The 138,951-nt window shown below is 50.8% G+C and overlaps 6 protein-coding genes and 1 pseudogene across 14 annotated transcripts; 2 read left to right on the top strand and 5 right to left on the bottom strand.

Moving 5' to 3' along the window:
- The first annotated feature begins 3,835 nt into the window (after positions 1-3,835).
- Positions 3,836-16,065, top strand: DMKN (dermokine). Of its 2 annotated transcripts, none has more exons than XM_070498807.1 (18): positions 3,836-4,184; positions 4,788-4,967; positions 5,071-5,127; positions 5,390-5,440; positions 5,609-5,980; positions 7,096-7,158; positions 7,381-7,431; positions 8,899-8,943; positions 9,091-9,138; positions 9,306-9,353; positions 11,579-11,635; positions 11,958-12,005; positions 13,454-13,501; positions 13,617-13,658; positions 13,949-14,017; positions 15,024-15,047; positions 15,155-15,201; positions 15,737-16,064. In XM_070498807.1, coding segments are annotated over exons 1-18 (1,377 nt in total). In that variant the 5' UTR covers positions 3,836-4,058; the 3' UTR covers positions 15,738-16,064. The 2 variants fall into 2 exon arrangements, with proteins under 2 accessions (XP_070354908.1, XP_070354907.1); XM_070498806.1 differs by having other exon boundaries at positions 3,857-4,184; positions 8,896-8,943; positions 15,737-16,065.
- A 5,499-nt stretch (positions 16,066-21,564) lies between these two features.
- On the top strand, positions 21,565-24,501 carry KRTDAP (keratinocyte differentiation associated protein). Of its 2 annotated transcripts, XM_014838242.3 has the most exons (6): positions 21,571-21,698; positions 22,966-23,004; positions 23,100-23,141; positions 23,309-23,353; positions 24,036-24,083; positions 24,349-24,501. In XM_014838242.3, the coding sequence occupies exons 1-6, from the start codon at positions 21,612-21,614 to the stop codon at positions 24,385-24,387; spliced, it is 300 nt and encodes a 99-aa protein (XP_014693728.3). In that variant the 5' UTR covers positions 21,571-21,611; the 3' UTR covers positions 24,388-24,501. The 2 variants fall into 2 exon arrangements, with proteins under 2 accessions (XP_070355262.1, XP_014693728.3); XM_070499161.1 differs by lacking the exon at positions 23,100-23,141 and having other exon boundaries at positions 21,565-21,698.
- Positions 24,502-50,759: 26,258 nt separating this feature from the next.
- On the bottom strand, positions 50,760-52,507 carry LOC106829235 (free fatty acid receptor 2). Its single transcript, XM_044759478.2, has one exon. The coding sequence runs from the start codon at positions 52,343-52,345 to the stop codon at positions 51,362-51,364; it is 984 nt and encodes a 327-aa protein (XP_044615413.1). The 5' UTR covers positions 52,346-52,507; the 3' UTR covers positions 50,760-51,361.
- A 12,533-nt stretch (positions 52,508-65,040) lies between these two features.
- LOC106829150 (free fatty acid receptor 2-like) lies at positions 65,041-92,590 on the bottom strand (annotated as a pseudogene).
- Positions 92,591-109,033: 16,443 nt separating this feature from the next.
- LOC106829233 (free fatty acid receptor 3) lies at positions 109,034-110,927 on the bottom strand. Its single transcript, XM_014838236.3, has 2 exons — positions 110,825-110,927; positions 109,034-110,578 (listed from the first exon to the last, which is right to left on the bottom strand). The coding sequence occupies exon 2, from the start codon at positions 110,568-110,570 to the stop codon at positions 109,578-109,580; it is 993 nt and encodes a 330-aa protein (XP_014693722.1). The 5' UTR covers positions 110,571-110,578; positions 110,825-110,927; the 3' UTR covers positions 109,034-109,577.
- Positions 110,928-111,939: 1,012 nt separating this feature from the next.
- On the bottom strand, positions 111,940-116,533 carry FFAR1 (free fatty acid receptor 1). Of its 2 annotated transcripts, XM_070498968.1 has the most exons (3): positions 116,395-116,533; positions 115,935-116,012; positions 111,940-115,606 (listed from the first exon to the last, which is right to left on the bottom strand). In XM_070498968.1, exon 3 carries the CDS (start codon positions 115,277-115,279, stop codon positions 114,377-114,379), a length of 903 nt encoding a protein of 300 aa, XP_070355069.1. In that variant the 5' UTR covers positions 115,280-115,606; positions 115,935-116,012; positions 116,395-116,533; the 3' UTR covers positions 111,940-114,376. The 2 variants fall into 2 exon arrangements, with proteins under 2 accessions (XP_070355069.1, XP_014693723.1); XM_014838237.3 differs by lacking the exon at positions 116,395-116,533 and having other exon boundaries at positions 115,935-116,072.
- A 701-nt stretch (positions 116,534-117,234) lies between these two features.
- CD22 (CD22 molecule) lies at positions 117,235-131,029 on the bottom strand. Of its 6 annotated transcripts, XM_014838233.3 has the most exons (15): positions 130,432-130,534; positions 128,238-128,293; positions 127,600-127,974; positions 126,348-126,632; positions 124,940-125,224; positions 124,576-124,839; positions 123,261-123,518; positions 122,786-123,049; positions 122,442-122,705; positions 121,079-121,175; positions 120,853-120,928; positions 120,592-120,716; positions 120,102-120,186; positions 119,638-119,786; positions 117,235-119,111 (listed from the first exon to the last, which is right to left on the bottom strand). In XM_014838233.3, the coding sequence occupies exons 2-14, from the start codon at positions 128,269-128,271 to the stop codon at positions 119,655-119,657; spliced, it is 2,544 nt and encodes an 847-aa protein (XP_014693719.2). In that variant the 5' UTR covers positions 128,272-128,293; positions 130,432-130,534; the 3' UTR covers positions 117,235-119,111; positions 119,638-119,654. The 6 variants fall into 6 exon arrangements, with proteins under 6 accessions (XP_014693719.2, XP_070355068.1, XP_070355067.1 ...); XM_070498966.1 differs by having other exon boundaries at positions 118,956-119,786; positions 130,432-131,029; XM_070498967.1 differs by lacking the exons at positions 124,576-124,839; positions 124,940-125,224 and having other exon boundaries at positions 130,432-130,543.
- Between the last annotated feature and the right edge of the window lie 7,922 nt (positions 131,030-138,951).

The raw sequence follows: 138,951 nt of genomic DNA, 5'->3' as shown, positions 1-138,951 counted from the left end.
GGCAGGCACAAATGTCTGGTGACTGGCAGAGGGAAGGCCACTGACTTGAGCAGACGTGAGAAAGGATGTGGAGTAAGTGTGAGGTGTGAGCCAGAACCAGGCCCCCGGGACAGACAGGTGGAGCCAGCCTAGGCAGTGAGGAAGACAGCACAGCCAGTCTCTCAGATGTGGAAGAGCAGGGAGAGGAGTTTGGGTGGGACCCTCACGGCTGTCTTTTATTGGGTGCGCGCTGTGTCTGTGCTGAGCACTTACAGACGTGATTCACTCCGTTCTCACAACTTCCCCATGAGGCAAGTTCCATGATTACCCCCTTAGAGATGACGAAGTTGAGGCTCAGAGAAGGAAGAAAGGTCCCTGAGGTCACCCAGCTAGTAGGCGGTGACGGCTGTCCTCTATTCAGAGCACTTCCCTGCAGTGACCTCTGCCAGTGAGGGCCACACTTCCCTGCGACCCTTGGGTAGGGGGCTACTTCAAAATAAATCCTGCTTTTGGCAGAAACTTAAGTTTCTCCTTCTGAAAGGAGGTGTGCGCGCATGTGTGTATGACTCAGAATTGAACAACTGCCAAGAAAGTATGCCAACAAGACCGACATGCCCAATGCTGCCAAGAACATGCAGTGAGCGCTCCTGTGTGCCGGGCACTGTGCTGAGCTCTCTGCAGGTACTGCCTCATTTAACCCTCACGGTCTCCCCTCTGACAGACAGGAAACTGGTGCACAGAGGGGTTAGGAGCATGTCTAGGAAGTGCTGGCATTAGGATTTGAACGTAGGCTCCCCGGTGGACACTGTGAACAGGGTGAGCCAGGAGATGCCAGTCTGAGGCCCCGGACCCCACAGAAGGGAGCAGAGACAGCACAGACCCAAGCCTCGTCTCCTCCCTACACTTGAGTCCAGCTGCCATCCTCCCCCTGAAGCCTCCTCCCTGGTCTCCGTACTCCCCCCACCCCCTAATATTTCCCAGAGGAACCCTGTTGCCACCTGAGTCAGATCACAGCCTTCCCCAGCTCAAAGCCCTCTGCTGCTTCCACCCCATTCAGAGTAAAAGTCAAAGTCCTTATAATGGCCCCTAAGGCCCCATGATCCGGCCGATTACCTCTTTGACTTCAATTCCTCCCTGCTCTAGCCACAATGGTCCTCCCAGAGAGTAAGCAGGCTTCTGCCTCAGGGACTTTGCACTGCCGTCCCCTGGGCTTGGAATACTCTATCCCCAGCCTGTGGCTCACCCTCTCACCTCCTTTGGGTCTCAGTTCATAGGTCACACCTCAAAGAACCCTTTCCTAACCACCCTATTTAAAATGCCCTCTCCATCTTCTCTGTTCCTTCACCCCACTGTGTTTCTCTGCATAGTGCTCATCACCACCTGAAATGTTTATTGTCCAGCTTCCCCCACAACGAAAGAGACTCCCCAGGGAGTGACTGTGATGATCTTGCTCTGTGCTGTATCTCCAGGGCCCAGACAGGCACAGCACAGAGAAGGTGCACAACAAATGCTTGTGGAGCGACTGAAGCAGCGAATTTGAGAGAAAAGCTGGGATGGGAGGGTCCTGGGCATGATGTGGGCACGTCAGACCCGTGGATGCGGTCACGCACAGGAACAATGGAGGCACAGTGACGCAGGAGCAAAAGCTGCTGGCAGTCAGACAGACCTGGGTCCAACTCCGACGGCTCCATTTTACGATGACTTTTCACGCAGACCTTGTGTGTGTGTAACAGCCCTGGGCCTCAGTTACCTCATCTGTAAGATGGGAATAATATCTACCTCTGGAGGTTATGGTGAGGGTTGAATGAGACCACGCATGTCAAAGCACAGCGGCTTCTATGTGGGTCACAACCGGCGTTTAATAAATACGCCTTAAGACTGAGTTGAGGTGAGCCCTCAGCTCCAGAGACGTCTGAGGGCAGTTTCTCCAAGAAGCTAGAATGTGGCCCTGCTGGTCACAGGGAGGATTTAGGTGGTTTGTGCACATGGCTTTGAATAAGTCTGAATCGCACAGTGAGAAACTTACTATTTTCTCAATTTGTTTTGGAAGCTTTCTGATTCTGTTAAAAAGGAAGACTCGATTTCTATGCTGGCGTGTCTTGAACATCTCTCTCATGCTTGCTAATCTCCCTTTTGAACAAGGAGGGCACAGTAATACCATGGTAAGAACTGTTGGCTTCTCACTATGTTTTTCTGGTACTTTCTATTTAGGGCAAGTGATGCTGGCTTTCCACTGACAGTAGAGATATCAAATATTCTCTTAAAATATTCTTAAGAAAGTAAGCTGGCTTAAAGGAAAGCGTTAGTAACAGAGAAGGGCAGGGCAGACAGACGCCATTGTGAAGGTGGTGGCCCCCGAAGGAGGTGAGTGTGGGAAGGGGTCTTCCAGTCGTGGACGCTCCACTTCCTGCCCTGTGGGAGTGGGAGGCAGCAAGCTTGGGCTGGGGTCTCCATCACCAATCCCACAGGCCTCGCATTTACTCCTACACGGTCCCAGGGCAAGATCCAAACCTATCCTCTCCAGGGAAGAATGAGCGCATTTTGAAAAGTGGGAGGTTGGAGACAATGAGCTGACAGGAGATGCCGGGAGCCGGGGCCTGGGAGTGAGGCCTGCCTGGGCACAGAAAGCCCTGGACCAACTGAAGCTTCATGATGAGGATGATTACCTCTGCCATTATTACCATCATCAGAGTCAGAGGTGGAATAACAGGGAGGCAGGAGCTGCGGAGGACAGACAGGGATTGTGTTTACCTGGTTAGAGGTGCTGGCTGTTACAAGTTGGGGTGCGGGTGTTGGGGTGGAGAGAGACTGACTGAGAGGCATTGAGAAAGGCGGATGGAAACTGGCCCCTCCTAACTGGGTGCTGAGTCCCGGTGATACGAGGCAGTGCCAAGTGGGAGGATCTGGGACTCCTGGCAGTGGAGAGCAGCCACGCTTGCTGAGCAGGGATGAGCCCTGGGGAGGATGACCGAGTTCTGCATCCTGAGCTGGGACAAGGAGAGAGCCGGGTGGCTGACCGAGCGCTCCTGCCTTTGTGCTGGCCCTGCTCCCTTGCTGGCTGCCCTGGCCCCTGGGAGATCTGGGGGCTGGGTGGGGTGAGCTGGTGCGGTCCCAGCCCTCACAGGAGGCCTCGGGCTCACACGCATGCCCCCTCCAGCCGGGTAAACAGGATGGATGCCTGGGTCAGCTGCTCCCTCCCTAGGTCTCTCCTTCCCACTCATTCCCTGGGGGAGGCTGGCCCGCCCAGCTCCATGCTCCACGCCCAGCCTCCTCAGCTAGGAGCAGCCAGAATGCTAACCAAGACGCCCTGATGACCACTCTCAGGGTCGTGCGTGGCCACTTCCTTCCCCAAAGCCTGAGGTCCCCACTGAGGGCAGTCTCAGAGTGCCCGGGCTCTCTGTGGGCTGGAAGGTGTGGAAGAGTGTGAGGGCAGTCACCTTTAGGTGACAGTATGGGAGGGGAAAGACAGAGGTGGCAGAAACAGAGAGAGGCCAAGAGAGGCACCTGCCTCTCATTCTCGTGCCCCAACCCAGGCTGGCTCACGCCTAGGGTGGGTCTGTTCCGCCGGGGTCCCTACTCTTGCCCCCTGGTGGGATCCTGCCTTGACTCCTCTCTCCTAAGTCCCCCCACCTGACTGCCTCAGATGCCCTCACCCCCACCCTGCACCCCAAATTCCTGGGGTTGGGAAATCGGAACATTTTTGCACCTGCCTCATCCCATTTCTCCCTCCCTTCCTGCAGCTCAGGCTCCCTCTGTTTCAACACAGACTCTCAGACTCACAATTACAGCTCATTACCCTATCGGTGGCTGACCCTGAGTCACTGTGGGGAGGGATTCTGGGCTGCCCAGCCCTATCACCTTCTCCCAAGCTGCAGTATAAGGAGTCGTGGCAGGAGGAGGGCTCCGGAAGGCAGGGGAGTCTGGGACAGGAGAGAGAAGGCTGCAGACCTACAGGGAGGGAGAAGAAGAGTCAGAAGGAAGAAGAGGACGGAGGAGGGCGCGCCGAGGAAGAGACAGGGCAAGAAGAAGTAAAGTGGGCCAGGAAGAAGACACTTAGAAGAGAGAGGAGCAAGGCAGAGATGACATTACAGGGGTCGCTGGCCTGTCTCCTACTGGCCCTGTGCCTGGGCAGTGGGGATGCTGGCCCATTGCTGAGTGGAAAGGAGGATGCTGGAGCAGGTGTTGGGGAGGCCTTCGGACACTGGGTAGGAGAGGTCACTGGACATGGGGTGGGAAGTGCCATTAACTACGGAATCGAGGAGGCCATTGGCCACAGAATTAAGGAGGCCATGGGCCAAGGGGCTGGAGATGCAGCCAGCTATGGCATCAGGGAGGCCAGGAGCCCTGGGGTGGGGGAGGCTTTTGGCCATGGGGTTGGGGGGGCCATCAACCATGGGGTTGGAGGAGCAGCCCACACTCTAGGAAACCCTGGGAGTGAGGCTGGCAGACTGGCTGAGAATATAATTCGACCTGGAATAGACGCTGCCCACATTTCCTGGCAGGGGATGCTGGGCAGTAACGGTGCTTGGGTGAGCGGCTGGGGGCTCGTGTGGAAATGGGAGGCTGCAGGCAGCTGGGTTCAGAATCTTGGGAATCAGCTGAAAGGATGGAAAAGTCTCTTATTTGTGGGGCTGTGTGGGGCAGTTTCCTTCCATGTTGTGCATCCTTCCTCCTCCACCTTGGGGCCTCTCTCTAGTGCCTCTCCCTGTGTCCTGCTCTGGCTCCTCTCTGTCTTAGTCCCTCTGCCTGCGCTCTCCATCACAGACTGAGATGGTCACAGACTGAGTGCAGGCATGTGGTTCTTGTAGGGAACCAATGGCCAGCCACCACCTGGAGGCTACAGCCAGGGCTATCCTGGCGGGCCTGTGACTCCCTGGGGCCAGGGACCCTTTGGAGGCGCAGATGGCAGCTCTGGAACCAACTCTCAGGGAGGCTCCTGGGGCCTCGGAGGCAACAGAGAGCCATCCACCTCCGAGGCCAGCGCTCAGGTAGAGTAACAGCCCCAGCCCTGACGCCTGCCCCCTTCAGGCCCACACTCTCCGCGTCTCCCTTGTCCTTCTGGAGACCACACTCAGTTCATCCTCCCTGCAGGGAGCTGAGGCTCAACCTGGTCCTGGCTCAGTGAGAAGCGGCAACCCACATACAGAGGTGAGAGTGAGGGTGTGGGGGAGGAGAGGGTGTCTGGGTGCGTGGGAGACAGAGGAGACGAAGATGGGCGCTGAGGGAAGAGTCAGACTGGCTACAGAGGAGTCCGGCATGGAGAGGGCTCAGAAGAGGGGAGGGAAATCAGCCAGGGATGGGGAGCAACACGCTGGGAAAGAAAGCCAAGCCATAGGGAGCAGGAGAGCCTTGCCCATGGTGAGGGCTTTGACCGAAGCCGTGAAAATCACCTGTCCCTTTCCTTCCACAGTGCACCAACCCCCCACCATCTGGCTCCGGCGGAAGCTCTGGCCACTTAGGGGTAAGAGGGCGGGGTACCTGAGGCCTTCTGCACAGGAAGGGAACAGAGAGACCGCTCCCCACAGCCTGGGACGGGGAATCTGCCCGCGCAAGAGAGGAAGGAGCGGGAGGGAGGGAATCTTGGTGTTCTCATCTTTAGTCCTTGCTCTGGTTTCCTCTTGCCCCACAGGGAAGCAGCAGCAGCAGTGGCAGCGGTGGCAGCAGTGGCAGCGGTGGCAGCAGTGGTGGCAGCAGTGGCAGCAGTGGTAGCAGCAGTGGCAGCAGTGGCAGCAGTGGAGGCAGCGGCAGCAGTGGCAGCAGTGGTGGCAGCAGTGGCAGCAGCGGCAGCAATGGTGGCAGCGGCAGTGGTGGCAGCAGCAGCAGTGGCAGCAGTGGTAGCAGTGGCAGCAGTGGCAGCAGTGGTAGCAGTGGCAGCAGTGGCAGTGGCAGCAGCAGTGGTGGCAGCAGTGGCAGCAGTGGTAGCAGTGGCAGCAGTGGCAGTGGCAGCAGCAGTGGTGGCAGCAGTGGCAGCAGCAGCGACGGCAGTTCTGGGACCAGCTGGGTGAGTGCTGCTCTTTTGTTGAAGGCAGAGGTGGGCCTGAGGCCCTTGTTGGTCCCTGCTTAGCAGACACACTGCAAGGTCTTTCTGAAAGTGGCCAGCCTCGGCATGGGTGGCATCACTGGCAGCGTCCTCCTCAGCTTCCATTCCCTGCCTTCCCCGCCCCACCGCGCAGTGCTGCCTGCATCTGCAGTCTGACTGTTCCAGAAGAGGCGCTCTGCCTGCTTCTGCTCCTCTGTCCCTTCTCTCCGCTCTGTCACAGCGGGATGCTCTATCTTCGTCTAACTGTGTCTGCAGTCGTGCCCACTGGCAAATCTGACTAGAGCTGGGGGTGGCGGGTAGAAGAAGAGAAGTGGGCACAGAAAAACATGACACTTGTTTGGGAAGCTCCCAGGAGAATGGGGGCAGGCCTGCACACGTGGACAGTTAAGGACATTTACAGAGCTGTGATGTAGACCAACTAATAAATACGGTGTACACATGAGGCCTCTACACGGTGGGTGACAGGGTCAGCGGAGGACCACAACTTGGCAGCCGGCTTAGGGTGGAGCTCCAAGAGAGGGGGCCTGCAGAGAGGAGCACAGCTGGCTTCCTTGGGCCTCTGGGAAAGGTGTCAGGCAGAGGAGGAAAGTAACTAGAACAAGTCAGACATCATAAGCTCCACGGTACTACCCGCTTTGCCCTCCAGCTAGGACAGACCCTAGAAAATTCTAGGATTTTGATCAAAGCAGCTACTCGGGCTCCCAGGGAAGGATGCTAGGGATCCCTTCCTCTTTCTGGGCTCCAGGAAGAGGGTGAGGGGTGAGGAGAGGCAGGAGGAAGGCAGAGCGAGCCCAGGTGCCAGGGTCACGGCTCTGATGAAGTCAGGCCCCACAGGGCTTCCCACCCCTGACAGGCGGTGGGGATGGGGGGGCCAACTGTCTCACATTTCCAAATACACTGGGCCACACCTGGCCTTCTCTGTGTTCCGAACAACTTCCCTCAGTGACTGAGTGGCAAGATGGGAAGGTAAGGAGGTTGGGGAGAGGGGGTTAAAATAATCCTAACCCCGCTGGGAACTATTTGGCCCCTCCCAAGTCCCCTGAAGGCCCCACAGAGACTCTTGCTTTCCCTTGCAGGAATACAACACCGGCTCTTCCCCGGGGAGCAGCGGCGGAATCAGAGGTGGAAATAAGCCTGGGGTGAGTGTCTGCTGAGCGGTCACCGCACTGACCTCCCTCGACCTGTGGGAGGAGAATGAGAGGCGCTGAGGCCCCTCGGATGATGTGGAGGGACAGCTGGGGCTGTGGCAGGGACCTAGGCCGGCCTCAGCACACGGCGGGCGGGGAAACGCTGCAAGCTGGAGGCTGGAACCCGTGCTGGGTGGGGACAGGGAGGAACGCCTCTCTTTCTCTCTCCCACAGTGTGACAACCCAGGGAACGAAGTGCACGTGTCCGGGGGATCCGGGGGTCAGGTGAGAGCCAAACTTGGGGTGACCGCACCTCCTCAGTGTGGCGGTGCCCCCTCCTCGTACCCCACCTCTGCTCGGCCCCGCTCCTAGCGCTAGCTCCATCCCAACACCATCTGGGAAATTTACAGTTAAGGGGGAAGAAGCTAAATGCATCTTGTAAAAATACTAACAACCTCCAAAGGAACAAGTCATTGCAAATCCTTAGGGGACATACCTCACTTGGTAGTAGAGATTGGGCTGCAAAAAATCATATGAAAATGAGCCCTTTTAGAAAGCTAATTGTTTCAAATGTCCTATACCCAGCCAGTAAACAGAATCTGGTACCTCTTTGACAGAGTTTGGAAACAGTGTTTGGAAGGCGTACATCTCCCTCCTCGTTATTCTGGAAATCTGGGCTCCTGTCAGCACCCGCAGTGCTGACAGAGGCTGCGTTACGCGAACGTCCACAGGAACCTCCTAGAGGTCTTGTGAAAATGCAGGTTCTGACTCAGTAGGTCTCAGGTGGGGCCGGGAATCTGGTTTTAACCAGCTCCTGGGTGAGGCTGGTCCGGGTGCGGGTGTGAGTGTGGCCCACAGGGTGAGGAGTGGGCCTGAAGGGCAGAAGGCGGCAGTGGGTGGTGGCGCTCCTTGAGAAGGCTCTCTGAAGAGTTCCTGCAATGTCAGGGACACCGACCTTTTACGGGTAGACAGGTTTAAGAAAACTCCCAGTTTGTAACTCTATTTCCAGGTTTTTACATACCAAAGTCTTAAATATGCAGTGAGGGGAAAACCAACAAAGAGAACAGAATGGTCAAGGGGATATGTCACAAAGCCACGCTTAAGAAGGCAGTGTGGAGAAGTGGGAAAGTACTTAGAAGTTAGAAGAGTTAGAAGGCGAGGGTTCAAATGTCAGCTGTCTCGTCATCTGTGCATCTCCAGGCAAGGCAGTTGACCTCTCTGAGCCTGGGCTTCCCCTTGGGTAAAATGAGGACAGGGAAGCCTAGCTTGCTCACCTCCCCCAGGTACTGCTGAGCTTTCTGCATTGTAACCAGACCAAGGTGGTTCAGAGCGCAGACAGTAGAGTCTGACATGGAGGCAAGCTGCCAGGCAGCTCTCAGATTCCCTTTCCTCATCTGTGAAATGGAGACATCTCCACACAGAACACGGCAGGATACGGCACAGTGCTTGGCACATAGTGGGACTACACATTAGCTACCAGCAGTGTTTTGGGGGCAGGGTGTGGGAGGAGGCAAGAATATCAATATGATTGAAGGGACTGGGTAGGGTTAGCCTAGGAGGAAAGCGGCACATCATCCCAGGAAGGCTTTCTGGAGGTGGGGTCTCAGGTGCCATGTAAAGAAGGCAAGAAGGTGGCTTTAGAGAGAACACACAGAGCTGGAACAGAGGCAGAGACGGGTGGGCCAGGAGCAGGTGGATGACAGGGTGCACGAGCCTTGAACATCAGTCCCTCTCTTCCCCACTCGGCAGCAGCAGCCCAGCGGAGGAGGTGAAGCTGTCAGCGGAGTCGATACGCTGGTGAGTGGAGGCATCACGCCGCCTGGGGCAGGGACTGGGGTGTCCAGCAATGCCTGCCTCCCCTCCTGACACCCGCACCCCCTGCTGCGCCTGCTGCGTACCACAAAGTGGGTTCTTACTTTCGCCCCTTTCTCCTCGGTTCCTCAGAACTCTCAGACGTCTCCTGGACTCTTCAACTTTGACACTTTCTGGAAGGTGAGTTTGCAAGACTGCTCCGTTCACCTTATTTTGGGAAACCGAGTCCCTGCCCCTTGGCCTGGTTCTATGATGACCGTTAGTGGCGGCCCCTGACCTCTCGTCCTGAGGCCCTGAGCCAATTATGTTTTAACCCACTTTGGCCATTCTCCTTTTCTTCTCTGCAGAATTTTAAGTCCAAACTGGGTTTCATTAACTGGGACGCCATCAACAAGGTAAGGGCTGGCAGGTTGCGCCATCCTGATCTCCGTGGGCGAGGGACAGGGAGAAGCAAGTAGCCCTCTGCTCGGTGAGCCAGGCAGACAGTGAGGGTGGCTATGAAGACAGCACTGAGGCCAGTGCTAGAGAGAAGAAGGAAGGATCAAAACAAGGAGGAAGGACAGCAGAGACCTGAAAAGAGAGGGAGAATTTGGAAGCAGCTGGGAGTGGGGACTGAGAAGAATGGCCTTTTTCACATCTCAGGTCTGAGGCTCAGTTTCCCCTTCGAGACCTGCAGGGTAAGGGGAGAGTAAGCGGGCCTAATCGTTGGGGAAGCAGAGGCCAGGGCAGGGGACAGACTGAACAGTCAGGTGGAGCTGGCAGGCCACACGAGGAGTGACCCCAAGAGAAGGGAGGGGAGGTGAAGACCTGCGAGCGCACGATGGGGGCCAGGGCCCGCACATACACCGTCTTAGCAGACAGCTGGGCCGAGAACCCCTTTCTCCTTCCTCCTGGCCCACCCCTTCCTCTTGCGAGGAACCCCTGGAAAGGCTGACTTGACACCAGAGTAGCAGAGGTACGTCCAGAGTCGAAGTGGACTTTTTGAAGGAGGGGATGAAGGGCAGAGAACGATCCAGACAAGGACGGAGGCAGAAGTGGCAGCTGGGGGCCCGCTCCCCGGCTTTGTTTGAGCCATTCTTTTTGTAAACACTATGAATTAGTTGCCAAACTTTAAAAATTCACATAATGACTTAGATTTCTGGCTTCTCTTGGAAAATTTGGCAACACTGGTTCCCCTCTTCCACGGGGCTGCAACAGACGAGTGCTGAGTAGGGCTGCTTCTTGCCAGGGACTTGCTCTCCAGCCACCACACTCCCCCTGCCCACTGCGGTCATTTTAGCACCCGACTGGCGCCATGAGCAGCTGAGTTTCTGACCCTGAATGTAAAAGAATGAAGACTAGAATCCCTGCCATCTGCCACTTGTCGGGGAAACGGGGTGGTGGTAGGTGGGGGAGGCGAAGAGACAGCCCAAACCTCAGGAAAGTCAAAGTCTGCCCTTCTGGGGACGAGGCGGAGAGGGACAGACAGGAGACGCAGAGGTCCCCGCTGCACGGGATTCTGGTTTGGAGAGCCAGATGGACACAGCAGACTGTTTCTGTGGTATACAGAACTGTATACAAGTGCTGCGGACCACCAGGAGGCCAGGCCCCTGAGCATGGGGACCTGGGAGTCTGATGGCAGAGCCAGGGTACAAACAGACGCTGCCCGGGGGGTCAGCACAGGCAGCCATGCAATTTTGCACATCTAGGGGGCAGGAAAGCGATTGCTCACAGTTAGTCTGGGGTCGCTTCCTGCTTTCGGGAGGAGCAGATCTAGAAAGGGGGGGCAGGACGGAGATGGGCAAAGAAGAGAATGGAGCCTTAGCTCCTTCACAGCAGGGAAAGGAGCTGAGGAAGAGTGGCAGCAGGGGCACTGTACCTAACATTCTTGGCAAGTATGGGGATTTTCAAACCCATGTCAAGATATCCGGATTTGACTGGATGACAGCCACGAGCAAAAAGGTGCCTGCAGGTTTCTGGAGCAAGGGGTCCAATCGACCCTTGCCTTGGCCCACCGCTCTCTGAATCCCTGTTCCCTCAGCTCCCCCTTAGAACTTATTTCTTTGCCCAGGACCAGAGGAGCTTTCGCACCCCGTGACCTCCAGACACGGAGCTACCAGATGGATGGGAGCCCCCCACTCCTTCTTAAAACACCACTATCTCACCACTAATCCCAATCCTTGCCCTCAAAATAAATCTTAGTGCTCCCACTCCTGGTCTCTGCTCCTTTCTTCCGTCTCCACTGTTGGTCCTGGGCGGTTTGAAGGGTTGACTCCAGCCCCACAGCTTTGGGAAGCAGGCGGGAGGGCACACGGCAGGTGAGAGGCAGGGAGCTCTGGGCAGCTCCTGGTCCTGAGGTTTTGCTACAATTAAGTTCTGCCGGAGGCTGGGAGACTGGGCTAGAGAAGAACGCTGCGAACGTGCTGGGGAGGGAGGGCTGGTCGGTGGCTCCAGAGATCCAGCCTCTCTCTCCCTCTGTTTCCAAAAATGGTTTTCTAGAGTCCTCGAAGACCCCCAGCTTGCCTGCAAACCTTAGTCGCGGTGAAATTCTGAAGGCTGAGGGATGGTGGTAGTGGGAGTAGGGCTCGAATGAGCAGGGGTCCGGCTCCCCCCTAACCGGCTCCCCACCTTTCATCCACAGGGCCAAGCCCCAGCCCCCAACACTCGAGCCCTCCTCTACTTCAGGCGACTCTGGGAGGTAGGAGCATTCTCGCTTCTGGAAGAACTGGGGATCCTGGTCATGCCGCCCCCTCCAGAGCTCCCTCCAGGCAGCCACCTCGGCTCCAGCCTACCCACCACCTCTTCTCATTCTGGAGACCAATGCTCTCCCTTAAATCTCATCAATATCACCATCCCACATTTTACCCCTCAATCTCCTGCAGCTCGTCTCCATCTAACCCCAAACCACACCCAGGCTCCAAAGCCCACTCTTGCCCTTGAAGCTTCCCTGACAAGCTGCCACACCTGACCCTCTGCATTCTGTCTCCCGGTGGCCCACTCATCTCTCCTTCTCCCTCCAGGATTTCAAACGTAACACTCCTTTCTTGAACTGGAAAGAAATTACTGAGGTAAGGGCGGCAGAACCTCTCGTTTTGGGGTCAGGAAGCTCAGCTCTGGGGACACGGGGCTCTGGGCCCTAGGCAAGGGCTTGCAGATTCTATCCCATTTCCTCACCCTCCCTGCTGGGGGAGGGTGCCTCCCTCCCTTCCCACTTTCCTCCTTTGTGCAACACTAAGCGAAGGTGGGGTGGGAGAGAGAAGCTGTGAGTCACTGAAGGAGGACAGGGTGGGAGGTCCTGCCGAGGATAAAAGCCGAGCCTGAGGGTTGGGGCCTCCCAGGCACGGGAACATGAAGCCAGCCACTGTCTCCGCTCTGCTGCTGTCCCTGCTGGGCTTGGCCTGGCTTGGGGGGAGCCACAGCTGGGTGTGTACTATACCGCGGGGTGAGCAGGTGGAGGGGACCACGAGGGCAGGAAGAGGGAGGCACCTGGAGCTGGGGTCTATTCTCCGGACTGGAAAGGGGGCACTGGGAGGAAAGCTGAAGGGAAACAGGAAGGCAGTATGCATGGGGGGAGGGGTCAGGTCACTGTCAAGGGCAGACAGGTGCAGAAGGCCTGAATATCTGGCTTCTGGGAAGGATGAGCAGGCCCTCTGGGTCCTGCAGGAGGCCCCACGGCCAGTGGCCTTCGGGAACCAGGCCCCGTGGGCACTGAGGCAGGCTTGCCCACTCACTCGTCCATGTGGGCCAGGCTTGGGAGGCTGGGCAGGCGGGGTAATGCGCAGGGGGAGGTCCAGGGCCCCCAGCTGAGTTTGTCATGTGCTCACATACGACCAGTGTGACCATGTCACCTGATTCTTTAAGAAAACCTAGAAATTTGATTTTCAATTGTTTACAACCAATTTAATGATAAAATGCAGACCAAGCGAAAAATATTTGGAGGCCTGTGGCCAGTCAGTTTGTGATCTCATCTCAGTTTTAGGGCTACTAGTGGGGTTAACATGCAAGGTCAGGTAAGGGTAAGGTGGAGCTCAGTCAGTCAGGAAGAACATCCCAGGCCTCTGTGGTAGGGGTGGGGGAGAGCGCTCAGTGGAGAAGCAATGATGGCCTATGAGGGGACCAGGGGTGAGTGCTGGCGAAGGTGGGCTGGGGCAGAGATGCCTGGGTCTGCGCCCGAGAGTGTGTGTGGGCGCCACTCAGGTGTTGTTCCAGCTCTGTCTTAGGCCGGCCTATCACGGCTCCAGGTGCATGGGCGGGGGTGGTGTTGCCCAACCCGTTCTCCACCTGCGCTCCCCAACACCGAGTGTGGAAATCTGTCGTGTATCTGGGCCATCAGTTTCCTTGGGGCTCACTGCCTTCTCTGTAGGCAGTGCTCATCACAGACCACCAAGAGGGGTGCGGGTGGGGGGGGTGCCAGGCTGGTGCTCCAAAACGAGGGCAGAGCCCAGGCAGCAGGGTGCTGGGACCCGGCAAGGCTGGTCACGCCTGAAGGGCCACAGAGACACCCTCTCCCCTCCAGGATGCCGACGTGACCTCGCTCCAGAAGAGGGCCGGCGGCGCAGGTCAGGTGAGTCTCTGCCCTCAGGCGGCTCTCGAAGGGCCTGGGTCCCTCTTGGTCTCGTTCTGGATCTGCCCAATCTGAAATTCTCTTTCCTTCACCCCCGATTCTGCGGTTTGCTCAGCCCGGCTCAGGATGGCAAGACGCGGCAGCCGTAACTTCTAAGGTGAGATACCCTCCCTGACCACCTGGGTTAGACTTCACCTCTTCCCTTGGTTTCCCTCCCTCACCTTCCCGGGACACTGAGGAGGTGGGTGAGGGGCCCAGGGAAGAGGAGGCAGGGCCGGTAATGCGGGCAGAGGGTGCTGGCTCTGGCTGGCAAAGGAGGTGACCCAAGGAGGGAGAAGAGCCGAGAAGGGCCAGCCAGGGCAGAGAGGCGGGTGTGTACTCCAGAGCAAAACGCCTCCTCCCTTCTCTCTGGCCCCGACTACCCACGCCTACCGCTTTCTTCTGCAGAACAATTATAACCAGCAGGCATATCCTACAGTCCCTGGTGGGCAGTCTGCCGCCAAGATCCCCCCTAAGGTAAGACTTGCAACTGCCCTGTTCCCCGGGTCTGCACGGGGCGGGAGGGGAGCTGTCACTCCAGGGCCTCTGCACAGGTCAGCTGAGGCTGAATCCTGTTCCCTTTGAGAGGTGTGCCTCTCCCCTCTTCATAGGGAGCCCCAGGTTCCCTGAGAGCAGTTGGGAAGTAGAGGGGAGAATGTTCTAGGTGCTTCACACCCACCTAAGGTTACAAGGGAGCAGTGGCCACATCACCTGCCACAGAGAACACTGGGGACCAGTATCCTCTCATGGGGAATATATAGCTCCAAAAAATCACAGGACACATGACAAACAGCCCTTCATAGCATCCGTCTCCACCTCTCTAACTGCTGACCTTTGTGGGGGTGGGCTGGGGGACAGGAAGGCACACTAGCAGTTAGGGGAAGCTGGCCCTGGAACTCCTGGTTGGTGGGAAAATAAATGCTTCCTTCCACAAAGGGAATAACAGGAAAGATATTTGAGAATGTCTTGTTCCGTTGCGAAGGCAATCTTATAAATTCAGTAAATGAATGCGCCAAATACTATGAGGCTGGTGAAGAAGACAGGACGGTATTTCCCGCCATCTCTCAGCACAACAAAGCCCTGCCCTGGGGACGGGCACTGAGAGAGCAAAAAGCATCCGTTGGCTGAGAAGCAAAGATGTAGTTCACACACCTAAGGGATCCACTGGCCAATCATTTGTGGCCAATGTCTATCCCCCCAGCAGCAGAGCGAGACCCACCCACCCTTTTGCCCTCGCCTTGGTCAGCGTGTGCTCAGGGACCACATTCAATATCATCTTGGGTAAAATGTACTTAGGATGATAAATCTGCTGCGAAAACAAAACTGTGGGCTCCATGTCCGCAGCCCGACCAAAGGGCCTTTGGGATACTCCTGGTCTGAGCCTGCCCGTGCCACAGGGCCCCTCCTGAGCCCTGAGGCCATGGCAGAGTACACAGAGGTCACTGGAGCCCCCGCATCATCTGCTCTGATCTTCTCTTTACAGGGGGGAGCCACGATTTCTTCCTCGGTAAGTACTGGGGCAAGAAAATGCGGCTTGTGGGAGAAGGGGTCTGAGGCCAGAGGGTGTGCAGGGGACAGTGCGATGTCCACTCAGACATTCTCCTTGCCCTGCAGGCTTCCCGGGCGCAACCTGGCATGCTGCAGTGGGTGAAGTTTTGGTGGTGAGTGTCGGAGTGAGCGGGGCAAGGCTGGTCCCAGGGGCTGAGGCACCTCGCCCCTGAGGGCTGGGGTCCTTGCTCTGGGTGATGCTCTCAAGGTGTTAAGGGGGAGGGGACCCCAGCGTGGAGAAAGACTCATGAGGAAATGATGGAGGACACTTGGAAAGCACACTCTGGGTGCTGGGTGAAGGCCCGACAGAGGAGGGACCACGCACGGACAGCTATGAGGAGGAGAATGGCGGCACTGGGCTAAGGAGGCGGGCGGGACAGGAACTGCATGGGGGACGGAGGGAGGAGAGCCTGTCAGCGGTAAAGGCTCAGGGGCAGGAGGAAGAGAGCGGCCAGTCGGGGAGAGGTAGCAGATTAACCCGGCAGAATCACAAAATCTGTTTCAGGGAGGAGAAGTGAGGGGAAGCGCAGCTGCAATGGGTGGAACACGAAGAGGCTGTGGGGCACAGAGGCCAGATGAAAGGACGCTTGGTCTCAACAGATTTGGGAGTGGACACATTCTACCATTCGCTCTTTTCTTTTCTTCTAGAAAATTATCTCCAGTCATGACTGAGGCCCTGAGAAACAGCAGTCGGCAAGGAGCCGACCACGCCCCTCGCCCACGCCCCTCGCCCAGCTCTCTCCCTGTGCCCCGCCTGGTCTGGGTGCTGACACCTGCTTTCTCTAGGTTGGGGACCTGGCCTGTCTTTCCCTTGTTTCTTCCTACCCCACTGCGTCTCCTTGATCACCAGCCTCGTCGGACATACCGGCCACTTTCTTCACCCACTCTGTTTGTGACCTGGAGTCACTGTGACTTTCTTCAGGAGCTTCCTACTTTGGAGTGTCTCTGTGGAAATAAAAATGAACCCTGTTTCCCCAAGACTTTCTCGAACTTTATTATTTACGTTGGTGGCCTGGATCGGGCAGGATGGAAGAGTGACTTAGGGCAGATAATTCGCCTTCCTCCTGGGGTTGGTTTACAAATAGAGGGCAGAGAGAGAGCAGGCCTGCGTAGTCCTGATGAGAAGTAGCTAGCTCGCCCCCCTGGGCCTGTGTCTCTCCCTGTAAAAATCATCTCTGCCCAACCCACATCTGAATACCACGCTTTCTGGAAACAGTCAGAGGTGCTCTGGTTGCCTGAAAAAGCCACGAGGGAGGTATTCAGGTCAGGAGGTGGGAGTGAGGAGGCTGTTCCAAGGGAGGAGACCAGCCCCAGAGGCGGGGGAGAGGGCAGGGACCCGGAGCAGGGGCTGGGAGAGAAGGCCCCTCAGCCTCACAAACACGTGCAGTGCGTCAGTGCGGGTGACAGGACAGTTGGGGGAGCGGGTCACACCCAGTGCCTTATCATTTGCAGCGGCTCTGTGTCTCCAGGACACGGAGGGGGCGCGGAACCCTTCCACTCCATCAATGTGCCAATGCAGCAGGCAGAGGTTCCAGGTTCAGGCTGAGCCCAGGTTTATCACAAGCGGAGGAGCCCTGGGGACGAGGCCGGAGAGTCTGCATTAGTCTCTGAGCGAAAGTCCCAGCTGGCCTGTACAGTGTACCCCAATTAACAAGCCCCCATCATTCCTCCCCACGTCCCTGCGGGGAACGCCAAGTAAAAGGAGGCCATGAAGCACCCGCCAGCCTGAGCGACTCCCTCCGAGATCACAAGTTCCTTGAGGGCACGACCCCTGCCTGCCTTGGTCATCGCTCCATCCCAGCATCTGGTACAGGATGGGCCTCAAACAGCTGATGAATCAATGAAAGAAACCTGGCCCCAAATGGACTTTGGGGAACCCCCTTGATCAAACCCACCAGAATAGGAGAAAGATGAGGACGACGACTCTGCTTACTTCTATCCTGAAGCTGGGGCTACTGCTTTGTACTCATCTTGGGTTTCAGCTGTGTAGGGAGGGCCTTGCAGTACCTCCTCACAGCCACCAGGAGGAGGACACGGCCGTCCCAGGGTGGACACTCAGTCCCTCCAGCTGTCATCTGGCTTCCTGGAGCATGGGTGAGGGCTCAGAAATAGGGGCCACTCAGGTCTTCCCGAGCCCGGCCCTGAGGGAGAAGCTGAGGTGGTCAGCACGGCTCTAGAGTCCTGGGAGGTCTTGGTCCGAAGGCAGAGAGCAGCTCTTTACAGTTTACAGTACTGCCCGAAGCAGGCCCAGGCCCCGTGCTGCGACAGCCTCTGAGAAAAGGGAGGGCCACCCCTTTCTCCTGCCTGCGCCTCGGAAGCAGCTTCCCAGCATCCTGATTTTCTTTTTCTCCCTAAAATCCATTCTCCCATGACAGCCAGGGAGGATCCCCTACGAGCTTTTCATCAGTCCTAGAACGAAACCCCTACTCCTTGCTGTGGCTCGGGTAACCTGGCTCTGGCCTCCCTCTCCGTGTCATCCGGCCCTGCTGGCAAAGGCTGTGGAGCACACTGCTGGCACCTGCCCCTGGGACCCGGCTCTCCAGGAGCTGCAGCTCTCACTGCTCAGGGCTCCACTCGAAGCCACCTCCCCAGCCCGCTGAACGGAGGCGACCTCCTCAGTCACCAACACGGCGCCTGCTCCTTTCCCTCACACAGCGGTCACTCTCCAAAACCATCTGGTTTCCTAACATTTTGTTAGATTATGATCTGTTTCCTCCACTGGAGCCTGAGCTCCCAGGGCAGGCATCTCGTCCATCTTCAATTCCCAGCACCAAGAGCCAGAGCGGCGGTTCAGTAAATATTTGTGAATGACAGAATGGAAGGAGGGGCAGAATGAAGTGGGCTCAACCCAGGAAGTCTTCCTGGGAGAAGTTTAAGCAAAGGGTACATGGGGACAGAGGGTGGGCGGCACAGGAAGAAACCAGACCCGATGGGTGGCGTGGCTGCTTCCTTAGGTGTGATGGCACCACCGACAGAGGGAGGAAAGGATGGGGCGGGGTGCCCTGCTGTCTGCCTGCCCGTACCCCACACCCCAGCCCCCTGTCTCTCCAAGGAGTCTGGGCGCTTCACCGAGGTGTTCACAAGGCCCCAAGGCCCCAGTGTGCATGCCTTCAAGCCCCCCCATCCCCCGGAACCCAGAGGGCCGGCTCCCAGCCCCTAGGTGTGTCTGTAATGTAGCAATCAGGGTTGGGCCTCACCTCCTGCCCACACTCAAGTTCTGGCAGATTTGGGGTGGGGTTGGGGCAGGCCTGAGGAAAAACAGGGGTTCACTGGGATTCTCAGAGAGGGAATGGGGAGATCAGGCAGACCTGCAGATGGGCTGGTGCAGAGCCAGGCTCGGTGACTGCCCGACTCCACGAACCTTATGCGACGCAGCCAAAGCAAAGCTGAATCCTGGGTGCATTCTCCTGCCCCCACTACATGACTGCAGGGACCTTCTCCCACTGAGGGTCGCTTAGCTCTTTCTCCCCCTCCTGCCCAACCACCGGACACTGGACACTCAGGGAACACAAACGCATGAGGTGGTACGAGGGGGGAGGGGGATTTGGAGAGAGACACTGACTCTCAAGTTAGCACGGGCAGCATAGGTCATGGAAAGCTGAAATGACATTTGAAAGCCCATCAGGAAGGTACCGAATGGGGAAAAACCCTGAGTCCCATCCGGCCAACTTTTCTCCAGCATTAGAACTGAATTTCTTTGGTTGTGCACGTGAAGTGGTTGGCTTGTGTTTAGAGGCATTACACAAAAGTGCCTATCTTGAAACACTAGAACTTTAAACACTAGAACACTGCTTTAAACACATCCTTGGTATGGCAAGATGCTCATCCTAGAAGAGGCATCTGGAAACTGGGGCAACTGCAGGGGCATATGCTCACTGAGGGCCATTAATCTCTCAGTTCTGTTTTCATTTTTGCCAAGAGTGTACAGTTTACTTCATTGAAATTGATGCATGTGTGCTCGGAGCTGCCACTTATGCCTGTGGAAGCTGCACACCACAAAAGGACACCTGGCCAAGGGGGCTAATGGGGACGGAATGCAGCCTGCACCCCAACTCGCAGGGCGTGCGTTGAATTCACACCGGGTGCTACGTGGGCTGGCCGAGGCCCTTTGTAGGACCCTACTCCACAGCAGAGCAAAGGAGCAGGCTCTGGAGTCCTCGGGTTCAGACACTGGCCCTGCCACATGCTGGCTGTGTGACCTGGGCTGAGTTAAATAACCTTTGCATGCTGTGGTTCCCCTGCCTACAGAAGATGGACGATCACAGTACCCCTCCTCACAGAATCACTGTGATGTCTCAATCAGATCTGCAGTCAGAGCCTTTAGCACAAGGCCTGCTACATAGCAAGACATCAATAAACTGGCTAACATTATCATTAGTAGCATTAGCATTAGGTGGAGAGGAAAACAGAAGGAAGTTCATTTGTTGCAAAAGAACTCTGGAGCCAACATGGAGATGGTGTTTGGATCATGTGTTGCTTTGGATCGCCCATGCCAGTGTTCCTCCATCAGCATGCCTAATGGAGCTGATTATACAATATCAATATACAGTTCTCCTGTGTTGATCATTCTTTTGCTCCCGGAGTTGACCCCATGCTGACAAAATGGTGGTTAATGAGCTCCTTCAGTCACTGTTAATTAATTGGTAAGAATCACTACACGTGAAAACTTGTGTCCTACAGAAAACCTTCAGGGAGGTGCCCCACACACTGCAGTCATTTGCTCACTTGTCCCCTCCAGGAGCACCAACCACACACGAGGCCCACCGGACATGGTCATCTGTGCTTAGCAAGTGTTCCTCAAGCACTGTCTCCTCAGGAAGCTCTGCAAAGGAGAGATGCCATCGTAAAAAGAGAGGAGGCTTCCTGAGGCTAAAGACGGGCAGGACGTCAGGGACTGGGGTGTGGGGGCAGCAGCAGAGCTGAACGGAAATGCCAGCTTCTGGGCTTCATGAAGATTGTTCACGAAGGACTTCTAGCCCTCCCACCCTCGGCCTGCCATCTGTGCATTGCATCAGGTTGGGGTGAAGAGGCCCACTCTTGAACAAGGTCTTGCTTTGTCCCGGCAGCACCAGTCTAGGTTCCAGCACCGCCCTATTACAACAGGAACCGGTTGGGCCACCTGAACCTCACTTCGGAGAAGGCTGCTTGATTAGGATGTTTTGTCCCTTTGAGGCAATACAACTCCCTGCTGGGGGGTGGGGGAGTGGGGAGTGGGATAAGCTCAAGGAAATGGAGCAGCACGCAAAGTTCTGCACCTCGAGCCCATCTCCAGTTGGGTACTTCTAAGACCTGTTTTCGCTTTTTTGTGTTTCTCTATTCCTTGTCTTCTTAGCTCAAGACAGTCTTTTCTCTGAAGACCTAAAAGCAAAAGATGGGGAGCTGGATAATGGGAGGGGTCCAGTCCCAAAGGAGGAAAAGATATGACTTGGTGGAAGGATGCTTGAAATCTAACATGTCCAGTCTATCAACTGTTGGCTCCACCAGCACTCTGTGAAAGACACAGTTCTAGGGGAATAGAAAGGTGATTAAGATAGTTTCTGACCTCAAGGAAGTTAATATTCTAAGAGGGAAATAAAAGAAGAACCATGGTATGATGCTGGAGAGACACAATGAGTTGCTATGGCAATTTTGAGAAGGGTGGATGTTGGATTCTGAGACCTGGAGATGAGAGAAGGGCATCTGAGGTATAAAGAAGAACATGGGCAGATGCTTGGAGGAGGAAAAGGAAGGGTATACTTGGTAAAGAGTTCAATTTGGCCAGAATGTGAGATATGTGCGAAGGGAATAAAAGAAAAAGTCAGAAAGGCAGCTAGAGGCCAGAACGTGGAATGCCTTCAATGCCAGCCTAGGGAGTTTAGACAGAATAGGGTAGGGTGGAAAAAGGCCTGAATTATAAGAGAAGAACGTGGGCCAGCCCCGTGGCATAGTGGTTAAGTTCGTGCGCTGTGCTTTGGTGGCCTTTGGCGGCCCAGGGTTTGCAGGGACGGATCCCAGGCACGGACCTACACACTGCTCATAAACCCATGCTGTGGTGGTGTCCCACATACAAAATAGAGGAATACTGGCACAAATGTTAGCTCAGCAACACTCTTCCTCAGGCAAAAAGAGGAAGATTGGAAACAGATGTTAGGTCAGGGCTAATGTTCCTCACACACAAAAAAAGAGAGAGCAAGAAGAATGAAGTACATATGGAAAAGAGACAAAGACAAAAGAAGAGGTTGCTTGGGTGCCATTGCCAATCCCTTGGAGGGACAGGTCCAACCTGTCTCCATCCCAGCTCCATTTTCATGAAGAACTCCATTGCTGGCTCACCTCCCTAGAGCCTGGGGCAAGATGTGAATTGAGAAATCCAAGTCAAGTGGGGAACAGTCCACACCTCCCGATCCCAGAGCCCCAGGTGTGGGCAACAGGATCTAGGGGTGAGTCAGTGGGGTGGGGACCCCATTTCTGTTCACATCCTCCTCCCTGGGAATATAAAGGGCAAGTGGTGAGGCCCCGCCTCAGAGCACCCCAACTTGACACCATGAAGATCCCACTTCTTCCTGCTGTGGCTCTCCTCTCTCTTCTGGCCTTCCACTCTGCTCAGGGGGCCTCCCTGAGCGGTTCTGAGGTGAGCACATCACCTGGGCTCTCTTGTTCTTATATCTATTTCCTCACTTCCTCTTCAATTTCTTTACCTCCTATCCATTACTGGATAAGTGGCTGTTATTTCTGGATATTATCAGAGGTTGAATGAGAAGCTGGGGCTCTGAGGAAGGGAAGAAAGGAGGAAGGAAAGAAAGCATTCCTGGGAAGACATGTAGGGATGGAGATGCTGGTATTTTGGAAGAGACGGTGAAGTCTGGGGTGGAGGCTGGACAACTGAATCCCGGGAGGAGAAGGGACTGAAGTTGGTCATCTGGGTTCAGCCTTGCCTTTGTTTCGATCGTACCTGTGGGAATGGCTTCCAGGTGACTGGAAGCTCCCTACTATCTCTGGAGCCTAGGCCAGAGAAATAATCCGTATGAGCTGGTCTCCAGCCAGGAGGAGTCCCGAGGCCCCTCTCCCCTCTTATCCCAAGGTGGGGGATAAGCAATGTCCATGCTGGAGTTAAAAGTCTAAGCTGAGGTCACAGACTCAAGTGCTTAGGATCCAAGCAAGTGAGGTCAATGAGCAGAAGGGCTGGTGGGGCCCCAGGGGCGGTGGGGCGAAGTCGCCAGATCTGAAGGCGGTGTCTTCACTCCATCCTACCGCTGCTCAGCGTGAAAACGCATAGTGTGGCCAGAGTTTCAAATTTTTCAAGAGAAACTGGAAATCTGATTTATAAATTCTTACTAATTAAAAATGTTTAATTTAAATTAAAAAACAAACAAGCCAAACTACTATGAGATCTAAACAGTGGGCTTTAGCCTGGAGGCTAACCGTCTGTGACCTCTGTCATGGAAGGGAAGGAATAAGGGACAACGAACTGGGCGCCTGAGGTTGGGAGAGTGACAAGATGGGGTGCACCAAGGTCAGGGGAGCTACCAAACAGAGGAGGGACAGGGAGACTCTGACTTTGGTGGCAAACAAGTCACAAACTAACCAGAATCAGTTAAAGGCAGGCAGGGTGCCTGGCTGTTGGGCTCCCTCCCACGTGCTAGCCCCACCCCCCAGCTCTGCCACCAAGCCTGCGGGCCTCAGGAACACCTCCTTCTGCAGAACCTTCTAGAGGAGTCCTCTTTCTCCTTCCTCTCCAGCTGTTGCCCACAGAGGGTGCAGGCTGGGTTTTTGCTTCTCTGTCCTACACATGCCTGTCAGGGACTGGCCTGTGCGGGGAGGCAGAGCTGGCAGAGAGTCTGGGGAGAGGGTCTTGCCATCATGTGACATGCGGCTCCTTTCTCCTCTTCACTTTGCAGGAAGAAACCACCCTTGAGAATTACGCAGCGGGACCCGAGGTAAACAACCTGTTTCCCCCCCTTGGGCCAGGACTCTGTCCCCTCTCTCTCCATGTTCCTTAGCCACTTTCTTAACACCCTGCTTCTCTGCCTAGGCCTTTAACACTCAGTTCCTGAACCTCGACAAATTGCGATCTGTGAGTACAATTCTCTGTGCAGCCCCCGCAAAGAGTCACGTCCTAAAGGAGACTGACATGTTGGTAGAGAGCTTGCAAAGCTGCCATGGTCCTTTCACCATTCTGGAGGGCGAGGGGCTGAGCCGTCCTCCCCGGAACTCACGCTCTCCGGGTCTCTCTCCTCACAGGCTTTCAAGACAGATGAGTTCCTGAACTGGCATGCCCTCTTCGAGGTGAGGGCTTGGGCGCCCTTCACTCCACGGCCATCTTCCCAGGGTGGTGGCAACACATTCGAGTTCTAGCCCTTGTGCTCCCTTCTGAATTCCAGAAGAGAGTAACCGTCCAGCTTGGATGCTGCCCAATGTGTTGTCAATTGAAGGAAGTTTCCCCAGAAGCCTGTCGTGGCTACACCCTATTTTCCTAACATGGCAGTGGGGGAGCAGGGCCACAAAGACAATTCCAGAAAAGGAAGAACTTAACCAGTCAAGAGTTCATTTGAATCCTGCATCCTCTGTGGAGAAAGTGAGGTCCTCGGTTGGGTGGTCCACCCAAACTCAGGAGGCTAGGTCAGTGACAGAGCTGGAACTAGAGCTCGCATTGCACGACTCTGCACACACTTGCTTGGTGCCCTCATGCAGATGTCTTCAGCTCTCCGAGCCTCAGTTTCCTTATCTGTGACGTGGGCATGATGACAGTACAGAACCTGAAAGGTTACTGTGAAGACCAGATGGAATCACGCCTGTAAAGCAGTTAATACAAGGGAGACACGGAATAAGGGCTCAGGAAATATCTGTTCTTTCTGTGATTATAAGACACTAATGCCATGGCCGCTACGAGAGCTCATTTGCGAGTGCTCGCCAGGCCATGCTCCCCTGACCTGTCACACACCATTCTCCTTCTCTTTTTCTATTGTAGTCTATCAAAAAGAAGCTGCCTTTCCTCAACTGGGATGCCTTTCCTAAGGTAAGAGCTGGTGGGCATTAGGAGGATATGGAGGTTCGGGAAAAGCAGAGGATCTGGGAGGGAGAATGGAGACAGTGAAAGGGTAAACCTTCTTCTCAGCAACACTAAAGGAAATCCAGCTGCTCTATTTAGAGGAGGGCGGGAACTCAGACCGGCGCAGAGAGTCCTCTCCGTGGTGTCCCATCCTACCCTGGGCGTCCTCACTGAGGATTCTAACCCCCGGCACCTGATGTCCCCAATCTGACCATTCCCTCTCTCCCTGCAGCTGAAAGGACTGAGGAGTGCAACTCCTGACGCCCAGTGACCTTTCTCGTCAAGACCCAGCGCTGCTGACACCCACCAGAAGGGGGGTACCTGACCAACATCCTACAATCAATGTTGTGGCTCAGTAACTCCAATAAAATGTTTCCCAACCAAACAGCTCCTGCATCTGCGTCTCTGTCCTTATCCTCCTGGGCTCTAGAAAGCAATTAAGATGGGTTGGGCTCCAACGCTGGCGGGCAGAAATCCTGAGTCCTGAGAGGGTAGTAAGTAGTGAGATAGGAGGAAGTGGGAAGGATATACAGGCATACCTTGTGTTGTTGTGCTTTGCAGATACACATTTTGAACAAATTGAAGGTTTGTGGCGACCCTGTGTCCAGCAAGTCTATCAACGCCATTTTCCAACAGCATTTGCTCACTTTGTGTGTCTGTGTCACATTTTGGTAATTCTAAGAATATTTCAAACTTTTTCAGTATTGTCATATTTATTATGGTGATCCGTAGTCAGCGATCTTTGATGTTACTATTGTAATTGTTCGGGGGTGCCATGAACCACGCCCATAGGAGACAGCGAACTTAACTGACAAATGTGTGTTCTGACTGTTCCACTGACTGGCCGCTCCCCAACTCTCTCCCTCTCCTCGGGCCTCCCTGTTCCCTGAGATGCAACAATATGACATTAGGCTAGCTAATAACCCTACAAGGGCCCCAAAGTGCTCAAGTGGAAGGAAGAGTTGCACATCTCTCCCTTTAAATCAAAAGCTAGAAATGATTAAGCTTAGTGAGGAAGGCAGGTCAAAAGCTGAGACAGGCTGAAAGCTTGGCCTTTTGTGCCACACAGTTAGCCAAACTGTGAATGCAAAGGAAAAATTCTTGAAGGAAATTAACAGTGCTACTCCATCAACACACGAATGATAAGAAAGTAAAACAGCCTTACTGTTGATATGGAGAAAGTTTTAGCAGTCTGGATAGAAGATCAAACCAGCCACAACATTCCCTTAAGCCAAAGTCTAATCCAGAGCGAGGCGCTGACTCTCTTCAACTTTATGGAGGCTGAGAGAGGTGAGGGAGCTGCAGAAGAAAAGTCTGAAGCCAGTAGAGGTTGGTTCATGAGGTTTAAGGAAAGAAGCCGTCTCCGTAACATAAAAGTGTCGAGTGAAGCAGCAAGCGCTGATGGAGAGGCTGCAGCAAGTTGTCCAGAAGATCTTGCTGAGAGCATCAATGAAGGGGTTACACTAAACAACAGATTTTCAATGTAGACGAAACAGCCTTAGATTGAAAGAAGATGTCATCTGGGACTTTGTAGCCAGAGAGAAGTCAATGCCTGGCTTCCAACCTTCAAAGGACAGGCTGACTCTCGTTAGGGGTTCATGCAGCTGGTGACTTTAAGTTGAAGCCAATGCTCATTTGCCATTCCCAAAATCCTAGGGCCTCTAAGAATGATGCTAAATCTGCCTGTGCTCTATAAATGGAACAACAAAGCCTGGATGACAGCACATCTGTTTACAACATGGTTTACTGGATATTTTAAGCCCATTGTTGAGACCTACTACTCAGAAGAAAAGATTCCTTTCAAAATATTACTGCTTATCAACAATGTACCCAGTCACTCAAGAGCTCTGATGGAAATGTATAACAAGGTGAATGTTGTTTTCATGCCTCCTAACACAATATCCCCTGCAGCCCATGGATCAAGGATTAATTTCAACTTTCAAGTCTTATTATTTGAGAAATACATTTTGTAAGGCTATAGCTGCCATAGATTATGATTCCTCTGATGGATCTAGGCAAAGTAAATTGAAAACCTTCTGGAAAGGATTCACCATTCTAGATGTCATTAAGAACACTCATAGTTCATGGGAAGATGTCAAAATATCAACATTAACAGGAGTTTGGAAGAAGTCGATTCCAACCCTCACGGATGAGTTTGATGTTCAAGACTCCCATGGAGGAAGTAACCAGATGAGGTGGGAAGAGTGAGAGAACTAGAATTAGAAGCGAAGCCTGAACATGTGACTGAATTACTATAATCGCACGATGAAACTTTAATGGAGGAGGAGTTGCTTCTTATGGATGAGCAAAGAAAGTGGTTTCTCGAGATGGAATCTACTCCTGGTGAAGATGCTGTGAAGATTGTGGAAATGACAACAAAGGATTTAGAATATGATATAAACTTAGTTGATAAAGCAGCAGCAGGGTTTGAGAGGACTGACTCCAGTTCTGAAAGAAGCTCTACGGTGGGTAAAATGCTATCAAACAGCATCGCATGCTACAGAGAAATCGTTTGTGAATGGAAGAGTCAATCGATGTGGCAAACTTTCCTGTGGTCTTATTTTAAGGAACTGCCACAGCCACCCCAACCTTAAGCAACCACCACCCTGATCAGTCAGCAGCCACCAACATGAAGGCAAGACCTCCACCAGTAAAAAGGTTATAACTCACTGAAGGTTCAGGCGACAGTTAGCATTTTTTAGCAATAAAGTATTTTTTAATTAAGGTATGTACATTGGTTTTTTTAGGCACAATGCATTGCACACTTAACAGACTACAGTATAGTGTAAACATAACTTTCATATGCGCTGGGAAATCAAAAAAATTCATGTGACTCGCTTTATCGTGATGTTTGCTTTGTTGCGCTGGTCTGGAACTGAACCTGTGCTATCTCTGAGGTACGCCTGTATCGACACGGCAAGAGACTCCTGTGTCTACTCCTCAGTACCAGCTGACAGCCTTGAGGAGCATGAAGCCGTGAGCTGCTTGGTAAGATCCCCAAGGAATCAAACCTGCTCCCTGAACTACCGGCACCCTCTCTCACGTCCTTCCAAAAACCTGGTTCCTTTGGTGGTGGCCATTTGGTATAACAGAGCTAGCTGGAATTCAAGGTTCAGGACCCAACTTAAATCATATGAGCTCATCTGAAATCCTTCTTTTTGGAATTAGGTAGGTTATAAATAAAGAAAACTAGTGGTGTGACCCTGTGCCTGTCTAAACCTCCATTTCTTTATCTGTGAAACGAGTGTGGAAATAAACAAGAATGATAATAACTACCTTGTGGTGTTGTTATGAAGGTCAAGTGAGATAAGGTACGTAAAGCCCCTGCACAGGGCTGGGCACAGAGCAGAGTCGCAGCGATTGCCTGTTCCCTCCGCTCCCCCAGAGAGCTGCTGCAGTGACCCAGATTCATTGTTTACTCACCCACTCACTAGTCCGTCCATCCATCTGTCCATCCATCCACCCATCTAACCATCCACCCACCCATTTACTGCCAAGGTCTTGGAACACGGAATGGAGTCAGCTGCAGTTCCCACAGATGTATTCTGTGTGAAATCTCTGTGTATTCCATGTGCCTGTTCTTTGTACTTAGAATGCTAAATTAGGGTTATTCCTGGTTTCTCTTAAAAACCAGGAAAACCAGAGAACAGGGAATCTGAGATTGGCTTAGATCCAAGGAACAGGTGCCCTCTTACACAGGACATGGTCTCCAGACCAGTAAAGTTCCACCTGGCAAGTTTCACACGTTGACATTGCCTTTTGGCCTTTATATCAACTGAGTTTGTCTACTTGGCCTATAGCTTACTTGAGAAAGTGGACTACAAAGGGAAATCAAACTCCTGTATGTGGAGGAAAAACTCCCTTCTACCCTCTTAAATTCTGTGGCTGGCCTAAGACTTACAGTGACATAGACAGATTAACAGGAGGAAAGCAGACAAATTTATTTAATATTTTCTTACATGTACATGGAAATCTTCAGAAGGAAAATGAAGACTTGAAGAAGGCAGTAAGCCCAAAAGTTTATATACCTTTTTAGACAGAGAACTATAAATTACGGGAATGTGATAAGAAAAGGGGCTTGGAGCAGTGGCAATAAATCACGGAACAGTGACTAGGGAATACATGGAAGAAACTAATGGAAGATAAGAGTTATTTTAGTAGGTTTGTTTGTAGGGACTGGAGTCGACTCCCAGTCTCTGCTGATAAGAATGTTCTTCTCTTTCTGGTGAAGGGAGGGCACTTTCTCAAGGAAAATTTCATGACCTGCTTTTAGGCAGAAAGGGGGAGCCCAGAGAGCCCTTCCTGCACCTGCTGTTTCTCGGGTGCCTTCAGCTCAAAACAATCAATATGCAAAGCAGCATATTTTGGGGTGGCATGTTCTGAACCCCTTCGCCTGGTTCCTGCTTTCAAAGAGCTTACAGAGCAGATGAATATGGCAGGTAAATCCTGCTTATCCCCTTCCTCCTGATTAACTCACAATAATAGACACACACACACACACAAATGAGAAGCAACTTATTAATGGCATCATCAAAAGAAAAGAAAAAAAATGAGACTGGTCAAATGCCATAATCAATTAAAATATTTAGCAAAGATTTAGCGTTCATAAACTGAGTGAGAGGGAAGGGAGTAGAGGAAGAAGGGGGGAGGTCCTCAAGATGACATATTTATTGAGTGGCCAGGTTTTAGGGGAGGACAAGAGTCACCACACAGACGGCAACAGCATCTTTGAGATAAAGGAGTAGTCCTTCAAGTGTACTCGTGGGATCGGCAGCATCAGCATTACGTGGGAATTTACAGGAAGCACAAATTCTTGCGCCCCACCCCAGATCTACTCAGTGACAAACTGGGGGTGGGGCCCAGCAACTTGTGTTTTAACAAGCTCTCTAGGTGGTTCTGCTGCACTAAAGCTTGAGAAAAGGAAAGGCAGAGAATGATAAACGCAAAATTGAGGATAGTAGCTGCCTTGTAGTGGGAGAGACCATCATGTGATAGGGGAGGGGCGCATGGAGGAGGAGGGGTGACAGAAGGCTTCTCCTATTAATGTTTTTATTTTTCCTTGACTATATTGTAGGAGAGGAAAAATCTATCTTTTCCTTCTACCCTTCTAGGTTCTCAGCTGGGTCTCTGCAGTGAAAGACAGATTAATAAGAGAAAAGCACCTAAGTTTATCCACTGCAAGTTTTACGTGACATGGGAGCCTTTGTAAGGAAATGAGGACCTGAAGAAGCAGTTGAACCTGTGTGTTTTTGCGGAAGGTCATGGGAAAATGTGACAGGACAAAAGGGGTGTGATCTTAGTGGAATAAACTGGGGGAAACTTCACAAGGTCTGTCCATTCTGAGTCCTCTGGGGGCCCCTCCGTCTCGCGGACAAAGACAATCCTTTCCTCCGGGTACAAAGAGGGCACTTCTCACGTGAAGGTCTTATGACCTGCTTCAGGGGAAGGGAGGAGGGCCTTCCTACATCTATTTTCTCAAATTCCTTCAGCTTGAAATATTCAATATGCCAAAGCACCATATTTTGGGGTAGCATGTCCTGAACCTCATCAATACACATTTCATATACAACTTACATATGCAGTATTTCACAATAATATATTATTAAAACAAGAGAATGTCTTTGGGTAACTTGTGAGTGCTGAGGGAATACAGAGTAAAGAAACAATCTGAGTCTAGGGAGGCTGGAATCTGAAGGAAAAAAAAGAAGTATATCCATGCTTGTGTAAATGAGCGATGGATGTTCTCTAGATCAAAGGAAACTGACAAAAACGTACCAACAGGGGCCACGTAATTCAGAGGAGTCAAAGAATGGAAGACATGACAGCCATTCTCTCTGGGGAACGGATGTGTAGGATGAGGAAGAAGCCAAGAAGTAGTCACATATCATGTGTATTTCATAAAAACAACAAATGCATCCTGTGTGGATGCTCTGCCACCCATTAAACAGGATGTAGAGATACACGTTGAAATACGGAACAATCTCTAAGTTACAATAAAATGAAACAAGAAAGGGGCAGAGCAGTGTACATAGTATGTTAAAAAAAGAAAGATGGTACAAATATACACTCTTATATACATAAAATATCTCTGGAAGAAAACTCAAGAAAGCAACAGTGATCACTTCTGGGGACTGATATATTTTCACTGGGTGCCTTTTTGGATTTTATGGAAAAAATTTTTTTTCCCATGTGCACTATTACATATTCAAAGGACTAAATTAAAAAGCTAACACTCTCTAATAAAACAAAATCACAAAAAATCTTTTGCATTTTAAGGTAGCAGAGCCCAGCCCATGCACTGGCCCAGGGTAGTCATTTCTTTCTTTTTTTTTTCTGCTTTTCCTCTCCAAGTTCCCCCAGTATATAGCTGTATATATTTTAGTTGTGGGTCCTTCTAGTTGTGGCATGTGGGACGCCGCCTCAACGTGGCCTGATGAGGGGGTGCCATGTCCGCGCCCAGGATCCGAACTGGCGAAACCCTGGGCCGCTGCAGCGGAGCGCACGAACTTAACCCCTTGGCCACGGGGCCGGCCCCAAGGGTAGTCATTTCTTGCTGAATGAATGAAATACATTTCCCACACCCTTTTGCTACTCAAAGTGTGGTCCTTGGACCAGCAGCATCAGCATCAGCTACAGTTGTGACAAATGCAGTCTCAGCCCACCTCAGAACCAATGAACCAGAATAAGCATTTTAACAAGGACCTCCCCCCACCACGATTCATATGCACAACTGAGGAGGTAGGTTAAGTGTGGAGAATGACTTCAAGCAGCTCCTGATCCAACCGAAGATGAAGGAAGCTCACAGGTAGAAAGTGCTGGATTCCACTAGAAAAGATGTATTTAAATTGGGCAGAAGGGAGAAATTCCTTTTGAGTCAGAATAAGAAACTAGGGGCAGTAACTTTTGAGCTGGGCATTGTAGAATTCATAATGGGACTCAAAAATAACAGCAAATTCATTGGTTACCTTTACAGGCTGCTGAGAACCAATTCATTATTTTGAAAACTGATAAATCAAGGGAACGGATCAAGCATTTATTCTCTTTCCTGTATGAATTGCACCTCAGGGCAAACAAATTTTTCTTTATGTAAAGTTTTGCAGCTAATAAATGCAGATAGAATAACAGAATTATAATACTACCATTTTGCAGAAGTTAACAAAAGGATAGATCCAGGCTCGCGCCCGTGACCGCCAAGCCCATCAGCTAAAATGGGACAGGGAACTTGGTGGATCAGGCTGATGACCTGCGAACCCCTGGGTTCACCCAGGACCGAAAGGGAGATAAGATGACTTGAGCTCCTGCAGAGCTGAAACAAGGGAGGGACAGATCCCCACCTGTGAAGTATTCTTGCCAAAAGTCAACCCCAAATCTGATTAAACCTCTGGAAGTGACATCAACTACCAGTTTGCAGGAAAAAAAAGGAACAGAGGAACACAGTAAAGGGTTCCAGAGAGAAGAAATGGGCAAACCTGCTTGGCATCTCCTATGGGAAATTCTAGAGGACTAATAACCCAGTTTCTTCAACAAAAATATTGTAGGAGAAAAAGAGAAGGAGGGAAGGAACTTAGAGATAAAAATAAATTTAAGGAGCATATATCACTTACGTGCAATGTATAGATCTTGTCTGTACCCTGATTTGAACAGATCAACTAAAGAAAAGATTTATGAGATGAGGAAGGAAACTTGAACACCGATAAGATGATATTAAGAAATTACGCACTTTTTAGATGTGAAAATGGTATTGTAGCTACATTTTTAAAAAAAGAGTCTTTACCTTAGAGATATAGTCATGTGCTGTGTAACATTTTGGTCAATGATGGGCTGCATATACGACAGTGGTCCCAAAGATTAGCACCACACAGCCCAGGCGTGTAGTAGGCTGTACCATCTATGTATGTGTAAGTAGACTCTATGATGTTCACACAATGATGAAATTACCTACTGACACATTTCTCAGAATGCATCCCTGTCGTCCAGCCACGCACGACAGTACATAATGATGAATTTACAGATGAAATGATAAACTGTTTGGGATTTGCTTCAAAATCATCTAATGGAGTGAGAAGGCTGGGGTATAGATAGAAAATAAGTTTGGTAATAACTAAAGCTAAGTGATAGATATATGAGGGTTCATTATACTAGCTGTTTACTTGTACATTTTGACAAGTTCTCTAATGAAGGTTTTTAAAAATATTTTTTAAAAAAGCACACTTTCATACTTTGGGAACAAAGGAGGGGACAAAGGAGGGTGACCCCCATGGGCCGAGCATAAACACAGAACTGGCAGTGCAAGATACCAGACTGGGGGCGTTGTGATTCAGCTCGGCTCCCGTGTAAGTGCTGAAGGCTGGAAAGGCAGGTCGGGTCAGACGATGAAGGGCCATGAACGCAAAGCTGAGAAATTTCCACTCCATCCTGTGGTCAGTGCAGAGATTCCTGAAGGTGGTGACAACCACAGCCACAACTGCACCCACAGCCACAAGTGCAACAGCAGCCATCCTTATTTGGTCTCATCAGAATCCAGGCTTCCTGCCAAGTGCTTTGCATGTTATCTCAGTTGATCTACGAAACAACGCTGTTGGCTTGGCATCATTCTCCCCATCACACAAATGAAGAAACTGAATCTCAGAGACATGAAGTAATTTGTTTAGGCTCGCAGAGCCAGGATTAAGCCCAACGTACCTATAACATTACGCCCACTTTACCTGGAGTTGTACCACTTCCAGTTTATTTGTCTTATAAACTGGGGTTCCATATAAGATTTTGCTGGACAAAATGCTTCCATTCCTTAAAAAAAGTTTACAAATCCCTGCTGAGAATAATGGACAGCTGCTGAAGGCATTTAAGGCAGTATAGCCTGGTGGTTAGAACATGAGGTTTAAAATCAGTCAGACTTGCTTTCACATTCTGTTCCTAGCCCTTTATTAGCTCTGTGACCTTCAGGTGGCCACTGTGTCAGGGCTCCACTTTCATCATTTGTACAGTTGGAATAATACCAGTACTTCATAGGAGTTAAGAAACACCCAATAAATGTTAGCCTAATTTTATTCATATTAACAAATGGTAGCTACTGTTATTATGCTACATTAACTCCAGTCAGATCACAACCCAGGCAGACTCAGGCTTAGAGAACTAACTGCATGTATTTGCTCTCCTGTAACAGACAAGGAAACCAAGGCTCAGAAAAGTGAAGTGACTTTCCCTGGGGCACCTACAAAGGGAGCAGCAGGGGCAGGTTTTGAACCCAGGTTCTGTTAGACTCGAGAGCCCTAGAGTTTTGAATAATTTTAATTTGCTGTCCATAAGACACACAAAGCTCACAGGTACTGAGCGCCTACCATGGGTAAGATACTGTGTTAAGTATTTTACATTCATGATCTCGCTTAATTCTTACAAGTTTATAAAGTAGGTACTATTATCATGCCCGTTTTACAGCAAGGAAAATAAAACTCACAGAGGGAGAGCGTGGCTGGGTTTGACTTTCTGTCCAGGAACTTTCTCATCAGGCTCCTGAATGATCAAACCAGGACCGTAGTACAAAGTTGCGGATCTGTGCACCCCAGCCATTGCCATCCTAGGGACACACTAGAAACTTGCACACGTACACGGAGAGGCAGCCATAGGATTTTCGGAGCAGCAATGCCTGCAATAGCTCAAGGGTGGAAACCACTTACACGTCCGTTAATAAGAGAATGGATAAATAAAATACAGTATATCCATCAGTGGAATGGTAGGTATCCAGCAGCGAAAATGAGATAGAGTTACACATGTATCAACCAGCTGAGTCTGAAAAACATAACGTTAAGTGAAAAACCAAGTTGCCAAATGATACCTACAGTACGAAACCATTAATGCAAAGCTTAAAAACGTGCAAAGCAATACTATATGTTTGTGGGTACACCTATTTGCAGTAAGAGTGTAAAAACATGGATGGGAAGGATTTTCACTAACTTGAGGATTGCATTACCTCTGTGGAGGGAAGAAAAGAGGATCAAAAAAGGTAACACCAGGGCTTTGGCTCCATCTGGAATGTTTTAGTTCTCAAAACAAGTCTGAAGGAAAGAGTTCAAAATGATAAGATGGAGAAAGCCAGGGGATCTGTACCCCAGGCTTTGTTAGTATGCTTTCTCACATTTTTATGTATGTTTGAATTATTTTATAATAGAATGTTTTCAAGCAAGAACAATAAAGACACCTTAATTTCAGGCTGCCCAAAGCCATTCTGCCATGAGGGAATTCTGTGGCTGACACGCACTCCTCTGCTACCACCTATAAACCCAGTTCCTCCCGGGAGGCTGGTTTACTTCCTTACAAACCCCCAAAACAACAGCACGGTGGAGACTTCCACAGATGAAATGTCCTCAGACGCTCCTGAGAGGTCAACACAACACGCCACCCCTGACGACTATCCTCCCATCAAGACCTCCCACTGCATTTCTGACACCCAACAGATGAACCTGCGACAACACTCCTGGGTGCCCCTCCCCCAAACCAATGACAACTCAAACAAACGAAAAGCCCCCAGTTGTCTCCCAGTAACTGACCCCACCCATTCATTCCTCCTGTGCACCTGAGCCTCTCTCCCAGGCTGCTGACCGGAGGCACTGCTCCTCAGTGGCCCCTGCTGCAGCCGACCTCTTTCCAGCTACCCTCCTATCAGACCCTCCATCGCCTCTGGATACCTAGTCATTTCCCAGGAGCCCCGAAAGTGCCTTTTTTTTAGGTTAAACCAGGTCATGCCACCTTTCCACTCTCAACTCTCCAACGATTCCCCATTACTTCCAGAATAAAACCCTACAGACCTTACCATGAGCCTCATCTACCTCCCGCGACTCCTTTGCTCACTTTGGTCCAGCCACCCAGCTCCTCCAAGAGGCCAGGCTTGCTCCCTCTGCCTGCATGACTCATTCCCTCCTTCCCATGCTCCCTCGCTTCCTTCAGATCTCTTGAGACGACACCTCCTCAGTGAGACCTTCCCAGTCTGACCACCCTTCCTAAAGTATCATCTACTCTTTTGATCTTCTAATCCTGCTTTATTTTTCATTACAGCATTTATCACTACCAGAAACATCTCTATTAATTTGCTATCTTTATAGCGTTCTAGAGCTGCACTGTCCAATACAGTAGCCACGAGCCACATGTGGCTATTGAGCACTTGAAATGTGACTAGTCATAACTGAGATATAGGGCAAGTGTAAAACACACACTCCAAATTTTAAACACATGACAAAAAAAAGAAAAAAGCATACAAATATCTCACTAATATTTTTTATATTACATGTTGAAATAATATTTGGGATATACTGGGTTAAATGAAATATATTAAAATTAATTTCATCTGTTTCTTCTTACTTTTGCACAGTTTTGGGAATTGGAAAATTTTAAATGCCGTATGCCGCTCACATTCTATTTCTGTTAGACAGAGCTGGCCTAGAAGAAGGTCAGCCCTGTGAAGATGGGAACTCTTTCGTTTCCCGCTGTATCCTAGCACATAGCGCCTGGCACAGAGCAGACCCTCAAGTGAATGACTGAAGGGCCACCGCCTCGTCCATGCTGAAGCCTATACCTGGGCAGGCAAAATCAAGCCTCCTTCAGAGACTGCCAAACAATACCTTCCCTTCACACGTTCCTTCTGAGCCCCCTCTCCAAGGCACCACACAATCCGGCCCTCCAACATCGGCTCCAGCATCTCCCACAGCATGAGCCTCCCATATCGTTCCTTCAATCCCTCTCCAACAGGCATGGAACCCACCTTAAAATCCCCAGCGTCTCTCTCCTGACGCCCCACACTCCTGACCTGATGTGTGGTCAGAGGATCACTGTGATAGCCTCAGCCAGAACCCCTCCCCACCATGACAAACCTCACTCCCTACACACAGCGCCCCTCATCATGCATCCCCAGTGTAGCATCAGGGATCAATGTCCATCCCGAACCGGTGACCCGATGAAAAGACCCCTCAGGCCCTCCAATGATGGCTGATCCCCCTTACAGCTTATTCTCAGGACAGCCTCCTCACTAATTCCTAAGCCCTGCCCTATGGAAGCAGGAGCCAGGCAGACCAATTTTTGACCTTTAGTTATCTCCGAATGGGATTATTCAGAGTTACAGAGGCGGGCTGACCGCACTGAGACCAAAGTCTCAGTCACTGCACAACTTAAAAATCGGGTCCCATGACCAGGCCACCCGTTATTTCTCCTAAATCCAATCATCTGGACAACCAGATTGCCCTGGAGATATTTTTGTGTAATTCGTTCGATGTAAACCTTTAAAACTTGGCACAATTTGGTAAGGATTTTGCTGGCATTGATTCATTGCTCAGTACACCCCGAAGAAACCTCCCCAGCTCTCTCCTGCCCGCAGGGAAGCTGCGTCCCTCCTCCCCGCAAAGGCCCTGCGCGAACGAACCCTCCCAGCTGCAGACCCACACTCACAGTTCTTACCATCCTCAGAGGAGAAGTCAATTTCCAGTTCCTGCCTGGCTTCAAACACAACGTTGACCCCTCTTCTGGCGCCCCCATCTCGGGGCCTGGGCAGGATGCCGAGCTTTGCGGTCCGCGTCCAGGGGCTTCCGGTCACATGGGACACTTCGGCCCTGAGCTTCGCACTTGGGCTTCCCTTCCCCCTCACCACTTCCGGTCGGAGCCAACCTGCGCATGCTCCCCGGCTCTGGCGTCCCTCCTTCTGCTCTTTCCTACTCACTTCCGGTTAAGATAGTTGCTGGTCCTGAGCGCACCCCTGGCGCCTTACAACACGTGTTTTGGTTGAGGATCTGAGGGCAGCCATCTTCAGACCTCACTTGAGGACTTCCTCCTGCTTTTCCCGGGATGCAGGCCCTGCAGGGCGCATGCACACTGAGAGAGGTACAGGAAAGACCGGAAAGCAGAGACGCTCAGCTCACTGAGGGACAGTGAGTCTCGGTCCGAAGCAGGAGGCTGTGAAAGCCCAAACTTTGAGGCAGCGCTCAGCAACCCAGGACCCAGAAAGCAGAGAAGAGGGATGGAAAGGGAGTACAAAAAAAAAAGTAATATTTTCTCTCTTTTAAAATCTATTGTGTGTTGAGATGACAATACTTTGAACACGGGTTAAATTAAACCCAGTGTTCATCTCATGTTTCTTCCTACTTCTTTTAATGTGACTATTAGAGAATTAAAACTGGCTTACATTACATTTCCATTGGACAGCGCTGAGGTTGGTAGAAGGATCCATTGTGAAGCTCCTAGTGGAGGGACTGGCACATAATAAATGTCTAATAAATTGACAAATAGAAATGGCAAGTAATAGGATATATTGGAGTATATGAGGAAGCCACTTGGTGTAAACCTAATTCAGCCTGACCTTGTTTTTCCAAAAGGGCCTGACCATGGCCGTTGAGCATGCATTGTATATCTGCTTTAGAGATTTCCTATGGGGAGAACAAAGGCCCTTGAGATAAAGGTGCAACTTCCCTCCCCCTCCCAACGTTGGCATTTCCTTAAGGATTAAGCATCTTTCCTTAGGCTAGAAACTGATTGCTGCGCTCACCTGTGACGCCCAGCTCAAGACAATAGACTTGCCTCCTGCTACGCCCACCAAGATAGCAGACCCACTACCTGCTGTGTCCATCAAGTGCTGTGCGGACAGGGCAATCTTGTGACTATTGTGGGAGGGACATTTCAATCATATGTAAAACATCCTGTATGGGGGTATATAACCACTCTGTATACCTCACTTCTTGGTGCCCTTTCTTCTTTTGGGAAGAAAGGCCCTGGGCCATGGTCCTCACATTTTAGCTCAGAATAAACTCTCCCAGATTTTCATTTATAGATTGGTTATGGATTATTTTCATCGACAAAATCCTCTAAATGCATTTTTACAGATTGCTTCCCTGTGAAAAGCTTACAATTGATTATGGAGGATTCAGCCGTGAATAAAATAGAACTGCCTGGTGGTGCTCAGCTCTGAGTGGGGAGACACGCCACAGGCAAGTGAACACACAAAGAAGGTACTTTCAGATCATGATAAATAAGTGCTGTAAAAGAAAGAAAACTGGCAGCGGAACAGCAGAAACTGGCAGTGTCTCTTTAATTAAGGTGTCGGGGAGGGTCCCTCTGAGCTGGTAGCATTTGAGCTGAGACCTAAATGACAACAGGAAGGAGCTGGGCCGAGAAGGCCTGGGGGCAGGAGTTCCAGGCAGAGGGATTAGACTCTGCAAAAGCCCTGAAGCAGGAATGAGCTTCAATAATAGAAGAATGGAAAAGAGCTCCTGTGCTCAGAAAAGGAATAGTAGGAAATGAGCCTGTGAGGTGGAGGTGAGGTGGCTAGCAGGTCACAGGGGCCTAGCAGGCTGTGGTCATTGGTATTTGAAGCAAGACAGGAAACTTTCACAGCCACCCCTACCCAGTTCTTATGAAGAATTCTCTTATTAAGAGAAGTAATCCCTAACACTCGAAGGCATCCGTTGCGTGTAATGAATTAGGTCATCTCTTATTGTATTAGAGAGAGAATGGTATTAGCTAGTATCATCCTCAGGAAAATTGAGAAAACAGTCACTCATGGCATTCTCTGCAGGGCTTAATTCTCTCCCAAGACCCTGAGAAAGGCTGCATGAGACTATTTAGCAAAAGATTCAAAACGGATTATTCTGATTACAGTGTAAAGAGTGGGCGGAATGGGGGCCAGGAGGCAGGAATGGAAGCCTGGAGATCAGTGAGGAGTCCTTCGTATGGTGCAGATGAGAGATGAGACAGTGGCTTCCACTGGGGCAGCAGCAGCTGCACAGTGAGAAGTAAGCATGTATTTTGGAAGCTGGAACCAACTGGAATCAATGAATATGGGGAGGAAAAGGAGAGAGAGGACGGAGTCAAGGATGACTACTGAGTTTTTGGTCTGAGCAACTGGGTGGATGCCAGTGCCATGGATGGTGATTTGGTTTTAGTCCCAATTCTGCTGGGTGACCCTGGGCAAATAAGTGACTTCCTTTCTGTTGCACCTCAGTTTCCTCATCTGTAAAGTGGGGATTGCCATGGAGATTTGATGAGATCATGCACGAAAAGCACAGGTCTGGTGCATGGTAAGCACTTAAACTGCTTTTATTATCATCATGATCGTTCCTGCACGGCTAGCATACTAAGTGGGTAAAGGTGTGGACTCTGAAACCAGTCAGACCTGAGTTGAGTCCCTGCACTTTTATGTGACCTTGGCAAGGTCAATTCACATCCCCGAGCCTCAGGTTCCCCTTCTGTGAAGGGGATTAGTAATAATGCCCTCCCTCCGGACACCGTTGTGAAGATTTACCAAAGTTTTGAATGTGAAGTGCTTAGCTCTCAGTGTAGGACATAGTGATTGCTCTGTAAACAGGGCCTAAATGCTGGAGCAATTTGAGTTTTCTTATCTGTGTGTGTTTGGGGAGCAGGATTATTACTTAAAATAAGTCTTTATATTTTTATTATGAAATAACACATGCTCATTGGAAAAATATAAACAGTACAGAATTATGTAAAGAAGCAGAGGAAGGTTGACTTACCTCCCCTTCCCCGGACTCCCTCGTAACCTGTTGACTGTTGCATAGCCTTTCAGAATTTCACATCCGTGCGCCCGTGTGCACGCACATTGTGCTCTTCTTAGGGAGGCGGGATAAGATAGCGGCTGAGAGTTCCAACTCCAGAGTAGTACAGACCCAGGTTCCAGTCCTACCCCTGCCACTTTTTTGCTGTGAGATATGATGTTGGGCAACAATATGATGTTGTTTAACAATCACTCTGTCTCGATTTTCCTTTTTGTAAAAAGTTGTGGCAATACCGACATTGTGCTTCTGCAAGGAGTCGCTGGGTAGTGAGAGGGATTGGCGCTGTGTCCACGTGTACGGAAGTTTCACAACACTTAGCTGCTATTATTGTATAGACTTATTGTAGCATTATGGACAATACTGCTTTCTTTATGCTCTTCTGCCACTGTTTTTGTAGCTTAATAAGGTGTCCTGAGCCTCTTTCCGTGCCAAGACTCGTCTTGATTTGATGCAGGGTTAAGGAGGTGGACCCCTTGCCAACTCCTCATTCCTAAGTTTCTGCTGCTGAGAGATTCCTGGCTGCATGTGAGCAGCAGAGGCCACAGCCTCTGTGGCACCTAGGCCTCCCAGGCTTTGGAGGCAGGTAATAACCTTATCTACCCAGGAGAGGGCAGGCAGATTCCAAGAGAGGACAACAAGTAGCACCAGGAAAGTGTGGGGCCCTTTACAGCCTTTTATCTCTGCGACCCATGCCCTTGGGACTTGGTGTGCCTTCTGAGGTCCATCTTGTTTCCCTCAAGGGGGCCATATGCCCGACTTTCACTGTTCACTGGGGGGCTCAGGCAGAGTTCAGTCTGGCCAGAGACCAAGGTAGTCTTGGATCCCAAGGTCTCGATGTTATTGTTTTATAGAACCTGTTATAGAGTATTTGTAACTGGCTTTATGATTGTATTATAGTTTTTTTCTTTTCATTCCTTTTTTTTCTGAGAGAGTCTACTGGTTATGATAGATGGTTGCTCTCATCCCCTCTCTCTCCCCACCATATACATACTGCTCTTTTGAGGGACTCAGTCCCTCTTCCTCCAGGACCCTCCTAGTGCCACCTTCTTTTCTAGACTCTCCTAATTCAGACAGTCCCACTTCTTTCTCTGCTCCAACCATGTCACAACATTCAGACATCGTCTTTCCTCAAAGGCCCGTGTCTGAACCTGTTTTCATCTTTATGAGAGAGCTGGCCTTGGATTCTTGAGGACCATTTCCATGAGAGGTGATAAGGCTTAAAAGTCCCCTTTGCAGAGGAAGTGATGGGAGGGGCCAGACAAACACCAGCAGCATGGGATGAAAGGTCAGGAACAAGACTGACGATTTCTTTGGCACTGGACAGTTCTTGGCAAGGATCATAACTATATCAGGTCAATAATAATCCTTTCCCATCTAACCCATGAGCTGTTGTCAGGATCAAATGAGATAAGATTCTGAAATCACTGTGTAACAACTTTACAACTTTACTTTACAGCTTGTTCAGTATCATTGGTTAGCAGAATCACCCGCATCCCAGCCGTGCTGTGGCAGGAAGGGCGCTGGATGGAAAGTCAGGAGACCTGGGTCTGCTACCAACTTGTTGATAGTGAGTAGCAAGTTTCCTCCTCCAGCAAACGGCTTCAGTCATTTGTTGAACACCTACCTGTGTCAAGACGGTTCTAGGGGCTGAGGATGCATAGTTGAACGAAAGAGACAAGTTATCCTGGAACCCACATCCAAGAGGGAAAGACAGACAATAAACAAATAAACAAACAAATATAAAGAAGAAATACCTGAGGCTAATGAGGGTGGATTGAGTACACACATCTCCTTTGGCTCCCTCCTGAAATCAGACTATAATGGCAGTAAAGAGAGCTTTTAGGAAGGCACTAAACCCGTAAGGACAGGGAGAACAAAACAGGATGCAATGCCACCACAATTTTGAAAGCTGGAACGCAGATGAATGACTGGTAAGCGACTTGGCAGACCTGTGAAAGTTGAATCCCAAGCCAGGAGTGGGAAAGGCCAAGACTCAACCACGTTTCTCCTGCAGAGTCCGCACAAGGCTCATGAACTGGTGGCAACAGGGACCTCTAGAAATGGGGGTGAAGGGCAGGCTAACATGAGGAAAATTGGTTGAAAGCTTATTTAAAAAGGATTCCAGATCTCCTCCCCAATTCCCCGATGCAAAGCAACTGCCCCTGACCCAGGAAAAGACTGGAGTTTTATTCTCTGGAGAGGATAACACAGAGGGTCTTTGGAATGTGAGGTACCAGACACGCTGGGAAGAGGGGCACCATAACCGCAGTAGGAGACGAAAGGAGTGCTGCGTCTTGAGACCCCCACAGCCCTCTTCTCCATGTGGCTCCATCACATCTGGCAGTCCAAATTTCACCCTCCAGCCGGGAGATTAGAAAAGTGTTTTCTGAGAAATTTGATCAGCCCAAGAAGGAAAACCCTAAGTATTGACATTCGAGGGTCCCCAAGTAAACGCCCCAGTTGAATCACCCTGCAGTGAAGCCTAATTCATGTGCCCCAGCCTCTGTTGGTTATTTACTAGCTTGGAAGGCAGCCTCCAAGATGGCCCCAGTGATCCCACCTCCTGATGTTCACACCCTGCGTAGTTCGCTCTCCCTTTGAGAATGGGCTGAGCGAAAACGACGGAAGATCACTTTGAAGATTATGTTTATAAGAAGGCTGCCTTCCATCTCGTCCTCTCTTGCTTTCTTGCTTTCTTGCTCTGGTGGGAGTCAGCCGCCCTGTGGAGAGGCCCACATTGTAAGCAGCTGAGGGAGGCCGCCGGCCCACAGCCCTCAGTTCAGCAGCCCTCGCAGAACTGAATCCTGCCAACAGCCACACTTTTATTGTGAATATTTTCACACGTGATCAAAGTAGAGGGACTAGTACAGTGGACCTAATTTATCCATCACCCAGATTCAACAGTCATTGAGATTTTGCCATATTTGCTTCTTCCACTCCTTTTCTTTTTTTTTTCTGCTTTTAAAACAAACTCTAGACCTCATGTCATGTTGCCTTTATCTACCTTTTCTCTCTCTCTCTCCAAAAAAAAGGTAGTCCCCTTCCTTCTCTTCAGGATGAGCAGACAACCAAGGATTGCCAGATATCCAATGACAACTTCTAACATAAAGGATAGAGACCCATATGAAAAAAAAGGCCACTCGGAGCAGGGAGGCGAAAATGCCTGAGAGATCAGAGTGGATATGATATCACAACCGTGAAACAAGATCACGACACTGTGAAAGAAATAAAAGAGAGTGCTTGGAAATGAAAAGAGATAGCAAAAAGGAAACATTCACTAGACAGAAGAGCTGGAAGATAAACTTGAGGAAATCTCACAGAAAGCAGAGCAAAAAGATGGGGAGATAGAAAATGAGAGAGAAGGGAAAATTAGCGGGCCAATCTCAGCGGTCCCATATCCCTCAAATAATAGGAGTTCCAGAAAGAGAGAGGAGAGAAAAATGAGGACGAGGAAATAGTTGTAAAATGTTTTAAGGGAATTTCCCCAAACCAAATGGTATCATTTTGCAGATTGGAAGAGGCCATCCAGTGCCTGGCATAGTGGATGGAATTCGAGAGTATCTGTGAGAAGGGTAAGCACCCTCTGAGCTTCCAGTGGGGAAAGGATGGGCCACATGCAAGGAATCAGGGATCAGAATATCTGGGCATGTTCAGTCTGACTGGAAGCTGCCAGGGACTGTGGCAGCGCCTTGAAAATTCTGAAGGAAAATGATTTTCAGCCTAGAATTCCACACGTCGCCCAATATCAAGCATGAAGGTAGAATAAGACATTTCCTGACATGCAGTGTCTCAAAACATTTGCTTTTTAAAGAAGCTGCTAGAGCACATAAACCAAGGAAGAGAAACAAGAGCAGAGAAGCAAAACGCCTCTCAACTGAAGAACATCCAGGGGCCAGCGGTACACCTGGCACGAACTGCCGCCGGTCCAGACCAGAGCAGGTCAGAAAGCTCTGGGAGTGATTTCTTCAGGAAGATGAAATCTGTTTCCTACTAATAGGTCTGAAGGTCTTGAGAGGAAATAATTGGCAAAGAGTCTGGGGACGAATTAGTGATAAGTATGTAGGAAACTAAGCAAATGAGAAATAAGGCAATTATTAATTCCAGGGGTGAGGGAAAAGTTGTGCAGGACGGTAAAAGTAATCGTAGTTTGCTAGAGCCCCGCTGTTTGCATAGTCATGGTAACGTCAGCATGGCGCGTGGCCCTGACACAGTCCTCATGTAAATGCGTTAGGGAGATACAGAAGGTGGGGAGGGCGCACGTGTGTTTATGAATCAGAGGGGGAAAGGGCTGAATCCTCATCGGCCAGACGGGGAGGTTAACAGATAACACCTGAAGTTGAAAAACGAAGACGTGTAGTAAAATAAGGAAGTCCCTTAAAGACATGAAAGGATAAATATTTAATTGGACAGCGGAGAGCAGTTGCCTCCGGGAAGGGGTAAATGACCGTATTGGGGCCAGAGCGTGAGGGATGCTGTTTTTCACAGCAAACCACTTGCCTCATTAGACTCCGCGCGTGTATAATTTTTATAAAAATAGCACATAAGACAAAAGTGGATGATATCAGAGAGGGATAGACGTGGCAAAGTCAGTAACTCAGGATCGTGTGGGTGAGTGTATCCGAGGGAGGCAACTGTGGGTTGAAGAGACAGTCCTGGGAGCCATGACGTGGAAGTCACAGGCAGCCTGGAAGGTGAGGACTCAGCCCTGTGACAATCTGGGGGAAAAGGGCTCCAGGAAAGGGAAGAACAAGGGCACCGGAAGGGGAGGCGAGGGCAGGCTTAGCGGCTGTTGACGGCGCAGAGGGAGGATGGAGAGAGAACGAGGGGAGTGAGGGGGAGAAGGATGAGCTTGGGCAGAGGGGCAAGCGTCAGGATCACGCAGGGCCTTGCTCACCATGGCGAGGGCTTGAGATTTGTTCTGCAAGAGCCGCGAGAAACATTCGGGGCCTCTCAGCAGAAGGATGGAATTAGATTTCAGAGAGATTGCTGTGTACAAACGTGTATAAACATGTACAGGGTGCTGGCCACCGTTCTAAGTGTTCTGTATGTACAGTGTTAAACTCATTTCATCCTCATAATTCCGTGATGATGTAGGTGCGTTAGCCCCATTTTTTTGTTTCAGTCAGAAAACTAAAGCCCAGAGAAGTTGCACAGCGTCAGCCGGGATTCCGACCCCTCACTACGCCCCGCTGCCTCCCTGGAGCCCTCTGGCCAGGCCAGGGGAGGAGCAGGACCAGACATGGTGACTCCCAGCCTCGCTAGGCTTCCAAGCACATGGAGACCTTTAACAAAACAAAGGACCCCAATGCACTGGCCTTTTTAGAAGCTCCTCAGGTGGCTCTGGAGGGCAGCCAGGACAGAAAATCACTGGACTGGAGGCTTTCTAAGAGTCCCCAAAGCTCCACCATTCTGTCCTCACACCGCCATTTCTGTCCCAGGCCGGTGGACACGGGGACAGTAGGCGCTGGCTCCTGGTTACTGCCTCAGCCTCCCGTCTCTTTCTCAGAGCCCAGGTGTCTGGCCCGTCCTCAGCCGTGACTCACTCCCAGCACCTGGCCCTCTGCATTGTCCCCGAGGTGCTCTCAGCGCTCAGGCACTGGGTCCACCTCTGCTCCTTTCTTGCCTCAGAACTTCTGCAGCCTCTGCTCTCTCCCCAGCTTTCTACACCGATAAGTGCACACTGCATGAGCCAGGGGTCCCACCCTCCTTTCCCTTCCACAGCGAGATACCGGATGAGTGAGTGAAGGGGAGCGTGTGCATCCAGTTTTGAGAGGGAGCCTGGAGCCTGGGACCAGGGGTCAAGAGACCGTCTTGATGAGGACTGGCGCATGTCACTTTACCTCTCTGAGCCGCAGCTTCTCTTCTTGGTAACCGGGGAGAAGATATGTGCTGTGCTCCTTCTCATAAACCTCGGAGAGCCCCAAATCTGACCCTAGCCCGCCCCTCCAGCGATCACTAAGCCCCAGTTACCTGGCCTTTCTGTTCCTTGGCAAATTCACCTTGTTCCAGCCTTGCATTCGCCTTGAGCCCTTTGCTTGGAAGATCCCCCGCCGCCCCAGGCTCTTGGGGTGCATTATTCTTCTTGTCGTTCTGGTCGCGTCTCCAATGTCGCTTTCGAGAGGACTTCCTAAGCCAGTCAGTCAAGAGTAGCCACCTACTGCCCTCCTCCAGGCGTTCTCTGCCCCGACTCTGCCTTCCTGTCTTCACAGCTCGCAGCCCGCCTCAGGGTGTCTGTTGGTCTCCGTCTGCCTGTCTCCTTGGACAGTGAGCTGCGTGACAGCAGGGACCTCATCCTCGTTCACTGTGGTGTCTTTAGCGCCTGGACCAGGGCCTAACACAGAGGAGGCCTCCACAAACGTCTGCGGCAGAAGGAATGCCTACACCCGTGGAAAGTCCAGTGACGTAATGTCTGCTGTGGCACTTTAGAAATTCTAGACTGTTATACACATGGCTTTTTATCTAAAATATCTAGATTTGGGGGCATCATATTTACTTTCCTAACACCGTTTCCTTGAGGCCAATCATTGCTCTGGCTGACAGGTGGCAGGGGACAACGCCCGGGAGAGGGAGCCCGGGATTATAATAGAGCCGTGGATGGCCCCTCCTTGGGTAAGCTGCTGGAGGGCAGCTGACCGTGGCCTGCTTTGGTGGCATTGGCTCCCACCTCTACCCCTTGACCTCACGTCTTCGACCTCACCAGACATTTGAAAGTTTGCCAAGTGTGTTACTGGACTACTGCTTCTGAGAGCTTAGAGATCTTTGGCCCAGTTTCCTGGTCGAATGTGCACTTTGTTGATGAGAATGTCCTCATTTTCTGTGACTAGAGAAAAGTATTGAAAAGAAAAAATGGGGCAAAAATATCTAACCACAGGAGGTAGAGAAAGCTGGAAAAAAGAGAACTGACAGAATCCTGGAGCTGAGGGGCCAGGCAGTCAAAAGGAGTGGAGTCAGAGTCTTGGCTGTGTGCTTTCCTTCCGGCCCTCTCCCTGCCCGCCTGCCCCTGCCTTCTCCGACCACAATGATCACCACAAAAACCACGCGACCTGTGCGCTCTGGCCGTATGGTCAGATGAGAATTCCTGAGGAAGGGGCACAACAGCATCTTTTCCAGAAATGGGCAGTGGAACAGTCTGTGCCGGACTCTCGTTTCCTGCTCCCATTTCAAGCCCCCAGGGCAGGCTGAGCCGGCTTCCTCCAGCCAGGTTTCCCGGTAGCAGCTCGAGGCTGCTGTCTGTGTTATTCGTTAACCAAGCACTAATATTTCTGTTTACCCATCTGTCATCCTGCAGGAGATTCTAACCAGCCACCCGGATCCTCTTGGATGAGGCCCAGCCAGCCATATTTAGCCAGTGTTTATCGTGTCAAAAGTCCTCTGCCGGAGCCCGTGCTATATGTAGCCAGGGAGAGAGAAAATTTTTTCAAAGAGGATGTGATCTGCCGCCAGCTGAACATATGTGCTGGGAGGTGCTTCCAGGGACGTGCTTGAACTGGCTTGCAAGAGCTGATTATTAACACCACTTGCAAAACCTGTGCCCAGCGTCTTCATGGTGGTGGCAATTGGCCCTGGTGGGAGTGTGCATGCCACAGAAATTAACAAGTGCTACAAATCAGGGCCTTCCCCCGCCGCCAAATCCCCCATCCCCAGAACTTGTAGTTAAACAACTTCCAGCATACTCTGGGGACATCTGTTTATCAAGCAGATGCATGATAAACTTATAAGGGCTCCTCCCGGCTGTTTGGTCTTTGGACAGCCAATGCTAATAAAACAGGAAACAGCCCCCACTTTCGGGGAGCTCCCAGCCTGATGCAAACCCTGCATGTTTGCTGTAGTACTTTATGGTTCTTAACTCTGTCATGCACATTATCTCCTCGATCCTAACAACCACCTCACTTCAGTGGTGGGCACAGATACCAGAGTGAGTGTCTTAGAGTGGAAATCGGATCATTCCACTCTCTTGCTTAAAACCCTCAAATGGTTTCAAAAGCTCTTAGAATAAATTCAGACTCCTGTCTGTGGCCCAACGGACTTTGCATTGTCTGGTCCCTGCTGACCTCCTTGACTTCATCTTCTGTCGCTCTCTCCTCAGTTCACGGTATTCCAGCCCGGTGGTTTTCAAAGTGTGGTCCCCGAGCCACCAGTGTCAGCATCACCTGGGATTGTTAGAAATAACCCTTGGGTTCACCGCAGACCTACAGATTCTGAAACTGTGGGGAGGCAAGACAGTAACTGAGGCTTCAGCAAATGTCCGTGTGATTCTCGCACACACCCAGGTTTGCAGACCACTGCTCTAGCTCCACGCTGGCCTTCTCTCTGCCCTTGAGATGCTAAGGTTTTCTCTCTCCTCAGGGCCTTTGCACCGGCGGTTCCTGTTTCTAGAGTGCTCTGCCCATGGGCCTTTGTGGGCGACTCCTTCTCTTTGTTCAGGTCTCAGCTGAACATCACTGACTCAGGAGAATCTTCTAGACCCCCTCCACCCCCCAGTACGCTTTCTCCCATATCCCTGTTTTAGTTTGTTTGTAAAAACCATTGGCCACATTCTGAAATTACTTTGCTTGTATATTTGTTTACTTGTTTGTTAACTATTTTTTCCCACTGGATTGGAAGCCTCAAAAGGGCAGGTCCCTTGCCTCTTACACACCCTGCATCCCCAGCACCTGAAAGTGTGTCTGACTTATTGTAGGCAATCAACACGTATTTGTTGAACAAATGGATTACTGATCTCCCAGTGCAGAAACGGGCTGTATATCAAGTGACTTGAGGAGGATCAAATACTTGTTTACGAGAGCAGAAGCTTCACTCTGGAGGTCTCGGACCAGGTCCAGAGATTTTCTTGCACTTTCCTGATTAGCAAGAACAGCCATGGCCCTAAAACCCTGGAATCTCTGAGGTGGAAGGGGTGTGGCAGTTAACTGGTCAGCCCTTATCAGATGTGCGGGTTTCCTCCATGTCCTAAGATGGTCGTTTTCTCTCTTGTGCTGCAATGTCCTGGGGCCTGGGAAGTGACTGCCTTGTTCAGGTGGTCAGGCCCATTTTAAACAGCCCTGCCTGAAGTGCGGCTCCCTGCTCCTTTCATCCGCGATCCTCGTTCTTCCCCACGGGGCCACGTAGAATGCATCTTCCACCGGACCTCATCTCGTTCCAGCCAATTAGGTTCCCTGAATTGTCTCAGGCTCCCTCCCCAGAACAGTGCCTGGCATCTAATATGTATCATCATCATCATCATCATCATCATCATCATCATCATCAGGATATGGTTTTAAATCCCCCAAACACTTGGATTAGTGTTTCTGAGCTTGGTTCCTGAGTCAGCATCCTTTCCGAGACGTGCTGCTCAGAACTGGACATGCTGCTCCCCAGACCTTGCTAGAGCAGGATTGTCATCGACTTGTTTAGACTCTGTTTTTTTTAATGCTCCCCAGAACCAAATTAGCTTTTTTTGGCAGGTCTACTGCATCACAGACGCGTAGGAAGCCTACGGTCAGCTGAAAATCCCGGATTGTTTTCTCACCCGTGGCTGTCAAACCATCCTATATAGTTGGCTCTCTAAATATATTCTTTCCATCATTTTAAATTTCTTCTTATTAGACTTCTTTTAAGTGGGGGTTTCTCTGTGTTTCACGTGGGTTGCTATCTTTAAGCTGAATAATACTCTAATTTCTCAGCAGTTTTATACGTGCGGTCTCATTGGAATCCTCAGAGGAACGCTGGAGGGGTACCTTCTCCCTATTGTTATGATTTGGGAATGGAGGCGGGAGGTCGTGGCTTGCTCAAGATCATCCAGCTAGGGAACCAAACTAACACTGACGTCAGGGCCCTTAGGACACCAGCCCAGTGTTGTTTGGAGGAAGGGAGAGAGAGAAAATGAGCTCTCAGTTGGCTGGGAATCGTAAGGGAAGTCCTTCTGGAGAAAGTGAGTGGGGTTTTATGAGAGAGGAGAAAGCAAGCAATCAGAAGATGAGGGAGTGTGGGGTTGAGGTGAGGGAGCTTATAAGCAGGAAAGGCTTCTCTGAGGAACAGTTTCTTGGCGGTCCGGTCCGGTGGCTGAGTGGTTAAGTTCACACACTCTACTTAGGCCTCTCAGGGTTCACCAGTTTGGATCCTTGGCACAGACCTAGCACCATTCATGAAGCCATGCTGTGGCAGCGTCCCACCTAGAAGAACTAGAAGGACCTACGACTAGGATATTCAACCATGCACTGGCGCTTTGGGGAGAAAAAAAAAAAAAAAAGGATGATTGGCAACAGATGTTAGCTCAGGGCCAATCTTCCTCACCAAAAAGCATTTAAAAAAAAAGAATAGTTTGTTGGACAGATGGGGCCCCTGAGCTAGGCTGGTGCTTCCTAACTCGAGCTGCACGTCATAATCACCTGGCGAGCTTCATAAGCTCGCCTGCTGGGGCCTCACCCCCGGAGATTCTGAGTCAGTAGATTTGAGGCCATCTGTATTATTTTTATACCTCTACACGTAATTCCGATGTGCAGCCTCTGTTGCAAGGGTCTGGAGGCTAAGGACTGGAGGGTCAGGTAGGTAGAGAGAGCTTCCTGGGGGTCCCTGCTGTGGAGAATGACTTAGGCAGGTGGAAATGGGAAGGGAGAGAAGATACAAAGTGGGCAATGGAAGGAGATGATGTGAGTCTGGAGGGGGAAAGCTTCTGATGATAGGAAAGCTCCACAGGTTTCTAAGCAGGAGGGTAAGGTGTTTGAAGCCCTTGTGACGCGCCTTGGAGGCAGGACTCACCCCACGTCCTCCTTCTAAGTCTGGTCTCTCTCCATCCATCTAAAAGGATTCCACCAGTGCCCTCACTCTCTCCCTCTCGTTACATCATTACCATAAGGCGTTGCTGCAGCCTCAGATGCATCCCTGCCCCCTTTGCTGCTGAGTCGGCTTGTCCACCCCGCTTTTGCCCTCCCTGTGCTTGCAGAAGGGTTACGCAGATTGTGGGCACTCACTTCAGAGTTCTATTATCTTTGTTTTCAATCTGCCAGATCAGGTGTTCTTTTCCTGTGCTAGTCATTGCTGACCTCTGACTGCCGGGTGCCACGCTGTGTCCTGACCTGTGTGGGGTGCCGTGGAGGAAGAAGACAAGACCCAGACCTCAGGCAGCTCCCTTTAATAGGGGAGGCAGATACACACATGAAGACGACCGGAGCGTACTTACAAAGCAGCGGGTCAGATCGGTACAGCGCAGACCTAGATCCTCAGAGGTCTTAGCCCCGAGTCCTCCCTCCTCGTCCCCTTGGCTCAGGACCTTCCCAAGTCGCCTTTGACCTCATTTAGTATTTCTCTTCCATCTCGTCCCTGTTGGCTTCCTTCCAGCATCAACAGCCAGACCAGTGTCTAGGAGTTGTTTCAGAGCTTGCAGCAAGATTGCTTTAGGACTCTGTGCTTCAGCCCGACCATCCCCCGCCACCACCCGCCTCACAAGGACTGGATTCGCATTAGCTGTGTTGCTTTTGAAACTCTGGTCTGATACTGCTGCTACTCCTAACGATTGCTGATTGCTGCTTTTGTCATGGAGCTGTGCTCCTTTGAGAAGGAAAATTCAGTCAGGAAGGGATACCAGGCGTGTGAGAGAGATTTTTGCGGTCCCAGTTGTGGCCTGGGTCTGAGGATTCCTGAGTTTGGGACAGACACCCTCATGCTCTCCTCTCCCAGCCTGCTCAGCTCACCCGTAGCCCAGAAGGTCCAGAGGTCCCATCCCTAGTCTGTGGTGAAGTCAGAACTGGGTGCTCCCTCTACTTGACTCAAACCCCCGACCCTCTTGGTCACCTCCACGGAGCCTCTGTCTCTGAGTGCCAGCAGGGAGGAGCCCGGGCCCCGCAGCACCTGCAGCCTTTTCTCAAAGGCTCTGCGCGCAGTGGAAGAAGAGAAATAGAAAAGCAGTGGGTCCAGACTGGCGTTGAGGGCACTGATTACCACAGCTTCCACCCGCCACTTGGGGCTTTCCTTCGTGTAAAACCCCACCAGGTGGGATATGTTATAAGGCCCAAAGCACACCAGGAAATTAAGGAGCGTCACGATAGCCAGCCCCACAGCTCGGCGCCGCCTCTGGGCCCCCACATGGGGCTGGGTGAGCATGATCCATACAAAGCGCCAGTAGCAGAAGATGGTGATCACCATGGGGATGAAGAAGAGCACGAGGCACAGCTCCAGCCGCACGGGGAGCACCACCTCCAGCTGCTCCTGGGTGAAGTTCCGATAGCATGTAACTTCTATATTTGTGGCCTTCTGGGTTGAGTTAAAGTACTGAACGATGATCACGATGGTGCAGTGACCAAAGGACGTGATCCAGGCGACCAGAGCAGCAACCACTCCATACACAGGCCGGCGGGACAGCTTGTACTGCACGGGGAAGGCCACTCCCAGGTAGCGCTCGATGCTGATGGCCGCCAGGAGCCACGTGGTGCAGTAGATGCTGCTGTAGAAGCCGAATCCCACGGTGGCACAGACCACCTCCGGCAGATACCAGTGGAAGTCAGATGCGGCCTCAATGATCTTGAAGGGCAGCAGCAGCAGCAGCAGGAGGTCCGCCAGCGTCAGGTTGAGCAGGAGGATGTGGATGGGTGCAGGGTGCGGCTGGCGGACCCGCTTCAGGAAGGCCCACAGGGCCACCAGGTTGGCAGGGAGACCAGTGACGAAGATGATGATGTAGAACACGACGATCAAGGAGCTTGGCATGATCATTCTGGAAGAGGATGAGAAAGGGCAGGGTCAGGAGGCCCCACTCACAGCCTGCTGATCCTCCTCTGGCTCAGGATGTGGACATCTTCCCTGGCACGCTCCTCTTCCCAGGCCAAGGCTTTCCGCTGCCACCACTGCTGGCTCACACCACCCGCCAGGGCTGCCCAGAGCAATTATTGACTTTGCCTTGGGCGGGAATTAAGCAGTAGTTATTACGTTTGCTGTCATGTGTCTCTGGGGGAGACCAACCCTTGGCTTCCCAAGGGAATTCCCCCTCCGGTTTCCCAGCCTCTCTGCTCTCCTCACAGACACAGGAAGTTACTGCTATCAGTTTCCGACTTTTCTTAGGTCACTTCCTCAGTCAGAGACCTGTGGAGAGAAAGGTCAAGCCTCATCACACCGAGGAGAGAGCCATAAGAGGTCTCTCAGGAGACCTGGGCTGTGAGAACCTGGCCCTGGGACCCACCACCCGCCAGGAAGCAGGTGCCCAGCCCCCAACCCTCTCCCTACCTTGTTTCCCTCTCCTCTTGCAGAACGCAGATCCACCTTCACCTTCTCCTCCCCGTCCAGTCCAGTCCAGACTCCGGGCCTATGCTGAAAAGGGGAAGTTGGTGAGGTGCAGAGAGGGGGAAGCAGGAGGAACGGGGAGCCAGCACTATCCTTTGGGGCTTGTTCCCCGAGAGACTTTAGAGAATATTCAGAAAAGCCCACGGGCAGTAATTGGCTCCCCAGTGTGGTGTTTTGACTATAAACCAAAGAACTCTTCTCAGTGGGGTGACAGTTTCCACTTGGTTGTAACCCTCGCTGCCCACACACAGTCTGGCCCCTCCATCCTCTCTCCGGGCTGGATGTCCCGGTCCAAGCTTCCTTGCCCTGATGCTGGCTCCTGTCTCCCGGCATGACCCTTCCATTCAGTTTCTGACAGGCCTCCTCCAGCCCCCAGCACCTCCCCTCCAATTCTGATCCTGGCCTCACTTCCCAAGCCAGCTGCCTTGCCTTGTCTTCACTGTGGGTGGATGGCCTCTTGGGTCGTCCTGAAGGAAAGTCTGAAGGTTCCTGGGAGAGAGGAACAGAGCCTTAGCCACTGCCTCCGCGCATGTCACACAGGAAAACGTCGTAGGGAACCTGGCTGGTGGAGAGCTTTTATACCAGCATGAGTCAGGTGACCAGAGAGGAAGGTCGGTAATTGAGTGCTGTCTCCTCTCAGACCCAAAGCAAAGGGTGCAGGTGTCTTCATCTTCCCCCTGGAGATCCCTGCTCTAGCTTCCAAACCCAGATTTTCTGTCCCTAGTTCCTGAATTTTTTTCAATCCCAGGCATTTTTCCCATTTCCCAAGTCAGATTATCTTCTCTTCTCTTTTCTAGGCAACTTCTTCTGTGATTCTACTCATACTCAGAAAAGAGGTTTCCTACTTTCTTCTATACTTTCTTTTATTCTTCATTTTTTTCCTTTCTATATGATCTCCTGCCCTCAGTCCCCATTTCTTCCACTGTCTCAGTTGAGACAGGTTGGTTTCTCCCAGCCTGCATCATGTTCTGGTGGAAAGAGCGTGGGATTTAGAGTCAGGCGACCTGGGCTCAAATCCAAGTGCCTTCATGGTGGCCTTGGGGCAGATCAATTTTCTGAACTTTAGTTTCCTTTTCAGCCAAGTGAGGACGGGAATATTCACATCCCAGTGATGAGGATCAAGGCTGCCCCAGGGAGAGAAGCCCAAGGCGCCCTGCCCTACATACCGATCTATATCATCCTCCGGGAAGCATAGGAGGTCCTGACCTGATCCGTATCCAAAGTTATAGGTCCACCTGATAACCAGACGCCACCTGCACTGATACCATTTTAGTGACTTTTTTACATGATCTTTCCTTCGTTTAATGAAAAATAACTCACATACCTATGCCTTATAAATTTAGCCCTACCCTCAACCCATTGCAGCTCTTCACTGCCCGTGGGTCCTGTCCCCGTGCCTGCAGCCTTTCACTGCCCATGGGTCCTGTCCCCATGCTGCAGCTCTTCACTGCCCATGGGTCCTGTCCCCATGCTGCAACTCTTCACTGCCCATGGGTCCTGTCCCCATGCTGCAGCTCTTCACTGCCCATGGGTCCTGTCCCCATGCTTGCAGCTCTTCACTGCCCATGGTCCTGTCCCCATGCTTGCAGCTCTTCACTGCCCATAGGTCCTGTCTCCATGCTGCAGCTCTTTACTGCCCATGGGTCCTGTCTCCATGCTAGTCTCTGAATAAAGGAGCACTACTACCAGACCTTGAGAGTGCAGGAAATCTTTCTTTTGACTCCTCGGCTTGCTGAGCCCGCATCATTTCTTCTGGTGGCCCATATGGGAATCTTGCCTCACCGGCTTGTGAGCTGAAGTTCTGGTAAGTGCCCTTTTCTTCCTGTGCCTTCCTCTTTTTCAAGGATGGATCTAAATTCACTTATTTATCAGGAACCTTCTCAGACAGCTGTATGAATCCAAGTTTGCCGCCCATGGCTACTCTATGGGGCAAATCATGGCATTCAGCTTGAAGAGAATCAGTACCTTAAGCATGAGGGTGATGAAGAATGAATTAATCCATTCCTTCCTAATCCTGTCTCTAATATATACATTTTACATGGGTGTGGGTCAACCACTTAAATCATTAGGACAGTTGTCAATCGCCAAGACTCCTGTGGCAGGTTTCTTTTCCTAAGGTTGGATTGGTATCCCTCCCTATGGCTCCTGATCACACTCTGAACTGTGGGAAAGTCTCAACCAGGACTCTGGTTCAAGGAAAGTATCAAACTTGAATCTTTGGTTGAGTATGGGAACGCCTTCTTGGGAGAAAGCCTCCAGTATGCAGCTGGGTAGATTGTCCCCCAGACCTGCAGAAAATTCCTCACTGTTTTTCTCTATTCTTTTACCTCTGGGACTATTCACCAGGCACCTATTACTGCCAGGCATAATAGGGAAGATATATAAGGGATGCAATGCAGGAGGACGCCCCTATCACCCCTTGCTGTAAGAACCCAAAGGAGGAACAACGAGCAGGACGCTGCCCTAGAATCAGGGGGGATTTCAAGGTAATGGACCATTTTCTTTCATCTCTCTTAAAGTTACAGTGGCCATTTGGGGCTCCTTTTGAGCTTTGCAACTGAGAAACAAAGAAAGCTTTAAAGAGTCAAAGGCTTCAGCCCTGGGAGTGCCCCACCTCTGGTTTCCAGTCCTGATCACCCTGGTGACCCCAAGTGGGGTGCCCTCTCTTGGTAGTTGACTTGTTGAGTGTTTTAGGTGCCTACTGAGTTGTTAACAAGGGTAGGAGATCTGTGATTTCTTCTGTGAACTGTCCTGCTGGCATGGGAACTGTTGTGTGACCCTCATCTTGATAACCCTCGGGAAGAGCCTGTGAGGGCAAGCCTGATCTCCTCTTTTCCTGTCTTTGTCTGTTTCATTTGTCACCTCCTCTGTTGTCACCAAGTCTAGGTTAAGTTCAGGCTGGACCTGAGCAGAACCTGGACCCTCTGTAAAATAAAAAACTTGAAAACCTTTTACTAGGGGCTTAACTCTCAACCCCGACACTGGGAGCCCCAGCCCCCAGCCAGCTCCAGACCTTTTCCTTCTGCTTCCCTGTCTTGCCTTGTGCTGGCTCAGGGACTAAGTGCCCAGGCTAAGCAGAACTTGACTAAATCTTATAACTATGTTGACACACTCAGTCGGGCTCTGCACCCTTTCTCCAACTGCTGTCAGTCGGACACCAGCTTTACTGCCATGAGGAACACCCCAAGCATCCCCAGAGACTCACCCCTTGGGTGCATTTTAACTAATTGGAAACACTTTCAATTGGATGGGTTATGCCCCAGAAACTCCATTTTGGAGAAAACTTGAGGGGTTTCTCTGTGCCTTTGTGATGTAGTTGGACAGGTAGATCAACCTATAATGTCATTTGAGTTACAACCCAGTTTGTGGGAAATCAAGAGCAACTGTCCTTGGAAAATCCTTGTAAGACTGGAAAAGCAGCTCTAGAGGTGGTTCAGGTTCTACCCATTTCCCTTATCTCAAAGAGCTTGCAAATCCTCTGTGGACTATCTAGCCCATCACTAATTCATAAGACTGAAGGGAAACAAAGGGAAAACGGCCATAAGAGCACCCTTGACAAAAATCTAGCATCTTAAATGTCTTCTCCACAAATGTTAGTAAAAAGGCTCAAAACAAAATTTGGACTCATAACTGGTGAGCTTTGTATTACTGTACCTGATTCTTGGCAGTAATTTCTTTTTAAAGATTTTATTTTTTCCTTTTTCTCCCCAAAGCCCCCGGGTACATAGTTGTATGTTCTTAGTTGTAGGTCCTTCTAGTTGTGGCATGTGGGACACCACCTCAGTGTGGCTCAATGAGCAGTGCCATGTCTGCACCCAGGATTTGAACCAATGAAACACTGGGCCGCCTGCAGCGGAACACACAAACTTAACCACTCGGCCATGGGGCAGGCCCCCTTGGCAGTAATTTTTAAAACAATAGCTGTGGAGACTCTGTGTATGTGTGTCTATATGTGTGTTATATATGTGCGATATTTTACCTCTGGGTGTTAATGGCCAAAATTAAGAGCTCTGTTTAATTGGCTTAAAATAAGTGCTTACATACATTCTAAATGTAATAGAAATTAACCCAATGTCTTTTAAGTTAACTTGATATAGATTAATCTCTGATAAATGAAAGCTTGTTTTTAAGTTTGTTGGCTTGATTAAAATGGACGTGTCCTCAGAGCTGTCAGTATTTGGATATGATGCAGGCTTGCAGCCTGGGTTTACTAGTCAAAGAAGTTCACGGTGTCTTTTAGAAATTCATCAGCAAAATAATAGCTTTAACTGATAGCTAATTTTTTTTTTTAAGATTTTATTTTTTTCCTTTTTTTCTCCCCAAAGCCCCCCGGTACATAGTTGTGTATTCTTCGTTGTGGGTTCTTCTAGTTGTGGCATGTGGGACGCTGCCTCAGCGTGGTTTGATGAGCAGTGCCATGTCCACGCCCAGGACTCGAACCAACGAAACACTGGGCCGCCTGCTGCGGAGCGCGCGAACTTAACCACTCGGCCACGGGGCCAGCCCCTAACTGATAGCTAATTTTGTCTAATATCTCATGATGTTTTTGTGGGTAATCTGAACATAATTGTTAGAAACAAATGATTTGCATAGATAAAAATGGGTAAGAGTTTTTGGGTACAATAATTATGTTTTATGGTCTGTATACTTGGGGAAAGAAGCTTCCAAATTCTTTTTGGTAACTTAAAACTTTAGTGTTTTTCCAAGTTAACTGATAAAAATCTGTTGAGCTTCTGGGTCATTTTGGGATGGGATATTGCTGAACATGTCTAAGTTTATCTACTTTTGGCTTCTTATTGCAGAGAGGCTAAAAAGTGTTTTCGTCTGTTAGCAAACAAGCTTTGTGTTTTATTACTATGAAGTAACATGTTTCTGGAAATTATGAGAAGTGTTTAGAATGCTGATATAAGACAGTTCACAATTGCTTACCTATTTAGTTTTTACTAGGGTCTGCAAGGGTTAAAAATTCTAATTAATATATATAATTAAAGCTACTAAAAATTAATAAAGAAAACAGCTCTGTATACGAGGAAATTAAAATGTATGTTTTCATTAAAGAAGGTATAAAGAATGGAAGTATTTTTGTTCATCGGGTTAAGAAAGATAAATTTGTCCTAAAGTCCTAGAAGCAAAGACAGAAAGCATGGGACATCTGAAAGTAAAAAGAAAGTTGTAGCTTTGTGAGGGAGAAATTCTGAAGGGAGATTTATGCCTGGTCAGGTTGGCTAAGATTAAAGTAAATCCAATTAAGTAAATGAGTTTTAATGTCAAAAATAAGCTGGTTCAAAAATTAAAATTTGGTTTTCTCTCTCAAAAGGATAATTTTCTTGAACTTTTGGTATGCTCTTGATAAAGAGGTTATAAAATGCGTTTCTTTGAGTAAGTCTATCTAAAATACAGAAAATCTGTTTTGTTAAAATAATTCCCTATGTTCAGAAAGACTAAGGTCTCCTGTTAAGATTTTTTGACTGTTTCTGTTGTCATTTTAAATATAAACCTGAGCATTGTTTCACAGTGACCTTTGTTTCCTATCTGAACAAGTGTTTGAACACTTTTTGATATTTTTGACAAGCTTCCCCCTCAAAAAAATATTCAAATCCTGAATGAAGGCTTTCTTCTGACCTGGTAGAAGGAAGACAATTTCTCTGAGGATTTTCAGAGGGCCCCTGAGACTTCTCAAAGAAATTTGCTCTCTTTTCCTATAAGGAGGAAAGTGCTAAACTAATTAGGCTTATTTGGTCTATTAAATTACATGGAAAGGATTGTCAAATAAGTGATGATAAACTTTCTTAGGTGGTATTATGTGGGTGAATGCTATTGATATAGGTGTTTTGAAATTATATAACATTCCTAAAATTCTGATCTGTCCTTATTGTCAGCCATAATTCCAGTTATTATCTTGAAGTGTTTTATGTCATGGGAGTAGACAAGTTTCTTTGTCAGTTGCCCTTTTGAGTCTTTTGTCATTTGCAGATGGTTGCTGTTTTACTCTGATGCTTTTTGCTTTTGCAAATATGTTTCATCTTCAGAGAAGTTCATGGAAAGGATTCTGACACAGAGTTCTAAAATACAGGTTTCTGATAAACGTTAAGATTGTGATACTGAACTGGGTAAGAAATTACAGAATTCTAACAGAGAAACTGATGACCTCCTAAATCTGCTAACAGTAGATTAAGCTCAAGAACCAATTATACAGGACTGTGTGAACTGAGGAGGATGAGATGATCATAATTTTTATGACTTTTGTTTGAAATATTCTTGAGTTTTTAATGTTTTGCTTTGTTTTCTCAGATTTAAGGAAATCTTTTTCTCTTATGTTAATTGTGACTTATAGCAATTTGGTGAAATTATACCGTTGTGAGCAGAGCTGAAAATTTATCTTTTTCTCCCTACTTGAGCCCTCCAGAATTTGGAAACTCAGTGAGTATGGTTATTTTCATGGCAATATAGTTATTTGCATAAGTTCAATAAGAATCTGTTCTCCTTATAACAGGGCACATTTGGAAACGCTGGTTATATTACTGAGGCTTTGGCTGGAATGTCGTATTTGAGAGAAACATACAGGCTCAGATATGACAGTACAGCCTTTGAGGAATAATGTGGACTTTCTGGAATAAAGCCACTTGGAAATATTGGCCTGGTACCTTGTTTACAGAGGTTCCAGCAATCTTACCTGGTAAGTAAGAAAGCTCACTTATCTGGCAGGTGCAAGGAACCTCAAAATATTTTGGGAGACCTCAAAAAGAGAGAAACACACTCAAACCTGTAGGTATTTCAGGCAAAATCTGATAGCAAGTCCTTGGCTTGGCTTTTCTGGCCTCAAGAGGCTTTAAAGGTCAATCTGAGATTTCTCATTAAAAAATTCCAGCAAAGCAAATTTAAAGGCGCCTATGTGATTGATTGCTATTCTTGCTGCACTTATGTAAATAATTGGACCAAGTTTTATTGAAACTATACTTATTTTGCAAACAAGTTAATCTTAATTTGGCTATCTTTTGTAAAAGTGAGGGTGATTTTAGAGAGAAAAATTATTTCAGTGGAAGCTGTAGTACACATTCATGGATATTAGCTTCTAGATCTTCTCTTCTACAAGATTCACCTATTACTAATCATAATGTCTCCTTGTGGTCATCGTGGCCATCTGTCTCTGACACCTAGGAGCTCCTTGGCCACAGTCAAACCTTTTCCTCCAATTCTACTGCCCAAATAGTAACTAAATTTGCCTTGTCACAGGTGGATCATAAACAATGAGTTCCAAAGGTAAAGTCCCCAACCTCTTGATACACATAGGATGGACTACATCAAATTTGGGACAAATATATTTGGCTCACTCCTACTAGTGATCAACTCAGTCAAAAGGCCACTCTATGTTGGGAACAAACCAATCACACGTGTGATACGTGGCCTGATAGCACCCGACCTATGGGACAAGTTCCTGTTACATATGTCCTCATATCATAGCCTTAAAAAATACTGGTTGGTTTGAGACTGACAGATAGATGGCCCAGCACATGTTGGTTAGCCCCTAGCACTGCTCAATGGTTATGTGGCTCCAACTTACGGCCTTGGCTGCTGCCTGGATGGATTGGACGTTGCACCCTAGTCTTCGTGTGGACACAAGGTAGAACTACATTTATTATATCTCCTCCTGTTAACCTACTCAACCTGCAACAACACTGGGCCCATTCTATCTTCTACTGGTATGATCACCTTGCCTCAATTTTCCTTCCCCAGTTAGGAATCGAAAGTGTCATCTGGCACATGGAAGCCCTAAACAAATTTACCATAAAGGCATTAAACAGTACGCAACATAGCCTTTCACTGCTCAGTTTAGAAGTATCCCAAATGTGTAAGGCAGTCCTCTAGAACCGAATGGAACTGCATGTCTTGATGGCAGCACAGGGGTGCACTTGCACCATTATAAAAAACCAAATGTTGTATGTGTATTCCTGACTACCATCAAAATATATCTGACCTCCTATCTGATATGAGTCACCAAATTAAATCCATGTCTGACCCTACCCTATCCCTAAATCATTGGTTGGACCCCTGGTCAGGTCCAGGTCTCTGGACTACTGTCAAGGCCTTGTTCATTGGGTTAATCATATTGCTTGTATTTCTTATTATAATTTGTTGTCTGTTTCATTGTTTGTCTTCCACATGTCAACAAAGTTTCGCCTCCTGGACCACTTCTCATCAAATGATTCTCTCTGCTCCAGAGGATCTGTACACCTTGTCAGCCTTGGACTCCACAGGCACAATCTTCCCATCCACTGAACTTCCTGCCTGTACCCCTATGGCCCCATTTAGGGACAGCTCTACGACCTTGTGCAGCCAGAAGTAGTTACAGAAGATTGACCATCGTTCATATCCGCAAAGGATTTCTGGGCCAAATGGGTTCAGGGGGGATTTTATGATGAGGATCAAGGCTGCCCCAGGGAGAGAAGCCCAAGGCGCCCTGCCCTACATACTCATCTATATCATCCTCTGGAAAGTATAGGACGTCGTGACCTGACTCATACCCAAATTTATCTGACCACTCGATAACCAGACCCCACCTGCACTGATACCATTTTAATGACTTTTTTACATGATCTTTCCTTCGTCTAGTGAAAAATAACTCACGTACCCATGCCTTATAAATTTAGCCCTACCCTCAACCCATTGCAGCTCCTCACCGCCCGTGGGTCCCGTCCCCGTGCTGCAGCTCTTCACCGCCCGTGGGTCCCGTCCCCATGCCTGCAGCTCTTCACCGCCCGTGGGTCCCGTCCCCATGCCTGCAGCTCTTCACCGCCCGTGGGTCCTGTCCCCGTGCTGCAGCTCTTCACTGCCCATGGGTCCTGTCCGCATTTATTCTCTGAATAAAGGAGCACTACTGCCAGATCTTGAGAGTCCAAGAAATCTTTCTTTTGACTCCTCGGCTCGCCAAGCCCGCATCACCAGGATTTCTGTGGGGAGTCAATGAGAGAGCACATATAAAGCATACAGGCCGATGTTAGGCCAGGGGACACTCCTAAGTGGAAGCGGTCCCTCCTCCCAAGGTTTGCAGAGAGTGAGCCACTGGGTACAACATCCAGGGGCTGAGGCACAGGCACGCCCGCTGACCTAGGAAATGTCAGGGATTCAGGAGGCCAGGTGTGCCGGTGTGATTCTCTACAGGGGCGTGGTGCTGAGGCCCCATTCCTTCCCCGGATGTTCCCTCTCCCTCTGGGCTGCGCCCAACCTCTGAGCCACCTCAGTTCTTTTCTCACTCTGTCCGCCTCTGACCTATAAAGCTCCAGGTTAGAAGCTCTTCGACATCCTGTTGACACACACACCCAAGGAAACAAAGATAGAACATGTTTTCCTCATGACCTAGGGGACGGTCTCTGCTTTGCCATCTGTGGCCTCGTCCCTACTCACAGAATTGCCATTCTTCCCTAGGACTTACACTTATTTGCTCTTGTTTACTCATTCATTCATTCATTCATTCATTGAGTCATTAGTTTTGTGGCCTAGAACCCTGGGGTCCAGTTGTCTTCATCCTTAGCTTTTCTTTCTCTTCCACTCTGCTCTCCTCTAGAAGCAACGAGTTCTATCTTCTCGTTTGTTTTCTTCCCCTGCACACACATGCGCTCCCAGATATTACCAGGGGAACAAAGGAAGAGACCATTCTCTGTTGCTTGCTTCCAAATTTATTTGTGTCATTTTGCATTTATGATTTTCTATAAATATTCACGAGCATCTGGATTTAATTGCAAAGCGGAAACTTCCTGGCAAGCAGGTGTTGAGGGATAGGCCTGCTTCTTTATCCCTGCCTGTCCTCCCCCGACCTCCTGCCTTTCTCGTGGCACTGTCATGTGTCACCCGTGTTGAAGGTCCCCAGTGAACCCTGTCCTCCATGTGCGTGGTAGTCACGAGGTCACATAATCAAGGACACTTCTGAACCCATGGTTCATGATGCCCACCTATGTCACAGGAAAAGGAAACGCATCCTCTGAGGCTGAGTTCAAGGGCTGAGCTTTCTCAGTCTCTTCCAAGTTCAGTGTTGTCTCTAAATCATCATAACCCAGCTTGATAGAGTGGGAGGTTGGACTCATTATCTCACATTGTATAATCACTTTCTCCACTTCTTTATTTCTCCATCACCCCTCGGTCCACTCTAATCTGGGTTAATCCTTATTTTTTCATGGGATCTGCTCTTCCTAAGGTTAGCAGTGACCTCTTAGGATAAATACCAGAATCCTTAATAAGGCCTCTAAGGCCTGCCTGGCCTGGCCATCGCCAGCTGCCAGGCTTGGCTCATGTCACTCTTGTCTCTCCCGGCTCTCTAAGCAAGACGAGCTTTCACTGCTGTGACTGTGCCATCTGGCCTTCTCCCAAGGGCCTTTGAACAAGCTCTGCCTGAAATGCTCTTTATTACTCATTACCCACTCCAACTGCCCAGTCAATCCCTAGTCTTCTTTCAGATACCCACTTCTTCCTTCCAGAAGCCCTCCTTGACCTCAGGGAGATTCCTTATTATACATTCTCATAGCCTCTTTTCTCTTGCTGAATAGTATTCTGTTTTATAGACATTTTATATTGTATTCATCCATTCTCCTGTTGATAGACATCCATTTATTTGATTTTTTTTTTTTCAGTTTTTGGCTAGTGTGAATAAGCTGCTGTGTACATTGTTGTTTAGGTCCTTGTGTGAAGATGTGTTTTCCGTTCTCTTGGGCAAATATCTGGGAGTATATTGGCTAGGTTGTATGGTAAACTTTTTGTTTACTTTTCCAAGAAAATGCCAGTTTTCCAAGGTGGCTGTACTATTTTAATTCCCACCAGTGTCGTACGAGCGTTCCAGGTTCTCCACATCATCCCCACCACGTGGTATCCGTTGGTCTTAAGTTTTAGGCATTCCAATGGCACGGCAGCTCATTGGTGCTTTAACTTGCGTTTCCCTAATGACTTGATGTTGATCAGCTTTTCAAGTACTTATTGGTGTATCTTCTGTTGTGACGTATCGGTTCAAGTCTTTTGCTCACTTTTAAAAAATTGGGTTATTTTCATATTATTGAGTTCTGAGAGTTCTTTATTATGTTTTGTACTAGTCATCTGTTAGATATATGCATTGTAAATATTTTCTCCCACTCTATGACTTTTCATTTTCTTAATTGTCTCTTAAAGAACAAAAGTTTTGAATTCTGATAAAGTTTAATTTATCTAGTTTTTCTTTTATGGTTTGTGCTTTTATGTCCTAAGAAATCTTTACCTACCTGTCCAATTCAAGACCTCCTTTTCCCTGTTGAATCGCCCTGGCACCTTTACTGAAAAGGAACTGATTGTATACGAGTGGGTCTAATTTTTGAATCTCTTACTGTAGCTTTATCATAGCTCTCGAAACCAGGTAGTATAAATCCTCCAACTTTGTTCTTTTCTAAAATTGCTTTGGGGGCCAGCCTGGTGGCATAGCAGTTAACTTCCCATCCTCCCCTTCAACAGCCCAGGTTTACCAGTTCGAATCTCGGGTGTGGACCTCCATACCGCTTAACAAACCATACTGTGGCAGGCGTCCCACATATAAAATAGAGGAAGATGGGCACAGATGTTAGCTCAGGGCCAGTCTTCCTCAGCAAAAAGAGAAGGATTGGCAGTGGATGTTAACTCAGGGCTAACCTTCCTCAAAATAAATAAATAAAATTGCTTTGGCTGTTCTAGGTCATTTGCATTTCCATATAAATCAATTTCTACAAAAAAAGCCTGCTGTAGTTTTGATTGGGTGGGGTTGAATCCATAGATCAGCTTGGGATCATCGACCCTGGAACCATATCGAGTCTTCCAATCTATGAACCTGGCAGATCTCTCCGTTTACTTAGGTATTTAGTTTCTCTCCACAGTGCTTTCCAATGTTCAGCATAAAGACTTTGTACATCTTTTATTAAACAGATTCCTAAGTATTTCTGCTGCTATTGCAGATTTAATTTTTTTAAAATTTTGTTTTCTCATTATTTGTTACTCTCATAGCATTTTTTTAGCTATTCCTTCATAGCACATATCTCAGTTTGTAATACAACTGTTGGTGTGAGGGTTTGCTTAATGTCCATCCCCCTGAGAAGACTCTCCATGAAGGCAGGGAACATGGCCACTTTGCTCACCCTTGTATGTCCAGGGCCTGGCGTAGAAGCTGGCACATATTAGACCTCGACAGTTTATGATGTGTGGATGGATAAGTGGAAGAATTGGGATGGAGAGAAGTCAGTTTTCAAAAGCTCCGAGATATTTGTCCTCAGATGCCTCATTGTATCTTCTCCTGGGACCCTCATAACAAATGCCAGCCAGTAATCATTTGCGAGCTCTCCTGGAGGTTAAGACATTCCCAGTACTTTTGCTGGAAGCCCCAGAGATCTTTCCTTATGGTCAGTACTGATAATTCAGGCTAATATGCCTTTATTATATAGGCCCTGCTTAGCAAATATGAGGAAGGTATAGATATAAAATGTTCAGAAGTGGAGGAGAATACAGGATTTCACCAGTAGAGGCATGAACAGTAGATAAAGAGCTGTCATTTCATTCATTCATTCAGCAAATACGTCTCTACTCCCTAGGATGTGGTGGGATCTGTGCCAAGCACCAGGAATATCAGGGTCAAGAAACCAGGCGTGATCTCGCACTCACAGAGGGCGGTTAGTTCTAGTGGAGGGAGATAGACGGTAACGAGTAAATATGAACACAGGAGTAATTATGCAGTGATAGACGTTGCGAAGGAAGTGAAGCAGGGCGATGAGACAGGGAGAGAGGTCAGAGCGCGGCGGGGCTGCTGTAGTCGGAGGGGTCTGAGAAGCTCCCTCTGAGGTTACCGTGGAGCAGACACCGCATTCTGGGAAGGGGCGTGAAGTTCCGGCAGAGGAGTGGTCTGCGCGGAGGAAACGGCAAGTGTGGGGCAGGAAGCACCTTAGCGTGTGGGGAACAGGAAGAGCGGTGTGAATGGAGTATGGGGGTGGGGGGCAGGCAGGCGAGACTTCTCAGCGCCTTGTTGATCACAGGAGGGCGTTGGGATTCCATTTGTAAGCAGTGGGAAGTCACGGAAGGGCCATGGAGCAGCGTGACATGATGAGATTTACGATTGAGAGGATGGTGATGGCTGCCGAGGGAAGAACGGTCTCCAGAGGGCCGGAGCTGGAAGCAGAGGTCACCTGGAAGAGCCTCGCTGATGGCGCAGGAGTATGGATGGTGGCGCAGGAGTATGGATGGTGGCGCGGGTTCGGGAGAATGCAGCAGCAGAGGGAGAGTGGGTCATTTGGGATTTGGGATACATAACTTTAAATAAATAACAGTGAAGGAAGAACTGCAGGATGCCAGAGAGAAATGGAACTCTCCTCGGGAGCAAGAGGGACGGGGATTCCAGCACGTCCAAGCGGACTTTGAGATTTCACTGCTGTCCTGTGCCAGTGCAGTCTGCCTGCCTCCCATTTGTGTGTTACCCTTTCTGAGCCCCTGCAGTGGCCTTACGAAGGTGTGAAGGTGGCAGTTTATGCCCTTCTCAGCTTGCATCTCCTCTTTTAGTTGTCACGTGTCCAGCTTTTCTCTGTCATTTCAAGAGTGGCATCCTCCAATTCTGCAGCCATTCCGCACCCATCCCCAGTGCTGGTGAGCTGCTGAAGAAGGGAAATAAGACAGAGCAGCTCAGGGCGGGCATCTGGGGAGGACGCTCCAGACTCATCTCTGTTGGCCTCTGTAGTGGGCATCATGGGGCTTTGCCACCCGCTGCTGGTAGCCGTCCCCCGGCCTCCCCTCTGCGGCGACCTCGCCTTCCTCCACTCTCTGTCCACCTGCTCAGTGGTAATCAGACTGCGCTCCTGGCCAGTCATACCAGCTACAGTGCCTGAACCATAGTCCACCCCAAAGATATCCACGTCCCAACCCCTGGAACCTGTGACTGTTACTTACATGGCACAAAAGGACTTTGTGGGTGTGACTAAGAATTTTCCGATGGGGAGATTATCCTGGATTACCTACATGTAATCACAAATGTCCTGACAAGAAGCAGGCAGAGGGAGATTTCAGACAGAAGAGGAGGAGGCGATGTGGTCACAGAGGCAGAGATGGGAGCGATGAGGCCACAAGGGAACAAGTGCCAGTAGCCACCAGGGACCGGAAGAGGTGAGGAATGGTTTTCCTCTGGAGCCTGCGCAGGAGCATGGTCCTGCCTACGTCTTGATTTCAACCAGTGATGCTGGTTTTGGACTTCTGGCCTCCAGAGCCGTAAGAGGATAAGCTCCTGTTGGGTTAAGCCACCCAGTTTGTAGCAGTTTGTTCCAGCCGACATGGGAAACGAGTGCTCCAGCCAACATTCCGGCCCATTCCGTGGTACTGGGCATTGGTCCCTGTGCTCAGAGCTTTAAAAGATGGACTCATTTAATCCTTACAACATTCTGTGGGGTTGGCACACTCACCCCATTTTACAGATGAGGAAACTGAGGTTTAGAGAGGTTAAGTGATCTGCCTGGAGTCACACAGCTGGACTTGGGACCCGGGCAGCCTGGCTCTGGAGCCGGTGGTGTTCACCACCGCACCGTGCTCCCTGCTGTCCTGGGCTGGTCCAGGTTAGACCCAACTTCCCTCATCACCCAAGTCTCACAGATCCCACACAGGAGGACACGAGAGCACAGGCGAGGGTGTCACGCCGTCTGCTTCCCACAGGGAGTGTCCTCGCGGTTGCCAGGCTTCCTCCGGTGGCCGCCACTCTTTCCCTGAAACCAGGAAGGAAGGAATGACCTTCAGCCCTGGTTTCCAGGATCCAGGCAGCGTTCCAGTTCCTGCTGTGAGCCTGCATCCCAGATGCTGTGTGATCCCCCCCCGCCACCCCCACCCCCCGTCTCTAAACATTTTGGATACGCAGAGAATAGAGGGGAGACTCCGTTTACTGTTTCTCCCTGCTAAATTCACTGTCGTTTGTTGTTTATGAGCATGAATGTTTGTGAGGATCTGGATTTGATTTGAAACAGAAATAAGAACTGGGGAGAAGACTGTGGCTTTATCCTGGAATCTTGAAGAGATTGTCTGACCTTTTCCTTCCTCCTTGACCCCCTTCTCCGTCTGCTGTCCATGCAGAGTTGACCTGCAGACCAGGAACAAGACTAAAAGAATCCCCACCCCAGTCCCCTCGGCCACGCACACGGCTCCCATGGGAGCTGCCACGGCAGAGGGCGCAGGCAGCTGCGGGGCGGCCTTTCAGCGACGACCCTGAGCGCAGGGGGAGAGGCAGGAGAGGTTCCGGAGTGGAAGTGGTATGGACTCCCTTAGTAAGTGGTATGTGCTTGCAGTCAGGTGCAAAGGTGAGCCGAGTTGGGGCAAAACTGGATGTTCTGCGTTCCTTTTCCCGGCCCAGCCTTCCATCCACTTTCCTCCTTTCCCAGCTTCGGTCACATATGTGACTTCCCCCACTTGTGTGGCATCACTGGAGTTACCAGGGGTTCTTTCTGGTTTGCAGAATCTTAGGAAACTTAAATTAGACTGCTGATTCTCAAGCAGTGTGGGAAGAACATCAGAAATTCCTGAGGGGTAGGATGGTGGTTTAAAAATGCTTGGAAATTTTCCGGGAGAGGAGAAAGCCCTGATTTTCTTAATGCAAACTAAGAAAGTACGGCTTAGGGGCCTGCCTGGTGGCACAGCAAAGTTCGCACGTTCCGCTTCTTGGCAGCCTGTGGTTCACCAGTTCGGATCCCGGGTGCGGACATGGCATCACTTGGCAAACCATGCTGTGGTAGGCGTGCCACATATAAAGTAGAGGAAGATGGGCACGGATGTTAGCTCAGGGCCAGTCTTCCTCAGCAAAAAGAGGAGGATTGGCAGCAGTTAGCTCAGGGCTAATCTTCCTCAAAAAAAAAAAAAAAAGAAAGGAAAGTACGGCTTGTGTTTATCAAAAGCGAGCACTGGCTAAAAATACTGAGAACCAGTGATGCCGTTGATCTAATACTTTACTACTAGCTCTCAGAAAAGTTTATATGAACTGAGATCACCGGTTGAGTCATCCCTCCCCCAGCTCGTTCCATCTCCAGACGAATTCAGATCCCAGCGTGAGCAGTAAAGACTGTTATCCGGAGGAGGTGGGAGGGGAGCGTGCGGGCAGAGTCTGTTTGGGAGATGGCCTTTGGCTTCCCCTTTGGTGCCGTGGGCCCTTGCGAGGACGTGGTGAGAAGCCACAGTAAGTCAGCACCTGAGAGTGCCCTGTGTGTCAAGACGTCTCTGCCACGTCGGTCGTACAAACTAAAAGCCTTCGATCTCAGTCGGCGATTGCCACATGTGCCTGGAAACCCAAATCGAGGAGGCTTAAACACAGAGGTTTCTTTTTCTCACGTCACGGGAAGGGAATAGGGCCACCAAGGCTGGTGCGGCTGCTCAGGAGCCGTCCTCAGCAACCGGGCTCCTTCTGGCCTTTCTGCTGCACCACCCCTAGCTCCGCCACCCCTAGGTTTTGGCTTTTTGCTTCATAATCTTAAGAAGCATCGACATTCTGAGCAGAGAAACGGGTTGGAGAGGACAGAGAGCAAAGGACCCATGAGAGCTAGATGGAGCCCTTAAACACGTTTCTTTTAGGAGACTTTATTTTGAGGAGCAGTTTGAGGTTCATAGCAAAACCGAGCAGAAGGTACAGAGATTTCCCATACATCCCACACCTGCAGGGCCTACCCCGTCATCAGCATTGCCCCCCGGAGTGGAACTGTGCCACAGTTGATGAACCTGCACTGACGTGTCATTATCACCCAAATCTATTCCTTCTTCAATCAAGAAAATTATAGCTTTTCTGGAAGCCCCACCCAGCAGACTTCTGTTTGTTTCTCACTCGCTAGCACTGTGTCTCGTGACAGCTCCTGGCTGTAAGGGCGTCTGGGAAAGTGTTTATTAATGGGGCACTTTCCCAATCTGACAAAACTGGGTAAGGAAGAAGGGGAGAGTACGAAAACTATATAAATCTTGAACAGCAAATCTGCGGAGGAAAAATATTTCTAGGACTACACTATCCGTGGTGGCCATAAAAAGATGTGGAATTTTATATATATAAAGTGTTTTTATTGAAGTATAACATACAATCAAATGTACTCATCTTAGAGGTGCAGCTGATGACTGTGAACATATGTATACATTGTGTAACCACCACGGTCAAGATATAGACCACTTTCAGTGCCCCGAAGTCAGCAACCCTCCCACCCCCAGAGAAGCCGCCATTCCAGCTTCTACCACCTAGAGAGGGATATCAACCATCATGAATGTTGGAAGGGAAACCAGTGATGGTTGGAGAGGCACAAAAGGGAAGAAGAAGAAGGCCAGGTTAATGGTTGCTTTTGTGATATTGCTGTCCTCCTTTGCCTCTTAAATTATTCTAATTCCATTTTGAAAACTTTCCTTCTAAAAGGTCATCAAAACTTAAGATAGAGATTTTAGTTTGTTATAGAGTTGATATATGCTGAAACTCCAGTCAGTTAGAACTGGATTCTATTGCACTTAATAGAACAACTCCAAGTAATAGCAGTGTAAATAAGATAGAATTATATTTCTCTTTCACATAAAAACAGCCTATAGATATGTAGTCCAGGATTGTCTTTGGCAGCCCCAAGAAGACTTTGGAGCTTTCTAGCTCTCTGCTCTACCAATCCTAGGTGGCCCTTGTCCTCATGGCCCAGTATAAAAGCCGGAGCTCCAGCCATCACATCTATGTTCCTAGAAGCAGAATAGCGGAAAGGAAAAAGAAATGTCCACCCTTTCTCAAGTTAATAGACAACACTTCTGCTAATAACTCGCTGGCAAGAACTTACTCAAATAACCATACCTAGCTGCAAAGAAGGCTGGGTGCAATGCGCTGTTAAAAATCAGACTTTTTTACTGAGTGAAGAAACTAGTAGTCTCTTTCAAATTGTACTTTTTCAGGTGAGCCCCCCTTCCCCGATTCTGCAGCCTTTGGCTTGCGTCCCACAGGCCTGGCGTATGCCCAAGGAGGAGCACGTCTCAGCTTCTGTGCACATCGGGCAGCTACCCCTTGCCTGGTATCTAGTTTGGCCACCATGAAGGGACCTCTGGTTTCTGGACTGCTTGCCCGAAGCTCGGCAGCCAGTCTGTGGGGCACTGGCCCTCGTCATCGACCCCGAGTGACCGTCCTGGGTTTCAGTCTGTCCGTCTGACTTTTGGGGTCCTGTCTCCTGCTGTGACACCCCCAGCTCTTCTCGGTACTTTCACTTTAGAGAAAGAAACTGCTTCTGGATCAAGACATCGCTGGGGGAGTAACATTAAGAAAGTGACTGGCCCCTTGCTTTGTCTCTCTGGTTTGATCCCCTGGAAATGGAAGTTTGACTTGTGTTCAGGGAGTCCTGGTGCACCGGGTCCTGAATCTTGGGCCTGGCCCGGGATAATTAGAGACAGGATGGCAGGTTCCCCTGCGAGCTGCTCCTGGCCATCTGGCTAGCGTTCTGATCTGTGTGATATGTAATTGTATTGTGTGTTATTGTGTATTAATGTTGTTTGTCTAAATTGAATTGGCTGTTTGGGGACTGAGTTTCTTGGCGACTGTAACAAACTCCCTTTAGGAATTAGCTTTAGGAGAGTCTTCTGACTCCGAAGGAAGCAGGCACTCTGCCCTCCAGTCCTTGGGGATGTTCCCAGGTGACCGGGATTTTAGGAGGTGCCAGGGCGCCGGCCCGTGGCGTGTACTGGCCTCATAGGGAGCCCCCTGCCCCCTGCAAGATATGCTTTACTGAACCTTCACTGCTCATGGCGAAGCAGTTGGCCTCGGCAGCTCGTCTGGGGCTCACTCACCTGGACGTTGTTGGTGTCGGAACACGTACAGGAAACGGCCGACCCCTTGGTCACTCTCGAGGGAGTTGTTCCCACAAGCAACGCACCATCCGAATGTAGACACCGTCCCTAGAAAGACCTTGTTTGTTGTGGCCACCTGGGAAAAAGCCCCCTGCAATAGGAAATGGGAATGCTATACTCAATTGCGGCCCTGTACGATGCGTTCTTCAGCTATAAAGCTCATGAAGAAAAAGAAAATGATTTTCTTTTGTTGCACGGCCTGGCCCCAGTACTCAGTGGGCTCAAGTGAGGTGTGGCCTGAGAACCGGTCTTTGTATGATACCGTCTTGCAGTTAGACCTATTCTGTAAAAGGGAAGAGAAGTGGGATGAGATCCCCTATGTGCAATCTTTTACGTATTTATATCAAAATCGGAATTTGCACAAGAGAGGCAAGATCATGATTCAGAGGCAGGATCCGCAGAGAAAACCTGTCCTTCCAGAATCAGTCAGAGGATGACCTTGTCCTTCCCCGTTTGCTGCCCTCTACAGCACCTCCACCAGTACGCTGGGGGCGTGGTTGGAGATGACCTGAAGGGCACAATGAACCCCCTGAAGCCATTGGCTCAGGCTTGCACCCCTTTACCTAACAGGCAGACAGGAATGGTCTCCCCTCCTCATAGCCGTCAGGGTGCTCAGTTCAGCCCAGGGAACGCTCCGGCCCAGGCAGGGCAATTCTCGTTAAGTCAAGTCCCAGCAGGTCTTGGACGATCAAGGCCAGCCCAGAGGGTTTTGTGTGCATGTAGTCCCTTCTCAAGTTCAGACTTACACAACAGGAAAAACAACATGCCTGCCTACCAAGAGGATCTCAAAAGATGGAAAGTCTATTACACCCATCTTTGCGACTCCTGACCCCAACTGGGCCGACATTCAGGCCATCGTGAGTGCTCTCCTCAGCCCCGAGGAGTGTGGGTGGCTCTAGACGAGACTCCTCAGGAGGCCGGGAGACGCCATGAGTTCCAGCCTCACAATCCAGTCAGGGCGCCAGCGGCACGGGCCACACCCGGGGCTAAGCCAGCCTGGGACCCCAGCGACCCTGGAGACCTGGCAAGGTTAAACCCTTATAAAGCACGCTTGATAACTGGAACACAGAGGGGGCTCCCAAAACTGAAGAGCCTAAATTCCGTCCAGGAGGTGCAGCAGGGACCAAAAGAAAGGCCTTGCCCTTCCTGGAGAGAGTCTTTGAAGCTTACAGGAAGTGGACTGACAGTGACCAGAGCGTCCGGAGAACACAAGGCTGGCAATGTGACTTCTATCAGCCGGAGCACCAGTGATGGGAGGGAAAAGCTAAAAGACTGGAAGGGGATTAGGGAGGCCTGTGTCTCAGCTTGTTGAGACAGCCATTAAAGTGTTTAACAGCCGGGACCAGGTACAAGAAAAACAGAAGCAATGGGAGAGGCGACAGTAGGCTGCCCCACTTGCCTCAGCAGTCAGGATAGACCGAAAGCTCACCTGCCCCCAGGAGGAGGCAGACAGCCAGGGGGAAGACGCCCAGGGCCCCCTACTTCCGGTCCTAGTGGGAACCCGAGTCCGAGACCTAGACAGTGTGCCTACTGCAAGCAGGAAGGCCACTGGAAAAGGGGACGTCCCCGCTGTTCTCAGAAGTTGAGAGAGGAAGCCAGGGTGCTGACCACCAGACGCCCCAGTTTGCTGACAGTGCCCACGAACGATGGGGCCCTGGGGGCTCCTCTAGACTCCGCCAGCATCACTGACACTTCCCACCAGGAACCTGGGTGACAACTGCTATGGGAAAAAGACGTGTAGATTTTCTAATTGACACCGAAGCTCCTTATTCTGTACTGAACACCAGACAGGCCCCCTTTGCCTCAAGACCACGTCCGTCAGTGGCTTATCTGGGGAAGTCTCCGTAAGCCTTTCCTGCAACCACTCGAGTGTCACACAGGGAAAACGCATCTAAAGCACAGCCGTCTATACGTGCCTGAGTGCCCTATCCCATTTTTGGCACAAGGTCGCATAACAGAACGAGGTGCCCAAGTGACCTTTTCAGCAGAGGAAGTAGCCAAAGTCCTTCCGGAGCACATCTGTGCCCTTCAAGCTGCGCTGTTGCGGCCGGGAGACAAACCTCGGCCAGAAGTCTCTGAAGTTCCGTGAGAGGTAAGAGCGGATGTTTGGGCCGAGGGAGGCCGGGCAGAGCCAAGGCGGCTGACCCAGCGGTGGTAAAACCCCACCCAGGCGCCAAGATCCCAAATTTGAAGCAGAGCCCTTTAAAGAGGCACGGGAAAGAGCGTGTAAAGCCTCTGAGAGCTGACGGTGTCAGTCCCTGTAACACTCCTGTCCTGCTGGTACAAAAACCCGGGACTGGAGGCTAGTGTTTTGTACTGGATTTGAGAGCCATTAACCAAACTGTAGAGGCTAGACATCAGGTGGTGCCAAATCCTTATACTCTGCTTACGACTTTGTCTGGAGGCTCTTGCTGGTTTGCAGTTCTGGACTAAAAGGAGGCCTTTTTAGGGTACAGCCCCTAAGTCCTGAATCCCAGGAACTGCTTGGCTTTGATTGGGATGATGCAGAGGCTCATGTATACAACAGTATTGCGGGATGGTACTTTCAGGATTCAAAAATGCCCCCACCGTCTCTGGGGAAACCTTGGCCAAGGACTCAAGGGATCTCCTGCTAAGTGAGGGGTCTTACTCTAACATGCGGATGACGTACTGATCGCCGGGAAAACTAAGGAAGCTTCAGACCAAAACACAGCCCTGACTGTAAACTTTCTGGCAGAACAGGGATGTAAAATCTCCAAGGGAAAGGCCCAAATTTCTCAACCAACTGTAAACTATTTAGGATTTGACTTATCAAAAGGACAGAGAACCTTATTACTGGATGAAGGGAGGCGCTGGCTCGGGTGGCTGTCCTCCCACCGGAAGACAGTCGCGAGGACTTTTAGGAACGGCTAGGCTTTGTTGAATTTGGATTCCTAATTTTGGACTTATGGCCAAACCCCTGTAGGAGGCTTTTAAAGGAAATGACTATGAACCTTCAAACTGGACTGCAGAATGCCGTCGGCGTTTCATACCATCGAGGAGAAACTTCTAACAGCCCCTGCACTTGGTCTCCCAGATGTTAACAAGCCATTTGACCGTTTTGTACATGAATGACAGGGAGTGAGTCTTGGTGTGGTAACTCAGAATTCAGGTGCTGCCAGAAGGCCAGCAGCTTATTTTTCAAAACAATTGGACCTTATAACTCAAGGCGGCCAGTTTGCCTCCGGGCTGTGGCCACAACCTGTGACCTTTAACAAGAGGCTGAAAAATTTACCTTGGGCCAGCCTACTACTGTGCACACTTGACGCCATGTGCCACCTCTACTTGAACAAAAGGGGGCCACTGGCTTACTTCAGGGAGACTGGGCAAGTGTCAGGCCGGACCACTCGACAACCCAAATGTAAGACTCAAGGCGGTCACCCTTGACCTGGCCACCCTCCTCTCCAGCATGACAGGAGAACCCGTCCACCTCTGAATACAAGTGATTGAAGAGGTTTGTTCTAGCAGAACCAACCTGACTGATCGGCCTTTGGGAAATCCAGGTATGGAAATGTTTACTGACGGAAGCAGCTGCATGGACCAGGGCCTCCGGACGGCCAGGTATGCAGTAGGAACTCCTCAGGAAGCCCTAGAAGGGGAAGCTCACGAGAGCCCTGCACCTTGGAGCTGAGAGGAAGGCAACCTTTTATATGGATTCTAAGGGTGCCTCCTCGTCGTGCTTGCACACGGGGCCATGTGGAAAGAGAGAGGGCTGCTAACTTCAGGAAGGACGGAGAGCAAACAGGCGGAGGAGATACTGGCCCTACTGGATTCTGTTATGATGCTGGAAAAGTGGCCATGGTACATTGCCCAAGCCCCCAAAAGACTGATAGTTATGTAGCCGAAGGAAATAATTTGATCGATCAGGCTGCAAAAACGGGCAGCCAGAGCCAAAAACCCGAATCCTAAGGCCCTAGCACTCATTCCGAGTGTGCGTCTGTCCCTGTTTCGGCCTCAGTGTTCAGAAACGGATCTAGATGGAGCAGACAAATGGGGATTTCATGCTCACTCTCGAGACTTAGAGGGAGATCAGTACCAAACAACCAAAGAAGGCTGGATTTATGAGTGGCGACCAGTGCTTATACCCGGGCATTTAATGCAAAGAGCTATTACTCACCTACATCAAGGAACCCATTATGGGAGAGATGCAACCTATCATTGACTACGAAATTTTATTGTTAGTCCACAGATGCAAAGGACTATCCAAAAAGTAGGACAAAATCGCCCAATTTGCGCCAGAAACAATCCCCAAACCGGGCCACCTCCGTTAACAAAAGGGGTGCAAACCCGAGGAACAGAACCAGGAGGTGATGGGCAGATTGACTTTCCTCTTATGCCAAGAGCCATAGGGACTTGCTGGGGTTTGTGGACACCTTCACAAGATGGGTCGAAGCTTTTCCATGCAGGACCGCAAAGGCTTCCGCGGAGCGAAGCCCTTACTGACAGAAACGTTCTCCCTTCAGGCTACCTCTTTCAGTCCAAAGTGATGGTGGGGGAGCTTTCATAGCCCCAGTGACACCAGAGGAGTCTGGAGCCCTCGGAGGACGATGGAAGTTACATGCTTCATGGAGACCCAGTCCACAGGAAAGATGGAAAAGATGAACCACATCTTAAAGAAAACAATTGCCAAAATACATCAGGAAACCAACTTAACGTGGGGTTATGGTCTTGCCACTTGCCCTGCTTAGGGTAAGAGTAGCCACTAGAAGCGAGCTCCGCTTGAGCCTTGATGAAACATTGTATGTGAGACCCTTCCTGAAAACTAAGTGTCCTTACAGCCTTGGAGATGATCAGACTGTAAGAGAATTAGATGCTGTAAAATTGTGCCGTCTCTAGGTGCTTCTTGATCTGCTGTACATCAATACTCTTCTGGACCATTAATGTTTCCCACAGGCGTTACCCTGCGCCACATAAGCCCAGGGGATTGGGTTCTCCTCGCGACTGGGAAAAGTCAACACCCTGAGGACCAACTGCAACCTAAGTGGACGGACCTTGGGAAGTCCTTCTGGTCACACATTCTCCAGTTAAATTAAAGGGAGTTAAACCTTGGATATATCACTCACGAGTAAAAACTATATCCATTTCTAGTCAGGATTCCCTTCGTCCCCTCCATGATTCCCAAACAGGTCACGCCCTTCCCGGATAACAGGAAATGGAAGGGCCAAACCACCCAAGCTCTGGGTGATGTGGAGGCCCAGGGCCGACTTTTCCACCCAGGAGGGTCCTTGTGAACTTTGAACTGATCTAAAGTTACTTTCCAGGAAAAAAAGGAAAAACAAACAATAAAACTGACGGAACTCTTGAGTATCCAGATAGGTAAGAAGTTGTTCTTGTCCCTGTCACCAGCCTCCGCCTGATCAGGTTGAGAGGCCAGAAGCAGCCAACAGCTGAAGGAGATGGCTCACCCAGGACCCCGAGTTGCTGTGACCTAACTTTGCCCTGCTCTCACACACTAGCTGAACTGGTTAGCTGATCACCCCTGCCACCCTGCTTTAAACCCACAAAAGATTATGCAGAATTTATGGCTTCCCCCTTGGATGGAATTCCACAGGGACTTACTCTCTGACTGATGGAAGCTCCTCATTAACGCGTCTTTGCCTGACTCCTTCTGACATAGCACCCTCCTCGTTCTTCTCGCCGTAATAGTCCTGACCTTCTACTTCTTACAAGCCAGTTGCCTCCTCCCAGAAAAACTAAGCCATTTTCTTTGTTGACTCAAATCCATACTATAAAATGCCCCCTACTTTTCTTTCCTATGTTCTTTGGTTTACCCTGGCCACTCAGGCTCAGAAAGATAATTCCTAAATAAGAATTTCACAGGCTCATTCAAAATCAGGAAACCTTCCTGACTGTTGGATCTGCCACCCAAAGCCTACTCAGAACCTGATGAGAGTGACCCTATAAGGATGCCAGGAGTCAATTTCTCAAGTCTACCCAATTCCCCAGGAACCCATGACGAAAAACCTTTAGAAGTAATCTATAGGGTCAGGTTGATCAACAGACGATCTCCTGGGCCCTGCTTTTTCTTAACTGAGCCTAAATTTGGTCTTCTACCTGTGTCCTCAGATCAAAAGAACGACCCTGGCATCCACCGTTGTCAAGGTGCCTCTTGGTCAGGATATTGTAAAAACTGTACCTATTTTTCACACCCGGTGTCCCTCCCATATTTAATATCTAAGTGTTTCAACCGAGCTGATAAAAATTGAAACACTGCACTATGTATAAAGATAAGACAAGAAAAAATGCATTTTCAAGGCGCACCCACACCCCCGCCTATATGCAGGTTAAATTATTCCTCCAGGACGTTGCCACATGCTGAGCCCTGGCTCGATCGTGTCCTGGATAAAATCCCCCAAAAGGAACTCCTAAAGTCTAACACTATGTCCAGTATCCTACATGGCCCCGCAGGGTGCATCTTTGTCTGTGGGTCCAGACAGCAACCTCGGGCCTGTAAATGCTCTGATAGCTAGTGCACAGGAGGTGCTTGTCTGTCAGGATACTGAGTCACTCCTTTCTCTATACATAACTCAAGCAAAGCCCAGCATTGGATTAGTTCCTTAAAACTTTTTCCTAGAACTAAAAGATCTATATTAGAAGGAGACTCAATCTGGGGGACACCTGACAAATATTTGCCTGGGGGTCAGCCAGATTCTGTTGGATATTTCTTTGGACAAACTCTTTTACCCTGGTGGGGTGTGGCAGCTCATGAACATATGATTAGAAATCTGTCTCTCACCTTAGGAATGATAGCCAGAGGAAAGGCCCAAGCCTTAGCCGCCCAGGAAAAAGCTTAGATTCCTTGGCCAAAGTAGTATTAGATAACCAAGCTGCTCTAGATGACACACTAGCTAAGCAAGGAGGTGTTTGTGCTATAGCAAACTCTTCCTGTTGAGTCTATGTTAATACTCTTCAGAGGTTGAAACTCATATAGATAAAGTTAGACAATAGGCAACTGGGCTCCAGGTGTCACCCCAAGAACCTGGAATTGATCTCATAAGAAATATCTTCCCATAGATCCCAGTGGAAATAAGAGTCTATACTTGAAGGGTTACTTAAATTGGGTATCGTTATTTTGTGCTGGTTAGGATTTGTATTCCTTCTTGTCAAACTCTATATTTGCTGTGTGTCTCACATCCTTAAACCCACAGCCTCAAAGCGTACGATGACCATTCAACATAAAGCTCCAAACTCTGGAACCCCTGCATATTTGCAATTAAAGGCAAGACAATTTCATTCCTCAAAGCCCAAATCTGCACCCCTAACCAGCAGGATGTAGCTAGAATGGTTGTCACCCATAATCCCCCAAGAATGAGGAATGGACAAAGAAAAGGGAGGGTTTGTAACCATCATAGATCAATTCATACTGGCCCTATTGTATCAATAATGAAGTGTCAAAGGTGTTTTGCAGGCGCAACAAACAAAAACTGCAAGTCATGTAGCTGGAGCATGCTCAGAAGACAGAAACCTTGTTCTCAGATGAACCTGAGCTGCCAAGGAACCAAAAGTTCCCTAACTTTGGAACTCAATGTGAAGAGACAACGGAAAGGGGAACCTAACAAGAAGCAAGGGGTCCCTTAATTTGTAGCACATGGGACTTATACTCCCAGCCTCCAATCACCTTCCACCAAGTTAACATTTCGTATAACCAGTCCCACTCCCAACTCCTTAAAAGTGTGTGCCTACTTCAGCTTGGGGAGACAGGTTTGAGCCTTGCCTCCTGACTCTTTGCTGTTCGGCCATGCAATGAAGCTCTTCCTTTCTCTCCAAAGCCGGTGCTCTAGTATTGGCCTCTATGAGCATCAGGCCACGAGCCCTTGCTCAGTAACAGAAGAGTTCTGCTTCTCCCCTTGAGTATTGTCTTAGCCCCGTGCCTACACACAAGGGACCACAGGCTATGACTATTACTGAGGACTCTCGATGGATCCTAGAGGAGAAGTCAAGCCACAAGTGGTTCCCAAGACCTTAGACCCTGCTGTTACCTCCTTTCTGCCCGTGGTCGCCTAGGGGTGGTCCTCTTCTGCTGCTCTGCAGATGTTGAGCTCGGATAAGCAGGAAGAGGAAAGGAGAGTTTCTGGCATGGGAGGACCAAACTGGGGCAAAGCTGAGTTCTTCCTGCGTTCCGCCAGCTGGCCTCACCTCCTTCCCTGTTTTATGACCCTCCAGTCTGACATGGTATGAGGAGGGCCACACTTCCATGACACCCTCACCCCTGTCTAGGGCCTTCCTGGGGTCACTGGAGGGTCATACTGAAGGCAGACTCTATTCTGGCTTGCAGAATCCTGAGCAATTTTGTAGTAAACCAGTGTTTGTTTCCCAGGCCTGGCTGACCCACCCCCTTTAGTATCTCTGAAGAGCAGAGGGTGGCAGGGTATCTGGAGAGAGAGGGTATAGGGTAGGATGGAGCAAGCACTTTGAAAAAGTGTATTTGATATAATTTTATATTTGAAAAACAAAACCAAAAACAGTTGTCTTTATGATACGGACTAGGAAAAGTCACCCTTTGGTTTCTTTTTACTAAAGGCTGCGAGGTACTGAGACGGCAGGATGGCATCTCAGGCCCAACTCAGAGGAGGGAGCTGCCTCCAGGATTTATTAGGCTGAGCTCAAAGCTCCTCTCCACGGTTCTGTCCCAGCTCAGCGCCCTCAGGTCCCTCACTGCCCGTAACCCACATGGGAATGGACGCAGGAGTTTAACACTCCGGTTTTAGAGTCATCCTGGTTGTCTTCAAATCTTGGTTCCATCCCATTGCTAGCTACGTGCTCTTTGGCAAGTTACCTAACCCATGGTGACCCCCTTACCCCCTAATTTCAGGGGTTCAGAGCATGGACTCTGGAGCCAGCTCTGTGGGTTGGAATCCTGCCTCTGCCGCTTGTTAGCTGGGAAGCTTGGGAGGGGTCACCTGTCTCCTCCAGGCCTCAATGTCCTCATTCACAGGGTCACTGTGAGGATCGAAACAGCTATGTATGTGTGAGCACATGCACATGTGTGTACATATGTGTGTAAATGAATGTATGTATGTGTGTGCCTGGCACATAGCAAGAACTTATAAGTACTGGCTGTTACTGTTATTATTTCATTTTTGTTTAGGGTAAGGCTGTTATATGTGAGAAAAGTAAGTCAATTTTTTAAAAATCTGTAAGTAAATCATAGTGCAGGTGGCATGTGACACGGTAAAGTCGCGATGCTGCTGTTTGATAACTGGGGTGAGACACTAGCCTGGACCACAGCCTTGCATCCTCTCATTCACAGCTCACTGTGCCTACTGCCTTTTTAATCTCACCTGGCCACTTCTTTTCTTTCCTGGATTTTCTGTCACGCACCTCATGGAAACCAGCTTCTAGCCCTCTCACCCTTTCTACTTCTCATCCTTCTCGTAAGGGTCCTAGAGTCCCATAACCACTCTACCCTCCAGGAGGGGAAGATACCTATTACGTCACAGATCAGCAGTTCTCAAAATGTGGCCCAGGGGGCAGCAGCAGCAGCATCACCCGGGAACTTGCTGAAAATGCACGTTCTTGAGCTCCTGCCCCAGACCTACCGCATCAGAAGCTCTGAGGGTGGGGCCCTGCAACCTGGGTGCTAACCAACCTTTCAGTGGGTTTCAGTGCACGCAGAGGTTTGAGAGCCGCAGAGGAAGAGCGAGTCTGGTGGCTGTTTGGGGTTGTTCAAGTTCATGGTCCTATTCTGGACACCTGATGCTCATGTGAAACTACAAGGCTCGCTTGTGATGAGGGGGACCAGAGGCAGAAGGGGAGCCAGCTGACCACTCTGCAAGCGGTTTGGCCTGGTTTCCTCCTGAACCCTCCAAAGGCAGTCCTCAGGGATGTCGGCCAGGCAGTTGGGAAGACAGCCTGAATTCCCACGTGGCTCTGTCTCCATCCGTTGCAGGGTCGTGGGGAGCCACTTATCCCCTCTGGGCTTCATTGTGGATCGGAGCCCTCTGTGAATAGAGTGGGGTTGTTTAGGGGAATAACGTATGTGAAAACATTTTGTAAAACTGCAAATAGTTCTCTGTTATCAGTTGTAACCAGACAGCTAGACTGTTTACAGGAGCGATTCTCAACTTTTCTCCAGTGGCCACACATGGGACAGATTATGCTCCCATGCTGGACAGACTCCCGAAGCGTTCCAGCTGCAACTTCTCCCATTCCTCTCCTGCTCAAGAGAAGTCCACGGCCTCTGAGGGGCGGCAGAGATGACTCCCTGCCCTGTGGCTATGGCTTCATCTGTTCCCTCCTGCACACCAGCCCAGTTCCACACAGCAGTCTCTCCCTTGGTCTCTCTGGCAGCTTTCCCCTCCCTGGTTCCGTTGGAAGTGAAGCTCTTTCCTTGTCCCCGGCAGTGTGGCCCTCTCCTGATTCCTTCTGTCCCATGCACCAGCAGCCTTTTCCAAGAGCACAAGCAGCCACCTGGAACTCTGCTTTGTTCTGATTGTTTTATTGGGCAAAGAAGTGGCAGCCTCCAGAAGGAAGTCATCAGGCTCTTGGACGAAGTGGCGGAGTTGGAGCTGCCTCTTGTCCTGTGGCTCTGCTCCAGACGGCCATGTCGTCAGCAGAAAGCCAGTACGTGAGGACTTCCCTGTCTTTCCCCGGAAAGCACTTTCCCGCCAGCTCCATCTGTGGGAGTCCTCCCGGCCTCATGGCAGTGCTCTGTTGTGTCCTTCATCGTGCTTTACCAAAATCGGAAATTGTCTTGTTGGTTTACTTTTGTCTGTCAACGGTTCCTGGTGACTGGGAAGTCCTGCTCCAGCCACAGGCTCAGTTTTGTATTGCGCCAGTAAAAACTTTTTGTTGTGCCTAATAATTAGAAATGCACACAAAGACATCCTTTCAGGTTAAACAAACAGGTATTTTTTTTATTTGCCACATCCCGCCTCCCCTTGGCCCAGAAACGGGGAGGAGGAAGCCACACTTACGTTATCAAAACCACACTGTTAACTGTCTCGGGTCTGGTCTTAATCTGGTCACGTAGTCATCATCTGACGTGCGTCTCGTTGCTGGGGAGCCCGTGTGCTGGACCTCAGGGGGTGTCCAGTACTCCTCCAAGTCCACGGCGCCTCCCCACTGTGAGCTTCAGGACTGGCGGCTTCTCTGTCTTGTTCACCATACCATTCCTCGCACCCTGAGCGGGGCCTGGCAGGGAGTAGGTACCCAATAATCACAGCCGAACGAAGGAATGGAGGACAAATAAAGATGCCGGTGGGCATCTGTATCCCTGGAGAAGGGAGGGGGTCTTTGTCCTCCTGAAGCCCTGCAACGGGAGCCTTTTGGGCGAGCTAGGATGGTGGGTTAGAGCGTATGTAGAACAGTGCTGAGCCCACAGTGAGGGCTCTAGCATCGTGTTTCCCAGGCCGAAGCACCAGCAGACTCGGTTTCCCTCCCAGGATCCCAGCGCTTAGCCCTTTGGTTCCCCTTGCACCACGCCCAGCTGCTGTTGGACGGAATTCGGTACTGCTGTCCCTGAGTCCCACACACCGGCTCCTGACTTTTGGGGGAAGCTGGTGGACTAAGAGGAGCCCTGGCCCTGGAGGAGCATCACAGACAGTGGTCCCGGCGGGACCCTGTGTGGCTGTGTCCCTTTGAGGAAGGCGTTTAGCCCCCTGGACCTTGGAGTCCTTGATTTTGACGAGGGAAGAAGAAACCAACCTCCCAGGATTGCTTTGTGACTCGAGTGTGACAATATGTGTGGAGACACTTTTAAAACTGTGGAACGCACTTCTGATTTGGGTTGTTGTTGTTACCCAGGCATCTGATTTGTGAGGGCGGCGAAGGCAGCCGCCAGCACACCCAGAGCCATGTGCCGTTCCCAGCCCGTAGCTGTGACTCTAACCCTCGTATGTCAGCCTGCAAGTGAATTGGTGAAATTATTATACAGGTAGCCTTGAATCTGCTCTAATTTATTTTTAAAATGCCATAAAAGGTATAACTCAGAAACATCTATTCTTTATTGTTAGTGACAAATTATTTGCCAACTGTTTGTATTAATATCTTGATTCTAGGTAAGAGAAACTTACCCCAGCTGATTGAGCAGAACTGGGAATTTAGTGGCTATTTAATTGAAGAGTCTGGGGCAAAGTGCCTCCAGGAATGGCCAGATCCAGTGCGTAAACACAGCTGTCGGTCCTCCGTCTCTATGTCTCAGCTCTGCCTTCCTCTGCCAGCTTCATTCTCAGGCAGGCTTTCTCCAAGTGGTGGCAAAGACGGCTCCCAGAAGCTCCAGGAGTACATTTTACCAGCTTATCACCCTGTGGAAAGAGTATGCTTCTTTCCAAATCATTCTAGAAGAGTCTAGAAATGATTGACTGTGGAAGGGCTGACTTGGGCATGGGCTCAAGTCTGAGTTGCATGCTCTCCCTTGCAACTGGGTTGGGGCTAGCCTTTTCCCCCGACTGCCCACCCCATGCCTCGTGGACTGAGACTGGAGAGGGAGTGGGTGACTAAAGGGAAATTGGGATGTCGTTGCCAGAAGAAGGGGGACCAGAGGCTGGACAGGCAAAACCCCAGGTGTCCAGCCACAGTAGGTCCCCACACAGGAAACGGGCCCAGCACAGAGGTGAGGACTGTTAAATGAGAGGCCAGTTGAATACCAGGGTGTTTCTCTTCTCTAATGAGGAAGAGCAGCTCTGCTGGGTGCCTCCCCACCTCAGCTTCTCTAATCTTTCCACTGATTTATCTCTCCATTCAACTTTCTTGACCTTTTGCCCTTCTGGCCTCACCCCTGCACTGAGAATGAACTCTTCACCTTGTTCCCCCACTGGGTGACCCTGTGGTCACTTGGCCTCTCAGGTCTTTCCTTTCTGGCTCAGTTTTCAGCTGCATTCTCCCAGGACTTGCTCAGGATTCTGGGTAATTGCCTCACCCCATTCCGAGGAGATGGCTCTCAGAGATCAGCCCTACACGTCCCTTCACCAGCTTGTGGAATAAAGTGCAGAGACACAGGCCCTTCTGCCGTCCCGGGCTCTCAGGGGCCCAGAACATTGACACTTGAACTTGCTGTGTGCCCGGAAGTGGGAGGTCAAGAGTTTCGCTCTTTCTCAGGCCACTCAGCCCTCTCTGTTTCCCTGAAACTCTGTGTCCACAAATCTAACTGCTCTCCAGCTCTCAGGCCGTGATTGTTCCTTCAGACCTTGTTCAGCTTCCATAATTCAGGCGTCTTGTGTGATGTCTTGCCCTGGGCTGATTATCCCAAATGAACTTGTGTGCCGCCCGTCTTCTCCTGGACTCCCATCCCTGCCCCTGCCGCGCTCCTTGTTTGGTCAGTTTTCCCTGGTTGGGATCTGGTGGAATCGCTTATTCTCAGCCCTGCCTCACGAAACCTCTCTGGAATCCCTAGACACACGAGCATCCAAGAAGAAAGTGGGGCCACGTGTCAAATGTGCAGACGCCAGGGGTCCTCACCCTGCCCATCGCTGTCTGCAGGCAGGGTGCCTGATTCCGTCTCCCGGCGTCCCGTCCCTGCCTCTGCACCACCTCTGCCTTCTTCTCACCTGTTCGCTGCTGAAACCATATCCAGGGTGGCTCCAGTTTCCTGGGAAGCCGTTTGATGCAGCCACGTGAATACGTGACAGACAGATGATGCTTTCTCTCTCCACAGACGCCATGTCTTGTTTTGGCCCATGTTATGTGGCCCAGAGCCAACAGCGGCTCCCTTCTCATCCCCAGGCACCATGACTCTTGACCCTCACCCCTGCCACAGACCCCCCATCAGGATCCTAGCATCTTGTTTTCCCTTCACGCCATCGTCAGCCTGTGCTCTCCTCCAGGACCGGGAGTTGCCAGCCTTGTGGTCACCCTTTGTTCCCAGCATGCATGCACTTTCTGTATAAAAAACAGAATGGTGGGAGAGACCCCCTCCGTGCTGCACAGAATTCTGTCATGTTACCTTATGCTTTTCTCAAATGTTCACAACAGTCTGGATTTGGTTAACAAAAGTGAGGAATGGGGAGATGACCACTCCTTTACCCCGGAGTCCCGGAGAGGTCATCTGCCCCACTGAGGCCCCCCACAGTCCATGCTCATGTCCAGCATATGTGTCAATCCACTGGGTTACTTGGAGGGTCTCAGGCCTCGTCTGAGCTCCTTTTCCTGGCGGTAGGTAGCACGGCCCAGCCTCCTCCCTCCCGTTATCACCTGTGTTGGCTGCAGGGCCGGGGCTGGGAGAAGAGCCAGTGGGGAGGCAGGGGGCTTGCGAAAGGAGAGCCTTTCTTCAGAAAGACCTGGATTTACACAATCCCTTCGGAGAGTAGTTTTGCAACTTTTGTTGAAACTGAAACTGCACGTGCCGTGCCATGCCACCCAGCATCCCCTTCCTTCGAGGACCTGCCCCAACGCGTACAGAGACAGCACAGGGACATCCAGAGGTGGGAAATGGGAGACAACCTAAATGTCTATAAAGACTAGAGTGGAAAAGGGAGAGGGTTCCTGATATGATGGAATATTATTTGGCAGACAAAGAAATGAATGAGACCTGGGAGCTTTAGTGATGAATATCAAAGGGGTGGATATCAAAGACACGAGTTGAGGTGGAAACCAGCTAGTTACAGGATGACTTGTCACTCTGCACTCTGTGCTGTAGTGTGGCTTCCTCAAGGGAGCCATATTGGAAATACCAGAGCCAGGCTCCTAGGAGACTTCCGGGGGCCGTCTACTCTTCCCCAAGTCGGGGTGGGACGCAGCCTCTGCCAGCGAGTGCTTAGAGTCCCGGGGGGATACTGTGCAGGTGGGGTCAAGAGGACGGTGTGAAAATGCAGGTTTAGTATAATTTTATCTTTGCCAAATAGTACTTGTTTAATGTAACACAAACTACAGACGGTTAACAGCTTCTCACTATCAAAATAGCATGTATTCCAAGATTGTGAAATGCTGAGTGGGGACTAAAAATTAACGAGCATCCAACTCAAAAAAGTTAGAAAAGGGACAGCCGACAAGACTCAGTAGAGTAGAAGGAAAGAAACCATAAAGATAGAAGGAGGCATCTGTGAACTAGCAAACAAAGGTAAATGCCAGAGAAGACCTGGGTCTTTTGAAAAGACAAGTTAACAGACCTCTGGCAAGACTGACACAAATGCACAACACTGGGAACTGAAAATAGGCCGTAACTACTGAAAAGTCCCCTGACCCGAGATTGTTCACACCAGCTGTGACTCTTCTCTCAAGCACTGTTCCTTCTCTTGCTCCTTATACAGACCTGAGGCAGCCACTGCTTGGGTCAGGGCGCTGGTCCTCCGGGCTCACCTGCAGGATCCCGTCTTGCTCCTCAGACTCTTGCCTGTGCTGGATGTTCAGACCCAGCAGGTGGGACCCCCTTCTGAATCAGGGCTGGAGAGAGAGGAAGAGCTTTGCAGTACATAAGGAAGGCTGCCATCTTACAGACACGGAGTGGGGAGATAAAGAATTCCAAGACTCTGATATTCCAGGATAGAAGGGCTTGTGGCTGACCACGAAGGGGTACCAACCACAAATAAGGAAATGTTGTAAACCACAGGGAACGAAACGAAAACACTCACCCAATGAATGAGTTGGATTTGAGATGCCCACTGCTCTTCTTTGTCTCGTAAGCTAGGCACAGGAGAACTCGCCCTGGTTCTGCTTCATTGTTTTCCTTTTTGAGCCCTCCTCCCCAAAAATGTAATAGCAAGCCGGCAAACCTAGCCTCCTGTGAAGCTGCCATTGGCCACACCTAAGCTCCTGTTTCCTCTCTCTGCAGCCAGCTCTCCAGCTCTTCTCCTCCAGCACCCTGACAGCGAGCACCCCAGTGCTGCAGCCTCTGTGGCCTCTTATCAAAGACTTTGTGCACAGCTGAGGAGGAGAAATCAGAAATCAAGGGGCCCATGTGAGCATTGAGAGCACTGAGCAACTCTGCGCACACTAACCAGGTTGACTTCTCCTCGGGAAGAACTCCTCCACATGACACACATTGTAGGTCGCCAAACAGATCAGGAAATTGCAGAGGGCTACAGCAGGCAGCCCCATAGCTTTCCAGCACTCCCCAGGGCCCCTTGGGGCTGGGAGAGCATGATATGCACAAAGCGCCGGCAGCAGAAGGTGGTGACTACCATGGGGATGAAGAAGAGGATGAGGCGCAGGTCCAGCTGCAGAGGAAACGCCATGTCTAGCTGCTCTTGAGTGAATTTCTCGAGGCAGACAGGGAGGCATGTGGCATCATTCATCGTGCTGTTGGTTGGTAAGTATTGGACAATGATTACAATGCTGCAGTGTTTGAAGGACAAGATCCAGGAGAACAGAGAAGCAGTCACTCCATGCACAGGCTGACGGGACAGCTTGTACTGCTGGGGGAAAGCCACACTGTGGCAGCGCTCGACGCTGATGCCTGCCAGGAGCCACGTGGTGCAGTAGAAGCCACAGCCAGTGAGGGCAGAGTGTGTCGCCCAAGCACTCAACAATGGTGAAGGGCAGCGCGGCAGGAGACAGTCCACCAGCTTCAGGATGAGCAGGAGGATGTGGACCCGCCCCAGGAAGGCCCGCAGGCCAGGAAGTGGGCAGGGAGACAGATGAGAAAAGATATGATGTAGACCAAGAGGAGTCCCAGGCTTCTGGGACTCGGGGTTATCCTTCCTCAAGAGATAAAAGATGCTGTCGGCATGCTCTCTGACCATGGATTTCCCAGCCCCAAACCCAAGGGAATCCATTCTCAACTTCACTGCGTCTCCTCTCCCCCTCCCCCGAGGGATTATTGCTGTCTCTTCAGACTGAGTGCTGTTCCGCTCCTGTGCGCCATGAGAGGGAAGGCCTCCTCGCTTCCCAACCAAACCACTTCCTTAGCACCGTCCTCCCTTCCATTTCCACCCTCGGAAGGAGGAAAGAAGGAAGGAGGAAAGAAGGAAGGAGGGAAGAGAGGAAGGAGGGGAGAAAGGAAAGAAAGAAGGGAAGGAAGGAAGGGAAGAAAGAAAAGAGGAAGGAGGGAAGGAAGGAAAGAAGGAAGGAGGAATTAGTCTCCTAAGAATTTTGATGTCTCAGAAGCTCCCCCAGGAAAAGATCTGGGGTCTCCAGGTCCCCACTAGAAATGGCACTTTGTGAGGGCAGTGACGACATCCCTCTTGTTCCCCGTTGTGTCCCCAGCACAGATCTGCGCCTGCCACATAGAAGGTGCTCAGCAAATACCTGTGGACAAAGAATGGCTCCAGGAACTGAGGGATGGAGACAGCCGCTCCATCACAAAGAGGGCGTAGGCCCAAGACGGCCTCGGAGTTTCTCCAAATTCCACTCAGCCTGGCAGTGGCTTTTTTCTCACCTTATCTTTGCCTGTTTTTCTTTTCTCTCCCCAAGTCATTGGGCTTGAACACAAGATTCTCAGCTTCACCTCTGAAAATGGGAATTGGGTTAAGCCCAAGGTGGGTCCCAGATGCCCAGCTTCTTGATTCCATGCTGAGCCATTCAGAGAAGGCCTGTGGGTTTGAGTGGGGTCACAGAAGGGGCCTGAGCTGGTCAGGTGACCGGGGTTAGTCCTGGCCACGCCTCAGATCCGTCCCTTGACTCTGGAAAATCACTCCAAGTCCTCTCAGCATCAGCCTGTTTTCTCCACACCCCATAGAACCAATGATTTCACCAGAACCACCACAATTCCCAGGACGCTGCCTGCAAGTTCACCGTTTCTCTCCCCCCGAAGAGAGCATATGCTTGTGAGATTTATGTCGATCAAGAGTAACTGTCATCTCCTCTAATTCATCAATAAAAAGTGGACGTTTAAAATCTAATGTGATTCCTCCGTCTGTTACTGGGCATGAAGCGCTGGGGGCCCCTGCGTGTCCCAGCCCCGAAGCGGAGAATCTCGGAAGTAGGGCCAGGCAAACTGGGAGATTCCCGCCTGTGGGGACTGAGCTCGCCTTTTCGTTCCCTCCTGCTCTCACCTGCCCCCCAGACCCTCGCCAGCACCGGCTCTCCATTGACTTGTCCTGGCTCGTCTCCCATTTCTGTGACCTCGGGCCCCTCCTCCTTAGAGAGGAAACCTCGCACTCTGCTCCCTCTTTGTGAGTTTACCTACACGCACTCCTTCCATCCCATCTCTTCCTTGGGTTGTGATCCCGACGGCCTCTTCACTGGCACAGCAAAGTCGGGGCCCTGCCTTCTCCTGCAGGCAGCCGCATGGCCTTTCAAATGCGTCACTTCTCAGAAGCAGGTGGGGCCTTGTCTAACTAGACAGCTTTTTTCTCTTCCAGGAACAACAGGCTTTTGTATCTGGAAGACTTAAGTGGTCAAAAAGAGGAAGGTCAACAGTTGAGCTCTTTCCAAAGCAGCTTGACCCTCCGGGTCTCCCATCAACTTCTGTCCCCACCAAGCTGATTTCTCCCAGAATCCAGATCACACTTGTTCCTTTGGGCCTCTTCTCCTTCCACTTCCTTTCCACGGGCAATTATTCTGGTAATTTTGCACACTCAGCCACTTCCTGCTCCCTCTGCTCTTTTTCCCCCACTTCCTCCCCCATCTTTTCTCTCAAGACCACAGACCCCGTCAGTTTCCTGTTCACTTTCCAGGGGGCTCCAGCTGAAACTTGTTAGTATCTTAAGCGTGGCCTGACTTCCTTTGGTCCATCAGGTCCATTCTTACAAACGTTTCTCCTTGGACTCAGACTATCCTGAGTCCATGTTGCTGCCAGGACAGCTCGGGCTCTGGGCCCCCTCCTGCTCGTTTCTTCCCTGCTGGGCTGCACGCTGCCTGGGCTCCTCTCTCTTCTCACTGTCCTCTCACCAACCTGTGTGGGGTGCGCATTGCTCCCTGGTGGTGTCTCGAGGCAGACGCATGAAGACGTGGACACTCACAGGGGACGCTTTACCTTTCCTGGGGAACGTGTGTCTTGCGCTGGCCGTCTGACCCTGCCAACAGGCACCCTCATCCTTCCCCTGATCCGGGAAGAGTGACCCTCAGCCTAGTGTCTCCTCCAGAAAGGATCTCCTCTCACTTAGCTCATCGCTCCCCGCCTGGTGCCTGAGTGGTCTCCCGCCCCTGCAGGCTGGCCCTCCCTAACCCACACGGGGCCTGTCCTGAAATGGGCAGCGGGATGTGGTTTCAGTGCTTGACACACATGGGATGAAGGCAACATAATTATCTTTTGTTCTCTACCAAGTCAATTTGTGCCACTGTCTGCATTCATTTGATTGAGAAATAGAAACTTAGAGGGAAGGCGAAGATTGTTGGATAGGGCCACTCTCATTATCCTAAAAGGCTCTCAGAGGGGCCTCTTTCTCCCTCCCAATCCCCAGCCACGCAGAGCCAGGAACAGAGCCGCAGAATCGTCTCCTCCAGCAGGTGCCAGGACTGACGACACAAGCAAAGAGGAGGTCAGAACCTGTGCTTTTTGCCTTCTCTTATCTCCGTTCTGTCACCCGAGTTACCAGCATTGGGACATTCTTGGTGATGAGGTTCTAGGGTCACCGAGACAGAAAGGGGAATTCAGACTAAGTTGCTTCACAGAGTCAGAAGGCTCCATTGACAGCACAGACAGCTGCACCGTGGGAGCAGGCTGTGCAACATCTCACGTCTAACCCCATGAAGTGAGGCCTCAGGTTCGTGCACACTAATTTATACAAGTGAGATTCCTCTTTACGATGCTGCACCTTTCACCATCGCTCTGCTCCCCATTATCGATTGCCCTGAGTCTCTGCTCTGTGCAGGGCTCTGCTCCAGGTGCGGGGACCTGAGTGCACAAGACAGACAGTAAACAAGCAAGCCAGGTAATTCCAAGTGAAGGGAGGAAGCCAAAAGGGAGATCGAGAGAGAGAGACTGGCATGGGGCTTTTTGTAGGTAGGGCTCCCAGGGAAGGCCTGGGCTGAGGAGGAGTATGTGAACCAATGAGAAGGAGCCAGCATGTGAAGAGTGTGCCAGGTGGAGGCAACAGCAAGTACCGAAGCCCGTGGTGGGAACGAGTGCGCTGTGTCAGAGGAACAGAAAGCAGGCCAGTCTGGCTGGGCGTAGAGGACAGGGCAGGCTGCACAGCCTTGAGGCTGTGAAGGAGGACGCGGGAGTGAGCTGAGAGCTGACTCTCCTCTGGAGCTGTTTGCCCTCGGATGATGGTTAGCTCATCCGTGGATCTTGTCTTCCTCTCCTGGTCTTTATTATGTCCTGAGAAGTTGCTGCAGCCAGTCAGAACGTGATAGCCCCCTTCTGGTTCAGAGCCCTCCCGAAATCTGGACGACACAGAGCCTTGGCTGTGCTCCTCAGCATCCAGCAATGACAGATGGGGTGAAGGTCAGATATGGGGATGCTACAAACGGAACGAGTGGGAAACGTTTCAAGATGGTAGAGAACAGAAGTGTCCAGCCATACATACAGCAGCATGCCCCAACAGGGGAGGCAGAGGGAAGGAGGGACACGGGCCCAGCCAGGGGACTGGGTTCGAGGTAGGCACTCCTCCCCTTTGCCTTTTGTCTGGGGCCCCCATTCAGCTCAGCCCACTGCAGTTCAACTGGACTCCTTTGAAACCACACAGACAGTCTAAGATCAAGAAACCTCATCTGTTAGGAAATTGAGGTTTTCTAGATGCCGCCCCTCCACCAGCTGCCGCCTCTCCAGGCTCTCGCTTCCAACATCTGGGGAGTGAGACCCCAGGGTACCCAGACTCTGCCACCCCACCCTTCCAGTTGCTCAGACCAAACACCTGCAGGGTATCTTTGAGTCTTCTCCTTGTCTGACATTTACTCCGTCAGCAAATCCTTTCCACTCTCCCTTCAATACAGATCCCAGATCCAACCGCTTCTCAGCATACCTGCTGCCACCACCCTGCGCAGGCTCTCACTGCTATCTCTCGCCTGTGTTCCCGAGTAATCTGTCTGGTCCCCCTGCCTCTGCTGTTGCCCTCTTCGGTCTCTTCTCCACATAGCAGCCAGAATGGTCCTTTTAAAACATAAGTAGTCATGTCCCTCCTGCTCAAAATCCCATAGTCTCCTCACCTCTCTCGTTAGAGCCCCGGTCCTTCCAGTGACCTCCAAGTTCTACTGTGTCAGCTTCCTGCCCCGCTCGCTCTCTGACCTCATCTCCTATCCTCTCTCTCCCCTTGTTACTTGGGACCCTTCTCTGGGGGGTGCAATTTGATGATGTCTTTCAAAATTAAAAATCCTGGAGCCGGTCCCATAGCCAACTGGTTAAGTTCGCGTGCTTCACTTCGGCGGCCCTGGGTTTTGCCACTTCGGATCCTGGGTGTGGACATGGCACCGCTCATCAGGCCATGCTGAGGCGGCGTCCCACATAGCACAACCAGAGGCACTCACAACTAGAATATGCAACTATGTCCTGAGGGGCTTTGGGGAGAAGGGGAAAAAAAAAAAGAAGATTGGCAACAGATGTTAGCTCAGGTGGATTAAAAAAAAAAAATCCCATACCATCTGACCCAACAAGTTGACATCTGTGAGTTTATTGTATGAATGTGCTTTCCCATGTGCACAAAGAAGTGTGTTCATCACGCTGTTTTTTGTTCTAGTAAAAGACTGGTGACAACCTAGGTCCTTCGGTAAAGGGTCTGGTTAAATACAAGCCATGGGGCATCAATCAGTAGAAATACCACGTATCTGTTCCCAAGAATGAGGCAGAGCTACATAGTCAATGTAAATCAGACTCCAGGATGTACTGTGAACTGAGAACAGCAAGACATAAGGAGAGCGGTTGTCAAGAGAAGGGGACGCACCCCGCGCATTCACTCAGGGGGTCTTTCCAGAGCTGCCCCCAGGGCACAGCAGTTACTCGCACTGGGGAGTGGGCAGTGAACAGCCTGCACTTTGCAGAGCTGACGTCTGATGGCGGCAAGACAGGCAGTAGATTGATAAACAGATACGTAACATGAAGCCGGGGCTGGGCTGGCGCTAAGAAGACAAAGACTGGAACGGCAGGGTCCGGGGCAGAGAGCAAGGGCAGGCTGAGAAGGCCCTCAGAGAAGGTGACCTTTTAGCACAGACCTGCAAGAAGGAAGAGCACGAGGTGTGAGGCTGTCGGGGCCTTCCGGGCAGAGGGACCGCAAGCCCTGAGCACAGCCACAGGGGGAGGAGGAGGTCAGGACGCCAGAGTGGCTGCAAGGGGATGGAGTGAGGGGAGAGTTGTGGGAACGAGGTCAGAGTGTCCGCAGGCCCAGACAGTGTGTGGCCTCGTGGCCGGGGTCAGGAGGTAGAGTGACAGCCGGAGCACGATGGGCAGAGGCGTGATGTCATCTGCTTCACATTTCCTAAGGACCCTTCTGGATGCTGGGCGAGGAGTACACAGAGGGAAGGGTGGCCCACAAAACTGTCAGCAGTGGGGGGCTGGCCCCGTGGCCGAGTGGTTAAGTTCGCGCGCTGCGCTGCAGGCGGCCCAGTGTTTCGTTGGTTCGAATCCTGGGCGCGGACATGGCACTGCTCATCAGACCACGCTGAGGCAGCGTCCCACATGCCACAACTAGAAGAACCCACAACGAAGAATACACAACTATGTGCCGGGGGGCTTTGGGGAGAAAAAGGAAAAAATAAAATCTTTAAAAAAAAAAAAAAAACTGTCAGCAGTGGTTTGTCTCGGGGGGGAACTGGGTCTTGGGGTAGAATGGAAAAGCCTACCTTTCTTCATATATCCGTCTGTACTGTTAAAAGAAATTTTCTGTGTGTGTGTAATCTTACTCAAAAAATAAATTAAAGGCAAGAAATATATTCACAGCTAGCATTTATTGAGCATTTATTATGAGCTGTGCTGCTCATCACAGTGAACACCTACGATCAAGACGAGATAGTCTGAGTAAGTGGCCAGCAGCGTGGCCACATCGCCCAGCCACAGCCTGTCCTCCTTTTGGGCTGCCCCAGACAGGAGAGTGGATAGGACCAAAGTAGACATAAAAAGAAGAAGGGCAGAGCTACCAGCCTCCCAGCCACTGGATCTCTGAGCCACATCCCCACCCATACTTGGCGTTATCTGGCTTCTGGGTTTTTGCTGGCTGCGTGGATATCAAGCTCTCTGTGCTGTTTTCATGCAGTCTCATTTTTCTGATTACTCGTGGGCTGAGCACATCTCAACAGAATGCAGGCTCTCTTAGCTCGTAATCATTGTGCTGGACAGTGTCTCCACGATGGTTCTTAATTGCAACAGAGGCCAACCCTGGCTCATTTAGGGATTCCATGATAAGATGTTGGATAGCTCAGAGATTTGCCAGGAAGGCTGGAGAGCCAGGCTTGGAGAATAAAGGAAGCTGTGCAGCCAAGACCACATTCAAAGTCATGCCACAGACCTAGTGAGATTCAGAATTTGGGCAGGAGTGCCCGACTGGCAACAGAGGAGACAGGCTCGGAAAACAAGGCCCAGCATTATCAGCTTCTCGAGTGGGAGCCAGGCTCTGCTTCCCACCAAGAGGCCTACGTGGGCAGTTGGCTAAACATGGGGAGGCATTTAGATGCTAGGCAACCGAAGGACGATCAGCGTCCTTCCAGCAGGGCCTCTCCAAGGTCAGGGCAGCTCAGATCACTTCCATCTTTTGAGGTTCCCAGGATATGAAAAAAAAGTGATAAAACTCCAAAATGGGATTATAACAGTAGCGCAGCATTCTTGACACAAAATAAGAAATGTGATTGTACTATTCACAAAATAGGTTTAGGATTTTATTTGTTTTTTGACAGAACGCATTACAGGGTAGAGTCAGAGATGGGCCATGGGTTTAAAGTCGGGTCCTGCCAAGCTGTTCCTGCCACTGTGTGTTTAACCTTGTTTGGGGATCATGTCCGAAGAGTAATTGTGAGGCCTGGGCCAGATGCCCTCCAGGCCGGCGCTGTGCCCGGCCCTGGCGTAGGCAGATGATCCAGGGCTGCGATGCTCTGAGAGCAGGATCCGCTCTCGGGCAGCGGCCCCTCCCACACAGGCAACCGGGTTCAGGAGCCAAGAGCTGCCCTCGATGTAGTGCAGATGCCGAATGCCACAGAGACATATTGCTGCACGCTGAGGCCGTCTCAAATTGAACATTACCACGTTAGTGAACCAGCTGGACTTGACAAGACGCAAGTAAACCCTGACTTTACTGTGCCCCCGCACTCCTTCTTCCTATGGCATCGTTCCGTGTGCGCCATGGCTTCTCAGATAATAGAAAATCCAGTCCAGTTTAATAATCAGATCGCTCCAGGCCAGGGTAATATCGAAATTCTCAATTCTATTCCAAGTAATGCTTCTCCCTCCCAGCTCTGCGTTGCTTCCCTCTCCCAGCCCGTGGAGGAGGGGTGGGCACAGTCGAACTTCTCTTTCTTTGCTCCATCTTGTCCCATCTCCTCTTCCACTCATTACCTGCTGCTTTGGACCCACCTAGGGCCCCGCCCTGTGAGCAGAGAGGAGGCGTGAGGGGCAGCGAATGTCTAGCTGGCCTGGTTCAGTTATGGGCTGGAGTCTGCCCTCTGCATGGGGCAGACGTCCACTGCCGACCATTCTCCCAAGGGGACCTTCCGCAGATTCTCGGAGCTCCCCAGCTTCCCCTGCGTCTCCCTTGGATGTGGAGCGCCTCCTCTCCTTGGCCACATTCAGCCCCCTCTCAGCCCTGGGCGTCCTTTCTGTGGGATTCACTGCTCCTCCAGGCTGACCTCCGGGTGAGATCATTTATAAAATGATTCCAGGCTCGCTCTTCAGCAAAGGGCCGGCCTTTGGTCCAAGGGAGCCATGCACCTTTGTCCCACTGTGGCTGGAACAGCAGCTCGTTCCCAACACAGCTTCCTCTCCTGTTTTGCTCCACCAGGCCCAGCGAGCCTCTCACGTTTGATTTCTCGCAGCACACATCTGGTGCCAGCCCTTGTGTCCTCTGAACTTCAGGGGCATGGAGAGCTCTGCCAGCGGCTGTCGGGAAGTGTCTTTATTGTGCATCTTATCGGTGAGCAGGAAGCTCTCCCTCTGCTTCCCACTGGGGTCGGAACACAGCACACCCATAGCATTCCAGAACAGTCCCTACAATCTGCCTCTTCCACATTCCAGCTCCTTGTATCTGGCCTAGAGGTGAGTCTTAAGCTCGTGCTGATAAAACCAGTTTGCAGTTTGCAGGGATGGTCTAACACCTCCCATGACGGCGGGATCTGTGGATTGTTCTTGGCTGAAACTAAAACAGGGTCCCCTTTTTATAACCTGTATTCATTTCACAGACATGATCCTCAGTGCTGTTGCCTGTAAAGAAAGCGCAGTGATGCCAACCCTCAAGATTATTTACAAGGCGAAGAGCCCGTCCACAGGGAAAATCTCTGCCAGACTGAAGCGCTCCGCCAGCTCTGCTCTTGTGCTTATTTGCCGGACAACCTCACAGGCTGGTGCAACACTCTCCCTCTTTTCAGCCACAGGACGAAAGAGTCACGCTCCCATATGTGACACCACCTCCAGGGAGAGCAGAGTTTTGAGCAATGCCTGTTGCACTAGTTAGGACTTCACCTCTTCTCCCCCGTTGAAGGATGCCTGTGAGCTGGACTCACGGTATGGCAGGGACAGCCTTGGTTCTGCACAATTTTTTTCCTAAGTTACCATTTTTAAATTCCACTCTCTAGCTGTTGAGATAGGAGGTTCCTCCCCAGAGGGTAGGACACTGTCCCTCAAAGGCTGCTGCCCTGCCCGGCAAGGGCTCACAGGAGCCCTCTGATTTCAAGGAAAATCTGTGCTGGCTTTTTGGGGGTGTCTGGAGACCAGTCTTGGGAGACACTGATAGAGAATGCCAGAAAGTTGGTTGTGTTTTGAGCTCATTGCTGGTGAGTCTGTGTACCTGGCTCACAGGAAACGGGTCAGATAGGGCTCTGTCTGGGGGCAATTATCCTGATAGTCACCCTTTGGGGTACATTTTCTATATTATATCAGTGGGAGAAATGGCAGTGTCCAAGGGCATGTGCTGGCCCCTACGTCGGGGGTTATGAGACCCTCCTCACCCATCTCCTGTGCATCTGCCGGGGGGCCTGCCCTGCTCGCAGTCCCGCATCTGCCCGTGACCCACCCATTTTTCTTAGAGAAACACTCGTGCTTTCCATGCCTGAGGTTTGAGGGAAGTTGAGGCATGTCACCCCTCCCCAGCTCCGGGGTGGGCACTCAGAGGCCTGAGTGGGTTCAACGATGTGTCCCCAAGATCCCAGCACACGTCACGGTGGCCCTGTGAGTTTTCAGGCCACCGACTCTCTGTCCCCTATTATCTGTTCCAGCTTGGTCAGAATCAAGGTGGTGAACGTTCTTCCATTATTATTTCTTTAATTTGAAAAAATGCATAATAATGCACAAATATATCCAACAATACAGAAGTGAAATGTGAAATGCCCCTCCTCCGACACTTACTTCTCTCTTCCCAGAGGTCACCTCTGTTCTGTTTATACCATCTAGGTACCTATAGAAATACATAGTTTTAAAAATGCATAAATGGAACCATACTATGTATGTCATTCTGAAACTTCATTTTTCACCATCCAATGTGCCTTGTGTGGATCTTTCCCTGTAAGTATGTACAGACTACTGTATTCTTTCTGATGGCTACAGGGTATGTTTTAGGACCGTCCTAAAATTTATGCAACCATTTAGGGTCCATTTTCACAGTTTGCAGTTCTTTTGCTCTAGCAGGCAGAGCATCAATGAGTACCCACCTATCTATATTTTCTATCATCTATCTGTCTCTCTCCATATCTATCAATACACCCGAGTATTGTGGTTAGGTGGATTCCAATTAGATATGTAATTGATATAATTGCTGGGTCAAAGAGATGTACTTTAAAGTTTTTCATAGATATTCCCACATTACCTTCTGGAAAATGTTCGGTAATTGACATTTCCCCCAACTGTGTACGAGTATCCATCTCTGTGCACCTTCTCCAATACTGGATATTTTGAATCTTTACCATTTTCGTTAATAGGATGAGTAAGAATGATGATATCTTGTTGCTTTAAATTCCATTTTGAGGATTCTTTGTAATCAAGCAACCCAAGTCCGTTTCAGATCGACGTGGGAAAGGGTGCAGTGTTCAGTAGATGCTGTTGGGATAGCTGACTATCCATTTGGAAGAGTTACACTGAGATAACGAACGTAAAACCCAGGTATGTGAAGGATCAAACATGCTTTTAAAAACCATAGAATTTGCATGGGTCTCATATAAGACCATTTTTAAGCCTGGTAAATGAGAAGGCTTTTTTCTAGTATGACATAAATGTGGAAGCCATCAAAGAAATGACAAATTTGAGCACATAAATATATAAAACTATAGAAAAAATTATCATTAACAAAGTGAAAGACCATTATCTTTCTACATATTTAACCGATAGAGGGTTTATGTGCTAATATTCAAAGAACTCCTGAAATCAAATAAGAAAAAGGCAAGTATAGGAAGAAACATAAATGACTATGTACAATGTGCAAATATTTTCTCCTTCACTTTTTATCTGAGAAATTAAAATTAAATACTGAATGTGATGTTTAATTTTATGTGTCAACTTGGCTGGTCACAGTGCCCATATATTTGGACAAACATTAATCTAGATGTTTCTGTGAGGCTGTTTTTGGCTGAGATTTACATTTAAATCAGTAGGCTTTGAGTAAAGCAGAGTTTGCTCTATAATATTGGTGGGCCTCATCTAATCAGTTGAAGACCTGAGTAGAATAAAAGGCCGACCTCCAGCAGACTGCCTTCAGACTTCCTCTGCAACAAGGGCTCTTCCTGCTTTGCCAGGCTACTTCAGATTTGAACTGCAACTCTCTCCCAAGTCTTCGGCCTGCCAGCCTCCTCCGTCAGATTTTGGGCTCAGCAAACCACCACAATCACACGAGCCAATTCCTTAAATAAATATCTCCCTATGTATATACACATCCTATTGGTTCTATTTCTCTGGAGGACCCTGACTAATGCACTGAGCTACTAAATTTTACATGTCAACTTTGAAACAATTTTTTTAGTATTTTTCCTCATTGGCAGGGTTATGGGTCTCTTGCAGACTGTTGGGGAAGGGAGGGTTGAATCAGCCAGGGAAGGCAGTTTGTCAGTATTTATAAAAGTTTCAAATGTGTCTATTGTTGAATACAGCAGAATCACTTTCAGGAAATGTACAGATGTGCAAGAATTCATGTAAAAGGATGTTACTTGTAGCGTTATTTATAATAGTAGAAAATCAGAGGTACTTTCTGTTATTCATTCATTTATTTTTCACATACCAAATGCGTACTCTGTGTTAGGTACTGTTTTAGGTACCTGGGTATCTAGTAATGAATAAAAGACATGGTGACAGCTGTCAAGGGCTCCTGGCTCTGGAGGGAACAATCACACACTAAACAAATGAACAGACAAATATGTAAATCAAGCTGCCGTAGCCCAGTGGGAGATGATACCAAGGGGGGAGGCTGTCATCAAGAGCACGTCTCTGCAGAGTGGCCTTGGAGAGAAAGCCCAAAAGAAGGGGGTGAGCCAGCCAGGCACAGGGTGGAGGAAACAGTAACGTGTGCCCAGATCGAGAGCTGGGCCTGCGTGAGGCCGGGACCGCAGAGCGATGTCCGTGAAGGCGGGATGGCCCCAGAGGAGCCTGGAGGGGGAGGCGGGGCGGGATGGCACAGGGCCTGGGAGGCCGTGAGGAGGGGATCCGACTGGGAAGCCACTGGAAGGTTTTATTCAGGGCAATGACATGATCCAGTTTACGTCCTTCCAAGGTCCCTCTGGTTGTGGTGCGAACAGATGGGATGAGGACGAGAATGAAGACCAGGTCAGAAGCCTTCGCAGTGGTCCAGGCGAGACATAAGGGCTGCGCGGAGTTGGAGAAAAGCAGATGCATGCAAGTCCCATTCTAGAGATAGCAGCACAGGGCTCGACGGTGCGCTGCATGTGGGTGGTGAAGGTGAAGGCACCACGAGTGGCTTCCTGACCACTCTCCACCTGTCAGGACGGCTAAAGTGAAAACGCTAACACCACCACACGCTGCTGAGGATGTGGAGCAACCGAATCCCTCGCTTACTGCTGGAGGGAGGGCAGATGGTGCAGCCGCCCTGACAGAGGGACAGAAGGGATCTCGAAAAGGCAGACACACAATTACCATGTGACGCAGCCATCCCTTGTCCGCGTATTCAACCTAGAGAAATGAAAGCTTACACCCACATAATACCCTGCACACGAGTGTTTAGAGCAGCCCTGTCCATAGTTGCCCTGAACTGAAGCAACCCAAACGTCCTTCAGTGCTTTACGACTAAGCAAATTGCGGTGCAGTCACACAGAGGAGCAAAGTCCTCAGCAATCAAAGGGAGCAGACGCTGATGCTCCAGCTGACAGGGATCAATCTCGAAGACATCATGCTGAGCGAAAGGAGCCAGCCTCAAAAGGCTGAAGACTGGAGGATTCCATTTCCATGACATCCTTGAAAAATAAAAGTATAATGGTAAAGAAGAAACGGTGGCTGTCGGCAGTTAGTGGGGAGGGACGATGTGACTAGAACTGCCCTTTATCTTGATTGTGGTGGTGGTTACAGGAATCTATGTGTGGTAAAATTCACAGAACCATAAACTTGTCCCTGAAAAAGTTCCTTTTCTTTGTATGATCATTCTAAAAATAAAAAAAAAAAAATTACATCTTAAAAGAAAAAAAAAAAGAAACGACGCCTGGGTTGAGATGCCCCTGTACACAGTTGGATGTATGAGAGACTGGGGCTGGAGATGGACGCGTGGGAGTCATTAGTGGCTGAAGCCATGGGAATGGACTCCAACGCCTGGGGGAGGTTGTCGAGAAGGAGCACAAGGCTCTGGGGAGCCTTCCAGAGCAAGGCTTGCCAGAACGTGGGGGCGGGAGGGGGAGCCGGGCTGAGCTGGAGGGATCCGGGGCTCCTGGGCTCCTCGGAGCTCCTCTTGGCCACCTAGCCATGTCCTCCGCAGCCTGCCTGTGGGCGAGGGCGCCAGCTCTCAGAGAAGGCTGCTGAGCTGGGCAGGGACCGCGGATAAGAACAAGGAACTGTTGGAAGGATTTTAGAACATCGGCCAGTCTCTGCCACTGGCTGCCCTCAGATAGAGGCAAAGTTACCTCTGAGCTGCACTCATGGCAAAATGACACCTCCTCCGGCTTCCTTCCACACCGTCCCCAATGTCCGAGCCCACAGACCCGAGGCTTGGAGTCCATCCACACCTCAGGCCTGGTTTGTTTTCACCACACACAACACTTTAACACTTGGAATTCGTCACCAGCTTAAAAGAATACAAGATTTCAGAAACAGCAATAACAGCTGGATTTTCTACTTGAGCAGCTGGGAGGTGTGGTGGGTTCGAGCCCACAGCCCTGCTTGGGAACGAGACAGGAACTGAATTTAGACGAGCCATGCCCTCTCCCCTTGGCCACAGTCCCTGCTACTCTCGAATGTCTCCAGCACCAGGATAAGAGCTGGTTGCCATTTGTCACCTATTTGTGCCACGGGTTCTGCCCTTTTGTGTAACCTGGGTTGTCCCACAGCAGTCACAGCTTCTGCAGAGTGACACAGCAAAGGCAGGGACCTGCTTGGCTTGTTCAAACTTGGGAAGATTATCGACGATGTTAGGTACACACCTACAATATGGGCACAGTGTGAGGTGACACAAATTTTTAATCAACTTTTTTTATTGAGCCTTAATTTACACACAATAAAATGCACCCGTTTTAAGCATATAGTTCCATAAGTTTGGACAAATCCAGACATCTGTGTGGCCCCTACCCCACTCGAGTTATAGGACATTTCCATCACCCTAAAATGTCCCTCAGCATCTTCCCAGTCAATCCCTTCCCTTTCTCATCTCAGCCCCTGGCATCCACTCATCTGCTTCCTGTCAGTGAAGGGTTCTGGTGCCAATTCCAACCTGGGTGGGTCCCCATACCCACCCAGAGAAAGCAATTCTCTGACACCTGCTGGGTGTCCTACAATTCAACTCAGTTTGACCCCATCTCCCTGGGAGAGCGTCAGATTCCCCAGGTCACATGTTCGGTCCTACAAGACTGCCCCTCTGCCAATGCCAGGCAGGAGTCCAGGTTGTCACCCGTGCTTCTGACCAACCCGCTACAGATGGGAGGTTCCCACAACCCCGTCCTTGCATTTGGTTAATTGGTTCGCAGAACTCACAGAAACCTTTTACTTACTGGATTACTGGTTTATTATAAACGGATCTAACTCAGGAACAGCCTGATGGAAGAGATGCATCGGGCAAGGCAGGAAAGGGCACGGAGCTTCCACGCGCCCTACGCGGGTGCCACCCTCCCCAGATCTCCACATGTTCACCTACCCAGAAGCTCTCCAAACCAAGTCCTTTGGGGTTTTATGGAGGTTTCATTACGTGTGCACGACTGATAAAATCACCTGCGGTTGGCAACTGACCCCCTTGGCGAGGTCAGGGGCTGGGATAGGAAGTTTCAACCCTCTAATCTCCCGCTGCCTCTGCGGGCAACCGGCTCCATCAGCATAACAAAAGCCACCTTCGTTGCTCCCATCACAGGAATTTCCAGGGGTTTTAGGAGCTTCGTGCCAGGAACAGGGTGGAAGACCAAATAGCTATTTCTTATTATAAATCACGGTATCACGGTCAGAGGCTATCCTGTTACCCAGCTCAGCAGTTTATGACTTTTTATTGCCAGCAGTGTTCTGTTGCACGGCTACACCGCGGATCTTAAATCCACTCCCTTTTGATGGACACCTGGGCGGGTTGCAGTTCGGGGCTCCCACAGCGAAAGCTGCCGTGAATATTTGCGCACGGTCTCCGGTGTGCAGGGATGCTCTACCCTCCTGAGCGACACCGTGAGGACCTCGCCGGGTCAGAAGGCCGGGAGGGATGCCCCCGCAGGCCTCCGCACGGGTCTCCTCTCGCAGGGCCCCGCCGGGCGCTCCCCGGGGCTGGCGTGGGGCCGCAGGAGCGCTGCCGCCGCCCCGTCCGCGCCCGAGCTCGCTGGCCGTTTGCTCAGTTCACCCCGCGGTGAACTGGCCTGTTTACATCTTTTCCGGCTGACCTTTGATTCACAGCAAATAATTCGATTGTTCTCCAAAGGATGAGCAAACGAGGAGTTATTTGAAAGAAGGCTTTTAGGGTGTTACAAAGACGAGACACGCTCCAAGCAGAGCAGAGAGAACCACGAGAAAACGATTGTTAGAAAGCGGGGCGGGGACGAGGGAATCGGCGAGCACGGGTCCCTGACTGTGTGCGTTCATTGTACGCGGTAAATGAGCATCCAGGGGCGCACGTCCTCATCCGCGGGTGGGCAGTACGCGTGGCACAGGGGCTCCAGGGGCAGGAAGACTGGGTGGCTCTTGTGATGCTCGCCCGACTCATTTCACCCTTTCTTGTTTCCACGGCAGTCAAGACCCCACAATAAGTGTGGGAATTTTTATCAATAAAAGGAGGGGAGCCTGCAGTCAAGGCTGTCAGTCAGTGATACTTGACCTTAGAAAGGGTCCCATCTGGAAGGTTTGCTTTTCATCTCGTAATGCTGTGTCGATGCAGCTCCAGCCAGTCAAAAGCACCTTTCTGGATGAGGCGAGTTCTGAAGTCTTGGTACCAGAGATACGGGTTGGAACCATAAGAAATCTTCCCTGAGTCCAGCCATAATAGGTAAACAAACACTAAGATTTCAGAGCTCTACAAAGCAAACAGAGTTTAAAAATCCCAGGATCTAATTTAAAACAAGAGAAGATGTCATTCGGTAGGTTCTAGGATCCTTAGATATAGGATGCTTAGATGTAGCCTTATCCATTCGAGTTAAGATGCATTTGGTTGCAAGTTAGAGAATGTCTGGCCAATAGAGAGTCAACCTAGGAAAGTTTATTAACAATGACTTTGGAGGTGGTGCTCCCAGCTCAATGAGATCATGAAGGGCCCAGGCCCTTTCATCCTTCTTCTCTGCCACTCTTAACTTGTTAACTTTCTTCTTCAAGTTTGTGGCCTTATGGCCCTAAACTGGCTGCTGCAGCTCCAAGTATCACATCCTCACATAAAAGCTTGCAAACCGGGAAGCGAGAAGGCAGCTCCTCACACACCTGTCTCTTTTCAGTAGGGAGGAAACTCTTTCCCAGAGACCCCCAGCAGATTTCTTACCTTTCGTTACCTAGAAGTGGGTGACGTGTCCATCCTGAGACCCGTCACCAATAAAGGGGAATAAGATTGTCATGATTAGTGCCAATTATGATTTGACCCCTGGGGATGGGGGATCTGCAACAGGGGATGACTGATTTGGTTATCCACTGTATCCTTCTAGTATAAATCCGGTAAAATCACCCCCTTCCAAAAGTATTTCTGTACCACAGTTGCTTCTGCAACATTTTCTTTCTCTTAGCTCCGCCTCTCCATGGGGGTGAACTCTGTGCATCTTCCCGCTTCCGCCAGCGTGTACCAGATTTTACTCCCTCTATCCCATTCTTTTTCTTGAATGTGATCCCAGCATCCTTTTCCCAAAACACAGGCCACTACCTTGATGCCTTGACCTCCCTCCATACGGATGGGTTTTCCAGAACTGGCCTCAGAGGGAAGTCAACAGGCTTCTCCAGGCTTTGCAAAGTGCGAGGGGCCACCACTCCCTGTATCACTTGGGGCTTTTTTTTTTTTTTTTAACTCAGAAGAGTCATGGCAGAAAGAGGGAGGTAAAAAGTTGAGGGGTCTCTCACACTGCTTCTTTCTGTTTGTTCACCCCCCGCAGACTGTGGCTCCACCTGGGACTTTCTTCTCCCGGCATCTGTGGCCTGACTTTTCTTCCACGTGTCTTTCTCCTTTTGTTGCTGCTCTGCTTCCTCCTTTAGCATGATGCTTGCAACTCATTTTGCAGACTGCCAGGCTTCTTGCTCACCCCATGTGCTCTCACCTCCCCTCCTCCTTCCCGGACCCTGGCCTGGTCTGGTTTTACCCCCTTCCCGGGATCAAGCTGAAGCAGACTAACGACTCGCACTTGGCATCACAGCTTCCCAGCCCCATCAGGCGCACACGCAGACGGGGAGGCCGCTCACTAAACTACCCACAGGCTCTGCTCGTAGGTGATGTCGTCAAGTCGGCTGCCTCCCCGTGCCCAGTGTCCTCCTAGCTTCTGCCTGCCCCTGTGCCCTCCTCTGACCGATGCCAGCTTAGGAATAGTCCGAGGTTGTCTCTGCATGAGCCCGCAGTGGTTTCCCCCTTGCTGCCTTCAGCCAGGCTGTGCGGAGCTGTCTTTGGCAGTTTCTTCATGACTCCGTGGGTAGCTTCCTTGGGTTTCTGGCCACACTTGGTGAACTAAAACTTCTAGCCTCCTCCCAGTTCTCCTATAAGCTGAGACCTGACCTGTGGCCCAGAGAGCCTGTGTCAGGGATGGGCCAAGTCTCCCCTCCTCCCATCCTTCTGGGTTGCGCTGCATTAGTTTTTGGTGAAGGGGGACCCTTCCTTCTAGGAAGAAAAAGTTCCTCCTACTTTCTGGCCATCAATAAGTTCCTTTTTGGGAGCTGGCCCAGTGGCCCAGTGGGTAAGTTTGCACATTCTGCTTCAGTGGCCCCAGGTTCTCCGGTTCAGATCTCAGTGTGAACCCACGCACCACTTGTCAAGCATGCTGTGGCAGGCGTCCCACATGAAGGGTGGAGGAAGATGGGCATGGATGTTAGCTCAGGGCCAGTCTTCCTCAGCAAAAAAAAAAAAAAAAAGGTGAATTGGCAGCAGATGTTAGCTCAGGGCTAATCTTCCTCAATAAAAAGTTCTTTTCAGAAACCTTTAAAAACTTGTTTTGTTAAGGAGTAAAATTATATTGCTGAGAAAAGTTGTTCTCTAAAATCACAGACCATCAGAAACTTGGCTGTTTGAAATCCCATCAGTAAGATGGACATCCCACTGCGGCTTGGAGGGTCTGGGCAGGAGCCTGTGACACAGAGAGGCAGCCTCGCTTTTCAGCCCCCAGAACTTCAGATAAGTTTTCAGACACGAATTTCCACCTTTAGCTTTATTTTGCATTTTCCAGAGAAATAGGCCCCTGAGTCTGCTCTCATCCTGGACCTGATCTTGACTTCTTTACACGCAGCCCTGCTTTGCTTTGAGCCCATCAAACACAGCTTAATTGAAACTTTGCCTCATGTCACCCTTACCCAGAACCCTGTGATAAACCGTCTCTTCTTCTGTGAGATGCCCACACTTCCCCTGGAGTGTGGTTTCCTTTGCTTCTTCAAGAGAACAAACCCAGGGGCCGGCCTGGCGGCATGGTGGTTAAGTTTGTGTGCTCCGCTTCAGCGGCCTGGGGTTCACAGGTTTGGATCCTGGGTGTGGACCTACGCAAGCCATGCGGTGGCTGCATCCCACATAGAGGAACTAGAATGACTTACAACCAGGATATACAACTATGTGCTGGGGCTTGGGGAGAAAAAAAAAAAGGAAGATTGGCAACAGATGTTAGCTTAGGGCCAGTCATCCTCACCAAAAAGCATAAAACAACAAAGAGAATAAACCTAGCTTTGTTGGGCTGCTGTTGTGGGACACAGGCTGTTCCACTCCATGGCTCACACATGCTCAGCGTGGGTAACACTGCCCCCAAGAGAGGTGAGAATTAGTTCCAGGGGAGCAAGAAAATCTTAGAATGGCCTGTAGCCTTCCAAAGGGCCACGCACGTAAGCAGGCAGAAGTATGTCTGTCGAATTAAAATTTCACGGGCAGGGAGGGGAAGGCGCTGAGGAGGAAAGAATATCCAAAAAGACTCCTTTAAAAAAAGTGTGAGAAGCAGCACTTTAGCTAACATTGAGTAGCTTTTGGTGTCCACTGGGAGGCAGGTGCCCGGTTGTTGGCTCTCTTTTGCAGCTAGAATTGAGTTCTTCTGACCTCCATCTTGGGAGATCCAGCCCGGCTTGACCTCTTCCGGAACCCCCAGAACGTCCCCCATCGCCTGTGATCCTGTCACCCACGGGAGATGCACACCTGCTGTACTGTGCTGTGCAGGGAGGGCGCCTCACGCTCCATCACTCCCACAGACACTCCCGCGCCACCTCTGCAGCCCCCTTTCCCCTGCTTAGGTGGGCGCAGGGTGCCGGTCCCAGGACTCACTGTCCGTTCTCTCAGCTTCTGAGAGATGGGGGAACGCTGTTCCCCTCCCCTCATTGCCCCGACCATGGCCCCACCCCCATGACGCCATCCTCCCCACCGCCAGCCTTTTGCTTATACAGACTGGGGTGGGGCGGCGCTGGGGGATGTTTGGGGGCAGCAGAGCCAGTGGGGCTGCCTCTGACTCCTCCTTATAAACCCCCGGGAAGACGCCAGACTCCCGTCTCTCGCAGCGCTCTTTGAGTGTGGGGTTCCCAACTCCTCTCAGCCTTGGGTCCCTGTCACCACTTCTGGAGTCCCAGGACCGCATGTCACCTTGTTCCCTTTCTGAACCATGTAGACCCATGTTCATATCACCTTCTTAGCAGCCACCAGGCCTGAGCACCTTGGGACAGACAGATGAGCCGTGGGACAGAGAGACAGCTCAAGCTTCATCTCTGCGCAGAGATGACGTCTCTCTCCCTCCACTTGAGACCAAGCCCCACTCACAGCCAGTCCTCGTTCTCCAGGGCCCTCAACCCCAGAAAGAAAGCAGATGCTAAAGACTTCAGGATTGAAAGCCCTGAACTCCTGAGCCCAGCCATCTGCACACAGTAGGTGTGCAATAAATGTTTTTGAACTAGAGCTGACTGAGTGCTGACAGGTGCCAGCATTGCCCTGGTTGCCCTGCTGGGAGAGGAGGCCCTGACCACCTGTTTCTCATGTACCACCGGTCAGTGGAAAAGGCAAACCTACTAAATGATCACATCTGGATAAAAATAGCTCTTAAGAGCATACATCTGTCTTTGAAGGCAACTGTGCTGACTAATTATCTTAATTTTTTTCGAGGGTTTCTTGACTGGGAAGAGGATGTTTCAGCATAGATAATCGATCTGCTTTGCATCTAGTTCTCTGTCTCATGGTGGTCTGTCTGCGCTTGTCCCGGCCAGGCGGCCTCAGCTGACGCCGGATGTGTGACCGGCCCTGTCCTGGCGCAGGAGGCACAGCTGGGGGCAGAAGAGCCGAGTGGGTGAGGTGCGTGGGTTTCGGAGTCGGCTCATTCCAGCTTCCAGTCCTGCTTCAGTCACTTCCTGGCGGTAGGATCTCAGAGACTTCACCTCCCTTGGCCCATTCTCCCTCATCTGTAAAAGGGGAATAATAATACTACTGGCCACATGGTTGTTGAGAGGATTGGAGCAGACAAAGTGGCAGGCCGACTCCTTGCTACAGGGTAGCTATTATTCTCATTCCTCAGCCCAGGCCCTCCCCCAGCATCGGGGCATCTTACTGTTTCGCCCTCTTCCTTCAGAGGCGAGGCGTTTCACTCTTCACCCGTCAATTCCACGTGACCCACGTACACCACGAGAAAACACAGAATGAGAAAAGACCGTTCTCTTTTGCTTGCTACCAGATTTATTTAGGTAATTTTTCTTCTGTCATTTTCCATAAATGTCCCTGAAAATCTGACTTGATTGGACAATAGAAACTTTCTGGAAAAGCCCATGTGAGAGCAGGCTGCTCCCTCAGGCATGAAGTCCTGTCCCGGACTCCCAGCCTGCCGGGTCAGCAGCTCCGAAGGGTCCATTCCACCTCTCTCCTGTCCCAAGTCACTGGGCAGCTCCCTCGGGCCCTGGACGCCGCCCTCGACTCCTCCTCTGCCCTCAGAGAACCACAGCAGCTGGCCCGTTGCCATGGGGAGCTCATTTTCTCCGGAGCACTCTCACCCTGACTGCATCCCGGGGCCGAATCCATAGCGTGTGGGGATGGGAAAGGAGGGCAGCGTGGTGAGCTCGAGTGCCGGGCTTTGGCGAGCACGTCCTCAGCAAGGCTGGGTGCCTGCTCGGCCCGGGTGCACGGTCCCCTGCCTGCCACTCCAAGGGCCTGCCTGACGAGCCAGGAGCTTCCCTGGGGATGACGCCCGCTCCACGGCCCTCCGGCGAGCTCTACCTGTCCTCTCTGTGGGATGGCTCCTGCAGCTGCCCCTCGCCTTCCTTCCTCTCCTGCAGTTTCACACTGCTCTCCTGCCTCCCGGGGCCCCAGGCCCCAGTCAGCCTCCGCAGCAGCTCGTGAAAGTCGGCTTGGAACCCAGACGATGAGAAGTAGTAGACCAAGGGGTCGACGCAGGAATTCAGGGTGCTGAGGAGCAGCACGTAGCTTCTCCATGTCGGGCTCTTGCCCTGGACGTAGCCCACGACATGGGACATGTTGTAAGGCGCAAAGCAGACGAGGAAGTTGAGCAGCGTGGCTGCCACGAGCCCCGCCACCCTCCTCCGCCGGTGGTGGCTGGCTCCCCTGCCGAGCAGCCACACCAGGTGGCCGTAGCAGTAGCTGGTGATGAGCAGGGGCACCCCGAAAAGGACCACGGCCATCTCCAGCCGGACGGGCAGGAGAATGGCCAGCTGGTCCTCCCGGAATTCCAGGTAGCAGGTCCCATTTTTACCCTGGCCCATGGAGGAGTTCCCCGAGAACTCGATGATGTAGACCACACTGCAGTGAGCACCGGCCAGCAGCCAGCAGGCTCCACTGACCAGGCCAGCCTGTCCCAGCCTTGGCCGGGTCTTGTACCACAGTGGGTAGGCCACACTCAGGAAGCGCTCGATGCTCACAGCTGCCAGGAAGAGAGAGGTGAGATAGATGGTGGTGAAGAAGAGGGATCCGGAGAAGGGGCAGAGGATGAAAGGCAGGGGCCAGTGCATGTCGCTGGCCGCCTCCGCCATGCGGAAAGGCAGGAAGAGCAGCAAAAGCAGGTCCGAGAGGGTCAGGTTGAGCAAGAGCACGTCCACGGCCACGGGGCGGCGCCGCAGCTTGCCCACGAAGATCACCAGGGCCACCAGGTTGAGCGGGAGCCCCACGAGGAAGGAGAAGAGGTACACGGAGAAGAAGAGCCAGTGGTTCCCGGGGGAGAAGGACTGATCCGGGCTTGTGTCCATGGTCATGGCCACTGCTGAGAGAGAGAGAGAAAGACAGACAGACACAGAGAGGGCAGTCTGGATGAGATCTTCCTGCTCCCACCAGCAGCATTTCAACTGCCAGCAGGGAACACTGTCACCACCCTCACTCCCTCACGGCCCTGAGGCTTTCCCCAGTGGGGTCAGCCTGCCTGTCTTCCTGGTCATGCCCTGTCTCCTGTCCCTTCCCCCAGTACAGCCAGGACGCCCCTCCACACAGCTCCTCAGGGCACCAAACTCACCTCTTATTTGAGAACCCAAGTGCTCTGCTGCTCAGTACCTTGCCGGCTCCTCCAGAACACGTACGGTTAGCTATTTATCTGGCAGAACTGATAAAGACCTGACAGTGCCCATGACGTCACTCACTGCTGAGCAACGGCAGAAAAGATGCCTTCAGCTCCGTTACCAGAGCCACGCCAGTATGCGAAAGAGGAGCAAATTCCACAACTGTGCGCCTTGCTCCTCGCTCCTCGGGGGCCTCAGATGAGATGCCCTGACCAAGGCCGAGCGGACTTCGTCTTCCCCTCCTTGATCCTCCACTTGAATTTTGTCTGCTCCTCTAGAATGGCACTCATCCAGTTTGCCTTGTAAGGGCAGGAAGTGCGATGCAGTGATGGAGAGCACAGGCTTCGGAGCCGGGGGCCTGGGTTCAATGCTGGCCCCGTCGCTTTCCAACTCTAAATTGAGGCGAGTAACTTAAACTCTCTGAACTTCTGCTTTCTCATCTGTAAACCAGCGATAATCACAGTACCAATCTCACAGAATTGTTGTGTAAATTAAAGCATTAATACGTGTCAGATGCTTAGAATGGAGCCTGGTGTGTTGTGGGGAGCACTGAACAGGTGTTAGCTGCCATCATCCCTGTCACTGGTGTGCACTCATCTCTGGGGTGATGGTAACAATAATAATAATATTTATATTAACAGTGACGATGGTGGCCATGATGATGGTAGCCACCTTTTAGCAGGTACGTAATCCATAGCTGATACTCTGCTTCTCAGGGCATCACCATTGTGTCTTGCGATCCCTGTGTCCCACAGTGGGGATGTGACTTGCTCCAGGTAACACAACTTAAGTACCGCCACAAGGGTTCAAACCCAAGTTCTGTCCAGCATCAGCGATTATTTATTTATTCATTCAAATATTCATTCAAAATTTACAGAGCACAAGGAGATACCATTTCACACCCACTGGAAAAAAAATCAGATAACACCAAGTGTTGGTGAGGATGTGGAGAAACGGAAATCCTCATGCATTGCCGGTGAGAATATGAAATGATGGAATCACTTTGGAAAGCAGTTCGGCAGTTTCTTTAAAAGGTAAACATAAATTTACCATGTGACCCAATTCCACTATAGGTATTTATTTAGGAGAAATGAGATCATGTGTCCACACAAAGACTTGCTCATAAACATTTATAAAGGATTAGTCTTAACAAAACACCATTGGTGGTCCGTGAGCTAGCGAATGGATAGGCCACGTGTCATATCCCCAGGATGGAATGCTACTTGGCAGTAAAAAGGAATGAAATATGCATGCGCACTCTAACATGGATGAACCTCAAAAACGTTATGCTAAGTGCAACAAGCCAGACATGAAAGACCACGGATTGTATGTTTCCATCTATATAAAATGTCCAGAATAGGCAAACTTATAGAGACAGAAAGTAGATCACTGGTTGCCTGGGGGGTGGAAACGGGATTGTGTCAAGGAGCATGTGCGGGGGGGCGGGTCTTACCGGGGTGATGAAAATGTTCTCGCTTGGATTATGGTGGTAGTTGCACATCTCAGTAAATTTACAAAAAATCATTGAATTGTACACTTAAAATGGGTGAATTTTATGATATGTAAGTTTTCTCTCAAATAAATTGTTAAAAGTCCACCAGTGAACAAAACAGAGTTTTTGGTGTCATGGTGCTTACTTTTGCGGGGGGGCTCGTGGCGATTGAGTGGGGGGAGGCCGATGATGACATCGGAATCCAGAGGCAGAGGACCGCTGGGGGAAGCACTGTGGGAAGGGGATGGTGGCACACGGGCTGCTGGGGGCACTAGGGAGGGTTTAGGGCTCAAGGGACAAGGGTCACCGGAGGATGTTGGGGGCGGATCACACAGGGCCCATGGGCCCCAGGGAGGAACTGAAATCTCCCCTGAGTGGAAGAGGCGCAGTAACTGGAAGAAGTGACCTGGCGGGGCAGGTGCTCAGAGCGGGCGGGAGAGAGCAGCCCTAGCGTTGGGGGAGGGGCAGTGGGGCCAGCTGGGCTGGAGCTGGGGCTTTTACGAAATTCTCTGGTGTCCCGAGAACAAACTCGTTTCTGGCTCCTGCAGAGCCTCAGCAAGTTACCTGACTTCTCTGGCCTGTTTCCACACTGAGAAAACGGGTAATAAAATAAAACTTTTTTTGGAGAGCTGTGAGGAGTGTTCATCCATTCAGCAAACACTTACTGAGGGCCCACTGTGTGCTAGGCTCTCTGGTAGGGGCTGGGGATGTATTAGGAAATAAATCAAAATTCCTGTCCTTAGAGAACTTTAAGCATGAAAAGAGGCAATGTGTATAAACAAGTTCATACACGCTAGGCACACAGCAACCACTGTTTGTGCCCCTCTGCATGCCTGGCATCATCATCATTAGAGGAACAAGTCTGTTCCCACCCCTCACCTAAGCAGAGCAGATGCCCAGGTGTCTCTCACGTGAGGGTGGCCCCTCACAGCCACCCTCCACTGCCCACTCTCTCGCAGGTTCAGGGTGCCACCATTCAGCTTCACAAAAGGGACCACAAAGGCAGGGGTTAAGCCCAATACCACAAGCTTTCCAAGTGTCCCCTGACCCTTGGGGGTCCTGCCTTGAAGGATCGCATCCCTCATCCACCCCTTCTTTGCTGGAGGTCTTCAGGCAAATTTCTTAACGCCGCAAAACAAAGATGATATTAATCCCTGGGCCCAAGACTGTAGCTCCCTCACGCAGCTCCTTGGTACAAATCAGGAAAAGGCACCCTCCTCCAGATGGGTACCACCCTGTGCCAAGGTGCACTGCTCAAGGATTGAGTGATGTCTTTATTTAAATTGGAATAAGATGCTTCTCCCCCTGGATGGAAACAGCCCTGTGCCAGGCACATGGCATGGTCAGCAAAGCACGAGCTACAATTTAGTCAACGTTTGCCCCTCTGCCTGGCACCCTTGTACAGTGAACAACCTGCCTATCTGTACAGCAGCCATACAGCTAAATCAAAGGATTGCATGAGGGTGAAGGGAAGCAACATTCATAATGCACTTGGCGTGGTGACTGTCACGTATTAGAGACTTGGTATTTGTGGCTTTCTGTGTTGCTATTTTCCCTCCTTCTAATGCCGCCCCCTTGTGAGTGCCAAGCGGTATAACAGCCTCGTTATCTTGCCTCCTGCTTCCTCTCTCACACAGAAATTAAAATGTTCTTCCCCAGGACATGATTTTGGAGGAGCATCTCCCAAAGTGCATCATCAGGGCTGGAACGGAACTGTCCCACTTCTTCCCCAGTGGAAGAGGCCTCACCCGCAGGACGCTGGCCGACAGGCGAGGAAGGATGGGCGGACGGAGAGGAGAGACAGACAGAGGAGGGCAGTCAGACTGATGTGTGAGAGGCAGGCTCACCTTCCTCCTGCCTCCATTCTTCCAACCGGAAGGCAGTCTTCTGCCAGCCTCGGTCCTTCCCACACGGGGCTCCAGGGCCGCCCCCAGGCAGGGCTGCCGGTAGTCCCCTGCAAGGGGCGTGGGGAAGCACCGGGATCTCCCGCTTCATGCTCCTCCCCCAGCAGTGGCTGCTACTTCTGGGACACGGCGCCTTTTGTTCTCGCCACACGTGATGTCCCCCTGCCAGGACGCCCTCCCAAGTAGCCGGTCACCAGCGGGTTGAGCACCACGCTCCAAGCACCTGTGATGAGCCCCAGCTTCCGCCAGCGGCCTCCCATGTCGGGGTGCAGGAAGCCAGCCACGTTGGAGGCGTTGTAGGGTCCTAGGCAGAGCAGCAGCGTGAGCAGGGCCCCGCCGGCCACCCAGGCCGCCCTCAGCTTCCGCCGGTGGCTCAGGCCTGAGCGGGCCAGGGCGCGGAGGCAGCCGATGTAGCAGAAGGCTGTGATGGTCAGGGGCACAAAGAAGAGCAGGAGGGAGAGGCTGAGGCGCGCAGGGCCCGCTGAGGCTGGATCCCAGGCCTCCAGGCAGATGGGGGAGCCGTTGACCGGCGTGTTGATGCCCAGCGGGCTGGTGGTATTGTCCGTCCTGCCTCCGGGAGCCTCCAGCCCAAGGACCAGCCCCAGGTGACAGAGGACGAGGGCCCATATGGCCACACACACGCCCCAGGAGTAGCGCGGCCTGCGCACGGCCTGGTAGCCCAGGGGGAAGGCGGCTCCCAGGTAGCGGCCGGCGCTCAGGGCGGCCAGGAAGCCCCCGCCCGCGTAGAGGGGCGCGAAGTGGGCCAGCGCGACGGCGGGACAGAGCGCGGCGGGCAGCGGCCAGGCGCCCCCCGCCAGGGCCTCGGCCGCCTTCAGGGGCAGAGAGGCGGCCAGCAGGAGGTCCGAGCAGCCCAGGTGGAGCGCGTAGACCAGGCTGGGGGTGAGTCGGAGGCGGGCGTGCGCGGCGGCGGCCCCGACGGCCAGGGCGTTGAGCGGGAAGCCGAGCACAAAGGCTCCCACGTAGAGGGCGAAGGACAGCTGCGGGGGCGGGTCCATGGGGCCCCGCTGCGTCCGCAGGTCTCGGGATCCCCGGAGGGGGCGCTCCCGGACTCGCGCACTCGGCTCAGCACTGCTGGGGAGGGGGCGGTGGGGGGGCGGTCCAAGCCGTCCAGTGGGACAGTTGAGGAGACAAGGCCGGGGAGGCAGGTGGCAGCCAGTTAGCGGTCCGGCCAGGACTGCAAGCTAGGAGGGTCGGCCCCCAGCCCTCTGCTTTCTTTCCACGTCATCACCTCTTCAAACGAAGGCGTGATGGCAGAGCCCCAGGAGAAGACAGAACAGGAGCGCGGGTCCCCTGGGACGGACGGCCTCTTGATTTCTGAGACCCTGGGGAGGGAAGGGGTGGAGAGAGTCAGGACAGAGCTGGGCCCCCAGCTCGAGTTTTTCTTAGGAATGGAAGTTGATCCCTGGATTTGCTCCCCTCCCCCCAATTCCTTGGAAAGAGAAGGAGCTGCTCCCTCACAGTGGCCGGTGGTGGAGGTGTGGCAGAGGGCAGAAGAAGGGGGTCCCCAGGGGAAAGCCCAAGGGTAGGCCAGGTCCCATCAGTGTCACTGGGAATGACTTTGGCCAACTTCAGGGGCACCCTCAGCAGGGGGCCTGGGGGTCTGGGAGGTAATCCCTGGCGCAAAGAGGAGCCGCAGAAGGAGGGACTCACCTCTCGGCGCGGCCAGGTGTCTCAGGCTCGGCTGTCCCCCTCACTGGGCCGAGGGAGGGCCCCAGGTTGGGCAGTGAACTGGAAGGGAGCGAAGGGCGGGGTGGCAGGGCCATTAGGCCGAGGCACTGGCAGCCTGGGTGAGCAGCTAATGGGGCATCTCGGCCCAGCAGAGGCCAGACTGAAGCGGGGGGGGGGGGGGTCCTGGGAGGTGATGCGAACACAAGGAGGGGAGAGGACCGAAGCGTGGGCTTTCCTGGGCAGAGCGAGGAGCCTGTCGCAGCACCTGCAAGGAGCAGGGTTGGTGGGGTGCCACCAGAACACAGCTTTGTTCCCCCTGCCCGCCCCCACAGCCTGTTCCAGCCCACTCTGGGGGCTAAGTCTTCTCAGCTCCCCAGGGAGCTCATGGGCAGGCCCCAGGCCTCGCTGGCTCCCTCCTAGACAACAAAAAGGACCCAGTCACCTTCGTCACCCACACCATCCATCTGGTACTTGATGTGTGGGGAGATAAAAGCATCCTTCCCAGCTACAGCTTCTGCCTTCCCCTGCCTCACCCCGGCTGTGGGCACGGTCTGTGAGGTGGCTCCGCCATCTCCCGCTCCTCCCCCCGCTGGCTCCATGGTGTGGTTTCTGAACGTGTAGTGTTGGCAGGAGCAGGGAGGAGGGAAGACACAGGACAAGGGCAGTCTCATTTGGCGCCAACGGAGTAACCAGGCTGTGGTCTCCACTCGGCCTCCTCAGGGCTGCGTGGATGTCAAAGGGCCCTTGGCCTCAGGGAGTTCAGCCGTCCACCCCCTGTTGGGGTCACCTTGCTCTTCTGAGCAGACCTCCTAAGTGAGATTCAAAACAGCCCCAGGCTGTCTCTGCGATTCATCTCTGACTGTGCGTGCGTCTCTGTCTGTCTGTCCATCTCTGCTGCCTCAGTCTCACAATACAGCCCCTCTCTCAACTTCAGTTTTCTTGGGTGTGTGGTTTGGTCACCGTGTGGGCCGCCATGACCCTCTCAAATTCCCGGTCACCTGGAAGAAGCTTCTGAGTGGCTTCCTGGAAGGCTGCGCCCCCGGCTCCAGGCGGGGGTGGCGTGGGATGCTTGGCAGGCCGACAGCTCCCTCCAGAGGAACGACCTAATTTCCTTTCTCCATCTCAGGCAGCAAATTGATTCTGGTTCCAGGTCCTACACATATGGCCCAGCACCTCCCTGGGAATGTAGAAGAACTTGCCACTTATCGTTGGTATTTTGTCTTTGGGAAACACTGAGAAACAGACAGACTCAAGGAAAAAATCGAAAGGAGTGACATGTCACCTCCTGTAACAAGCGTTTGGGAGAAGAGCAAAGCTGGGCGCCAAGGGAGACATCGCGTCTTCAAGATCTTCTCTGCTTTGGCCCTGCCCGCCTGGTGGGTAGGTCTCTGCCCAGTGTCACGTCCTCAGAAGGCTTGCTGATCCCTCCATCCAGATGGGCCCTCCTCTGTTCCAGCCAGGCTCTCTGTTTTCCTCCTGCGTTGTGTCTATTCAGAGGACCCACGACTCTGCGACGTCAGATTTGCCAGCCCCTCTGCTAATATGTTGGTCGGTGAGGGCAAAGCCTCCTGTCCGCTTTGTCCGCTGCCTGTTGCACATATAGCAGGGGCTCCATGAGTTGGATGAATGATTGCTTGTCTGGGCCCTGGGAGGATGGCGAGATCTGGGGCTGGGTGGAGGGCTGTCAGGTCCTGGAGTCCTTGGCCTCTCAGCTTCCTGGCCACCTGCTGTTCACGCCGTGGCGTGCCTGTTGACAGCCACATCTCTTGGTCAATTGGTCATGAAGAGGGTTTATGTCAGCAGCCGGGCTCAGGGACAGGATGGGAAGGTACCTGCTGGTTGCCAGGGAGCCTGTGCCAGGCCTCATTAGGCTCGGGGCTGCCTTCAGCAACTTCTAGGGGCCCCTGCCCTGAAACCCTCGAGGCATTCTAGACTAGAGAGCCCCAGGGGTGGGACTATGTCACGTACTTTTGTACCCTAACAACTGGCTCTGTGCTGAGCGTGCTGACAGGTGCGCAGCAAACGTTTGCTGAAGAAGCGGTTGAATGGATGAATGATTCTGGACTTCACTTTCTGCACAGAAACCCCCAAAGCCTTCCTCTCTCATTTAAACAGTTCTGGAAGTCTTCCCTTCCTCCAGAAAAGGTAATGGGACTCAGAAGAAATCAAACCGGAACAAAGTGGGTTGATGGGGAGATCAGTGCCTTACACTACTCCCATTCCAAGGATGACCAAAACGTCATCGTAGCTTAGAGAACATTCTGGTACGGAGCGGATGGGAAAGGAGCGCAGGAAAAGGTGGTGCTTTTGGAGCACCCACCGCAGGCCAGGAATTTTACAGTCGTCTTCCTGCTGGTCGATGGCCATGCGTTCCTGGCCTGGGGAACCCCACAGCCCATTGGCAGAAGCAGGAGATGGTGGAGGGAGATGGGCCTGAGAAGTGGAGGGAAGCCGGAAGGACCCATTGCAGAGTGGGCATTAGTCATGGGGAACCAATGGGGTGACAGTGAAGACGAGAAGCTGTGAGGGTTCCCAAGGCAGCTTTCGAGAAGTTCTTAGGCAGCTGTGGGTTGTGAAAGAACCTGGCAGGGTCACTTTTGAAAATAACCATGAGTGATGAATTGGCTTCCCCTTTTTATGTTCTTTCAAGATATGCAAATAAGATGGGGCTGCGGTTGTGGGGGCTTTTGGCTATTGCGTTAGGCCTCTTATAATGCAACTCCAGCAAATATGAGAGTATCCTTCACTTCCTATCTTGAACCATTTGCATGGTGGGGAGTGGCATCTCCATTTTACAGATGAAGAAACTGAGGCTCGGATAAGCTGGTGCTCCTTGCCCAAGAGCTCAGAAGAGTTAAGACTCAGATCCATGCTCGTCCGCCTGTGGAGCCAGGCTCTCTCGCCAGCAAGACAAGGCACCCACCAGTCTGAGGTTTGATCATGACATCACCTCGACGCCTTCCCCATCTCCCCGTCCCCACTCGGACTCCACACACTGGAAATAGTTCACTGGTTCTTTGAAGTGGGATCTGAGCCATTTTATTGGGAAGCTCTGTGTTTGTTAAGATGTTTGTCCACACCGGGGTATGGCTCAGACCACGGGACCCCTGAGGCCGAGGCTGCAGCAGTGTGACCCTCTCCCTGGACTGCCTGGCTTCCCTGGGGATGAGAAACCAGTGTGGGAGAGTGCCCCTGTCTGCCTCGTTTCTGTCCCTCTTTCTGGGCTTTGCCCCAGAGGCAAACATCAGGCATGAGATTAGTGAGTGGGGCTATCAGAGCAGGAGTAGGGGGTCAAAGGGATGGGGAGGGAAAGAAAATACAGTGACCAGCTGAGCCCGGCAGGGACACAGCCAGCTGTGGTGGGGCTCGGGAGGGGTGAGTGGTGGCAGAAGGCTGGGGAGGGCTGGGGGTTTGTACAGCACAGGGCAGGTGTTTAGATGAGTTTCCAGGTGGGAAGGAGGGTGGAAGGACCAGGGCAGGCCTTTGGAGGGTCGGGGTTACCAGTGCTGAGAAAGAAGACTGTCACGGGCCCGTGCACAGAGTTCTCCGCAAGACTGGCGTTGCAGTAATAGTGTGTGTGTGAGTGTGTGTGTGGAGGGCAAGGCTTGGCGCTTTGTGGCTGAGCAGCAGAGGCTGGGAAAGCCCCAGGCCTGTCCTGGCCCCTGCAGCCCCTGGGCTCCCCCACCTCAGCCGATTTGGCCATCAGTGCTTAAGGATCACGTAGTCTACTCCTTCCTCAGCTGGAGGCCGCTCCCCAACCCCAAAGTGAACCAGCTCCGAGTAATGTATCCCCTCGTCTTCCGGAACAGCTGGAGTCACGTTCTCATAGTCGCCCTGAGAAAGCCACAGTGGGTAAGCTTGGCCTCACGGCCACCAGCCTCCCACAGTCCCCTTTCCCTGACCTTTCTCTCCTTGACTCCACCTGAGGGGCCAAGAACCCGAGCAGAAGTCCTCTTGTCCAGAAACTGGCTGAGGTCAGGGTCTCAGATGGGGAGGTGCCTGCCCGGCTCTGACCACGCCTTGGCCTGAGCAGCCCGCCCTACCCCTCAGCCTTTGCCACTGCTGAGTCCGCCCAAGTCCTTCCCTTCCAGGACTCACAGCTGAGGCCAGGCTCCTCATCTCCCTCCTCCCACAGCCCTGCCATCTTACCACATGACGCCTCTGCACCACAGAGTAAGTGACCGTGTCGTCCATGTTTAGGGAAAGTCCCTGTGTCTCTGAGGGCTCTGTGTCTCTGAGAGGGAGGGCAGAGAGATGACCACAAAGGAAGCTTTTTGCAGGAACTCCTTCCTTCTTTCAACTCCCCGAGACCCCCAGAGCACCCCCAGCCTCTCAGCCCCTTCTGTGTCATGCCCAGTGCCCATGGTAGGAGCTGCTGTGTCATATGAGTGAATGTCTGCATAGATCACAGTCTTAACCTTGGCGACAGAGACCGACTCTGGGCCTCCATGCACCTGGCTTGAAGGAACAGCTCCAGCTCCTGAGACCATTGCTGACCCAGGGGGCTGTGATGGAGCTGGAGTGAGGTTATGGGTGTATGGCAGTGGCACAGGCCTGACACAAAGCCAGCAGGAGGGACTCGAGCTTTTCTTCCACCTCCCCCCAGGGTGCGGTGTCACCCTCCCAGCATCCTCAGTACCCAGTCCTCTGCGTGTCAGTCTCGCCAACGGGAAAGCGCAAGGCAGCGTAGCTGATGGCATCTTCCATCACTGGGTTGTAGCAGCCCAGGGAGTGGGGGCCTTCAGAGAGGGGGGCCCTCCTGATCTGGGAGAGAGACGGGTTTCAGCTCCCTGCCCCTGGCCTGGGACACCCTAGACCTGCCCCCAGAACTCTTTCTCGGCCCCATCGCTTTGCCTGGCTTCAAGGTATGCCCTGCGTTTTCATCCCTCTCTCATCCTACCTTTTTATTCCTCACGAAGAAGCTCTGCCCACTGGAATTTTCCTGAAGCTCCTGCCGGCTCCGAATCCTCTTCCAGCTAAGAAATCAAGACCCACCCAGTGAGGATCAAGGGAATGGAAGTAGGTCCCTGAGGAGTCAGCAAGCTGGGGGCTACAGGACTGAGGAGCCAGAGTCCCTCCCTGGACCGGCCGCGGGGAACGGAGGCCGTGGGCAGGGAGGAGCTCACCTCCGTTGGAACTTGACTCCCCATATTACCAGGAGGAGGATGGCCAGGCAGAACCCCACTCCCAAGGCCGCGCGCCTGCTGATGGTCTCTGGGCTATCTGATGGAGAAAGGAGCACCGTCAGTCGATGACACTGCCTCATTCAGGTAAGGGGCCAGCCCTGCCCTGCCGCGTTGCCCCGTAGGCATCCTCCACGTCCCTCTGCATAGCTGCCGTCCTTTTGCCTGCACCACTTCTCCTCCACACGGGAGGACGAGATGCAGAGAAAGAGGGAGGAGCCAGCCCCTGCCCTCTGGACCTCCTGTGAGGAGGAGAGGGCTCGTTCTTTCTCATGAGGAGCTCCTGCTTTGTGACCGGCAGGGGCATGCGCCCAGCACGCGGTCCTCACAAACGGGCACAACCTCTTCAGAGTACAGGGTGGCCATACCAGCAGAACTTAAAATCACTTGTCCTCTGACCCAGCAATTCCGTGTAGGAATTTATCCTGCAACTCTCCTGGAGCAAGAGATGCACACGGCCGCGAGGAGGGTGCTGGGAGGTAAGTACAGGAAGACAGCACAGCCCTTAGGAAAAGAGTCAGGTCTCCAGGGGATCTACAAGGTGGAGACCCAGGGACCCTGTTTTTATACAATACAATTCATTTCCAAATAGCAGCTCAGGCTGTTTCCTTTAGCGTCTGCAGGCAATGACCCCCTAAATTTTAAAGCCACAGCTCCCTTTATTAATCTGGAAAAACACAGTAAATAAATGAAACATCTTCCCTATGTTTCCCGACTTCAGACACCCCATGTGTGCACAGATGTAGAACCATCTCTAAGTGGTCTTAGTACGTGGGAAAAAAGGCAAAGTGTGAGCTCTCCCGGCATTTGCGTAACGACGAAGTGTGTACAGGCATAGACCCATGTACGCCTGCTGTGCACAGAAAGAATGTCTCTGGCATAAGATGAGACAGCTGCCTCGAGGGAGGGCGTGGAGTTCTCAGGGAGCAAGAAAGGAGAGGCGGCTGCCTTTCCTCTACTTACATTGTCTCTTATAAAAAGAAAACCACTAAAATCTCAATAGATATAAACGAGCAGCCTATCGAGGTTGAGACAGAGAGAGAGACAGAGAGAGGGACCCAGGAGGAGCTCAGGATGTCTGGGGGCAGGGTGGGGGACAGCCTGAGAGGGAATCCCCCCAGAGGGAGTCAGGAGAGATGGAGCAGGAAGGAGGGAAGACAGGTGAGCTGTGTGCACAGGCCGGGCTGGCCCTGGGACAGGGCAGGGAGGGGGCTGGGAAGGAGGGGTGAGGTGGTCTGGAACGCGCAGCCTTGGGGGGAAGCTGCAGGGGTGGCCAAGGCCAGAGAAGAAAGGGAAGGCGCCTTACAGTAGACAGTGAGGGTGCTGGGGGGCGACGTGCCCACCCCCAGTCGGTTGGTCCCTCTGCACCGATAGGTGCCTGAGTGCTGGACCTTCACAGGATCCAGTCTCAGCATCTGATCATAACGGTGGAGGCTTTGGTTATTCCAGTCAAACCAGGAGTACTCGTAGACTGGGGGGTTGGCATCGCTCTGACATGTCAGGACCACCTTCTTCCCCTCCGTCACTCCATCTGCCGGGCTAACGGACACACGCAGCCTCCTAGGTGCATCTGTAAGAGAAGCGGCGTCAGGATCGAGGGAGCTGGTCACCTGCCCTTCTCTGCTGTCAGCCTCTGGCTCCGCCACTCACATAGCACTTGGAGCATCCAGGCCTCAGACGTGCTCTGCCCTACGGAGTTATTGACTAGGCAGTTGTAACTTCCAGCGTCTTCCGGAGAGATGGCATCAAAACGCAGTTCGCTTCCTTCCTGAAGAAGGATCCCATTTTTCTTCCAGAAGAAGTGGACGTCTGTGGGGCGGCTACTGGAGAAGTGACATTGGAGGTGGACCTTGTCCCCAGAGCAAATCTCAGAACCGGGGCTGATCAGCAGGACCTTGACATCTTTGGGGGCATCTGGAGAGCAAGGACCCCAGGCTGACCTCTTGGGTCCCTTTCCCTCTTCCTGTCCCCAGGACTTCCTCTCCCCTTGGCCCTGAAGACTGCCTCTCATCCCTCAATACTCTGTGAAGACTCGGGCCCAGGCTCCAGGCTCCTGGCTCCTCACCCCGAGAGCCCCATATCCCAGCTGGGCTGTTTCCCAGATGCCCCTGCCTGGGTCACTCACACTGGACATCCAGGTTGACAGGCAGACCCTGCGAACACCACGTGTTACAGGCCCAGCAGGTGATGGGCTTGGTGTCCCAGGCAACCTTTGGAATCTTCAGCAGCCGAGATGAGCTCTTCTGCAAGGTGCCCTGGGGGTTCCATCTGTACTCGGTAACCCCGGGGTTACTGGAATTGTAGATACAGGACAGGGTCACTTCGTCTCCTTCTCGAATCGGCCCAGGGTTTTGAATCACTGTGATTACCTCCTTGGGGGGATCTGGGAGAGAAACAGAGAGGCGGGTGAAGAAAAGTCAGGTGTGCAGAGTGCCCTTTCCTTCCTGCTTCCTCCTTCCCTTTCCATCCCCCACACTCACACAGTTCCTGAATTCACCAAGGGAAGCTCGCACTTCCCTCGTGCATCTATGAGAGGAGGGGAGCCCTGCGCTGGCCGTGTGGCCTGGCCGTGCTTTGAGGCAGGACGGCGCAGCCATTAGGGGCACAGCCCTGGCCCCATGCGAGGCGGAGGCACACTGCCTGCGGGTCTTCACGTGGGTGTGGGGCGCAGAGCCAGGTCACTGTGGTGCAGGTATTAATTTAAAAAAAAACAAAAATGAGCTCTGGAGCCAGACTGCTGGACCCTGCCACTTAGAGCTAGGTGACCACGGGTTGCATGCCTCAGTTTACTTGTCTGTCAAATGGGGTCCTGAGAGTACCTCCCCTCGTGGAACTGTTGCAAAGGGGAAATGAGATGATGCCCTTAGAGTGGTGTGGTCGGTGATAAACACTTAATAAACGCGCCTGCTGCTGCTGTCAGCATCCCTCCAGCTGGGTAGATGGTTACCATTTGGGCATCCCCATCAGTGCACTTGGCTCAGACTATGACATCCCAGGGTCCCAGAATCAAAGCTATGGGTTCTCTTTGTCCCGGACTCGACTCAGTGACAAGATTGATTGTGTTGAACAGGGTCTGACGATGGAAAGATAATGAGTCATTTTGCCCCAGTTGTCCTTGAAAACTTCAGGACCCCTTCTGGGACTCAGCCACTGCTTAGTGACGCCCCATCTCCGTGTCCGTCGTGGGGCCCTGGCATCTTGCAGTTCATTCATTCAACAGACATCTACAGAGCGCTGACCACAAGCCAGGCCCTGCTCTGGAGTGCGAATACAGCTGCGAGCAACAGCAAGGACCCGTCCAGAGCTCCCAGGTCAGGAGACCCCGGCGTCTGCTTGCCGTCCTCACTGGGACACAAGCATCCCCTGTGCTCCACCTGCCTTCCTCCTTCTCCCACTGCCACCTGCTCCCTCCAGAATCCAGAGGCTCTGTGACTACTCACACTGGACGTCCAACTCTGCCTCCTGGCCAACTTGTCCAGGACCAAGTCTGTTTTCTGCGAAACAGGAATAAGTCCCAGCATGCCCAAGGAGGACCTCTGGGATGTGGAAGGTCTTATTTGTCCTTCCCGGCACCTCCAGCTCATTGTGATACCAGGTGTAATTTGTTGGAGGAGGATTGGCCAGCGATGTACAAGTCAACACTACTGAATTTCCCTCCTTAGCTGGTGAGGGGAGGATCTGAACCCTGGAAGGTTCCGGAGCATCTGGAAGAACAAGCAGAGGCATGCTGCTTACCTCTCAGGGGCTTCCGCTCCATCCCCCTCACTCTCTGCCTGCCCCCTCCCTGCCTCCCAGGAGGCTCACAAAGCACTTGGAGGTCCACTTCTTCCGACTTTCCTGAGCCTATGTCATTGAGGGCCTCACACTGGTACTTTCCACTCATCTCCTTGGTCACTGTGGACAGAGTTAGCTTGAGCTTCTCCTGCGCCCCCCACTTCTCCTCCGGCCTCAGTGAGATCCCATCCTTGAGCCAGGATATATGCCGGTACTCTGGGTTGCTGCTGATGATCTGGCACGTCATGGTCACCTCCTCCCCCTTTGTTACAGTGGCTTCTTTGGGACTGACCTCGATCTTCAACTTTGGTGGGTCTGGAGGAGCAGACAGGGAATTCTCAAAGGATGGAAAGGGATGAGAAGTGGCGGCAGCCTACACACAGCGTGCGAGGGTGTGCAGCCACTCACTGTTGCCCTTGTCAACAAGGCTGGGCTGGCCCAAGCACCCAGGTGACTGTCACAGCCTCCTAACTCATCTCTCTGCTCTGCATGCCCCCAGTCCCTGCCAGTCTGGTCTCCACCAGCTGCCAGCAGCATTCCTAACACTGTCAGTCAGATCTTGCTCCTCCTCTGCTTGAAACCATACAGTGCGTTCCACACTTAGAATAGAATCTAGAACCCTAACTGCAGCTCACGAGATCGACCGTCCAGTCCCTCCTGGCCTTCCTCTCATACCTCCGGGACCCCGGACATGGCGCCGAGGCGCACTGGCCCCTTGCTCTGTTGCAGACACACCAAGTTTCTGCCTCAAGCCTTTGGTCTTGCTCTTTCCTCTTCCCAGAATGGTCTTCTCGCAAGTATTTCCCTGCCTCAGTCCCTCCCGTCACTCAAGCCTCAGCTCAAGTTCACCTTTCTCAGAGGAGCCTGCATCCCTCACACCCTCTGTCCTCGCCCTGCTTGCTTCGTTTTTTTAAATACACTTAGCACCACCCACGAGTATGTTCTATATTTTTTGGTTAACTTATCTATTCTCTGTCTGCCCCACTGCAACGCTGGCTCCCTGTGGGCAAGAACGTTGCTCACCACTGTATCCCTGGCAGCTATAATAAGGCCTGACACCTAGTAGGTTTGCAATAAAGATTTGTTGAATGAATGAATGAGGCACAAATAATGATGTGACAAGATTTTTCACTCTCCCCACCCGGAGAAACAAACCCCTAAGCGGATGATCCCAAAGTCATGTCATGGCTTGAGGATAGATAAAATTATTTTATTCCATTGGACCAAAGCAGATGCTAAAATGAGTCTGTTTCCTGAAACACCAGAAAGAGATGTGGAGGAGGGAACGTGGCTCTGCCCGGACCATCCCCTGCTGCAGGTGTCCACAGACTGGTTACACTGCCTCTGCGGAGGCTCCTGGCACCTTGTGCTCACTGAGGGCTTGGGGAGAAGCTGATGAGCCCCTTGTCCTTCCCAGAGGAGCCCTGGGGACACTCACGCTTCACATCCAGCCGCACGGTTTCCTCCGAGAGTACCCGCTGGTCAGGATCCAAGAGCTGGCAGGTCAGATTCTTGCCGTGGTCAGTCCACTGCGGCTGGTATGTGAGCTTGCTCTCCGTGGAGACGGTCTTGGGGGTCAGGGAGGTCGAGGAGACAACAGGCCCCTTCAGGGACCACTGCAATTGGTACCCAAAGCAGGCGAAATTCAGCGAGCAGGTCAGAGTGACCTCCTTGAGCTCCTGGATTTCGGGAGGGAGCTGGATGCGTGGTGGAGGAGCCGTCTCTGCAACAGAGTAAGGATCACACTGGAGGTGTGGGGGACTGAGGACCCATGGGTGCCAGCCTCTTATACCCGGCTTTAGATGCCCTCCCCAAATGATGGCTCAGGAATCCTTGCCAGTCCGTTCTGCCTCCCCTGGGCCTGGCTTTCTGTGCTTTAGGTCACGCTTGCTCAGCCGAGACACGCTCTGAAGGGTCCTGTGGATGCTGATCCTCCTAAGGAGTCATATTTTATGTTTTAAACTTACTTCATTGTCACTCCCTGATGTTTGCTTTCTCAGTGTGTTCAAGGTCACTCTCCCCACCACCCCGAGTGAATTTTACTGGTTTGGTTCAGCATGCGTTTCTTAGCGTCGACGACAGATCTGCGTGTGTTTCATGGCCTCCATACTGGAGACACCCAACGCAGCATCCTTTTAGTAGAGCAGGGCTGTGGGTGCCAGGCTCAGCTCTCCCAGCGGCTGGGCCACCCTCCAACCACAGGGTCTGAAGCAACATCTCTCACCTCAAACACCGGGCTGCTTAGAACCACTCACTGAAGAAACAGGCTGTGACACAGAGTGAGCACGCTCCCTGGGGTGGAGGCCCCAGACCTGTGTTTGACTCATCCCCTCCAAGCGTGTCATTTAGCCATGAAGGGCTCATTAGAATTAATCACCAACATTAACATGTTGGGGGATTTCACTTGAAAATCCAGATTGCCATCTTCTCTTGAAAAATCAGGCAACCCGCAGCCCGGATTCCAGAGTGGGCAGGAGCTGAGCGGTGGGCGGGATGCTTCAGGAGGGTCAAGTGCCCAGGCTCCAGTTTGCCACAGCCCTGTTGTCCTGTGCTGCGTGAGTCACTCGCTGGCACCCGCTGCCTGGCTTCTGCAGGCAACCCGGCTCGCCGCCCTGTCCCAGGAACCGGGTGTTTCCCACCTCCCCCTTGCCCGTGCCCGAGGTGGGGGACCCCATCCCCCAGGGCCTTACCAGAGACGTTCAGGCCTATTTCCTCCATCCATTTGTCAGACCCCGATATCATCCTCAGCCCCAGCTGACCGCTGTCTTTGACTTTCACGGGGTCGATGCGGAAGGTGCAGTTGGATATGTTGTCTCCCAGGAACTCTACTCTCCTGTCTTTGGGAGCCTCCTCGGTGTTCGTCTTGTTATAGAGGATGGTTCCCCTGTACTCCTTGCTGACTTCGTCATACTTATAACTGTGGTACAGGATCAGGCTGTTGAGGTACTTTCCACTCTTTGGCATTCTGTAGGTGCAGGGAATCCAGACGCAGGCCCCCTCCCAGGTGTAGAGAGTGTTGGGGTGGTCAAATTCCCACAGAACTGAGTCAGAGAAAGCCAAGTATTCTGGAACCCAGCACAGTGATCATGATTATCATTGAGGGGCACAGAGAACTTTCAGAGGAAGAAAGAAGCCCCTCCGAAGATGGAGGGAGAGAGCGGAGGCACACCAAGGGTGTGAGACACAGAGAGAAGGACATGGACACAGACATACATGACCTCCCTCATGCCACCCCGCATTCACTCTTCTCTGCCCCAGGCCTTCCCTCCTCCTCCAGCTCCCACAGTCATCCCAGAACCCAAGGACCAGCCTAGGCCACCAGCCTTACCGAGGAGCAGGAGCGAGGGGCCGAGGAGATGCATGGCGTTGCGTCTAGGTTCGAGCCTGGGCCGGGGAGAGTTTGTCTCTGAGCCATCTGGTCACTTACTTGATCCAGACGGCTTTTCTTGCTCACCCACTGAGCTCTGACTCTGTTTCCCCAATCCCGAGAGGACCATGTCTGGTTGCATGCGGGATGTGGAATTCTGGATGCTCACAGGGCCTTTTCTGGGTATGCCGTGCCTCTCCCTTCAGCCTTAGAACTCTGCAGGGCTGGCCTCTCTCTCTTCCCAGCACTCATTCCTTCCTCCCATCCATCCATCCGTCCGTCCATCCATCCATCCATCCATCCATCCATTCATCCATCCGTCCATCCATTCATCCATCTGTCCATCCTCCATCCATAATTTTATAAACTTCCTGCCTGGCTCTCAGGCTTTGAGGGGCACCAGACTACTCGATGCCCGAGTGCCAGGCCCTGGGTGACCTGGAGCTCAGCTTGGGACAACTGACGAAGGGTTTTACACAGGGGAGAGACATGGTCCAACCTTGATTTTAACGACCAGGAAAAAAATAACTCTAAAACCAATAATTATGTCTGACAGCCAGAGAGCATTCAGAGGGGTTGGAAGGACTTAGGAGAATGTGGTCCTAGGGCCCCACTCAGATGCCCCCAGGGGCTGAGTAGAAACAGAGGTCAACCAGGTGGGGACAAAGGCAGGCCTTGTGTCAAGGCTGTGACTATCTCAGCTCCACTCAACTGTTGCCCAGGGGGACCGTGGGGGACCGCGGGCTCAGCACTGCCTGACCTTCCACTGTTTTAAGAGAAGTAAGAGCCACATTTTCACATGAAATGTCCTGCCTAAAAAACAAACGAAAAAACCCCACGGTGCTGGTCAAGCAAAACCTGTCTGTGGGTGAGAGGCAGGTCAAGGGCTGCCAGTCTGCAGCCACTGCCCATCTCTCCCTCTCTCTCTCTGTGCAGCGAGCTTGCCGGCCACCTCACTAGACTTTTACCCAGAGTTACATTTACATAGAGTTAAATTTAAGTCCCGATTTGCATGGCTGTGCCCTCTGGGCTGTCCCCCGGGAGCCAGCAGGATGTGCTGAAGAGTGTGTCTCCGGTCTCAGGGCAGACCGGCACCCCTCCCGCCCGCCCAGCCGACATTTCCCACACATCACCGCCACCCCGCCCCAGCTGTTTATCTCCCAGGCTGCGTGGCTCGTGACAAAGCCTGCTGGGTGTCCGGTCACTGGTATGGGGAGAGCTGGTGCAGGCCTGTCCCCGGGCGTGAATCGGGTGTGAGGGGTCTGAACTGGGACAGACTCCGACGGCAGCTCAGTGGGCGCTAATAGTGTGACATGCAAAAAGGTCTTCAAGGTCACAACCATTTGAGAAAAGCTAGGTTACAAAAGTCAAATAGGACTCTTGACTGCAGGTCTTTTCCGACCCTTCACCAGCTGTGTGTGCGCCGCACAGCTGCCCCCGTGGGGCTGGAGTCCAGTGCGTTGCCCACCCTTCTTTGGCCATAGGGTCTACTCCACATTTTCCGTGAACCCTTGGCAGAGTTCTGGGGTCAGTGCTCTGAGGGACACACACCCCGAGCCCCATTTGGGTTTCCACAAGGGCCCGATTCCATTCACCGTGCCGAAGACCAGCCTCCAGTAGCTGGGCCGCTGTGTCCCCTCTGCAGCAGCCACCACCACAGCCTCACTGGGGACTGGCTTGGGGATGCCAGGACCAGTGAGAGGGGGGCGCTTCTCCATGCAGGGCTGTGTGCTCCCCCCAAGGGGCCCCGGGCAGTCTCTGGAGCATAACAAGTGGGGCCTCAGGCCTGGAATTGGAAGGCCACTGAGGCAGTATGGGGCATGGAGGCTGGGACGGTAGGCATTAGGCTTGGAGGCTCAGGACCAGGCCACGCTGTCCAGAGGCAGATGTGTTAAGGGCTTTGCAGGACCTCAGAGGCAGCCTCCCTGAGGCCGTTCTTCCCTCCCGGGCATCCAATGACCCATCCTACCCTCAGATGACTCGCCAAGCCCACCAGCGGGGACTCTCAAAGACAGGCATCTACAACCTCTGTAACACCAGCAAGACACAGGGAAGGGGTCCCCACTGGGCTCCCAGCCCTAAGAATTGTGCCTGGCACATGGCAGCTGCTCCATACTTCCTTGCTGAATGCAGAAGAGAACAAAATAGTTCTTACCTGTTTCCTCGTGTCTTCCCTCGTCGGGGACCCTAGTGGCATCTGAGAGTGAAAGGGGAAGCACAGAGAAGTCTCCAGTGACTGATTTCACCCTCCTTGGCCCCGCCTCCGCCTCGCTGGGGCTCTGGGCCGGCCAAGAGGCACGGGCGATCTGGCGAGTGGGGAAGATGCAATGAGGGCGCTGTGGACTTGGGGTTGGGTTGGAAGGAACCCTCGGAGATCTGTGGTCAGTTTTCAGTTTCCGTGTATGGCATTTCTCCATCAGATAGGTTCACAGCTGGCTCCTTCACAGCTTCTGCTAGATCCAGCTCTCAGGAAATGCTAATGACTCAAGCTGAGCAGATCAGAACTGCCAGCCTGCTGAAAAGGCACAAGCCACCTCGAAAGGATTTACACTTTAGCGACAGCATCCAGTCATTCTCATTCATGTTCATGTCCCTGCACGGGCATGATTGTTGGGGAATCTGATCACTGACACTGAGGCTTCAGAGACCCCAGGGGTTGAGGGAAGAACACACCGATTCAGGAAGGAGAAAGGTAACATGTGAAGTGTTATTGAACGGGGAAGTCTCACGACTCAACCCTCACCACTTTTATCAGGCTTCTAGCCTGTGAGTGTCTTGAGACCAGAAACAGACAGCACGCAAAGCCATGCAAATCCTGCAGATGATGGGGAAGCTTCTGAGCAGTCTTCACTCTGGCATCACCACCCTTTACCACCTGCCAATCACTGAGAAGGAAATGGAAAGAGTGAAGAGCAACTTCAAAATGCAGTGACGTTCCAAGAAGATGGACTAGAGATCCTTTTCCCTATTTTTTCTGCTAAGTACAACTAAATACCCCAGACATTATAAAACAAGCATAAGAAGACTCTGAAGGGTGGAGAGAAGGCACCCTGGTTAGGGACCTCGGGAGCTGAGGAATGATATGGCTGTGAGTTCCCTGGGTTTTCTCTTTGCCTCGTGTATCCCAGACCAAACACTGGAGAAGCCGGCAGCTGGACATACCCGTGGGCACAGACAAGAAGACGTTCCAGCAAAACCCCGCTCTTCAAAGAGCCAAGAAGGGGGCAGCCTAGAAATACCAGGCAAAAACCGCTTTACTCCAGCCCAAGACCACAGGAAAACCCACAGCTTCCTCCCACCCCGGCAGCAAAGGCCAATGGGGTGCTTAGACTTCACCCTTGCCAGGCTGTAAGGAAAAACCCCAGGCCAGACCCCCACACCCCATCTGAGTGGTGCCAGAGGAGGCCCAGGATGGAGCTGAGCTCTCCATCGCCAGTGGGCTCATCCTCCCCACAGTGGCAGGGGGAGCCTGAACATCCACCCCAACCCAGCGGGGATGAGAGGTCCCACCCCTCCTCACTTGAGCGCTGTGAGAGGAGGTCCAGCCGGGAGTGAGGACCTGCACCACACGCGGTGGTAACAAGCACGCCTCCTATAGTGGACTCTGCCAGGAAGCCATGCAGGGAGCAGTGGTGAAGCACCCCTCCCCCTCCCAGCCAGGGTCGGCTGGTGGCTGGCTAACGGGGACCAGACCTGTGCCGCCCCCCACAATAACAAGGAGCCTTCACCCTCCAGGGGTTAAGGGAGGTTGGGTGGAGAAGCTAGACTTCTACCCCCATATGGCAGTAAGAAGGGGGTCCCCCCCCTTCACTGGAGCAGTGTCAGGGGAGGATGAACTGATTTAAATAAGATCCAGCCCTATCACATAATACTCAAAATGTCCGGGTTTCAGTTGAAAATCACTTGTCATGTGAAGAACCAGGAAGTTCTCTAACTGAATGAGAAAAGATAATCAACAGACACAAACACCAAGATGACACAGATGTTAGAATTATCTGACAAAAATTTTACTTATTTTATTTTTAGAGTCTTTTCTCTATTGAGGTGACATTGGTTTATAACATTATATCGGTTTCAGGTGTACGGCATTATAATTCAACATCTGTATATACTACAGCTTGCTCACCACCAAAAGTCTATTTTCCATCTGTCGCTGTACAACTGACCCCATTTACTCATTTCACCCTCCCCCCACACCCTTTTCCTCTGGTAACCACTAATCTCTTCTCCTTATCTACGTGTTTCTTTTTTTCTCTTCCGCATATGACTGAAATCATATGGCTTATTTCGCTTAGCATAATACCCTCAAGGTCCATCCATGTTGTCACAAATGGCAAGATTTCACCCTTTTTTTAATGGCTGAATAGCATTCCATGGTATATATACCACATCTTCTTTATCCATTCATCCACCATTGGACACTTGGGTTGCTTCCAAGGCTTAGCTATTGGGAATAATGCTGCAATGAACGTGGGAGTGCAGATAACCTTTGCAAATTAATGTTTTCATATTCTTCAGATAAATACCCAGAAGTGGAATAGCCAGATCATACGGTAGTTCTATTCTTAATTTTTTGAGGATTCTCCATACTGTTTTCCATTGTGTTTGCACCAATTTACATTCCCACCAGCAGTGTATGAGGGTTCCGTTTTCTCCACATCCTCTCCGACACTTATTTCTTGTCTTTTTAATAATCACCATTCTGACAGGAGTGAAATGACATCTCATTGTGATTTTGATTTGCATTTCCCTAATGATTAGTGATGTTGAACATCTTTTCATGTGCCTGTTGCCCATCTGTAAGTCTTCTTTGGAAAAATGTCTGTTCAGATCTTCTACTCATTTCTTAATCGTGTTGTTTGTTTTTTTGTTGTTCAGTTGTATGAGTTCTTTATATATTTTGGATATTAATCCCTTATCAGATATATGATTTGCAAATATTTTCTCCCAACTGGTAGGTTGTCTTTTCATTTTGTTGATGTTTTCCTTCGCTGTGAAGAAGCTTTTTAGTTTGATGTAGTCCCATTTGTTTATTTTTTCTTTTGTTTCTTTTGCCTAAGGAGACATATCCAAGAAGACATCTAAGACATCTAAGGCCGATGTCAAAGAGCATACTGCCTGTGTTTTCTTCCAGGAGTTTTATAGTTTCAGGTGTTACATTCAAGTCTTTAATCCATTTTGAGTTCATTTTCGTGTATAGTATAGAATAGTGGTCTGCTCTCATTCTTTTGCATGTGGTTGTCCAGTTTTCCCAGCACCATTTATTAAAGATACTTTCATTTCTCCATTGTGTATTCTTGGCTCCTTTGTCATAAATTGGTTGGCCATAGATGTCTGGGTTTATTTCTGGGCTCTTGATTCTGTTCCATTGATCTGTGTGTCTGTTTTTCTGCCAACATCATGTTGTTTTGGTTACTATAGCTTTGTAGTATAGTTTGAAACCAGGAATTGTGATACCTCCAGCTTTGTTCTTTTTTCTCAGGATTGCTTCAGCTATTGTGGTTTATTTGCCATATGTGGTTCCATACAAATATTAGGATTTTCCGTTCCATTCTTGTGAAAAAATGTCATTGGGATTTTGATAGGGATTGCACTCAATCTCTAGATTGCTTTAGGTAATCTGGATTTTAACAATGTTAATTCTTCCAACCCATGAGCATGAAATAGCTTTCCATTTCTTTGTGTCTTCTTCAATTTCTCTCAATAATGCCTTATAGTTTTCTGTGTACAGGTCTTTTACTTCCTTGGTTAAATTTATTCCTAGGTATTTCATTCTTTTTGTTGCATTTGTAAATAGGATTGTTTTCTTAATTTCTCTTTCTGACAGTTGGTTGTTAGTGCATAAAAACACATCAGATTTTTGTGTATTGATTTGATACCCTGCAACTTTCCGGTACTCATGTATTATTTCTAATAGTATTTTGGTGGAGTCTTTAGGGTTTTCTATATATAAAATCATGTCATCCTCAAATAGTGAGAGCTTTCTTCTTCCTTTCCAACTTGGATGCCTTTTATTTCTTTGTCTTGCCTAACTGTTCTGGCTAGGACATTCAGTACCATGTTGAATAAACGTGGTGAGAGTGGGCAGCCTTGTCTTGTTCCTGATCTTAGAGGAAAAACTTTCAGTTTTTTACCATTGAGTATGATGTTAGCTGTGGGTTTGTTATATATGGCCATTATTATGTTGAGATATTTTCCTTCTATATCTATTTTATTGAGAGTTTTTATCATAAGTGGATGTTGAATCTTGTCAAATGCTTATTCTGCATCTATTGAGATGATCTTGCAATTTTTATTCTTCATTTTGTTAATGTGATGTATCACACTGATTGATCTGCAGATGTTGAACCATCCCTGCATCCCTGAAATAAATCCCCCTTGACCGTGGTGTATGATCCTTTTAATGTGTTGTTGTATTTGGTTTGCCAATATTTCATTGAGAATTTTTGCATGTATGTTCATCAGGAATATTAGCCTGTAATTTTCTTTTTTTGTGTTGTCCTTGTTTGGTTTCGGTAGCAGAGTAATGTTAGCCTCATAAAATGAGTTAGGAAGCGTTCTCTCCTCTGCGATTTTTTGGAAGAGTTTGAGAAGGATAGGTATTAAGTCTTCTTTCAATGTTTGGTAGAATTCACCAGTGAAACCATCTGGTCTGGGACTTTTGTTTTTCGAGAGGTTTTCAATTATTGTCTTAATCTCCTTACTAGTGACCAGTCTATTCAAATCTTCTATTTCTTCATGGTTCAGTGTCGGAAGACTGAATTCTAAGAATTTATCCATTTATCCATTTCTTCTAGATTTTCTAATTTGTTAGCATATAGCTGTTTGTAGTTGTCTCTTATGATCCTTTGTATTTCTGTAGTATCTGTTGTAACTTCTCTTCTGTTTCTGATTTTATTTATTTGAGCTTTCTCTTTTTTTCTTAGTGAGTCTAGCTAAAAGTTTGTCAATTTTGTTTATTTTTTTTCAAAGAACCAGCTCTTAGCTTTATTGATCTTTTCTATTGCCTTTCTAGTCTCTATTTCATTTATTTCCAGTTGTATTTTTTTTTATTTCCTTCCTTCTACTAACTTTGGGCTTCGTTTGTTCTTCTAGTTTTTTCAGTTCCTATTCAGGTGTATAGTTAGATTGTTTATTTGAGATTTTTCTTGTTTCTTTACGTAGGCCTGTATTGCTATAAACTTTCCTCTTAGTACCACTTTTGCTGCATCCCATTGATTTTTGTATGTCATATTTTCATTTTCATTTGTCGCCGGGTATTTTTTTATTTCTCTTTTGGTTTTTTTTTTTGACCTAATAGTTGTTCAGTAGCATGTTGTTTAATATCCACGTATTTGTGATTTTTCCAGTTTTATTCTTGTGTTTGATTTCTAGTTTCGTACTGTTGTGGTTGGAAAATATGCTTGATATGATTTCAATCTTGTTAAAATTATTGAGACTCGTTTTGTGTCCCAACATATGGTCTCCCCTTGAGAATGTTCCATGGGCACTTGAGAAGAATGTGTATTCTGCTTCTTTTGGATGGAATGTTCTATATATATATATATATATATATATATATATATGTCTATTAAGTCCATCTAGCCTAATGTGTCATTTAAGGCTGATGTTTCCTTGCTGACTTTCTGTCTGGTTGATCGATCCATTGATGTAAGTTGGGTGTTAAAGTCCCTTACCACCGTTGTGTTGCTGTTGATTTCTCCCTTTAGGTCTGTTAACAGTTGCTTTATATACTTTGGTGCTCCTATGTTAGGTGTATATGTATCCATAAATGTTATGTCTTCTTGATGGATTGTCTCCTTTATCATTATATAATGGCCATCTTTGTCTCTTGTTACCTTTTTCAGCCTTGAAGTCTATTTTGTCTGATATAACTATGGCTATACACACTTTCTTTTGGTTACCATTTGCTTGGAATATCATATTCCATCCCTTCACTCTGAGCCTATGTTTGTCTTCAGAGCTGAGATGTGTTTCCTGGAGGCAGCATACAATTGGGTCTTGTTTTTTAATCCATCCAGTCACTGTATGTCTTTTGATTGGTGAGTTCAGTCCATTTACATTTAGGGTGATTACTGATATATGAGACATTACTCCTGCCTTTTTATCTTTTATTTTCCTGTTGCTGTATATTTCCGTATTTCTTTTCCCTTTCGTGTCTGTCTGCCATTTTAGTCCGGTGGTTTTCTGTGATGTTTTTCTCAGCTTCTTCTTTTCTTATGCTTCATGTCTCTGCTCTAGATTTTTGTTTTGTGCTTACTGTGCAGTTTGTATACAGTGTCTCAGGTAAAATAGTCCTTTTTCTTCTGATGGCATCTTATCTTCATTTGCCGATGCAGGTTTTGTCCTTTACCTCCTCCCTTTTGCGTTTTTGTTGTCACAAATTAACCCCTTTTTATATTGTGAGTTCATTACCATATTCAAGTAGTGTTAGTTATTTTTAATGCTTTTTTTCCCGTTTAACCTTTATGCTGTAATTAAGTGTTTAAATCCTATTCTGTAACATCTTTGTGATCTTCTGGTCCTGTCTATTTATTTATCACCTTACTCAAGGATTTGTTCACTTCTGCCTTTTCATTTCAGATAGGAGAACTCCTTTCAACATTTCTTGTAAGGTAGGTCCAGTGGAGATAAATTCCTTCAGCTTTTGTTTGTCTGGGAAAGCCTTTATTTCTCCTTCATATCTGAAGAACAACTATACTGGATGGAATATTCTTTCTTTTTTTTTTTAAGATTGGCACCTGAGCTAATAACTGTTGCCAATATTTTTTTTCCGCTTTTTCCTCCCCAAATCCCCCCAGTACCCAGTTGAATATTTTAGTTGTGAGTCCTTCTAGTTGTGGCATATGGGACACTGCCTCAACATGGCCTGATGAGCAGTGCCATGTCTGCACCCAGGATCTGAACCAGGGAAACCCTGGGCCTCCAAAGCGGAGTTCACAAAGTTAACCACTCAGCCATGGGGCCAGCCCCTGGATAGAATATTCTTGGCTGGCAGTTTTTATATTTCAATATTTTGAATATATCATTTCAGTCTGTCCCGTCCTGTAGAGTTTCTGCTGAGAAATCTGCTGATAGCTTAATGAGGGCTCCTTTGTAGGTAATTTACTTTGTCATTGATTTTTTTTTTTTTGAGGAAGACTGGCCCTGAGCTAACATCTGTGCCCATCTTCCTCTACTTTATATGTGGGACGCCTGCCACAGCATGGCTTGCCAAGTGGTGCCGTGTCCACACCCGAGATCTGAACTGGTGAACCCCTGGCCGCTGAAGTGGAACATGCAAACTTAACCACTGTGCCACCGGGTCAGTCCCTCTTTGTCGTTGATTTTTGACAGTCTTAATATAATGTGTCTTGGAGAAGATCTTTTTGCATTGAGATAATTAAATGTTCTATTAGCTGCATGAACTTGTGTATCCAGTTCCTTTCCCAAGTTTGTGAAGTTCTCAGCTATTATTGATTTCTATAAGCTCTCTGCTTCCTTCTCTGTCTCTTCTTCTTCTGGAATACCCATTATCCTTATGTTGCTTTTTCTAATGGAGCCAGATATTTCTCATAGAGTTTCTTTATTTTTTAAAAATCTTAGTTCTTTCTCCTCTTCCACCTGAATCATTTCTAGATTTTTATCTTCAAGCTCACTAATTCTCCCTTCCATATGGCCTGTGTTATTTCTAGTGCTTTCTAATCCATTCTCCATGTCATTTATTGTGATCTTCAGCTCCAGAATTTCTGTTTGGTTCTTTTTTAGAGTTTCAATCTCTTTGGTAAATACTCCTTCTGTTCATTAATTTTATTCCCAAGCTCATTGAACTGTCTTTCTGAGATTTCTTATAGATCATTGAGTTTCTTCATGACAGCTATTTTGAATTCTCTATCAGTTAGATTGCAACCTTCCAGTGACTTCAAGTTTGGTTTCTAGAGAATTGTCATTTTTTTGGTGATGCCATGTTACCATAATTTTTCCAGGTGCTTGATGAGTTGTTCCTCTGATGGTGCATTCGTGGTAGTAAACACCTTTCTTACTTGGGTAAGGCTTCAGTTACTTTGATTCTGAGATGCCTCTGATTGTACTTGAGAGCCAGCACTTTCCCCCCTCCACTGCCTCTGCTAGAAGTGTCTTTGGTGCCCTCGTTGTCCCTGCTAGTGCCTCCAAGGTCATTGGTGCCTTGCTGCTGATGCTGGTTTCTCTGTGGCTTCAGGCATCACCACTGGGTTACCCAACCTGTTTCCAGGTTCACCTGGGTCAAAGTCTCCACCACCATGAAGGGGAGAGGAGGAGAGTGGGGTGGGAGCCAGAGTTTCAGGGAGCCTCCTTTGTGTCCAGGGTTGTCAGTTTCAAAGGCACTGCTGCCATGGGTCCCAGGGCTGGGGTTGTGGGCATCACTGTGGCTGAGGGACCAGGGTTGTGGGCTCTGCCGCCATGGCTGCCCAGTTCCCTGTGACCTCAGGCACAACTGCGGTTGAGGGGCTGGAGTCATGTATGCCTCCTCTTCTGCTGCTACCAGGTCTTCTTGGTGTGCGAGCACCACCACCACTGGAGATGCTGGGTTCACGGGCATTGCCACCACTGCTGGGTGGGCTGGGGTCACTGGTGTTACCACCACCACAGCAGAGAGTGAGTACCTGGGCCGCAGGCACTGCCACAGTTCCTGGGGCCTCCAGTTACAGGTGCTTCA

This window comes from Equus asinus, chromosome 26 (genome assembly GCF_041296235.1).
Source record: "Equus asinus isolate D_3611 breed Donkey chromosome 26, EquAss-T2T_v2, whole genome shotgun sequence".
NCBI classification, from domain to species: domain Eukaryota; kingdom Metazoa; phylum Chordata; class Mammalia; order Perissodactyla; family Equidae; genus Equus; species Equus asinus.
Note: the sequence above shows the minus strand (reverse complement) of the source record. Positions and strands in the feature narration are given on the sequence as shown.

Bases quoted from the DNA above. Each gene is read 5' to 3' on its own strand.
- DMKN (XM_070498806.1), top strand. From the start codon at position 4,059: ATGACATTACAGGGGTCGCTGGCCTGTCTCCTACTGGCCCTGTGCCTG. The intron at 5,441-5,608 runs GTAAGAGGGCGG...CTTGCCCCACAG, and splicing joins GAAGCTCTGGCCACTTAGGG to GGAAGCAGCAGCAGCAGTGG. The intron at 5,981-7,095 runs GTGAGTGCTGCT...TTTCCCTTGCAG, and splicing joins GCAGTTCTGGGACCAGCTGG to GAATACAACACCGGCTCTTC.
- KRTDAP (XM_014838242.3), top strand. From the start codon at position 21,612: ATGAAGATCCCACTTCTTCCTGCTGTGGCTCTCCTCTCTCTTCTGGCC. The intron at 21,699-22,965 runs GTGAGCACATCA...TTCACTTTGCAG, and splicing joins CCTCCCTGAGCGGTTCTGAG to GAAGAAACCACCCTTGAGAA. The intron at 23,005-23,099 runs GTAAACAACCTG...TTCTCTGCCTAG, and splicing joins ATTACGCAGCGGGACCCGAG to GCCTTTAACACTCAGTTCCT.
- LOC106829235 (XM_044759478.2), bottom strand. From the start codon at position 52,345: ATGATCATGCCAAGCTCCTTGATCGTCGTGTTCTACATCATCATCTTC.
- LOC106829233 (XM_014838236.3), bottom strand. From the start codon at position 110,570: ATGACCATGGACACAAGCCCGGATCAGTCCTTCTCCCCCGGGAACCAC.
- FFAR1 (XM_070498968.1), bottom strand. From the start codon at position 115,279: ATGGACCCGCCCCCGCAGCTGTCCTTCGCCCTCTACGTGGGAGCCTTT.
- CD22 (XM_014838232.3), bottom strand. From the start codon at position 128,271: ATGCATCTCCTCGGCCCCTCGCTCCTGCTCCTCG. The intron at 123,519-124,575 runs GTGAGTAGTCAC...TTTCTCTCCCAG, and splicing joins GGCAGAGTTGGACGTCCAGT to ATCCCCCCAAGGAGGTAATC. The intron at 120,929-121,078 runs GTGAGCTCCTCC...TTGATTTCTTAG, and splicing joins GGAGTCAAGTTCCAACGGAG to CTGGAAGAGGATTCGGAGCC.